At 38.6% G+C, this 144,179-nt stretch overlaps 1 protein-coding gene and 1 long non-coding RNA gene across 2 annotated transcripts; one reads left to right on the forward strand and one right to left on the reverse strand.

Annotated features, from left to right (window-relative positions):
• Positions 1 to 1,266: 1,266 nt before the first annotated feature.
• Positions 1,267 to 52,114, reverse strand: BEND4 (BEN domain containing 4). Its single transcript, XM_043973449.1, has 5 exons — positions 51,592 to 52,114; positions 40,063 to 40,623; positions 24,810 to 24,901; positions 17,265 to 17,505; positions 1,267 to 6,498 (listed from the first exon to the last, which is right to left on the reverse strand). The coding sequence occupies exons 1-5, from the start codon at positions 52,112 to 52,114 to the stop codon at positions 6,281 to 6,283; spliced, it is 1,635 nt and encodes a 544-aa protein (XP_043829384.1). The 3' UTR covers positions 1,267 to 6,280.
• A 9,968-nt stretch (positions 52,115 to 62,082) lies between these two features.
• LOC122732981 lies at positions 62,083 to 70,913 on the forward strand. Its single transcript, XR_006353664.1, has 3 exons — positions 62,083 to 62,167; positions 62,630 to 62,646; positions 70,865 to 70,913. It is a non-coding gene; the product is annotated as an uncharacterized LOC122732981 (long non-coding RNA).
• Positions 70,914 to 144,179: the final 73,266 nt, after the last annotated feature.

The following is a 144,179-nucleotide window of genomic DNA, read 5'->3' on the forward strand; positions in this document are numbered from 1 at the left end:
TCCAGCAAAGCTACATTTCCCAATTGTCAACCCAAGTAGGTAACTTTGTAGAGGTCTATGATCCACTTTGTGATACATTTTGACATTACTCCAAGTGAGATGATTCTTTTTATCCCATATTCATACATTTGAAAGAAACCATCACAATGTTTACAAAAATACATCATCAAAGATACATACTGCTTTTTAGACACATTTACAGTAGAGTTCTGACTCAAGTGCTCTATTAGAAGACATTTCACCAAGCAGTTTTGGCAAATGTAACCACATTAAACACACACCAGCAAGACTTGCATCATATTTGCAAAGTCATTTTTCTATTATATTTCTATAAATTTGAATTTAAGTGCCACCAAAATTTACCACAGAAGATCTGGACTGTGAAAGGAGCATGGTATTGTTCTTTCACTAAATGACATGAAGTGAGGAATTTGACTTTTTTCCCCTAAAATTTAAAATGAACCCAAAGAGGTAGTTGATGATGTTTAAATTAGGTCCTAAAGCATACACTGTGTGAGAATCTAAATGCAGGAAGTGAACATGGACTTGTCTGAAATAGTAACCAGACACTTTCTGTGAGCAGTGAGCTGGTAGCTATTTATACACCCAGGACCTGATTAGTGTAAATAAGGAATCCTATGAAGTTGTTGTATTATTCAAAGTTGCACTGACCTAGAACTGATTTTCTTACTCAACACAATTCTTATTTCGAAAAGTGCTAATTTGAATGTATATGACCATTTCATGAGGTTCGTTATTCATTGATTAGGACCTATCTGTATTGTGTATTGCTAGACTGTTTATTTTATTGGACAGTATGATGCCCCTGTTGACTATATTCTCCCAGTCCTTTCTCTTGCTAATAGAGGGGAAATGCCACTTGTTAGAATAAGCAGGGGAGTAGAAATGGAAGATCAGCTCTTCTATAAACTGCAGAAGCACTGAATGCCTATGTTTTGGAGAAATCAACTTATCTTTTGTTTGTTTCTTGAATAAACTGGCCTACCTAGACACATTCAACAGACAGCCATAAACATCAAAGGCACCATTAGCCAACATCATCAAATCTGATTTGATGATAATGCCTCAGATAGCCAGGATCAGGTAATAAACAATAAGTCCCTCATCATCAGATCATGGGATCATCTAGAAAACCACACTTTAACATTATGTTCTATTATATTTTTATTTATTTTGTTAAATATTTCTCAGTTGCATTTAAATCTGGTTCAGGTCATCCCTGACACTTCTGCTCTGAAGCATAGAAAATGTGACTTAGCTATATGTCTGGAGGAAGTCACCATTATAGTGAGAAACATGATGTTAAATTTTAGGGCCTAGTAGCACATCTCCTGGGACTTTCAAGCAGAGAGAAAGGAGTTGTTTAGATATCTTTGGTGGCATTTTTCTATGTAGATGGAATAGAGCGAGAAATATTCATAGGCTTTTTAACTCAAAGTCTTTGAAAGCCAGAAAGCTAACTGCCATAATTATTAGGGAGGTAGCGTGCTATCATGGAAAGCCTCTTAGACCCTGGAATTTAGGAGATCTGGGTTCTAGTCTTGGCTCTGTCACCATCTCACTACGTGACTAGGTAAATCTCTAGGCCTTGATTTCCTTCTTTGCAAAATAACAAAGAGAGACTAAATGCTCCCTGGGCCTCTCAATTTTAAAAGCTTTTGATATCTTTGTGATATATTGCTTCTTTCTTGACAAGATCCTGGCCAAAGTCCTGTGTAGGTTCTGTACAGCCCAATCCATGGCAGTATGGCTTCAGCCAACAAAGTGAAATGCAGGCTTTACCTTTGACATGTGATATACACAGGAAAAAAATATAGGGCACGATGAGAGCTTAACACTACATTCATGATAAATTTCCAAATAAGGAAAGACAATGCCCCTCTTCTGGCTAGTTCCTTGTGTTGGAATGATTTTCGTTTCCTTCAATATTGTTGCTTCTGGATTTTCTATAGCTTTCTGATGGAACGCCTAAAAATGTGAGGCCAAGAAGTGACCACATTATTTAGAGGTGGTCTGATCAGGTCAGAGTGCAGCTCAATTTTGTTTATTTAATGCTCTGTTGGCAGGGAAGATCATCCTGAGATCTAGGGAGATTTGCTGCTACAAAAAGCCATCTCTTCACTAGGATTCTCCCAGTGGTGCTAGACGGCTGTGAATCATGCATGGGACACCAAGATCTTAGAAGACTCAACATTACAAATAGCCTAAAGGGCAATAAAAAGACATATGATAGGGGTGAGTAGGAAGCAGCATGTTACTAACATGACTCATATGAAAGAAGTATAAATGATGCATGTTTATAAAAGTGCTTTAAGGTCTAGAAAGCACTTTCACCATCATTAAGGAAACATTTGCCCAGAAAAGGAAGTGGGCTGGTTATATAGACAAGAAGAAGACAACAGATAGACAGAAGACACTGTTACTCTCTCATCCCTACACACATATAAAAAGAACTAGAGGAAGGTCTTCGGTATGTTGGGTGGATACTCTAAGATGTGAACACAGAAAAAATCATCTAAGATGGGATCGATTCTCCTTTGGCTGAAGGAATACCCACACAAATGAAATTGCAGATCCATCAGATTTTCAAAGCAATGCTTTGAAGGGGCCAGAAAACTGGTGTAGTGCTAAAACTGCCAAACAATGATGTCGATGACCAAATCAAAGGAGTCAGTATTATATTTTGGAGGATGGGAAGAGAAGAGCAGATCATTTAACACAAACTCCAAGCCAACCAAAAGGTCCCTATAACAGTAATGTGTCCAACCTTCATGATGGTTATGACATTTGTATCAGTTATAGCGATACTTTTGACCTCTTAACCAGTTAATATTATTTGAACTATACTTAAAAACTTAAATGACACTATTGGACCACTGGCCTGGAGTCACAGTAACATAGCATCATTGAAAGGGAAGTTCAATGCTACCAAGCTTTTCTCCATGAGACAGATATCCAAACAGATGCTGTGAGGCAGCCAAAGTCAGATGGGCAGAAGAAACACTTCAGGGACTCACTGAAACAGTAAAAAAAACCCAGCATGGTAAAATGGACATAATGCATCTGTCTAGACCTAATTTTTCTAATTTATAAAATGAGGGGGTTTGATAAGCTCCTGAAATGCCAGGAAACAAGAAGCAGATAGACTAATTTTAAATGTAGTAGTCAAGAGACAGTCATTCCTTTCGACAAAGTTGGTGTGATGCCTATAGTCATAGTCAAAGCCTCAACAGTTGGCTATCTAAGCTGTGGTGGTGGCAAAAACTGAAATGATTATGGACCAATCACCACATTTTTTTTAGTCATATTGATACATGGACAGCATTGCCCCGAGCCATCCTAATTTATACTTAGATAACAGAATTCTGACAGGGAAGATCAGGGGGTGCCCTAGAACAATCTGCCTTCATTCAAGACCAGCAAGGCCCAAGACCTCCCAGGTGAAGTCAGGGGAATCATTTAGTGCATCCTTTCATTTTGTTTAGAAAAAATGATGAGATTTCCTGGCCACAACTGTATTCCTTCAGAAAAAAGCAGATTTGTTTTGGGAATGACAGTGAAGGAGAAATGTCTGACTTCCCAAGTCCAAATAAACAGAAGTTATTCAAATACAAGAGAAAGCTAATGAAATCATGAGTGTTTTCTTTCTTGGCCAACTTTTTATCCTTAAATAACGATAGCCCTGCTCTGTAAATAAGCCCTTATGGAAGAAACCACAATCATTTTGCAAAATTTTGATGGACTAGTCCCTCAACCACCTGGTGGCCCCAGTACTAGAAAATGCCCAACTCCTACTGAAGAAGAAATAAAATAATAACAAACTAAAGATATGGTAAAAACAACTGCTTGCTTTACTTGGATAAGACACCCTGCAGTTTTGTGTAAAAGGACTTCTTTCTTAATTGTAAAGGTATTTGGTCACTTAGCCTTGTTCCCTGCCCTTGAACATGGAATGTTTTCTTATTCCAACAATCAATCCTGCCAATTGCATTCCAAATACTCCCCTTTTCTCCCTTGGATGATCTCTCTTTTTCTCTCCTCCCTCTATTGTGAAATGCTTTACTTATCTAGCCTAAGTTGATGCAGAATGCTGCTGATGGGCTTTGTACTACAACTGAGCTTGAAAGGTTATACAAACCCGATCTGTACCCCAAGAAGCTAAATCTTCCAACAGGGAGATATCAGTCTTCCTTAGTGTGTTGATACATCTCTTTGCTTTCAGTTTGTTCTTCTATCTGACCCAAAGTCATCAGACCCCTGATGACAGGTCTGTTTCTTCCAAAAGGTCCCATTCCTCTTGGTCAAGACAATTCCCTGATGCCCTTCAATATATGAAATATTTTTCCTTCTTGGATTTTGAAGATGGATGCTGATGTGGACATCTTCAGCTGTTTACATAAGTACCTATAGACACCAGTACATTGTAGTTGCTCTCCTTTAATTTGTTGGCCCCTGTGTCTCAACAACGATTGTGACATTGTTTTCTAGCACATACCCTTTAACAGGTTAGGCAATGACAATAGAAATAACATATAAATTTTAAGCTTTAGAATTATGAAATGATGCTATAACTCATAACAAAGGAAACAAGCAACTGTTGAAAGTACCTCCTTGTCTTTCACACAGCAGGTACTCAATAAGTATTTGTTGACTGAAAAAAACCACAAATGAATAAGTGACTGAAAAGGGCCAATTTCTTACTTAGAGAGAAACCCAGCAAGGTAATATTTTATAAATACAAACATGTACATTTTCAATTCACTTAACAAATATTTATTGAGTACACACTGTGTGCAGGACACACCTATATTAAATACACTCAACATCATTTTTCATGTAGCCACTCCCATGAATGGCTTGAATACTCAATAAAAGCTGCCATTTTACCACTCTTTCTATAAAGAAATGTAATCATTTGGCATAGTTTCAAAAAAGAAGTGTCACTTGACATCTGATCCTGGAGCCCTCAGGAATAATTACTCTAGTATCTATATGACACTTTTTTAAATGACAGATTTCAAGGACATTTTTAGTTTCACATATGTAGCTCTACAGATGAAATGTGTATGGAGGGAGGGTATGTCATTGACATAGCTATCACCTTTTACTCTTGAAGGCCATGCCAATACATTTTGGTCAATGTTGGTGGAACAAATGGAGGAATAAATAGAAGTTTTAAAGTTTGATACAAACATACAAGAGCTGAGAAGCCAGTTCATGACAGAAAATAAACAAGTTTCACGGAGAATTGCTGAAAATCCTGTTGCATAATAAACTGAATGGCATTGAAGCTGTGTCTATTATGACGTCAGAACATCTGTTCGATTCAGTGAGAAGAATGAGCCAAGCCAATTTTTGGCACAGTTGCAGACCAAGCAACTGATTGGAATTTCCATTTTTAAACCAATTATTTTGGGATTGTGTAAACATAGCCTTGTTTAAGGTGTCTGAAATGGTGGTTCTGTGAATCTGTAATTTCAGACATTTGAAAGATGGCTTTTGAACGATTCTCTGCTGAGTGGACAAAATGTATTACAGTTTTTGTAAACTTCAGAGATGACATGGTACCTTCTATGTCAACATGATGGAATAGCAGTAAAAATGACTGAGTGTGAACTGACTGCAAATAAGCCATGCCTATATAGATGATTCTGTGTTCTCTGTATTTTGAGGATTGATTTTTAAAAATATTGCACTTTGATAGTATAGGAATAGCTTACTAAAGCCATGTATGCCTTGTCTGAGTTGTTAGAGATTAGGCGTTCAATAATCTATGAAAAGAAATTTATTGACAATAAAGCAATGCATTAATTTATATATGTCCTACTCATTCAAATATCACTTACCTTAAAACAACTGTGAAAATCTCCACCCTTTCCTATGGAAAGAATACTGAGCAACATTTACTTTGAGATCAATAGCCAACTTTAATGGCAGCATTTAATGATTTCATAAAGGTTTCTTGGAAGTCCACTTATATTCCCCACCTGATAGTCTAGATATAAAGCATTTGAAACCAATTGCAGTTTTTCATTAATGACTCTGAAAAGTCTGTAGTAGGCATGATGTCTTCCCAAGCTGACCCTGAAATGGATTTCTATCTGGGACTTGTGTTTAAGAGGGTGAAAAGGTAGGATGTCAAAAGTATGACTGAATATGAAATGCTTTGGACTCCTAATTGATATTAACAGTTTATCTCACAATCAGTATTCTCTAGTTGGCTGGCTGCTACAATGGAATAGATTTCCTCTGATTTCCATCAATCTCCAGCTGCATCCTGGGAACCTTTATTGAAGACTTCATCCTGTGAAGGTTGGTGCTCAATCCCTTCATAATATGAGCTGCCATTATGTAGGAAAGTCCCCACAGCTCGTCCTTGCCGGGCATGGCCAACTGCATCACTGAACACTTTGTTTATTTGCTCCTCCGATGGCATCCACCAATCCGGGTTGGAAGTACAGTGCATCCTAATGAACTCTGTGAGAAAGCACACAACAATAAAAACAAAACAAAAAAGACCCAAACAAGAAAAGAAAACAACAACAACAAGCTGGTCTTTGCAAAAGAAAAAATGGGACTGCTTACTGAAAGCTCATAGTAAACTAGAAAAATAGCAGTCCTATGACTGTGTAAGTCGAGGCTTTATGGAAAGAGCTTTATGGGAAATTCAGTGGAATGCTATGATGAGCCATTTGTGGGGCCTTATTTATTCCTCTATGAATCTATCTGGCCACATGCAAAATACAAATTCAACCATGTAAATGAGATACAGAAATAGTAGCCCCACCTCCCATCCTCTACTAAGAAAGCTTAAGGGAAATTCTGGAAAAAAAAATTAAATATCATTTGTATGATGGGCAGTGTAGGTCTAAACACAGTAGAAGAGTAGATTTCCAAATCCATTATCTGTATCCATTCTCATGTTGGCAATTTTCACTATTTTAGTAATTCTAGAGGCATAATCATGATACATAATATTCTTTCAACCAGCTACAAGTCTGCAAATTTCAATAGAGTAAGACGAAAGTGGGGTGGAAATGATTGTTTCTCAGTTTCAAACTGCTGAACTATAGGTTATAATTGGGTTTTGAACTGTATTCTATGTACATGGACTTATATTACTTAATAATTTAAAAGTGAGATTGAATCTAAAATATCAAACTTTCCCTTCTTACCAATCCCATATAATGAGCAAGTCTGGAGGGACAAATTTATTTTTAAAATCAATTTCATTTTTGTTATCCTTTCTTTTCATAGGGTATCATGGTCAACCTGCTGATTATCACTGGCTTTATATTTAGCTAGGCTGATCCTTGGATAGTACATAGTCCTCCATCAAGAACAAACCTTGGGGCAGCTAGGTGGCGCAGTGGATAGAGCACCGGCCCTGGAGTCAGGAGTATCTGAGTTCAAATCCAGCCTGAGACACTTCACACTTACTAGCTGTGTGACCCTGGGCAAGTCACTTAACCCCCATTGCCTCACTAAAAACCAAAACCAAAACAAAACAAAAAAGAACAAACCTTAAACCTTTCAAGTTCAGTAGCATTTGTAGAAGCTTGTTCTACCATGAACTTAAAGAACCCAGAGACCACCCTTCTAGATGTCTCAGGTAAATAAGATACCCAAATGAAAATACAGATTAACTTTACTTTTTTTATGAATAAGTTTGTTTTTGCTTTTGGTCCACACCTGCTATTTTGTTGCTATAATGAACTTGAAGATGCCCTCTACCATATTAGCAACTCCTCTGTAATTTACAGTCCTAAGATAATTATACATCATTACATAGCCAGCATATGCAAGAGGAAAGTTGTGAATCCATGTCTTCCTGACTCTCAGACCAACTCTCTATGGATGATGCTGTAGTGCCTTCTTAAATGTAGTTATACTTTTATATATACCCTATGCTTTCCTAATGAGGTAGGTGATGTAGATAGTTCCTTAGTAACTATCTTAACATTAACAACCTGGATTGAAATGTCTTTCTGAAACATTTCTAAGTAAAGGTATGTGATTGTCAATGTACTATATTTTAAACCAAGGCAAACATTATTTATCCATTTTCTGTCCTCTAGTTTTAGTTAGTGTTAATTGTCCTCCACAATTAAACAATATTCACTATTGGATTTTATTTTTTTGGTTTGAATCTTGTTTTGTTTTTAAGAATTGGGGCTTCTGTTCTCCTTATTCTATGTAACTCCATAATAACTAGTTGATGTGTAAATAGGTATATTTATTGGCTCTTGGTATTATGGAATCCTGTATTTTTTAATTGGCCACACATCACAATAGATATTATGTCCAATATCAAGAGAAAAAACCCTAATGTTTCTCTCAACAGTAGCAAAGCATGGTAATAGATAATGATAGAGTGGAAAGAAGACTTGATTTGGAATTGGAGAATCAACCTAGGTTTGAATCTTGCTTCTGTCCGTGATAACCGCTGAGGCCTTGGGCAAGTTCCTTAACCCCTTGAAACCACTGTAAAATGAGGGTGTCATTTCGTAGTTTCATTTCAAAGGTTCATTCCTGCTCAAAATATATAATTGGGAGAACTAAAATTATCCTATGAAAGTTCTCATTTTTTGTTTTTTGTTTTTGTGGGTCAATGGGGGTTAAGTGACTTGCCCAAGGTCACACAACTAGTAAGTGTCAAGTGTCTGAGGCAGATTTGAACTCAGGTACTCCTGAATCCAGGGCTGGCGCTTTATCCACTGTGCTACCTAGCTGCTCCTGGAAGTTCTCATTTTAGCCTATTAACTCTTTGTTTCCTCTTGTCTGTTTTTTATTTCATCCTTCAGAGTCATCAATTGAACCAGTACGCTTTTGCTCTGGATCCTGGATTACATATCTTTAAAGACACTATTTACCCACAGAAACTATTGTAGGTAAGCTGAAACATTCATGTATATAAAGATTTTGGGTTACCTAAGCAAAAAATTCTGGAGGGGTAATTGCCCTTTGTCAATGGTGAAATAAACAAACTGCAGAATCCAAGCAATGAAAAGACCAGTCAGGTTGAATTTATACCTAATGAGACAGAAAAAGTAGCATGTTTACCCTGCAGACCAGACCTAAATGAATAACTGACAGATAGTATAGAATTAGTGGATCTTGCTAACATGACTATTGTGATATCCTGGAAATATACTATTTGTAGGAACCTTGGAAAGCTCTGATTCTTCTTTCAAACACCCTAGTTGAATTGGCAGAACTTAGAATTGGCCTGTATTTCCTTCCATCAATCCTGCTCCTCTCAGAGTTTCAGGGACTTCTTTGGTAGTTTCCAAGCACTCATTATAAAGAACATGACCATATATGCTCTATTACTCTTATTTAGGATGTTGGATCATGAGACCTCAACTAATTAAAAGTCCATTTTTGTCTTTGCTCTTTTTGTTTAAGTAAAATGATATATTCCCTACTATTCTCCTTTAAAGCTTCACAAACTTGTTCCCCAATTCAAAATACACAAAATGTATTTTGCAAAAGAAATAGAGTCTTTTGTATAACTATTCCAATTCCTTCTGGTGCTTCTGAGAGAGCTCTGAGGGCCTAGAGTTCTCCTCTATACCAGCACAAGAGTGAAACACAGGGGCAGCTAGGTGGCACAGTGGATAGAGCACTGGCCCTAGAGTCAGGAGGACCTGACTTCAAATCCAAACTCAGACACTTGACACTTACTAGCTGTGTGACCCTAGGCATGTCAATTAACCCCAATTTCCTCACCAAAAAAAAAAAAAAGAGTGAAACACATACTTCATAGGAATGGAGCTGGCAGGAGCTTGAAGGAACAAAGTCTTTAGGCCCTTACCATGACTCCCCTCGGGGTTACCAGGGTTGTGGGGAGCCACACTCTCTGCAAGAGGAGAAAATGGAAGCCTTGGATAGGGACTATGCTTCTATTGCTTAAAAATGCATTAAGCCTACCACGGGAATGGCCAGCTTTATATGTCAGCAAAAGGAGGTGGGTTAATAATGCCCATGCTACCTACTTCACAGAATGGTGGTGAGAAGAGCCCTTTGTATATCTTTAAATGCTATAGAAATAAGAGCTGTTATTTTAGCACTCTTGGTTTGAAACTCTCTAATGAACTTATGGGAAATGATATTGCATTATCTTCCTCATCTGGATTTGTAGCTCATCCTCCTTTATTAGACTGCATCCTCCATGAGGGCAGGGAAACGTGTTTTATCTCCGATTTCTATTTTCTCCAGTGCCTACACAGAGCTCTATGCACAGTAGTTACTTAATCAATATGTGTTTCATGAATGTCTGTGTATCTGAAGGACCACAGCTAATCTGTTGGTTTTCTTTTCTGTTGTTTATATATTTTTGTGCTTAGATAGTGGGTCCACACCTCAAGTTTGCCCAATCTTTTTCATTCTTACTCAAATATTTTCCCCCTGTAAGGCTGACTTTGACGTTTGTTTTAACCTGATTTTTCTTGCATGAACATTTTCTACATGCTGAGTGCCCACTGCTACCAAGGAGGCTGAAGCTGGTGGATCTCTTGAGCTCAGGAGCTCTGAGATGCAGTGGGCTAAACCTATGGGCTGATACACTAAATTGGGCATTCATGTAGTCAGCCCTGAAGAGACTGGAGTCACCAGATTGCCTGAGGAGGAGCAAGTTGGCCCAGGTCAGAAACAGAGCAGGTCAAAGTTCCTGTGCTGATGGGAGTAGGATAGGGGTCATGAGTGGGCCCAGCACTTCCAGTCTGAGCAAGGAGGCACAGTCTTAAAAACAAAAACAAACCAAAAAAAAAAAACTTTGCTCATCTAAACTAGTGTGATTTTCTAGAGAAAAGGACACAGGAAAGATCAGCTGGGATTCAAGAGCCACAACTGTGTTAATATGCTCATAGACTGAGCTGTTCTTGTCAACTCTGCATTTATTAAATGCCTGCTGTGTGCCAGGCATTGTGCTAAGCACAGAGGATACAAAGAAAGATCAAAACAGCACCTGTCTGTCCTCAAGGAGCTGTGTTTTGTCTCTTTAGCTTATAAGCTTCCTGAGAATGAATGAGGGAAGGAGCATTTATTAAGCACTTACTGTGTGCAAGGCATGCTGCTAAGGGCTGGGGATACACATAGAAAAAGAATAGAACAAGGATTATATCAGGTGTTTTTTCTTTGATATGATAAAAGATAAGATTTATATAATGCTTTAAGATTTGCAAGGCACTTTACAAAGATTATCTCATTTTATCCTTGAAATTACCCTGGGGGTGGTGGTAATATTATTAGCTCCATATTAGTCCCATTTTACAGATGAGGAAACTGAGGCAGGCAGAAGTTAAGTGACTTGTCCAAGGCCACATAGCTAGTAAGAATCTGAAGTTAAATTTGAACTCAGGTCTTCCTGATTCTAGGGCATCTTCTAGCCATTAAACTGCCCAGCGGCCTGTATGTAGCATAGTGTTCTGCATACCATAGGTGACACACTCACATGTGGGTGTATGTATGTGTGTGTATATATGCATTATTACACACTGTATATATGTATATGTGTGTATGTATATATACATATATGTATGTGTGTGTTTATACATACAGACAGACACACACGTATATGGATAAGAAAGAAACCCTTTTCTGTTTTCTCTTTCTCCCAGGGATTCCCTAACAACTTCTTTGCTTCTTTCTTTTTTTCCCCCTCTCTCAGACTTAAAGGGTGGGCCAAAAGTCACAAAGGGATTTCAATATTTAATAAGTCCTTTATTTTTTGGTTGTAATTTATAATACCTTAGCATCCTATACAGTGTATATATATGTGTGTGTGTATATATATATATATATATATATATATATATGAATGAAATGAATTTACATTATGTGTGAAAAAATCAAATCTCATAAATGGCAAAAATAAAGAAAAATCATTTTCAAAAAGTTATTAAAACATTGTGATTTTTGGCCCACTCTGTAGTTTCTGATGTTACACTCTCTGCCCAACTTTTTCCAACCTTAAATGAACATAAGAAACTTTTAAAAAAATCAATAAGTAAAGTATTAGTGGATTAGAGCAAGAACTTTCATTTCCCATATTCACAACACTTTACAACTGTCAAAACAGCTATTATGACTTTAATAGTTCTGATAGAATGAGCTGGCTGCATTGAATTTGGGGCTAATAGTATTCACTGTAAATGGTGAGACCAAGAGAAGGCAAAAAGCCTTTCCCTAGCTTCCTGGGCAAGTGCTCTATTAAAAGCCCACACTAGAACTCTTTCCTTAGAAATTGCTTCCCTGTTAGGTACTCTGCTTATTCCCACTCAGGAAATCAAAGATCTCTCCCTTTCTCTCAAGGGTTCAAAGACCTCGGGGGACAGTCAGTCAAGACTTGATGCATCAGTCCCTTGATAATTTAATCAATTCAAAGACTGAGCATTTTCTCTGACATATTAACCTTCTGAACTACAGAGGCATGAATTTCAACCACACTGACTCACCAATCTCAACCAACGAGTTATCATTTCTTCTAAATTCTTACAAAGTAGATGAATCACATCTAGGTCATAGCAGATTGAGTGGCCCTTCCATTTTATCATTCTTGGCAAATGCCTAAATGACCTAACCAACTACCTGAACACAAATAAATGTCATTTACTTTCCTATTTATTCCCTACTCCAGGGCTAGTACCTACCACATGTGTGTTTCTGTACTACAACTAAAAATGAAGGAGAAAAAAAACCCAACCAGAGACCACTGGTCAAAGTGGACTTTGGTTAGAGAGCTAATTAGACTTATTAGTTTTATGATCAGTCATGTCAAAGTTCCCAGGTAAGTATTGGGGCTATATGATGTTTTCTATCAGTACTGCATAAACTTTCTTTTAGTGGGAGGAACAAGAGGCCGATTTTCCCTTGTGGGTTCAAATGAAAGAATTTTACTATTTGTTGTTTACAGAATGGGACTTAGACAACAGAACTTACTTTCTCTACAAACCAAAGAGTGAATCTTTGAAATTCCACACAAACACTTTCTACTGGGTGTACCAAAAGTCTATATAAATCACTCCAGCACCTAGGGAGATGTTGAAGAATTGGGGAAAGTGTGAAGTACTTAGTCTTTGAGGTTGTAAAAGAAATACTGTTTCTGTGATCAGAGCTTAAAGATGTCAGTCACCAGGTCATCCTTGGCATTCTGGCAGAAAGGGATGGACTTTAGTTCCTTGCCACTGCTATTTCACCTAGACAACAGTAGGCTCACCAGTATCTGTATGAATGATGAGGGCTTCTTGGGCTTCTGAATGAGTGACTAATGAGGTGGGTGGCTTGCTAAACATTAAAGCATCACCACCTCCATGAGAGAGTATTAACTCTCTGCTGAGCAGGACCATCATTGTGGAGTTTTTGCCTATAATGATTCTTTCTCCTGACAAAATCTCGGCCTCTTCCATAGTAGAGCAAAATTGAATAGCTTTTGGACTAGCCTTTATTATTCCTGCGGCTTTTTCTTAGAGCTATAGTCTCAGAGGCCACCTAGGTCAGTCCATCCCAAAGTCAAAACCTCGTCTAGAATCTATCTGACAGTCATCCAGTCTTTGTTAGCACTCTGGTCTGAGATGAGATCTTAGGATCACAGAGGCAGAGCTAGAAGGAACCTCAGAGGCAATCTAGTCCAACTTTTTACAGATGAGGAAACTGAGGTCCCAGCAGGTTATGCAAGCAACTCTCCTAAGGTTATCCAAGTAGTAAGCATTGGAAGGGGGATGTGAATCCCCACCTTTTGACTCCAGAGTCAGTGCTCTTTCCCCTGTAATATTTCCTGAGGAAGCCCCATCCTAGTCTGGGGTAACTCTAATTGCTGTTTTTCTTATATTGAACTGAAGTTACTTCTGCAGCTTCCATCCATTCAGTACTCCTTGTTCTGCCTTCTGGGACCAAGTAAAACAAGATGAAGCCCTCTTGAGCATAATAGCTTTTCAAACATCTCAAGACTGCCTCCCACCCAGACTTCTCTTCTCCAGCGTAAACATTCTTAATTCCTTCTGTAGGTCCCTGTAGAGTGTAGTTTCTAGTCTCCTCAACATCTTTCAGATGAATGTTAGATCGTCAACATTCTTTCTAAACTGTCACACCCACAACATAGCAGATAAGGCCTGAGCAGGTCATAGTATAACAGGAATATCATCACCTTTGTCCAAGAACATCTGCTTCCATTAAAGCAGCCCAGGATGTCATTAGGATTTTTTTGGCTGTTATGTCACACTGCTAATGCATATTGAGGTGCCAATGTGCTAAGACCTTGAAATGTTTTTCGTAGGAACTATTGTCTGGCCATATCTCATTCTCTGTTTGTATAATTAGTCTTTTAAACCCAAGGTTTGTACTTGGCACTTACCCTGTTAAATTCTATCTTACTGGATTTGGCCAATTATTGTAACCTTTTGAGATCTTTTTGGATCCTTGCTCTGTCATCCAGTCTCAGCTTCATATTATCCACAGATTTGATAAACAAGCCTTCAACCAAGTCATTGATAAAAATGTTGAATGGAGAGATCCCTGTGGCACTTCACTAAGGACATTTCTCCAAGTTGACCTTTTATTAAGCACCTACTCTGTGCTAGAAATTGTGCTAAATGTTAGGGATACAAAGAAAGGCACCCCCCTCAAACCCCAAAACCAAACCCAGTCCCTGCTTTCAAAAAGCTCACTATTCCTTGAGTCCAGTTCTTCAATCATTTCTAAATCCATCTAATTAGTATTGTCCAGTCCATTTTATCCATAAAGCTATCATGAGAGAATTTGTCTAGTACCTTGCTAGAATCTAAGTAAATTGTGTCTGTGACATTCTTTTGATCTAACAGGCTATTAACCCTGATTTTTTAAAAAAAGGAACTGAGGTTAGATGTTTCTTGACAGTATGCTGGCTTTCCTTTCTGAATAATGTATTCTAGAATTTTGCTAGGAAGCAAATTTAAGCATATTGTCCTATAGTTTGAAGAATCCACCTCCTTTATCTTTTTTCTTTTTTTGAAAATGGGGACATTTGCCTTCTTCATGTCTTTATGGCACATCTCTGGTTCTCTGTAATTTTTCAAAGATCACTGCACACACACGAAAATAGTTGACACATATATGTCACTTTAAGGTTGACAAAACACCTCATAGACATCATCTTTGTGATCTTCACAATAACTCAGTGTGTGTGTGTGTGTGTGTGTGTGTGTGTGTGTGTGTGTAGTGTGTGTGTATGTGTGTTAGGGGTAGGTACTACAGGCATAATTGTCCCTTAAGGCTCAGAGAACTTAGCAACTTGTCCAAAATCACACAGCTAATAAATGTCAGCAGCAGAATTCAAACCTGGGTCTTTTTAGGGCTCTATCTCCTGCATTATTTCCAGTACTCCAGAAGTGCTGTGAGTGCCCTGACTTATAGCTCCTTTAGCTCTGGTTCCTTGAATTCATTGAGTGTAACTGGATGCTGTCTTGCCTTATTTTCATTTATCTTGAGTTTCAATTTCCTATTAACCATTTTTGTTTCCAATCTCAAGAATATTCTCATTATCAGAGAAAATGTAAGAAAAAAAAACTTGTGCTCTTTTGTCTGATGTCATCTCATCTCCCATAAACATGTTCCTCTACATTCTTTGAGCTTCCACTTGCTCCCAACATAGCTAAGACTCTTTGTCCTTTTGTATTCACTTCACACATCACTTTTCTACAGGATTATGGCATTCTTTTGTATGTACCTCCATTTATTTTCTATTGCTAACATATTCCATATATTTATTTTTGAAAATTTTTTAAAGATTTCTCTTAAAAAATTCAGTAGATGAGTTCCCTATGTAGCCTCATGAGTTTCTTTAGACAGCTCTTGCTTGTCACATATACTGAAATAATTTGTTTGCATCATCGGAATTTTGTTTCTGAAAGCATTCCACCACTTTTGAGAGTAAGCTTTCCATGCAGAAGTTTAAACCAGGGGAATCTTATCTTTTTTCTGAACTTTCTGAAATTAGCTCACCCCAAACCTAGGATACAAGTCAGATAACATCAGGCTTTCCCCTCCTTATCTATCACAAACACTAAAATTGCATAGCTAGATTTCCCTAAGATTCTTATAATTTCTACTTTAGCAATCAGTTTTTAATTATTAATCAGAATTAGGTCCAGGATAGTAATTTTCCTTGGCAGTTCTTCTACATTTTAAAGTATTAAATTATGATCAAGGCAGGGCCATAATTTATCACATGTTCTGCTTCTGGCAGAGAGGTGGTGGTGGGGAGGGCAGAGAGGTGGGGGGAGAGAGAGAGACAGAGAGAGACGGAGACAGAGATGGAGACTGAGAGATAGAAAAGAGAGACAAAGAAAAAGGGAGGAAGAGACAGATAGAGAGACATACACACAGAAGAGACCCCTCAGATATCTAGATGGCTGGACCATAATATAGCTCAGAGGAAACTGGGGGCCAGAGAATTCAAGTGACTTTCCCAAGGTCATATATTTAGTTAGTGGCAGAGCTTGTCTCACACTGTTTTATAACACTGTCCACATGCTGAATCAATTTTTCCCCTGTTAATTCTCCCTCCCTCCCTATTAATCTTATTTGCACAACACATCCAACCAACTTTAAAGTAGTCCATATTGAATGTTAATACTGATTAAAACACTAGATCAACAGTTTTTCTATTAAGTTTTTTTTTTTTATAGCATAGGAAAGACCTAACAGAGCTTGGTGAATTTCTGGCCCTAATAAATGTCTATTGATATTTGGCTAACATTATAACAGATTATATAAATTTGGGCTAAATAGTCTCAAAGGCCTAGAAAATGGAATATGAGGAAGATATTTGGAAAGGGGAATTGGAAATCATCTAGCCAAAATTATATGAACAATTATGAAAAAAAATTTCTTCCCTTACTCTTCCATACATTTCCCCTGCTAGTCCTCCTCCATACATTTTTCCTTGTAGTCCTATGCTCTGGTTCTTCCCATCTCACATCCATCCCACTTTGGTCAAAGAAGATCTTCGGTTGAAATTGAATCAGGATTTAGTATGTAAATTACAGTGCTATGTAATGTCAATGTACCATTGAGTCAGAGCACTGATACCAAAGCCAATAAAATGTCCTCCAGAAAGTTTTGGATAAGGAATTGATGGGCCACACAAAGCTTGTGAGATCTCAGGAAAGTAAAAATACAGGAAAGCAGAACACTTCTACTGAGCCACAGCCAATGCAGTGAAATGGGATCACATATGGTGGACACTGAGCAAAAGGATGCAGTACCTCTGAGACATGTTACTTTAACTGGATCCAGAGGACGTCTTTCAGGACCTGTCTCTCCTGACTGAACTGACCTTTTCCTTTTTCCAAGGCCGCATGAGTACTTAAGCTCATCGGTTGTAAAAACAAATCTGATGAGGTATCGAAGTAGCCGCCTCCCATCTTTCTTGGAAGAATTTACGGCCTCATCCCATTGTTTACTAGTGATGTAGACAGGGTAGTTGTTCAACAGCTGCTTGCTTCCCTGGGAAAGTGAAACATTTTCCATTATACACTTAGGCATACAGAGAGAAGCTCAACCGATCTCTGCTTGAAAGGAAAACAGGCTTGTAACCAAGCTGATAGGCTGACAATGAAACGCATACTGAAGGGAGCAAGTAATCGCTCATACTCAGAACGGGCACTTTTTAAATTACATTTGCATTTTCTATAACAAGAGCCCGATGAGGTATAATGAACACCTTTGAGAGAGCAGCTATTTATAACTTGCACTTTAACAGGTAGGTTAAAATGTGTCAAGATTCAATGACAGGGAACACCATTTAAATATACCCATAACTTTCCTTTTCAGTCTACTCAAAGGTATAAAAATGACTTTCAAGAGTGGGATCAAACATGTCTCATCACCCCCCTCCCCTTGCAGTTAAGTACTTCAGACATGACTTTTATGACATCTTTTCATAAGATATTTATTACCTGCATTTAACACCTCACACCTGCTAGCCAGTCTATTACCTTGAAAACAATGTGGAGAAAGTAAATACGAAAGTGAATTTTAAAACTAGAAAAGGTTCATTAATAGTCACAGGAAAACACATTAACTCAAATTATAGCTCTGTGCAAATATGCCACTATGTCAACTCAAAATTTTTCTTCCTTTTAACCTTCATAATTTATGTCTGCTATAAAATCCCAGGGCTCAATAGCTGCAGTGGGGCTAATTATGGGAATTTCAGGAACGTTTATAAGCCATGTTTAGTCAATTGTACCTACACTACCATTACTTCAGTTCTTGTGGTCTATAAAATTCTATAGTCCAGGACCAATTAATTAACCCAAGATCTCAATTTTAATGTACTCCTTCTCCAGTAATTAAGGTATACAAAATAAAGAAGGGGAAACCCTAACAACTCATTCAGTTTTACAATGCCACAAATTTACTACTGGTTATAAATGTGGCAATGTTTAAGCCTTGAGGGGCCTTATTTGAAAAACCTCTGTTCAGCTAGAGGCTGTTATGTTTATCTTGCTAGATTTGACTACATACATATATACATATATGTGTGTATAAAATATATATTTATTGTTATTCAGTTGTTCAGTCATGTCTAACTCTTCTTGACCCTTTGGACCATACTGTCCATGGGGTTTTCTTGGCAAAGGTGCTGAAATGGTTTTCCATTTCCTTCTCCAGTAGAATATGGCAAAAAGAGGTTAAGTGACCAGCCCAAGGTCACACAGATAGTAAGTGTCTGAAACTGGATTTGAACTCCTGACCTGTGCTGTCTCCAGGCCCAGTGCTTTATCCACTGAGCCTTCTAGTAGCCTCCTATGTATATGTGTATATGTATGTATGTCCATATAAATTCTATAACAATGAAGCTTAAATCTGTTAATATATGTGAAGCATTTTGATAGCCTAAAAAGTGCTATCTACCTGTTGATTTTATTTTTAATATAGCCTGAACTTCCTTAGTTTCTTAAACAGTTAAGTCTACATTGTGATTTTTAAAAACGAATTAGCATATTTAGCACAAACAGAAAAAGAAACCAACCAGTGGAAGTATATCTAGGGACAATGAAACCTGATCAAAAGGTTCCATTCCCATGGCTATGAGTCTGTCAAAATGGCAAGAAATTGAGAAATAGAGCAAATCTCAATGAATCAGGGGCCTCACTTAATCTTTTTCCCTCTTTCTATTTTTAAGACTAAAAGGCAGGAGAAAAATAGTGTCATTGACAGCATAGTTCTGGACTTGGAGTCAAGACATCTGGCTTCAAATTGTAGGACAATTCTTTAACTTTGAAACTCATAGAGCCTTCCCAAAGTGTTTGATTTTTAATTGCCTTACATTTATGTGGCATATACACATACATACTTATATTAAACATATACACATATGCATAGTGTGTATATATTATGTATGTAGCAGCTAGGTTGCACAGTGGATAGAGTGTCAGCTCTGGAGTCAGGAGGACCTGAATTCAAATTTGGCCCCAGACTCTCACTAGTTGTATGACCCTGGGCAAGTCATTTAACTCTGTTTGATTCAGTTTCCTCATCTGTAAAATGATCTGGAGAAGGAAATGACAAACCACTCCAGGATCTTTGCCAAGAAGACTCCAAATGGGGTCAGGAAAAGTTGGACATGACTGAAATGTATGTATGTATGTATGTATGTATGTATGTATGTATGTATGTATATATGTATGTATGTATATTTCCCCTGCTAGAATTTAATATCCTTTAGAAAATGAATTGCTTCATTTTTTGTCTTTATGTCCCTAATGCCTAGCACAGGGCCTAGTACAGAGTAGGTGCTTAATAAATGCTTGTTGATTCATTGATTGGTTATGTATAAAATAGGGATAATGATTCTTATATGACCTGCCTCACCAGTTGTGAGGAAAGAGCTCTATATGCCCTTAAATGATAAAAACATGTGAGTAGTTATGGGATCAAAAGCTCAAAAGGATTTCAAAGATTATCTAATCCAATCCCCTCACTTTACAGATGAGGAAATTTAGGTAAAGCGATTTTGCTCAAGGTGACATGGCTACTTAGTGTTAGAGCCAGGATTTGAACTTGGCTCTTTTGACCGCAAGTTGGGGGCTCTTTATGTTTTGGCCCGTTGCTCCAGATACATTTGGTCCATTGTCCTATACTTCCTACAGCTCCAGTATTGTATAGTTTAGTTATCTTGAGGATGATCACCAAAATCCTCCAGAAGACCTTCTGAGGGATCAAATCATGATGAAGTGATGTTAAGCACACTCCAGTTATTAAGGCAGGAAAACAGAAAACATTTAGGAAACATTCTAGAAAATGAAGGTTGAAATAAAGAAAAAAAGATGACTTTCTGCTACAGGTAATTCCTTTAACCAAAACTCCTTATTTTAGTCAACTATTTGGCGAGTGAATTATCAGGATTTGTTTTTCTGTCCTTGCTCCTCTGAGCAAGCTTTGGAGACTTGTATCATTTGAATCTTTTTTGGTCCTATTTCTTCTTTAGAGATTTCATGTGTATTCCTCTTGTCTCTTCAGAGAAGGAGTATATGTTCCTTGAAGCTAGGAACTATATAACACATTATATATGTGTATATAGGTATATGTTTATATATACACACAAATGCACATGTATATATGCATACTATATATACATATATTTGTATTTCATACAGTGCTTAGCACAGTGTTAAGCAATCAATAATTAATATTCAATTGATTATGCCATGGACAAGGAGGTATTTTCCCCCTTATAAAAGATAACTTCTACAGTTGGTCACATCTTTTCAGAGAAATATTTTATAGCATCACAGACAGAGTTGGAAGGGATTTAGAGGTGATCTAGTCTAACTCCTTCATTATACAGAGGAGGAAACTGAGATCCAGAAAATGTTCAATAACTTGCCCCAAGTCACACAGGTTTTTAGATGCAGAGTTAGAATCTGAAACCTAGCCCGCTGACTCCTAATGCAGCACTTTTCCCCCTTACAGATGATAGGTGTCTCCATTTAATGAAAGATTTGTAGAACCCATAGTAAATTCAGTAAGTGCTCAGGTGTTGGGAATTTTTTGTTGCCTTTCTATCCAAGTGAGTGGAACAAGTTTCAGGCCTTACTCCTTTATGAAGGAATAAATATAATTTTTTTTAAAAAGGTAGAAAGGGACACAGAGGAGGATTATGTTAGTAACATCCTAACAGTTAAATAGATAACAACTTTCACAGGTCTGCCTTAAAATCCTAATTTGCAATTAACCAGATAGCCAGCTCGAATACGCAGGGCTCTGGTTTTTTACAGAGGAGGCTTTGGCATGCTACAAAAGTTTCAGATAAACTACCAAACTACTAAGTCTGCATATTGAACATTTAAGCCATCAAAAAAAAAATAATAGTCCATGTTTTCAAGAGATAGGTAGAGTTAACAATTTCCCCCTTTATCCCAGAAGATTTGGGGGTACTGTTAAAATCTCCTGAAAATCTGGATTTCAAGCAGATGACACACTCCTCTTCATTTCAGGCTCTAAAGTCGAACAGTTGTACATTTCGCTAAATTCCTTGGAATGATGCCAATGCTGCTGATAGATTATTAACACCCTGAGCTGGTAAAAGTGATTTAAAAACCCTCAATAAAAACTTTTGATTCCACATTTGGACACTTCTATCATCTGAATTTTATTCTCTATTATCCTGCTTTTATCTACAAGAGAACAGAATACTTAATTGTATTTTTTTTTAGCTGAAGAAATGGTGAAAGCCCCTGATCACTTGTTAGTAGAAGCAGGGGGACAAAAGGGGAGCCTGGTTTCCAATTTCTCCCTCTCCTTTTTTTCTTTCTGACAAATGGCTCAGGTTGTTCACAAAATGTTATTTGCCTCCAGATGGGTTTACTGGTTTTGACCAGCTATTTAATTTTAATTTCAAAGTAATTGAGGATTTGAAGTCTCTGTTTTGCAAAGCATATCAAACCATTTTATATGTGGCTGGGAAATTTGTGTGATTGCATTGAGCAGGATCCAATATTTGTTTATGAGGTAGGAAGGGGGATATGCATATGGGTCTTGAAGGTAGAAAAGGAAGAGCTAAGTTAGAATGTTTTCTCTTGATGTTCTTCACTGACACTATATCCCCAAATCCTAACTGGGCTTAGGGATGAGGAAAGAGATAAAGGAAGTTCCTACAATTAAAAATATCACCCAGTTGATGGTAGGAGAGGAAGGGGATGGAGAGAAGCAGGCATATAAAAGTAGAGACTTTTGCTTCTTTTTGCATCCCTTCCTTAAACATGATTGACATCAAATAAAGAAGGAAAAATGAAAGGAGAAGTAGATTAGGAGGTAGGTGACCTTGGTTCTACTCCTTATTATCTGTGTGACCAAGGGCAAGTCACTTAATCTCTAGAATCGTAGGTTAGAAGGGATCTCAGAGATCATCTACTCCAGTCTTCTACCTGACTCATGAATTATCTTCTCTAATCACCTTCAGACCACAACATAAAATCCTTTACTGGGTCTGTACTTAAAGCCTTTCTAGTTTGGAAGACTCTGTTAGAGCCTGCTTTCTGATGACACCATCTTCAAGAACCTAGGGTCATCTCCATTTTGTGATGAGGTATCACAATAAGACTTTAATCTTATTATGCCTTATTTAGTGGAGGGAATTCCTCCACACAATAAAAAAAATCCTCTACTTATGTATGGTTCCTATAATGTTGTATAGAGGCCTTTAAAAAATATCATATTCATGCTAAAGATAGGAACTGAACCTGTAATTTCATTGGGTTAGGGAACTCCCTGGATGAAGAAAATCCTTCTATCAGTGCAAACTGGCACTTTCTCCATCAACATAATCTGAGAGTGTTATCTAGAGTATGGAGAGTTTAAATGATTAGCCCTGGGTCACAGAACCAGTATGTGTCAAAGGTGGGACTTGAACATGGGTGTTGGGTTCTGAAGTGAAATTGCTGTCCATTATCCCTCTGCATATTCAAGTTTTATCATTAAAATCAGCAAAGTATGGTTTTTGAGGTGCAAAGTACCAGAAAATAGAGCCAATCTAGGACCCTTCTCAAACATTTTTAATATTCACTTGTAAAAAAACAACTTACTCAGTTATTATTTAGATTGACCATTTTGAAGTTATTCAGAAAAGTTGGAAAAAATTTCAAATATAAAAATAGAACTATGGAGCTGTTTAGATTATGGAAGAAATAATAATACTTTAGAATAGTTAATTGGAATAAAAGATAATACAATGATATGACTGAGGACATTTTATGTGACTAGATTAAAAAAGAAAGTAGTGTAGTGGAAATAAATTCAGTAATTTTCCCATTATACTGGAATAGGAAATGCACCTAGGTGGCACAGTGGATTAAGCCTGGGGCCTGGAGCCAGAAAAACTGGATGGAGGTCAAATCCTGCCTCAGACTCTTAGTAGCTGTGTGACACAGTCTCCTCAATTGTAAAATAGGGTTGTTGTAAGGATTAAATGAGACAATATTTATAATCACTTAGCACAGTGCCTGACATATAGTAAGAAATTAATCCTTGCTTCTTTCCTTCCTTGCTTCCTTTTTTCCTTCCTTCCTCCCTCCCTCTTTCTTTTTTTCTCTTCCCTCTTTCCCTCCCTCCTTCCTTCCACTGTATTGATAGTTATTGAAAAGCAGGATGGTATAGTGGAAAGATATTAGACTTGAAGGCAGAAGACCTGGGATTGCTTTCTTATTCCAACACTTATTAGTTTCTTGGACAAGTCACATAACCTCAGCCTCTTTGCACATTTGTAAAATGGGAATAAGAATACTCCTACTACTTACCACACATATTTATTGTGAGGTTTAACTTGGGTAATATCTATAAAGCACTAGGTAGACCTTAAAGTGCTGGCATTTACTCAAGATATTGTCTACAAAGCAAAGTCTCCAAACTGGTTTATTTTATTTGCTCCTCAACCCAACATGGTTTATCTCTGCAAATATGGAAAGGTTAGAAACTTCTTCATCTATTGCTCAACAACAAACTTGGAGGTTTTTGTATGAAAACTCTTTTCAGTAGGTAACAACTATTTTGCATCAAAGATTTTAGTGAAATGTCCACCAGTACCAATTAATCCTTTGCAAAATACTGTGGTTGTGAAGATAGTGCCTGGCACATGGTGAGTGTTTAATAAATGTTTATTGATTGATTGATAGACAGTAGTCTCTTTGGTAGTAGATGTCATGCTTATATTTTTCTGTTACAGTTATATGAGTAGAAACATCCTGGGGTGGTGGTGACTGATAGGTGGGTTGGGAAGACCTGCTAAAAATGGTGAACATTTTCATGGACTATAGTTTTTCCTTGCTTAGCAAAGAAACTAACTAATAGTCAAACTATCCCATCACCACTATCATCATCATAATGGCTAGCATCCATATGGCACTATAAGGTTTGCAAAGTGCTATGCATGTGTTACCTCATGTAATCCTCACAATAACCCTGCAAGGTAGGTGCTATTATGATTCTTTTTACAGATGAGGAAACTAAATCTGAGAGAGGTTATATCAACTTGCTCAGAGTCACAGCTAGTAAGTACCTGAGGTGAGATTTGAACTCAGGTCTTCCTAACTCCCAAGTCCAGCACTCTTCCCCACTGTACCATTATAATTTCAAGAAACATGTAAACCCAGCAAGGCATATAAACAGGCAAAACTTTCAGAAATCTATTTTGTCACTAATGCATTCTTTGTTTTTTATTGGTGGATTAATAAATGATCAGTTTCATCTCATTGAAGTCAGGAACATAAAAAATGCTTTTTTGTGTGTGTCTTTATATCATACACTACCTCTGTGGGCTGATCTGCTGGCTGTGGTATCATAAGCTGGTTATGATGCTGAAGGACAGTTTTCAAATAATCTAAGACCGTCTGGCAGGGCACTGTAGGAAACAGATTGTAATTACTGAATACTCTTGGCATGGCAGCAGCAGCAGCAGCAGCAACAACAATAACAACAACAACAACAACAACTTTGAATCAACAATGGCTCTCTAAGATTTGTATTGTCAATTCTCCAAAGAGGCATTTTGTAGCAGAAATACAGTTTCTCTTATTATTTGTGCAATCATTTGATTTGGTAAATCCAGAGCAGGTGTTGTACCTCAGAAGTCTTCAAAGATTTTTCTACCCTCGGCACAGTATACTCTGAAGGGTTTCCATGTTAAAGAAGATTACAGGACTAAATCAGGTCAACAACAATGATAATAAAAAAGTTTGCATTAGGGGCAGCTAGATGGCGTGGATAGAGCACCGGCCCTGGAGTCAGGAGTACCTGAGTTTAAATCCGGCCTCAGACACTTAACACTTACTAGCTGTGTGACCCTGGGCAAGTCACTTAACCCCAATTGCCTCACTAAAAGAAAAAAAGTTTGCATTATAAACACAATTTAAACTAAAAAAAGGTAAAATGTTTCTCATATAATTTGAATCATTATCCAAAATTAACATTCAACAACATGTTACCCTTTTAAAGTTGTGGTCTGGATAGCTGATTTTTATTGTTGACATGATAGTAATATGATTAATCTCTATTTCCTAATTTTTTCAGGGGGTAAATACTGCACGCAATTCAGACACTTCCCTCCATATACAAATGTACACACTTGGATGCATTCTTGCTTCACAGATCCTTTCTCTGAAGGTGATTAGTTAGCTAGTTTTGACTCAGATAAAGGCCCTTCTTAAGCAGATGTTGCCACATACCTAATTAACTATTCATATTTTGGAAAATAGTTCTTTTCTACTGTGACTGAGATAGCTTGAATGAATAAACAAGCACATTTTATGAAAAATTATGTTTTAAAAAATCCTTTAGTATTAGCCCTCTTAGAATGACCTACTTTTTTAAAAAATAAAGTCTTGGGAACCTTACTAAGACTATTTTGCAGCGATTATTCTTTCAGTGGCTGTCCATAGTGCTGAATAGGGAACTCATCTCATTTAAGAAGATAATAGACATTATATTTTACTATAGCCCCCATTTTAAAGTGCCACCAATGATTATTTCCCAGCTTGTCTCTTTCACTTAGTTTTATGGATAGCAAGCAGAATCTTTCTTATTTTCCCCAATACTTACTCCTCTTTGAGGAATTTTAGTATCCACTATTCTCTCACATTTCACTGATACATTACTGAAAGTTTTTCAACAAGAGGAAGTTAAAGGCAAGTTGGGAGAATTTTTATTTTCAAATAGTTGGATAATTAGCAATATTAATATGTAGGTTTCTTAGGCAACTCCTCAGTAGTTGTTTGACTTAATCCTTCAATTCTAGTGGCATTTGCTAAATGATTATACAAGTCAGTTTCCATAGGCTGACATATTGCACAGCACATCTGTTTTAAATAAGCTAGGTTCAAAAAACCTAGAGGATTCTCCAAATTTAGGGGCTGCAATCTCTGTTGGTGAAGAGATGACCACACTAATGAAATTATATATCTTTTGACACAAAAAGAAAAATATAAATTTGCCTTTTTTGATTTGTGTTCAGCAATCTTTCTCATGCTTAAAAATGACAGACTAAGAATACATTTTATGGCAATAATAATTGGTTACATAAGAATAGAAGAATTAGGGAAATCTAGTAGAGGCACAAGAATGCAGAGAGATAGAAGACTTCTAAGAGTCATTATGCTTTGGGGTTCTAGTTTTTTCTCTGCCTTCAATTGTATAACCTTAGAAATAATTTTACCTTTCTGTGTATCATTTTCTTCATTAGTATAATGAGAATAATAAGAATGCCTGTCTCTACAAAACTTACAGAGTTATTATGAGGATAACATGATAGAGGAGATATAAAGGTGAGGCAGTCTGGTCAGACTTGCACCCTTCTTCCAAAAGGGAAACGTTTTTACATGCTGGAAATATCCATAATGATTGGTAAATACTGAAATGCCAAATAACTGTGACCAATTGTGGTGTGAACTCTTATCTGACTTACTTCTGATTGGCAAATTAATATGTGTATGGAATTTTTCTACCCTGGCTTAGTAGAAAGGACAGTGGAATAGTTTGTTTACTATTAAGTATAATTTATTTAATTCCCAAGCTAGGGTAGTGGGACTCCTCTACGGTTTGTTTGCAGTCCTAGAAGAGTTGTCAGCCTCCTTTTAAACCCCAATTTGGTTATAGCAAGGCTCAGAGCCAGGAAAAACAAAGGTACCCAAGACTGTTATATCAGAAGTTGTCTCATGTCCTCCATAAAGCCTTTGTCTTTAGGCCAATACAATTTAACTAGGCAAGTTTCTTTTGAGTGTCTCTCCCTCGACACAAAGTGAACTATTGCAGAAAGTGTTTTGAAAAATTAAACAGGCAAGATGGCATGGCTATTTTTATCAGTGTTTTGTTGAGTTTTGGTAAAATTATTTATTTGTGCAAAGATTGATTTCTTTGAGACCTGAACTATTGCAAAGAGTGGTGGCACTGGGTTGCCTAAGGAAGGAGTGAATTGGTCCAGCTAGGGAACAGAGCAGGTCAAAGCTCAGAGATGCTTGATGAGTATCAGGATCAGATCTGGCAGTGGCCCCTGCACTTCCAGTCTGGGCGAGATAAGAGAGATGCAGTCTTTACAAAAACAAAACTAACCACAGAAAGAGGCTCGAACCATTGTCACTTCTGGGCTTGTAGATGAATGCAGATGATTAGTTTGATGCAGATTTTAAACTTTAAACAACTATTGCTATCACCCACAGGTATTTTTACTACTAGATACCATTTTCTATAATCCAAACAGGTGGTTTTTTTTTTTTTATCTATTAGCTATTTGTCAAATAGAGATAATAATACCCGTGGTCCCTACCTTTTAGGGTTGCTGTGGGAACCAAATGAATATACATATGTATATATGCTTATTGATGTAAATGTATACATATATATGCACACATATAGATATACATAAACATACATAATATCCCAAACATCTTTGTTCATTGTAAGCTGTTGAAGCTAATTTGAAAATTAAGCTATTAAATTTTTAAATGAAATGACTTTTTTGGGACACCATATATGTATATACAACATTTTGCAAACCATAAAATATTATACAAATGCCAGGTATTCCCAGCAACTCATAGCCCACCAATGCAAATATGAACATGCCTTTTCCACTTACCTGCTCATCAACAAGTATGATATAGACCTACAAGGGTCAGGTGTGACAAAATCCTAATTCCAGTTTAGAAGTAGAAGTGATGGTGATGGCAGCTTCATTCTGCTCCCTTCACCTTGCTACAAGTGTCAGGAGGGCAGCTAGGTGGCACAGAGCACTGGCCCTGAAGTTGGGAGGACTTGTGTTCAAATCAGATTTCAGATGCTTACCAGCTATGTGACCCTGGCCAAGTCACTTATCCCCAATTGCCTTAAATATCTGGGGCCATATATATATACATCTTGCCACTGGACCCAGATGGCTCTGGAGGAGATAGTGAGACTGGAGACTTGGCTAAGCCCTGTTTCACTTAAATCCTATTCACTGCAAATCATGACATCACCCTGATATCACAGTCCTTTTTGGGAATGAAGGACAAATAACAAGTGTCAGGGCACTGATGGAATATAAGGTCCCTGAGGATAGGACTGCTTTTTATTTTATCTCTGAATCTCTAGTGCCCAGCACAGGGTTTCGTACATCATAAGCATTTAATCAATGCTCTTGGTTTGGTTTGGATCAGTGTCAGTTACTCTATTTCAAACCACACAGCTCTAGCTCTTTCTTTAGGATCATGTAGTTTAAAACAGAATTGCAGATGGATTGACCAAATTAATGAGCAAAACTGGCTGATGTGATCTCTATGGGTATTGGACCTCAAAAACCCTTCCTGGATGTAGGTGTCTTTTTGTAGTAATTCATAACCTCAACACTATGGCTGGGGACCAGACTGAGAGCCAGGAGGAAGAGTGCATTACTCTCTGCCTTTCTATATTTACAGAGGCTAAGCTGAATCAAATAAATTATCTTACGTGCAAAATAAGATGTAAATACTATTATGCTATAAATATATAAAAATTAAGTAAGAGTTACTTGCCAAATCAGGGACCAAAATAGGAAAAGAATCTTGGATTTTTTTCCCCCCATGGCTCTTAGAGCAGTTTACTTAGCTGAACTGTTCTTCCTTTTTAATAGAGAACTGTCATGAAAACACTGAAAATTCCCTGTATTTTTTCTCCTTTATTTTTTTATGATTTTTTTTGGTAACCATACTGCATAACTATGTACAGACAATTCCCATGGTCATCCAAAAATATTAAAGGTGCACTTCATTTTTAACACTCTACAGTCAAAATTTCTGTATAACTGTTTTGGTCTCTGGCCTCTACTGGGCTCTTGATTCTTCAAATCTGCAAATGAAGGATTAATAGGATCCCTTAGAGTAACAAAACCATTTCCTAGAGATCTTATACCCTAAAAAGCAATTGTGCCTATCATCTATTTGTGTTGACCTTGGGTAAGTCACTTAATAAGAAGAATAATAGCTGACATTTGCACAGTGCTTACTATGTACCAGGCACTGTGCTAAGTGCTTTCCAATTCTTGTCTCATTCTATTCTCATAACCACCCAGGGAGGTAGAGGCCTTATTTATCACATCTGTAAAAAGAAGGGGGTATATTAGATAGCTCCTAAGGTCCCTTCCAGTTCTATATATCTATGTTCCTATGATTATACTTTGAATAATGAGTTTTAAGAAAAGTTATAATTCATAGAAAAGATACTACTTTGGACTAGTCACACATTTTGACTTTGCCAATGCCAAAGAAAGGGCTCAAGTAAAATAAACTTCATCTATACATCAGAGGAATGGTGGAGAAGAATGGAGGTTGTAATGGAATATATGGAATAACTATTAAAAGTGCCTTAAGCTGACTTGGACCATTTATACTGCTATTGGAATGAATTATTATTCTGTTACATAACTATTTTATATAACTGAATAAAAAGGGCCAATAAGATAATTCTGGAAGAAATAAAATAAGCTAAAGAAATGCTAAACATTCATGGTTTTTAAAAGGTAGAACTTTAGAAGCAATATTAAGAATAATGGATCATAAACATGTTATCACATATCTCCCAATGCTCAGTTTCACATCCTTTCTAAGGCAAGGATGGTCCCAACCTACCATTCCTAAGAAATTTACTTTAAGTTGTTTTTCTAGTAGAAGTGCTATGTGAATTTGGTACTTTCATAACTTGTGCAACCCTGAAATCTCAGCTGATTCTGGTCCATGCCAATTTACTGACCAAAGATTGTTGTTACTAAAGAAAGCCTTGGATACTGTGACTTTAACAAAATTACTCTTGTCTCTTTCTAAGACTGTCAAATGAATGGCTTTTCTGACACCTTTTTAAATGGTTCTGTTGATTGCATGGTTTTAGCATTCTTTAATGACTGAGCAACTAGTGTAGTGACTGTCAGATAAGAGAGTTGAGAAAAATCGCTCCAACCCTACTCTCTCCCATATTAAGGCCACTGGATGTCTATTTTCTAATTTTCATTGCAGGTAGCTGTATTAAAATTTTGATTACAGCTTCTCCTCTCTCATCCTTCTCTCATCATTTAATCTGTCTTGTTATGCAGTTGTTTCATTTCAAGACTCCAAACATGAAAAAATCCATCTCAAAATATGTCATATACCAATCCCATGTTATTCATCGGGGAAATGGAAATTATTTACTGTACCATGTGACCTTTTAATGGTTTACTGAATAACTTTGTTGCAAATTGGTGAAGATCCTGAATACAAACTAACAGAAGCTGACTTGTTTTGGATACCTTCCAACACAGTGGAGCAATGATGTCCTGATGATATACTTTAGCTAAGCCGGTCTTTAGATAATAGGTATGTAGACCTTTAGCAGACCCATACATACACCCTTACCATTTTGGTAGCACTTTCTAGAACTTGCATTTTCTTAGCATAATCTTCAAGAAGGTAGGAAGAAACAAGCATTTATTAAGCACTTATTATGTGGTAGTCATTGTGCTAAGTGCTTCACAGATATTATTTCATTTAATCCTCGTGACAATCTTGGGAGGGAGGAGCAGAGCAATACAGATAGAGGTTAATTGACTTGTCCAAGGTCACACATCTAGTAGTTTGAGACTGGATTTGTATTCAGTTCTTCCTGACTTCAGGTCCACTTATGCCACCTAGCTGCCAAGAATTTCAAGGTCACTGCTATGCTATGATGTGGCATTAGACTAGGAAGTTTGGGAAAGATGATTGGGACCCTAAAAGGTTATAATTTCTTTTTTTTTTCCTCTTCTCTCTTCTTCTATTTTTTTTTAGTGAGGCAATTGGGGTTAAGTGACTTGCCCAGGGTCACACAGCTAGTAAGTGTTAAGTGTCTGAGGCTGGATTTGAACTCAGGTCCTCCTGACTCCAGGGCCAGTGCTCTATCCACTGCACCATCTAGCTGCCCCTCTTCTTTCTTCTTAACAAGCCAATATACCTGATGCAGACTACAACCATAGCCGTAAGTGTGTTGAAGTAAAGAGGAAATGGGAGGAAGGAATGATGAGAACAAATGGAAATTTTTGTTTGTTTGTTTTGTGGGGCAATAAGGGTTAAATGACTTGCTCAGGGTCACACAGCTAGCAAGTGTCAAGTGTCTGAGGCCAGATCTGAACTCAGGTCCTCCTGAATCCAGGGCCGGTGCTTTATCCACTGTGCCACCTAGCTGCCCCCACAAATGGAAATTTTTACCAGGTGACAGGTGGCACAGTTTAGGATATTTTCCTCTGGTGTGTTCTTATCTTTTGATTTCACGGGGAAGTTCCTAGATTTAGAAGTAGGAAACTTGAAATCTAATCCTTCCTTTGTCAATTGACTTGCTCTATCACCTAAGAGGGGTCACTTAAGCAGTCTGTGCCTGTTTTTTCACCTATAAAATGGAGAAAAAGTAACACTTGCTCTGCCCTATATACCTTTCAGATCTTTTGTGAATCTAAAATGAGGTATCCTATTGCTGAATTGTCCTTGGCATTCAGCAGCCTTCCCTGTCATTCCATTTTTCTCAGCCTTCCCCCCTTCATCAGTTTTTCTCAACCACAAGTATTACTGATAGAATTCTTATCTCCTTTCTTGCTGATTCTACTTTCTCTTCCCTCTGTTCTATAGATTTTCTCCCTCTTCCCATTCTTACCTTCACATAGAGCTAATTTCCACTGCTGTGGTCTTATAATAAGAGAAAATGCCTTTGGTCATTTGAAGGCAGTTTTTAAATGTTTGTTCAAAGCAGTTTGTATGTCATTTCACCATTAGACTGTGAGCTACTTGAGAGCAGGGACTGGTTATGCCTTTTTATGCTCTAATACCTAGTGAGGGTCTTTGCTTAATATTTTTGTCGGTTTGTATATGGAGTTAAAGACTAATTTAAGGAGCATACAATAAAAATACACCATTGACTCCCAAGGAAGGCAAGCTGACTCCTTCTCTCTAGAAAACCTAAAACACCCTAATCCCTTATTATAAGCTATCTCTGTGAAAGGGCTGTGTTGTGAAATAAGCTTCCAACCTTTTTATAACTCTTACTTGAGGCTTGCTCTTAAATTTGGGAGTAACTGCATCACACTACTACTTCCCAAATAACCTGAGCTCTTTCTCTCCCTTCTGAGCTTTCTTATTCTCTGAACTTGTCTGTTCTTGCCTGGCTATGATGAATGAAAAAACTCCCAGAGCACAGAGTACATCTGAATGGTCTCTCTAAGGAATAGTAAGCCCCTGGTCCGTCTAATAAAATGATCAGGCTTCTAGAGTACAAGTTTTTAACCTATGGTCCACGGATCTTAGCAGAGTTCTTAGATAGATTTCTTGGGGGGGGGGCGGTGTCTGTGAACCTAGATGGGAAAAAATAGATCTTTATTTTCATGAACCTTTTACTGGAGTTTAGCATTTCCTTTAATTATTAAAAAACATTACTCCAGTAAGGGGTCTAGAAGTTAACACCAAACTGTTGAAGGTGAGCATGACATACAAAAATGGTTAAGAAGGGGCAACTAGGTGGTGCAGTAAATAAAGCACCGGCCCTGGATTCAGGAGGACCTGAGTTCAAATCTGGTTTCAGACACTTGAAACTAGCTGTGTGATCCTGGGCAAGTCACTTAACCCTCATTGCCCCTTCAAAAAAATGGTTAAGAACCACTGCTCTAGGGGCAGCTAGGTGGCGCAGTGGATAGAGCACCGGCCCTGGACTCAGGAGGACCTGAGTTCAAATCCGGCCTCAGACACTTAACACTTACTAGCTGTGTGACCCTGGGCAAGTCACTTAACCCCAATTGCCTCACCAAAAAAAAAAAAAAAAAAGAACCACTGCTCTAGGGCAACTTTGGACCATTAGGTAGCACCACAATTGCTTAGAGGAAGGCAGGTCCCAAGCTGCGGTAAAGCCAGTTGTGGCCTGGAGAAAACTGCTTTCACCAGCAGTGGCTTATCTTTAGAGTAACAGGAATTGCATTTCTCTGAGGGAGGGAGGCCATGCAAACAGATGGAAACTTTGGGGAAATGCACAGGCAATGGGGTGAAAAAATTAGATGGTCTGATAACCTAATCAATGAAGCTGACCTAGTTGCTTGTTGAAGGAACTCTGGGATTCCTTCTTTACTTGGGTCAAACCTTCTCTTCATGCTGAAACACCTTCCCAACCAAACATGCAGATCTTTCTCATGGGATTCTATATTAAGGTTTTTCTTCACACATGCTTATAGTTGGTAACTCAAGTCTGCTGACTTTAAACCTTTTACTCTCCCCTAATCTGTCTTCTATTTATAATAGGCAAATCATTTCCTTTTTTCCCCCTTGGCTTTCCAATGTCAACTATTTAAAACTAAATTGGTACACATTAGAACCACAGGATTTCTGTGTGAAACAACTATTGATTTAATGTAGTTGTTATTAAAGTTGGCAATGAATATTATTTTAAAATTACTACTAGCCTAATTTTAAGCAAAATGTTTGTTGTCTCTCTTCTGAATCACAAAAAGGTTCAAGAAGATCCAACAGATCCCAAATCTTTGTGAAAACAGTTTGTACACAGTAGTTCAGAGTTGCATTTGTATAATTCTATAAATATATTGCTAGGTAGACTCCTAAGTATTTTACATATTTTGCAGTTATTTAAATAGAATTTCTCTTTTTTGTCCCTTCCTTCTGGGTTTTATTTGTATTATATAGCAGTATTGAAAATGCATGTGGATTTATTTGATGTCCTGCAACTTTGCTGGTTATTGTTTCAATTAATTTTTAGTTGGTTCTCTAGGGTTCTTTAAGTGCACTATCATATCATCTGCAAAAGTGATAATTTTGATTTTTTTCTTTCTTAAACTTATTCTCTCAATTTCTTCCTTTTTATCTCATTCCTGTAGTCAGCTATCTTAATACTATGTCAAACAGAAGTAGTGGCAATAGGTATCCTTGTCTCACCTCTGATCTTATTAAATAAGATTCTAGTTTATCATTATTACATATAATGCTGGCATTTGGTTTTAGATATATACTATTTATCATGTTAAGGAAAAGTTTAGTTTTTCCTATGTTGTCCTATATTTTTCATGGAAATGGGTGTTTTATTTTGTCAAATGTTTTTTTCTGCATCTATTGGTATAATTATATGATATTTATGGGTTTTGTTATTAATATAGTTAATTAAGTTTATAGGGTTTTTTTTGGTGGGGCAAGGAGAATTAAGTGACTTGCCCAGTGTCACACAGCAAGTAAGTGTCAACTGTCTGAGGCCAGATTTGAACTCAGGTCCTCCTGAATCCAGGGCTGGTGCTTTATCCACCATGCCACCTAGTTGCCCCATAGTTTTCTTAATATTAAACTAATTCTACATTCCTGGTATAAATTCAACCTGGAATAGTGTATAATCTTTGTGATATCTGTTAACTTCTTTGCTAGTATTTTATTTAAAATATATCAATATTTATTATGCATATTGGTCTATATTCTCTTTTTTTATTTTGACTCATCTAACGTATTAAGACTAGGGGGGCAGCTAGATGGCGCAGTGGTTAAAGCACCGGCCCTGGATTCAGGAGGACCTGAGTTCAGATCTGGCCTCAGACACTTGACACTTACTAGCTGTGTGACCATGGGCAAGTCACTTAACCCCAATTGCCTTAAAAAAAAAAGACTATATTTGTGTTATGGAGAGAATTAGTAGGATTCCAGGTTTTGCTATTTTTGCAGACAATTTATGTAATATTGGAACGAATTGTTTTTTGAATGCTCAAGAGAATCCACTTATGAACCCATCTGGTTCTAGAGTTTTTGTCTTTAGGAATTTGTGATTTTCACCCTCTGAATTTAGTTTATTTAAACTCTCTATTTCTTGTTCTGTTAATCTGGATATCTTATTTTGTGTAAATATCCGTTTATTTTATTTAAGTTGTTGATGTTATTGGCATATAATTGGGCTTCTCAAAAATCTCCTTTATTATTAATTTGTTATAAATTCTCATTTTTCATTTTTGGTACTGGTAATTTAATTTTCCCCTCTTCTTTTTAATTAGATTAGTTTATAGATTATTTATTTTTAAAAGCTTCTAGTTTTATTTATTAATTCTTTTTGCCTTTAATTTTGCAAAATCTCTTCAGTGATTTTTGTGATTTCTATTTTGTCATTTAATTGGGGTTTTAAAATTAGTTATAAAGTCAGATATGGCTGAATGACTGAATAACAATAACAGGTTGGTTTTCTAGTTTTTTTAGTTATAATACCCAGTTCATTTATCTCTTGTTTTCTGTTAATTAATTAAGTGTTCAGAGAAATAAAGACCTAGGTAATGGGAGAAATATTAATTGTTCATGGGTAGACTGAGCCAACATTAAAAATGACAATACTACTTAAATTAATTTACTCATTCAAAGCCATACCAAACTATCAAAGGATTGCTTTATGGAAATAGAAAAAATAATTACAAAATTCATATAGAGGCACAAAAGTTCAAAAATCTCTAGAGAAATAATGAAAAGAGTGCAGTTGATTGAAGGGGGCCTAATGATATCAGTTCTAAAATTTTACTACAAAGCAACAATTCTCAAAATAATTATTACTGGTAAAAATAGATCAATTAGTAGAGCAATTTAGCTATACAACATATAGAAGCAAATGAACCTAGTAGCCTAGTATTCAATAAACATAAAGACCACAACTATAAGGATAAGGACTCACTATTAGATTAAAACTTCTGGGGAAATTGGATAGTAGTATGGAAAAAGTTAGGTTTAGAACAATATCTCACATATCATACCAAGACCAAGTCCAAATGGATATATGACCAAAATGTAAAAAGTCACATTAGAGGGGGCAGCTAGATGGTGCAGTGGTAAAGCACCGGCCCTGGATTCAGGAGGACCTGAGTTCAAATCCGGCCTCAGCCACTTGACACTTACTAGCTGTGTCACCCTGGGCAAGTCACTTAACCCTCATTGCCCTGCAAAAAAAAAAAATTAAAAAAAAAGTCACATTAGAAACAAATTATAAATAAGGAAGAAATTGCTTTTCAGATTTATGTACAGGGAAATAATGACCAAACAAAGGAGAGGATCACAGAAAACAAAATGGATCATTTTTGATAACATAAAATTAAAAAGTTTTTGCACAAACAAATCTAGCACAGTTAAAATTAAAAGAGAAACAACTCACTGGGGAAGTCTTTGCAGGAAGTTTCTCTGATAAAGATATATATCTTTTCCCCAAGATATATAAAGAATTGGTTTAAATTTATAAAAATAAGAGCCATTCCCCAGTTGACAATTTTTTTAAGGATATGAACAAGCAGTTCTCAAAGTAACCCAGGCTATCTATAGCCATATGGAAAAATGTTGCTTCTACAAAGCCAGAACAATTGATACTATAACATCAATATTATAAAAATGGACAATTCTGAAAGACTTGAGAACTCTGATCAACTAAATGGTCAACTATGATTCTAGATGACAGATAAAGAAGAATGCCTCCCATCTCATGATAGAGAAAATATGGATTAACATACAGAATAAGAAATGCCTTTTTAGTGGATAAAGCACCGGCCCTGAATTCGGGAGTACCTGAGTTCAAATCTGGCCTCAGACACTTGACACTTACTAGCTGTGTGACCCTGGGCAAGTCACTTAACCCCAATTGCCCCGCAAAAAAAAAAAAAAAAAGAAAGAAATGCCTATTTGGATAAGACTAATGTGGGAATATGTTTAGATGGACTGTGTTTGAGTGATACAGGAATTATGTATTTCTTCCCTTCCTTCCTTCCTTTCTTCCTTCCTTCCTTCCTTCCTTCCTTCCTTCCTTCCTTCCTTCCTTCCTTCCTTCCTTCCTTCCTTCCTTCCTTCCTTCCTTCCTTCCTTCCTTCCTTCCTTCCTTCCTTCCTTCTTTCCTTCCTTCCTTCCTTTCTAATGGATGGGTGGATGGGGAGGCAAGAGGGAAAGATCAATGCTTGATAACTGAAAAATAAAACAAAAAAAATTAAAAACTGCATTGACCATGTGATTATTGCTAGGATACTGTTGACATGCTGAAGACTGGAAGGCCAGTGATTCAGGTCATGGGAGGTGAATTGATCCATATGAATATGAAGTCTAGATAGATTGCCAAACATTTGTGACTACCAATCTGTCAAAAATAATGAGGATGTTGTTGTCATTTGTTCTAGGGAGCTGAAGCCATTAGAAATATGTGTCTTAAGACCACCTCAGCCAGATTAATAACTGACTAGTTTGGATTATAGTTTTGAAGAGTGAATATGAATTTCAAACAAATATGTGTATACATATTAATAATTTCTCTCTCTATATGGGTGTACATATGCATATATATCCCCTGCTCATTTGCCCAATGACAGTGTAACCGGTAGATATCTGGATATTCTCCCATCCTCTGCACAAAGGAGACTGCTTGAAGAGAAAGAAGGAAAAACATTTACAGAGTTTCTACTCACAACATGGTTTGTAGTGATTGCTGCTTCATGAATAGGAATAGTGGGAATTGTTAAATGCTGATATGTGATAGGGTATACTTGGGCCTTCTCTCTCTTTGGAAGTGGGGAAGTGCTCAGGTTAGACTGAACTCTTTTCTGAGGTCATTCTTCTATGGTTGTCAATGAACAATTCTGTTCAGATCACAGAGAGGGACTGCACCCCCTCCGGAGCTCAAACTGAGGAAGCCTAATGTGTATTAACTACAGAACCCTATTTCTTCTCATCTAGCTCAGTGTATTATAAGAATGTTCTGAATGAAATATCTGAAGGGGCACAAAAGGAGTTTTTTTGGGGTTTTTTAGTGAGACAGTTGGGGTTAAGTGACTTGCCCAGGGTCACACAGCTAGTAAGTGTCAAGTATCTGAGGCTGGATTTAAATTCAGGTCCTCCTGACTCCAGGGCCAGTGCTCTATCCACTGTGCCACCTAGCTGCCCCCCACAAGGAGTTGTTTTTTTTTAAATGTTCATCTTTTTGTCAAAGCCACCCTTTCGTTCACATTCTTATTGTATATAATACTAAAATTTAATGTAATAAGTACTTGTTTGAAAAAACAACATGGATTTTTGCAATTTTTAAATTCAAAAGACCTGGAAGGCTATCTCAGGACTAGAAGGAGATTAGAAAGCACCTGAGTTATTATAAAAAGATGTCTAGAGTTGCATATGACAAGGAAAGAAATGATCGGTCCTATAGAGAGGGAGATATGAATGAAATATGTCAAGAATGGGGAGACGAAATGTTATTTATACTGATAAAATGAAATAGAGAGCTGAATAATCATTTGGCTATTTTGATAAGTATAGTCAGCTAATCTGGATAATTTAGGCCTAAATCCAGCCATTTCCACAATGGAAATATGTGGGGTCTAAATTAATTAGATAATGGCTTGGTTTCTCTACTTCACTTAATGTTTTTAGAGAGGGCAGAAGAATTCACTGAAGTTTTTCAGTAGCTAGAGAGACAACAGGGTGCTAAGCAAATAGTTACAGACAAGGCATAGGGTGAACAAGGGGACACAGCCTGGAGGTGGTTTGAGAAAAGGGATAAGTCTGTAATCACATATTATGTCTGGGTAGAAATAAGTGTAGAAGTACTGTAAGAAATATACATACCTCAACAATTTTCATTTGTGAAATCTACATTAGGCCTTACGTGGGGGAATGCTTTTAAAAAATGGAACTTTTGGTTCCTGCCCTAGCAGTTCTTTAGACCCTTTCCTTCATCCCTACATATTTCCTAGTCAAGTTGTGGGCTGCCTTATGGTGTACTTCTCTTTACCAAGATGTAAGTTAACACCTTTTGCCATTGACAGACCATAGGCTGGAATTACAGTGAGATGAAACAGAAATCAAACCCATTAAATAGGTTTTCCTAATGAATTGAAAGCAAATTGTGACTCCATGAACATCTTCCTCCAATGGTCACTTTGTAGCTTTGCTAGTACAGCATTGAGGAGAAGTAGGAAATATCTTCTGTTAACCAGTTTAGTGAGTATCTTTGGTCTTACTTGAATTATTGGTGTGTTTTTGACCTACGAGGCTTAGTGTTCAGTTTCTTATCAACTTTAAATAGGAGTTTGCCCACTAAAAACCCAAACATTTTAAAACTTAACAAGGGAAATCAGTGAGAAAGAGAAGGTCATTTGTTGACACTATTTGAATACAACTGCTGAAAGTATAATTTCATTTTAATCTCTATCACTGGCAATAAAACATATAAATCAAATCCACTGAGATACAAAAATGATTATATGGGAATATGATCACTTTGTAAAGGAAATTCAGGGTCAAAACTCTTAGCCTTTTCAGGCTTGCTGAATCTTTCTAGAAACTGATTTTCTATTGAAACAGATGTTATTCGGGGCCCTGGGCTTCAGCCCTACCCCTAAGGATGTTGTACCACAATGCTCCAGATTGCCCTGCTTTTTAAACCCCCCCACCACCTCATTCCTGACTTTGTCTTCTGAAATACCCATTCCCATGACCTTGGTAAAATTAGGGCAATGCCAAGAAAAGGGGTAGAAATGAAGGCAAGTGACAGAATGCTTGCAGAATTACTCAGCGAGAATACCTGGGATGCTCTCCAGTTTTCTTCTGAGTTCCTCATTTTCTTGTTGTAGTGAAATGACTTCCTGTTCTAGCTCTTGGCACCGAGGGCAGTACCCTTCTTCCTCTTCTTCCTCTTCTGGGAGTGTAGAAGATGATGGGTGACCATGAGATTCAGAAGTGGCGGGGGAGGTCCATCCACCTAAAGTATGAACTGGGGAGGTTGAAAGAGGGTCCACGTCTGTCAGGTGGCTGTATTCATTTATGGACGAGGTGTTCTGAGATGGAAAGCTCCCGGAAAGCAGATAATTTTGTAGTGAATCAGTGAAAACCCTCAAGAAGGCAGAGGTTTGCTGTTTCTTCTGCATATATTGCATCTCGATGTCTAAATTGTCTGATGTCTGACTATGGACAATTTTTCCAATCTGACACTGTTCTTGTCTTTCATTATAACTTGAACCTTCTTGCTTTACACAAGAAATCATGGATTGAGAATGGCTGGAGTCCAGAAGTTTTCCGCCACAGTTTAAAAGGCTAAGAACCCGACTGCATTGCTGGGCAAAGGCATCCAGGATCATACGACTCTCTGAAATAAATAAAAAGATATATCACAGAGATCTACAGCAAAAAGTCATTAACGGGTTAGAGGAATACCCACAACTCTTTAAAGCTTAACATTTAAACAACAACAACAAAATATTTATTATGGTCTCTTTTATATATCAAGAGAATATGAGTGACTCACCAAGAGGGGGAATGTGCTATTAGCTTTTTCCTTACTAGTCATTGGCTTACATTGAGCTATCAAATTCAACTGAATTCAATAATTTTTTAAAAGCACCTACTGTGTGAAGTGTACTGTACTAGGCACAAGGGGGAGGTAAATAGTTTAGATAAGATGAAATCTCTTCTCAAATAAAGCTTATGATATGACAAGGAGCTAACAGAGACAAGTATAATATAAAATCATACATGATAAGTACATTAGAGAGAATCAATTAATCCTCACAAATCTATTAAATAACTACTATGTGTTAGACACAGTGCTAGGTGCTGGGGACTGAAATTGAAGAATTCAATAATCTCTACTCTCAAAGAGGTTCCATCCTAGAATTAGGGCTCAAAAGGAATCTAGATCTTATTTAATCCAACCATCTCATTTTACACATGAGTAAACTGAGCTCCATAAAGCTGTTCTCAGTCTGTTGCACTCCCTCCAAGTGACTGGATATTCTTGAGGTTTAGTTTTTTAAAGCCCTGAAAATTTTGTTCCTCCAATGCTGTTGCTTGCTTTAATTCCATGACAAAGGGATCAGGTATAGAATGCATCTCTAGGATAGTTTAACACCTTATGAGCACCTTTTAATTAAATTTTCTGGCCTTTGGGGCTGGGGGTACTGGTCAAAGATCAGCTCCCTTACATTAGGATTTCTCATGGTTAAAGTGGCTTACTGAACAGAATTTGGTGAACTTTATTTGTGAGTCACTTTGGTACTGTAAAAACACCCTTGGATTTGGAGTCAGAGAACCCGGGTTCAAATCCTGGACCTGCTACTTTGACTTGTACAACTTTTGGCAAATCACTTCTCCTGTCCAGGCATCAGCTTCTTCATCTGGAAGATGAAGTAGTAGATTTGACTAGATGACCTCTAACATCCCTCGTAATTATAATTCCATGATCCTACATGTGACTTGCTCATTGTCACATAGGTAAAAAGAGGCGGAACAAAGATTCTAATCTATTCTGCCTCTCAATCCAAAGCTTTTCCAACATTCTTCCCAGAGCAGCAAAACAATGGACTATGTGAAGGTTGTGAGGAGGAAAGGACATTCGTAACTGGGGAGATGAGTGAAGGAGGAAGTGGACTTTAAGTGATAGACAAGCATTCAATAGAGGAAGAGAAGGAGAAGGATGTCCAGACTTTGCATAAAAGACAAAAGAGTTTGAAGTTTACTCAAATAATAAGGAGCCATTAAAGATTTTTGAGTGGTATAGTGACATGGTCAGTTGTGTGTGTGTGTGTGTGTGTGTGCGCGCGTGTGCGTGTGCATGTATGTGTGTGTGATTACTCTGGGAGAAGTATGAGGGATGTCTTAAATTTGGGAGAGAAAGGAGGTAGAAAGACATTGGAATATTTTTGTAACAATTTGGGGCAACGGTGGTGGTGTTGATAATGTAGGTTAATACTAGAATGGTGACAGTAGGGAGAGCAGTGGAGACAGATAGAAGAAATATTATGATAGAGTTAATCAGACATAAAAATTGACTAGATATGAGAAACGGTGGAGAAGGAACTGTCAAAGATAACCCTGAGGTTCTAACATGGAGAACTGGGTAAATTGTGGTGCTACTGAGAGAAACAGCAATGTTAGAAAGAAGAGAAAGTAATGAGGGAAAATGGAATAAACTGTTCTGGAAAAGTTGAGTCCAGGACATCCTCTAGGTAACTATTCCCCTACACAATTATCTATGTGGATTTAGTGCTTAGGGGTGAGGTCAGAAGTAAATATCCAGATTTGGGAATAATCTTCAAATAAGTGGTCATTGAACCTGGAACAAGGGAAATGGGGGGGGGTGGCAGGCAGGCAAAGGACAGAACCTTTGGTAATACCTCTCACATTAAAGGGCCAAGAAGATAGAAATGATGCTCTTAGAATGGCAAAGTGTGATGTCTCAGGTCAAGGGTTAAGAGACAAGTAGTATCAGATGCAGCCAAGAGCTCATGAAGAATGAGAACTGATAAAGGGCTACCCACCAGATTTGGAGATTTGGTATGTGATTGCTACTTTTTCACCCACATCTCCTTATGACTGTAGACAAGCATTTTTAAATGTCTATGTATGTTTTGGGGTACATATTATTGATATGGAGCACAATTTTTATTTCTGTCAGGCTAAATGAAGTCTTAGGGCAAACAATGGATTCCTCTGAAATGTTTGCATTATTTGAATTAACCCAGCATATTTAGAGGGTCTATAACCAACCACCATATTTCATATGAGTATAACTTGGAATAGTGTCCATTTGAATACCTCCGGCCACTCCAGGGGATTCATCCTTCATGCCAATGGGGACATAGCTATATGCTGGCTGCCTGCTGTTGTCTCACCCATGAAACTCCATCTCCTGTTTCCAGACCTTTAGCTGGCAGCATTTAAAACCAAGCTCAAACACTACCTCTCCTAAGAGGTTTTTCCTGAGAGTTCTCCCCACCCCCAGCCAATCCTTCCCTTCTAATGCTGCCTTCCATCTATTCTATATTTAAGTTCTATGTACTGATTTATGTAAATGTTTTCTCCTATTAGACTAGAAACTCTTTGAGGACATACATGTTTTTTTTTCTTTGTACCTCCAGCACTTAGCATGTCATCTAACATCTATCTAGGTAGCATTTATGTGGCACTTTTAGGTTTCCAAGCATTTTACCAATTTTACATCATTTTATATTTACAATAACCCTGGGAGTAGGTGCTACTATTAGCCCCATTTTACAGATGAGGAAACAGAAGCAAACAGAGTCGAGGTGACTTGCCCAAGGTCACATAGCTTGTAAGTGTTCGAAGCCAGATTAGAACTCATGGCTTCCTGAATGCAAGTCCTACCCTCTATGCAATGTGCCACCATTGGCACATAAGGACTTAATCAATGCTTGTTGATTGATCAAATGCATGATCTATATGCATTTGACCTCATATACTTGACTTTTCTAAATCATATTCTAATGAATTAAGTTAAGTAATATAGATAAGATTCTACAATGATATTAATCTTTAAAACCATCATGACTCCTATTCCTGGAATGCTGTCATGCTTTGTTGTACAGTTGGTCAAAAGAATCCCTACCTCATAGAATATATTCTTCTTCAGTCATAAACTACAAAAAGAAATATACACTTTTGGAAAAAACTAACTGAACTTTTAAGGTGAATTAAAAGGTAATCTTACAAGCCAGTGGATAGCCCCAGAACAACATCATATATTCAATCTAATGTTTTTGTCTCTTCTGATTTTTTAAATAAAGTATTTTATTTTTTTCCGCTTACATGCCAAGATAGTTCTCAACCTTTGTTCATACTGATTTTTTTCTATCACTATTCAAGGCCAATGTATAGGCTGACCAACATCACCAGTATTTGGATGTTAGCTAAAATACTGTTTCCTAAAGAACCTTTTCCTCTGCAAGCATTGATCTACTAAAATGTCACAGATGTCAAAATTAGGCATATAATTTTGGACTATCTGGTCATATCAGTTAAATATACACATGAGTGTTCATGCAATCAGAAAAACTAATCAGTTGGAAAAATCAGTAAAAACCTTTTAGGGTTATTGTGACTATACAGCTTAACTTTCTCAAAGCTACAGATCTGAAACTCCCTCCAAATCTATAATTTCATGAGGATGAAATCATAAACCATATTACCCTCTCTCCTGGCTTCTACCTAGAACAATATTAAGAAGTAAACAGAGAAAATTCCTAAACCTGATTGGTTAAAAAAGGGCATAAATCAACAACTGTATGATACTAATAAAGGATAGGTGACCTGCACACCACTGGTTGTTGTTTCTCTTTAAGGACTGTTATATCTGTTATCTTTGACTATCTATGAATAGCTATTTGGGAAGAAATCTTGAGATTTCTTCCCCATCCTCCCCATTCCCCAAATACAGTAGTTCAAGAAATGTGGTTGTATGAGAACAGCCACCTCCAGGCCTACATTCATTTTCGACTGTTTATTTTATAATGTTTATAAGGCATTGTGATGTTATTAGCAGACTATTAAATACTACTGATTATTGACTTCCTTTTAAAGTAGCACACTGAAATATATAGACCAATTAATTCTCTTCTTTTTGGTGGGAACTATAGGCTGATGTAAACCAATAGTCGTGCCCTTTTTAGGTTTACACATTAGAGGGATAATGGCTCACTGAAATTTCTTCTCTGCCCCTCCCCATTTGCCTCCTAACGAGTGCACAGCAGTTATACTGCCCCTGTGATTCTGGGACTCCATAGTCCAGTTTGGGGATATATGATCTAAGGTGGGGGGGGGTACATTGCTTTATCTGAAAGCCATTTTATATTCCCATAGGGTACCCTAGAGCTAAGCTCTATGACATGATTTCCAGTGGATGGAAAAATATTTTTAGACTGTCACAAGGTTGGGAGTCAAACTTTAACAGTGGCCAAGGGAACACTGGAGATAATCTGCTATCCTGGAGAATCTAGAAGGTAGAAAAAGGTATGCTCTTTTTCCTTCCAATGTTGAAAAGCATTTATTGTATCCATCCAATCCAGAAGTGAAGAAATGGGCCTACAATTTAATTTCAAATATTGTGGGAAAACACTACAGACGTGTGTAACATTTGTTCATAGGGACCAAAAAGTCAAGAAATTAAAAAAAAAAAGGCAGTGCTGCCTGGCGGATAGAAGACCCATCCAGGTCCTGAAGACCAGACATATACTAGTTATGTGCCCATGTCACAAACTCTCAGTGCTCCCAAGCAACTCTCTGAGACAATAATGTAATGACAATAATAGCTAGCATCTAATAGACAATAATGTAATAACAATTATAACTAGCATTTATATAGTACCTTAAGGTTTGTAAAGTACTTTGTAAGTATTATCTCATTTATCCTTCAACAATCCTGGGATGTAGGTGATATTATTAGCATCCTAATGAAATTGAGGCACACAGTGATTAAGTGATTTACTCAGGGTCATATAGCTGGTAAGAGGTCAAGTTTGAACTCAGGTCTTTCTGATTCCAGCTCCAGTGTTCTAAACCCTGTGCTGTCTAGTTTCAATAAGCTATAGACCAGTTACCAATATGTATTGAAAAAAATGTCCTCATTGAAAGGTCCCCACAGTATTGAAATCATAGGTCTATATCCAAGAATGGGGAATTAAAAAAAATTTTTTTTACCTGACTTTTTCATTTCCTAGTCTCAGAGAATCTTGGAACTCCCAAGGACTTTAGAGATCAGTCAAATCTAGCTTGTGTATTTTGCAAATCAGGAAAGAGGTTTAAATAGGGGAGAAGACTTGTTCAAGGTCATAGGGAAAGCTGAAAGAAGTTTCTTTTATTTGAAATATCAAAGGAAAATATGGATTGTAATTTGATAATTTTATAAGATAACATTTTTCATTCACTTTAAGCCTATAATCCTATTCTGGACCTGGAGTTATTTTTGCTGTGCACATTTTAATCATAATAGGTCCAACTGGCATAACTTTCATTTATGCTTGATAAAAGGGGGAAACACAGGAAAGTTAAGGTTAAAATTGAATTACAGGAGACAACCACTCAAATACATTTGTTCTATGTGCTACAGAACACTCAGTATTTTAATTACCTTAATAAATCATGTCAAGGTATAGGTTTTTGAGGAAGAAACTGATTTACCTAATACTTTTTTCTTTTTTGAAAGATAATCTCATAGCATACTGAAAAATTATTATATAATATAAACACACAATTAACAAAATGTATTAGACTATATTTAGAATATTAAAAATTTGTACAAATACCAAAGGCAATTTGTTCATATCCAGGAGATTTTTAAAATCTTTTATCTTTTTCTTTTTGAATTTTTTCCCCTCAGAATTGACGACCAAAAAAAGTAATAGATACTCAAAAGTTGAATCTTTTGTATTTTCAGCAGTTAAGCATTTGTATATTTTAACATTTAGGAACTATGAACATCAGGATAAAAGTATTACTGATATAGTTGATATAAAACAAAACTAAATCTTTTCACTTAATATATATTTCAGCCATGAGTATTTAGCTTTCCAGACGGAGCGTGATTAGAAATGTAAGCAATTGTGCAATGCCTGTTATTACTAAGAAATGGGGGGGGGGCAGTTCTGACTTCATGTGAATACAATTGAATGGTCACTGTTCCATAATTCTTCATTGAGAAAAGTGTGAAAATTGTATTTTATATCTTTTAAAAACAAAATTTTAAACTGAGGGCACTAATCAATTGAAGTTACAGAATCATCATATCAACAGTTTACGAAAGTGCTCTAAGGTAATTTTATTTTAGTTACACCATTCACCAACCATCAAAGGCTGTAAGATGCTAACAGATCATGATCACAAGCCACTCTATAATGATTACTTTTATCTCATTTATTTTGTTTTGTGGTACCGCCTACTTGTGGATATTGTAAGTTGTCTGCTCTGTTTCCAAGATTTGAACATGTGATTACTTTTTATAATGAAAAAAATAACATTTTATTCCCTCTAAATTTATCCATTTAAGTGCCTTAGTTCATCTTATATTTGATAGTGAAGTAGCAGACGTCTAGAAACCCACCCATCAACCTTACCACCTTATTTTATGTAAGGGCTTCTGAGAAATTTGCCAGTCACAAGATATTCCCATGAGCATTCCATTTCTATAAAGAAAATCACTGGAGTCATAATTAGTGGCAGTGTTTTAATTCAATTCTATCACAAGGTGCAATCTGTTAACACTGAAACATATTAGAACTAGAAATATATGTATATGGATATATGTGTGTATGTGTGTACGTATATGTGTGCATATGTGTATATATACAGCATATATATATATACACATATAGTGACCTACCATCATTTGTCAAATAAATTCATAATTAGGTAAATATAGAATTCCTCATTTAAAGTATGACTGTAACTTTATTTAAAGAAAAGACTTTATGAAGTAGTGGTGTATTTATAAAGTTGGAAAACAAAATCTTTCTAAAAAGCACTTATGGCCTTAAATCAAAGGACTGTGAGCCTTTTTTTTAAAGCTATCTGATTTTTTTTATGTCAAACATCAATACAGCAAAACAGGATGCAATTTTTCTGAATAAATAAATCAATGATGTGTCAAAAATTAACAGATGAGTTAATATACTTGGTGCTATCAAAACCAGATGGTGCTTCCTAATATTCATCCTGCTCAGTCAAACCCTGAATATTTTCTGGACCATCGGTATATAAAATAGGATGCTGCTATTTGTGATGGCAAACAAAAGCAATCATGCCTGCCAAGCACATACTATAACAGGCAGCATTTCAGCTCTGCTAGACAGAAAGTAATTAGAATGCTTTTAATGTCCAAAAGAATGATGCTGATAGGCTGCCACAGATGTGTAGATTTATGAATATTTATATGGTGGTTTATAGCTGACACTTTTATCAGTTGAAGAAGATAAAATATCTGCCTGACTCAAAAGCTTGACAGTCAGGTTAATAAAATCTCATTAAAGAGAATGACCTATGCAATTATATAGGATTTATTGTAATTCATTTTTGATTGTACTCTGCTTAAAGATGCAATTTCCCATTTCCTGATGCCAAATTTAGGCTGCATATCAAGATCTACGTGGGTTTTTAACTCTAAGCCATCCATAGAGGAAAGATATCTTTAGAAATCATGGTACGATACATATTTAAAAGATAATTATTTTGATATTCTGTTCAGAATTGTCACACGAAAATAATGAAAAGAACTTGGAAATCTATTTTTATAATATCACATTTAAGAAATGTTATAGTGATTTCTATTGATAGAACACTAGAGCAATCTCTAGTCATTTGCTTAATTTATTACCTTAACTCAGTTTTCTGGTCACAGGATCATGTTTTTTTATTCTCCACCTTATACCTCTATCCCTCTCATTTGTTAACTTAATCTTTGAACTATTTCAGTGCATCAGGTGAACTGTCTTTTGAGAAAATGCACTGTTTGCGGGAGGGGGGGTAAAGTGTTTAAGTGTCTGTCTGTCTGCACACCTGCTCATTGGTTCAAATTGGAACCACTGGTTTCCCAAGGAACCAATCAGCTTCTTGGATAACTGTCCCTCAGATGGATACTCATATCCGTGTTGAGAATTGTCTCTTTCAGTCAATATCATTACTATTATAACTATAACTTGTACATACTAGGTTGTGGTGTTCTGTAATTTGACTCCGGTCCCATCAGATCATGCTTTCCTGATTGTTGGAAAGAAGTTCCCATTATCTAGTTCTCATCTTGCCAATGAAAAAAAAACTGGTCTTCTGCCCTTGATACTATTATGTTAGCCTCCTTTATGGTTTGTCCTTTACTCCTGAGACAGCTTTTGCCTCTGTCTAGTGATACAAACTTTAATACTATTTATGAGTTCAAGGCCCTACCGGAAATGGTAGAAATATAGGGTCAACTGTGGAGGAAATTAGGAGGTAAAAAAAAAAAAAAAAGAGTCATATCCAGGACAAGACAAAAGAGAAAAGAATGTAATGAGCAGAGATAGAAAAAAAAACTATCAGCATATAAGGAAGAGAAAAGATGAAGGGGAATAATTCTGGGGGAGAAATAGGAAAGGAAAACACACCAAGAAACAAGGAAATACAAAAAGAAGTAGCAAAAGAGAAAAAAGGTAAAAATGACGAAAATGAAGAGAATACAAAAATAAAGGGAAGAGAGACAAGCAAGGATGTGATAAAAGATCAAAAGCAAAGGCTGAAAAGAGCAGATTAAGAAAAAAGGAGGACAAGAATTGGAGAGAATGGATCAAAATAGATTGAACACTAGTACACTGTACAGAAAAAAGTGGGAAAATAAAACAGAAAAGGCCACTCCAAAACTGAGGAGAAAAGAAGCAGCTAAATATAGAAAGAAAAGGGACAGAAGAATATAATAAGAACATAAAAAATAATGGGAGAGAAAGCTGAGACTTAGATGAGAGGAATAAAAAAATGGAAAAGGAAAGAACCAAAAATGGAATAGAAAATAGGAACCAAAGCACGGAGGGTGATAGAGACTACTTTGATTTAAAGGGAAGGTGACAAGAGAAGGGAAAAGGAAAGAAGGAACAGAGAAGTAAGAATATAGAAAAGAAAAATAAATTAGACCAAGAGATGCTGATAAAAAAATGGAAAAAGTGGGAAAATTGCACACAAAGCCAGAGCATAAAATTCATCTAAACAACACCTGACACACAAAATTGGCCAGTGAAGCAGCAGAGCTAGTCTTCACCATAACCTATAATTAGGTTTTCTTTCTCAAAACTAATCATTCAAGTGTCAAAATATTGACAAACAGCAGAACATTTGCTTAGGGCTCCATAACTCATGTGGGGGCAAGGTGCCCTCATTTTCAGTTGCAGAATCAGTCCATCAGTCAATAAACACTTATTAAGCACCTACTATGTGCCAGGCATTGTGCTAAGGAGCTCAGCTTTACCACTGCATAGTTTATTTGCTCCAGAGATTTATGAAAGGCCTGAGCAGGAACTTTTGGCTATTATATGTTAAATAAAGCCATGGGCTAGACACCAAGATCAGAGAAATAAACTGCCTTTAGGTTTTCCCACTCAGATTTCTTATCTGTCCATCTTTTCTCCAGTAAAGGCTGAACAGACTTTCTCCAGAGACTAGCACTGCAGTCCCAAAGGGAAAGGGATGTTAAAAGCAATTTAGACCTCTTTATAAACTGCTTCTCACAACGCATTTCTCCTGCAAACTCTATGCCATTCGGACGGGAGAAATAAGGCCCCCTGCTGAGTAGCATTTCATTTCAGACAATTCTGGTAGGCAAACATTGAGACTTCTTGGGCCTCCAGTAAAAGACCAAGAATTTCTACCCTCTCTTATGATCTCCTTGGAGGTCAATCTCCCTTTCACTCAAAGTAATAGGAGCAAAAAACAACATTTGGGGCGGGGGAGGGAATGGGGATCAGGATGGGAAAAGAAGAGATGAGCAAAGAGGAGAGGAAAGCTAGGAGAAGGAAAAAAGAAGAGAAAGGGAGAGAAAAGAAGGGAAGAGAAAGAAGAATAGAAGAGAAAAGGAAAAAGAAGGGAAAATAAAAAAGAAAAGAGAAAAATAAGGAAGAGGAAAAAGAAAATGAAAGAAGAGAGAAGGAAGAGAAAAAAGGAGAGGAGAGGATAGGGGAGAGAGGAGGCCCTGAGAGAGAAGAGAGAGCAAAGGTTAACAACCCAGAGGGCGGTGTTTGGTCAGCTCCATCCTCTAGCAGTAACAGCTGTCACTCCAGGGAGCAAGCCGTTCTCTGGAGCCCCAGCCTGTCTAATCATATTGCTCTAGTGTCGAGAGGCGGGCATTAATCTCCGCAGCTTCTACCTGTTAGAGGGCAATCTGGTCACCGCAAGACCTTCTTCTGAACAATCCTGTCAAACCAGTTACTATAGTTCCTTTTCCCCGAAACTAGATTTGGACGGAGAAAGCCACCTGTTAGGAACAACACTTTGCGGGGAGTGGGAGAGAAGAAGAGGCGCAGAGGAGTTAGAATCAGCATCAGCAAGTAGTTTTCAGAGCCCCTTTCCGGGTGGGGTCTGCGGGCTGGGGAGGTGGGAGCGGGCTCGAGGAGCTCCCTAACTCTTTCTGCCTAGTTTGCACGTCCCCTTAACTCTCCTCTCCCGCTCAGCACCTCAAAGTTACAGCGCGCGCCAGGCGAGGGGAGGGGTCTCCCCTCCTCTCCCCCTGCTCCAGTTTTCCCTCCCCCCCACTTCCCCCCACTGCTGCCCCAGGGAGGGGGTGGGAGCTGAAGTTACAGGAAAGAGTTGGTACCTGCGCTGAGCTCCAGGCTGCCGCCGGCTCCGTTACTGCTCCCCTCGCTACTGCTGCTGCTGCTGCTACTGCTGCTGCTGCTGCCCGCGGCCGCCGCCTGGCTGGCTCCGTACCTGGAGACCCCGGCTGCTGCGGCCGCGGCGGCCGCGGAGGAAGCCAGGGGAGTAGGCGGAGGAACTGGAGTCCTCAGGTGGCCCTGGGACACCACTGGGGTGCAGGAGGGGGAGGAAGAGGAGGCGGCGGCGGGGGCTCGGCCGGGCCCGTTCGGATAGGAGCTCTGCGCCTGGTATTGAGGATGCTGCTCGCTGCTGCTGATGGAGGCAGGGGGATGCTGAAAGTGGGGCTGCTGCCCTCCTGCAGCTGCCCTGACCGGAGGGATTTCCACCATGGTGGGTCTCTCGTACCGCTTGGTCAAGGCTGGCCTCTTACTGGGGAAGGTCTTGAGGACGCTGTAAGGGCTCCGCTGCTTGTAGATTTTGGGGAGGCTGGGCCCCTCCTCTGCTGGCTGCATCTCCTCCTCCATCCTCCTCCTCCTCCTCCTCCTGCTCCGGGCTGGTTTCCCCCCTGCACACCCCCTCCCCCCTCCTGCTCTTCGGGCTCTCTCTGTCTCTCCGTGTGTGCGTGTGTGCGTGTGTGTGTGTGTGTGTGTGTGTGTGCGTGTGCGTGTATGTGCGTGTGTGTGTGTGTGTGTGTGTGTGCGTGTTTGTGGGGCTGCTGCTGCTGCTGTTGCTGCTGCTGCTGCCGCCACCACCGCCGCCGCCGCTGCCGCCGCCGCTGCTGCTGGGGCTGCTGCTTGTCGCTAAGGCTGGCACTGCCGAGCCCCCGTGCGGGGGGCTGCTGCCGGGGCCGTGATTGACAGGCGGTCTCTCCAATGCCTGGAGGGAGAAGGGAGGTAAAGAGCAAGTGTTTAGGGTAATATCTGCTAATGATAATGGGGGAAGGAGGCGGGCCCTGGCATCACAGCTGCGGAGAGGGCTTGCCTGCTAGGTCTGTGCCTCTCTCTGGGGGTGGGGTGGGGGGATGCACTGCCCGAGGGTGCGCCCTGCAGACAGGTGAAATGGGTGAGAGACCTCGGCGAGGTGAGCCTGCCCGGCTGCTTGAAGTGGTTTGTCTTGGTGCCCCTGGGCACCCCTCCAGCAAGTCCTTGCCCCCGGGCACTTGCTGCTGCCCTTCGGACTACTTGCTCCGGGCACCGGCGCCTGGCGCGTTCGCCCTGCTGCCCTTCTTCTCCCTAGTCGTTCTAGTCAGACCCCCGCGCCCAGAAAGGCGTTCGAGGGGTGGCCCGAAGTAAGCCTGCGGTGTGCACAAATCCTTGGGAAACCCTTTCTCCGGGCGCCTCTTGGCCTTCTGGTCCTGACCAATAGCAAGTGTTTAGCATCCGCCTGTGAACTTGCAGAGAAACCGAACCTGGGCCAGCTTCTTGGGGCCAGAGCCACTTGTTTGGGAGATGGGCTCTTCCTTCGCTTTCTCCGGACAGAACCCCGACTCACCCCCGCCCCCATTCTCTCAGCACCCCAATGGACGGTTCCCAAAGTCGGGAGTCTGAGGGTGGCTGCGACTCCCCGGCTCCCAGCTCCCGTCCTACATCCAGCAGTCTGCGCTTCTGGGCCAGGGCTCGGATTTCTGGGTGTCCTGTCCCCATGCAGAGAGTGTTTGTTAAAGCCAAGTCGCTTAACCTCCCTGGGTCTCAATTTCTTCATCCATACGATGAGGTCATCAGACTAGACGACTTCTGAGGACCCTTTCCACCCTTAGATCTAGAATCCTACTCTCTCTCCTTTGCACGTGGTGCTGTGTCACAGAGATCTTCGCCCTGTCCTAGGGGAGCTTCTACCCCAAGTTTACCATTTAAACGAAGAATGGGCACTTGCAGGCTCTACCACGTAATGACTCCTTTGGGGGAGAAGATTCAAAGAAAGAAAAAGCTTTCATATATAGGCAGTGTTCTTTGGTAGGTAGAAGGGCTCCGAGATTTCTTTGTTGGGGCAGCCACCCCTTCCCCCCCCCCCCCCCCGAGCATTAAGGCTAGGCTTCCTGCAAAGGGGTCGGGAATGGTGGTGGTGACTGGTGGTGCAGGGTTATTTGGGTTTGTTTTGGTTTTGGTTTTGGTGAGACAATTGGGGTTAAGTGACTTGCCCAGGGTCACACAGCTAATAAGTGTTAAGTGTCTGAGGTCGGATTTGAACTCAGGTCCCCCGGACTCCAGGGCTGGTGCTTTATCCACTGCGTCACCTAGCTGCCCCGGTGAAGGGTTATTTGAAGGGTGGGATAGAAGGGGAAAAACTATGGGCATTGGAGTGGGTAACTGGAAACCAGACAGGTGATTAGAACAAATGTACCTGAGCAGACTGGTTTTTAAGAAGAAAAATGAAAAGAAAAAGACATAAAGAAAAAAACAAACAGTGCGCTAATATAAATTCACCGGACTTAGAGCTGGAAGAAGTCTCAGAGAGGTCATCAGGCACAACTTCCTAATGATCAGAGAAGGATACTGAAGCTCAGAGAGGTGAATAGACTTGTCCAAAATCACACAGCTCATAAGTAGCAGAGCCAGGGATTGGAACTTTGGTCTTCTGACTCCAAATTAACCAAGACAGTGCTTACCATAATCCCTGATTTGACTCCCTTGTCAAATACAACTTTCGAGCAAGTGTCTGTTTGAGAACCCTGTCTCTCTGTCACTTACTACATTCTCAGTCCTTGAGTAGTCTGCAAAGCATCATGGACTTGTTGGATCACCCAATCAAGGCCCATTCCTACACTGTGTTCTCCCTGTTCTGTCTAATATCTGGGTCACCTCCCCCTCCCCCTCCCCAGTGCATTGTGTCTTTTTTACTTACTTCTAGTTTTGTGGTCAGTCAATTAACAAACATTGTTTGGGGGCAGCTAGGTGGCAAAGTGGATAGAGCACCGGCCCTGGAGTCAGGAGTACCTGAGTTCAAATCCGGCCTCAGACACTTAACATGTACTAGCTGTGTGACCCTGGGCAAGTCACTTAACCCCAATTGCCTCACTAAAAACAAAACAAAACAAACAAACATTGTTTGATTACTACTCTGTACCAGGCACTCTGCTAAGAGCTGGTGGGCACTTTACTCCCTGGTCTAGTTTCAGATCAGGGCCCACCACCACTGGACTCTGCAGTCTTGTTCTCTGAGCTCTCCTGTCAATCTCTGGGTCACTGATTCACTTCCTTATTGTGTGATGTGACAATCTGACTCATGGGTACACTGACCTCTAATACTCTCTCCCAGGTATGACAACTTATTTCCAGACTCTGTGTTTAGGAAAATGTTTTCCTCTTTTTTCCCCCTCCCTGTGTCCCTCTGCCCTGTCTTCCTCCCCTCTGCAGTCTTCTCAGATTGCGGTCTCTTGTTTTTTCCCCCCTTCCATTTATTAGAGATGAAATAAATAATGCCATAAATAAAAGTATTTGGGAGTCCAGGAACTGTCAGACCTGATTAGGGCATAGAGGACATTTTCTTTCTCATTATGCAAAAGCATTTCATGGAGAAATAAAAGAGGTTTCATTGTAACTCATGCATGTCATATTTCAAGGAATCCAAGATATTAATCATATTTAACATTATTTGCAACGTTTCTCTCTGGCTTCAGAAAACTGCTAAATGAGGACACGTGGATCCCCAGGAAAAACTGGAGACAGGCATTAGAGGGACAGTTAAGAAATAATGAAATGCTGGTGAAAGACAGGGAGAGAATGAGATGCCATAGAGACATTTCTGAGGCACCTAAGTGAGAAATGGTGGAGATACTTCTGAGATGTGAGACAGCTGAAATTGAATGATATACTAGAGAAAATAAATGATAACAAACCTCCCAACACTTTCCTTTTCTCTTTTGTAAAACAGTTCCATATTTTGCATTTGAAATGTTCCCCCTCCCAAACAATAAGTCATAGCTTTGGAAAATGGAATTGTGGGAGTAGTTTACAATACTTCTCCTTAAAAATAATTCTGGATTACTGGTAGTTTTCTATTCTGCTTATTTCTTTTTCTTCCCCTGACCTTCTTTGCCCCATTACCACTTGCACTCTTTAAAATGCTTAGAATGTTATCTGTTGCAGTTGACCAAATCAATCCTGCATATTAAAAAATGATTCTTCATATGAAATTGACACCTTCAATAAGAGAGGAAGCTAGAAATGTTGGATCCTCAACACAAAAATCTGAAAGAGGTTCCCTGACCCTTGTAAATTATAAATTTAACAAATCCCCCAGCCCCTCTGCAAGGCCTATGAAAAGAGAAAGGAAGTGGCAGACAGGATTCATCTTTCTCACTATTATAGCCTTTTGGCTCTCTCCAGGGCAGATTAGAGTTATCTGAATAATGGACCCACAGCAGTTCCAATAACCAGCCTTGTAATGAAGTAGATACTTGGATATTTTGGTGGAACGGATTTCCATCGATGCATGTTCTTTCTCCACTGAACTCGAAGTCCCTCCATGTCTTATTAAGCATTTGACTCTTATCTAAGCTTTTTTATTAAGCCTCCACAGAGGGTCCCCCCAACAACTAAAAGCCTTCCTCTAATGGGTATCACCTCTGCCATGTATCCAATGTCTCTCATTCTTGATGCACCAGCAACTCATCTTTCTTTTTCTTTTCTTCTTCTTGTTATAGTTGTCCTAGGTACCATTTCTGACCAAGTTACATTTATAACCATCTGAAGAAGGTATATGTGATTTAAGGCACCTTGGTGGGCTTCTTTGGTGGAAACAGATGATAGGAAGTTACTGTGACTTCAGGCTCTTGGGGTCTTTTCTATTTCTGGGTTCCCATCTCTTGCAGGGGCTCCTCAGGCAGTATATTGTCTGAGAATCATAGAATCTAGAGTCAGAAGGGACTTAATCTAGTCTAACTTTCTTGTTTTACAGACTGAAGCTGAGGCCCAGAAAGGCTGTGACTTATCTAAGTCTTTACTCATTTACTCTTGTCTCAAAAAAGTACAGTGAACTTTTAAAAGCCTAGTTACTTTTATAGATAAGGTAATTTTTGATTGGCAAGATATCAATTCTTGGAGCCATCTAGAATATAGCTTTTAAGTAATAATACAGCTATGGGGAATGTTTTTTATTGCACCAATTTCAATCATATTTAATGAGCTTCTGATTGACTGTTTGATCTCCCAGTGTTTTGTGCTACTTTTAATTCATTTCATATAATAGAAAAAAGTAATTGGAATAAAATTTTGTGACAAGATAATGACCTTCCACTTTGAAATTAAATGTCTGATTAGCTTCAACATTTTAATGTTGAGATGATATTGCAGCAGGAACAGGGGTATGCATATAATAATTTGATAGGAAATGACTAAGAAACATTCTCTTGCCTCTCTCTCTCTCTTTACTGTGACATAATAATAATAATAATAATAATAAAAAGGCATGATATTCAAGCAAGAAGAATCTTTTCCAGCAACTCATGAGACCTGCTTTATTGCTTTTATAGTTTGCTATTGGATTTGGGGAATGTTTTTTGACTTCTCTGTTCCTCAATATCTCCCTCCTCTCTACTAAGATGTATAAAAGCATATTATGCCACATTGTGACATACCTTAATGAATTAAGTGGGGGGAAAATTTATTAACTACTTACTCTATCTGAAGTACTATCTTAGGTATTAGAAATAACAAGCACAAAACCAAAAACAGTCTCTGCCCTCAAAGAACTTACATTTTTATTTTATTTTAACAGGGCGATGAGGGTTAAGTGACTTGCCCAGAGTCACACAGCGAGTGAATGTCAAGTGTCTAAGGCTGGATTTGAACTCAGGTCCTCCTGAATCCAGGGATGGTGCTTTATCCACTGTGCCACCTAGCTTCCCCGAGCTTACATTTTAGTAGAATATTATATATATAATATAGGGAAGTGTGCCAATGGAGGGGTATTTTAATTATGAAAATGACAGAGATGGTTGGTGGGGCCACAGGAAAGTAGATTGACATATCCTTTCTAGGAACAATGACAGATGGTTTGATTATGGATCCAGAACCGGAAAGGGGATGAAGTTTGAGACAGGGAGTGACCATATATTGTGGCTGATGAGAAAATGAGGGAGGAGGGAAGAGGCAGTGAAGTGAAGAATGTCTAGGGCCAGGCCTAGCTGCAGTAGTCAGTTAACCATCAGTCAGGACAAAACAAATTTACTCAAAAGAGTTTAGGATTATAGGTGTAGAGTCATGTACTTGAAGCATTTACTATTCTATAGTTAAATACTAGGGCCAGAAGAAAAACAGGAAAAGATGTTAGGAAAGGGAAGGATACAGAGGAATGTGGTGATGAACCAAATCTTTATTTAATGGTAGGGAGCTTAGTTCTCTGGAAGACTGGACAGTCACAGCTGAGGTAGAGTAGAATCTTGGTTAGGATAATGGAGTTAGAGGGTTTAGAGCTAGAAAGATCTTAGGGATCATTGCATCTTGATAAGACAATGAAACAAACTGAGAGAGGTCAAGTGATTTGTCTGAGGTCACACAAGTCATATTCAGCAGAGCTGGGGTTGGAAGCTAGGCCTTCTTCCTCCAAATGATGTCTGCTGATAAACTATTAAGATTTTCAAGGGCTGGCTGTGCCAGCTCCATTTTTATTCCTTTAGTAATTTATGTTATAGGCCTTGATTAATTAAAGCCTGCTGAGAGCCTCTAGGGATGAGGAATGGAAGATGCTAGGACCAAACAATTAGAAGCATAGAGGCAGAGATGGATGGACAACCACAGAAGATCTTCAAGCATTTGACTAGAACCTGTGAGGTAATATGGACAGGGTCTCCTATTGCTTGAGCCTGAGTGTGTGATTTTTTAAATTTTTTATTATTTAAAAATTTTTTTTCCCTAGTGTGCGATTTTTAACAATGTTTTCTGAATACATATACTCAGTGATCTGAGCAGTTGCCTTTTGTGAATGTAACACAAAAAGGGTTGTTTTTTATGGTGGTGACAGGGTTTGGATGTGTGATTTCATTGTAAACTCTTTTGAGACCCCCCCCCATTAATGCAAATATGTAATTTTTCTGCAACTTACAGTCTTATACCTTTGCCTAGAGTACTGAGAATGACTGGCCCAGGATCACACAGTCAGTATATATGAGAAGAGGGACTTGACCTAGGTCTTCCTCATTCTGAGGACAGTTCTCTACTGTCTTTTTATTATCCCACGCTGCCTCTCCAACAAGTTACTTTGTAAGTAAATTTCTGCCCCACAAACAAACAAGCAAGTGAACAAACAAAAAAAAACCTCACTTCTTCCAGATTGAGCAAAAAAGCATTTGAGAATGGAGTTGGGGGATCACTTGGAGTTAGAATACCTGGCATCTGAAGAGGTGTGTGTGTCCTTTTTGTTTTCTGATAGTGGAAACATTTGGTACCCAAATCAGATTTTTTTTTTAGTGAGGAAATTGGGGTTAAGTGGGCAAATTAATTGGGGTTAAGTGACCTGGGCAAGCCCAGGGTCACACAGCTAGTAAGTGTTAAGTGTCTGAGGTTGGATTTGAACTCAGGTACTCCTGACTCCAGGGCCGGTGCTCTATACTCTGCGCCACCTAGCTGCCCCATCCAAATCAGATTTATTAAGCAAATGGAACATTCAGTACCTAAATCAGATTTATTAAGTAAGGCTTTCCAAGGTGGCTTTCCTAGGCCCAGTGGTTTGGTCAGTTGAGTCTGAGCAGATCCCTGAAGAGAGGGCCAAGAAGCACATGCATGCTCTGTGGAAGCCCTTCCTTCAGTATAGCTGCTCTTTGAGGGGCTGGTGCCTCAGGTAACTCCCCTGGGGGCAGCTGGGTCATATTTACCTAATTGGGTTGTACCATAACCCAGCCCCTTACCCAGGTGCCAAAGACCTGGGTGGCCAGTGTGACCAGTCATAGAAACTTCTAGTCCCTTGGTTCCACCAGCAGCAAGGCTGCTACTGATGTGGAGTCCTTCTTCTACTCCCCCTTTCCTGTGATCCTCTTCATTTACTGACTGCACTGCCGTCCATGCTGAGCTCACACTTCTGTTGCTGGTGTCCGAATCACACTGCCTACATGGCTTCCCGTACCACCATCTCTGACTCTTCTGCACCACAAGGCCATTTATCCAGAATCTGCTGACTGTGCCCCTTAACCTAGGATGGGTACTTCTTTCTGATCTGGCACTTGAGACTATGGTGTTCAAATCTGATTGCAGTATGGCATCCTTCCAAGGTCAATTCAATAGCTTGGATCAAAGGAGCTTGCAGGGTGTCTCATGGGGTATGAGGAGCTCAGAAGGGACAGTTTCTAAAGTTTTCCAGAGATCCCTCCACATCAGGTGGATGCCTATGCCAAGGACCTACACCATTCATCGAGGGAAAGATTCCCACAAGCTTATTCCACCTGTGCCTAATTCTGGTTTCTCAAACCTGGGTTCTAATCTGAGATCTATATACCAGTTACACACCTCTTTGGATCTCAGTTTCCTTATCTGTAAAATGAAAGGACTGAACTCAAGTCCCTTCTAGCTCTAACATTCTATAAATCTGGAACAGGGGGATGGATGGAGGGACATAGACACTTTATATAAGGAGGTGGTTTATCTGCTTAGAACTGCAGGAAAACATGACAAAAACCTCCAGATCTGAACTTTATTACTTCACTATTATCCTGGAAATAAAGTTCCAGGGTTATCTGCATGGCTTTAGAGCTAGCTGCTAAGGATACAGTGGGGATAGGAGTAAATGTACCTAGCCAAACCCAAATGTCAAGCATGTCTCAGGGAATTCGCATTTAAAGGGAATGAAAGTAGGGCTTTTCCTGTACTGACTGGATGAGATATGGGGCTGATTCACAAAAATAACTGAATAGTTCTGAGGCGTTGGGCTGGCACATAAAGAGCTCTGAATGCTCTTCCATGTGGAAGAAGCCCTGAAGCAGGCTAAATTCTTCAGAGGGCAATTATAGTTCAGGAAAGCTACTGCCTAGTTCAATTCAGGAAAGGAGTAGCAGGAGGTAGTTCAGTAGAGAAAGTAGCCTGGAAGGTGATATCAGTAACTGTGCAGGAATGTAGCTGACTGCAACTTCAGAGGCAGAGGCAATATAAATGAGATACAGTCCGAGAAGTGTGAGTTGTATGGGCTTTCATCATTTTGTCTCCTGTTGGTAGCATGGAAATCCATAGGACTATGTGCACCTATGTGCTGGGGCGGGGTGGGGGGGAGGAGAATTTCCCCATGTTATTTTGGTTAATTAAATGCCCTCATTTCTAGCTCTGTTTTATGTATTGTCTTCTGTCATGAGAGTGTAAACTCCTGAAGGGCAGACACTAACTTGCCTCCTTGTATCTGTTTGTATGCCTGTCACTTAGCACAGTGCCAGGCACGTGATGCTTAATAAATGCTATCTATCTCTCTCTCTCTCTATCCATCTATCCATCTATTCATCCATCCATCCATCCATCCATCCATCCATCCATCCATCCATCCATCCATCCATCCATCCATCCATCCACCTATTATTATTTCTCTCTCTTTTTGTCTCTCCCTGTATCTGTTTCTCTGTCTCTTTTTGTATCTGTCAGTCTCTATCTTTGTCTCTATTTCTCTCTGTCTCTCTCTTTCTCATCTTATTTAGTACCCTTTGATAAAAGCATCAAATGGGAGTTCTTGAGCTGTGGTTTTGAATAAATGTTGACCCAAAGAGTCCCTTGAACCTGGGTGAAGCTTTTAGAGGCCCATGGTGAGGGAGCTGGGGTCACATTTAGACTATGATATGTGAAAACAATAATTTGAACTTAAGTCTCTGAAAGTGAAAGCATTAATTTTTCTCTTTCCATCATCAAAAGTGTTTTTATCTTGGCACCTTCCCTAAACCAGGTCACACATATTTCTAGGGGTACCAGGAAAAGGAATGGAATAGAATATAATCTATACTTCTGTGCTTAGTCAAAACCTACAGGTTATCAGATGCTTTTGTAAAGCTTTTGATTTTTCCCCCCTTAAATGTCCTGCTTTCTCTTCAGGCTGGTGGATTGATCTGGACTTGTTTATTTACTGACATCACACACCTACCCAAATAACAGCTTAATGCAATGATGGAAAGCTTTGTGTTGGGATTCATGTAAGGGAAAAAGGCATTGAAGTCAGTCAAGAGAGACTGGGGTTGCAATCCCAGTTCCATCACTTAATAACTATGTTACTATAGGCAAGATACTTCACCATTCTGAGTTTCCTCATCTACAAAATGAGAATAATGACACTGGTCCAATGTTGTTGGGAGAAAAAGGCCTTCTGAACCCACAAGCTGACATCTTTACATTCCCTTACCATTGTTTCCCTGACCCTGAAAATTCCCCATTGTTACTAAAAACACAACATTTGATTTCAGAGTTTAGGTTGCAGGCCTGTTTTTCCCTTCACAGTTTTCCAAGTTTTTCAAGTGCTTTAGAAATTTGAACCACTGCTGCTGTTGGGACTACCTACCACTATTAATGAAAACAATAATGGTTCACATTTATAGATTGTTTGGAGGTTAATAAAGCAAGTTCCACACATAATATCCTCTGAGCCTCACCAAAAACAAAAACAAAAGACCAACCTGGGAGGTAAGTGCTAAGGTTTATGCCCATTTTTCAGATTATTCCACATGCTTGGGGTGGTCAGGTGACTTGCCTGAGGTCACACAGCTAGTATCTAAGGCAGAATTTGAACTCGTTTTCCTGCCTCCAACTCTAGCTAACTCCATCTCCCCTCTGCTACTTTGAATGGCCTTGAATAAATCACTGACATTTTCTGGTCCTCATTTTCACCATCGGGAAAATGAGAGGATTTTTACTAGTTTGTCCCTTTCAGCTCTAAATTTCTACAGCTCTATTCTATTTATGATATTACTTGAACAATGGTGAACTCCTTGAGGACAGAAACTGTCTTTTGCTTCTTTTTGTATCCCCAGTGCTTAGTATGTAGTAGGTGTTTAATAAATATTTATTGACTGATTAAAATAATACCTTTTTTGTTGTTATTTATTTTCTTTTTCAAATGAAACTCTATGCTTCTTTGGGATCCAGGAGATTCAGAAATACAGGTAGGACTCATAAGGAACTTACATAATATTATCTTGGGGGAACCCATCACATTTGACCCTATGAGGGTGTACTTTCAATCTATTTAAATAAACTCTTATGTGCTTCTGGTTTCTGGTAACATTGGCCAGTGTTTGATGACAGTACTTATTGCAGTGAGATAAGTTAAAAACTATAATTTATGAGGATTTTGAAATGCCTTCTCCTTCCCTCAAGGAGGATGGTAATCAGACATACAATTTGACAGCAGTTCTTAATTATCACCGGGCTTAAGATAGAGAAGGGTGATGTTTGGAAAGAAATTTTCTGTTTGCCATGAACTGATAGGTCTCAGATCTAGGACCTTTGATTAAGGGATTATGGGGAGAGAAGAACTGGGATTGCAGGTCTATAGAGTCACTTTTTATAAAATATAGATCTGGTTCCTTTAAAATAAAGACTTGATGAAAGAGGACCATGCATTGATTCATCATAAGGAATTAGAATTAATTCTGTAGCAGAAGACAGGCAGTGAGGAGGGTGGGACTTTCTGCCAATATGACTGTTGCTAGGTCAGGGCAGTTGGCCAAATTGGGGGCATGCTTGATATTTTCTTATAAGCATTTCCTCTTATTAATAACCATATGAAAAATACTCTAAATTACTAATAATTAGAGAAATGCAAATTAAAACAACTCTGAGATATTACCTCATACCTATCAGATTGGCTAAGATGAATAAAAAAGAAAAATTACAAAAGCTGGAGGGGATGAGGGGAAACAGATAACTAATGCATTGTTGGTGGAGCTATGAACTAGTCTAACCATTCTGGAGAACAATTTGCAACTATGTCCAAAGGATGCTATAAAAGTGTACATACATGAGTAATACTGATACTAGGTTTATATTCCAAAGAGATCAAATAAAGAGGAAAAGGGCCCATATGTACAAAAATATTTAGAGCAGCTCTTTTTGTGGTGGCAAAGAACAGGAAACTTAGAGGATGCCCATTAATTTGGGGAATGGCTGAACAAGTTATGGTATATAAATATGATGGAATACTACTATGCTATAAGAAATTATTAAAGAATGCTATGGTTTCACAAAAATCTAGAAAGACTTGTATGAACTGATACAACATGATGAGGGGAGAATCAGAAGAATAATTTTATATAATAACAGCAATATTATAAAGATAATCAACTTTGAAAGATTTAGGAACTCTGACCAACACAATGATCAGCCATAATCCCATGAAAAATGCTCTATACCTCTAGATAGAGTCTGATGGACTCAGAGTACAGAATGTTGAACCTTTTCTTTTCCTTCCTTCCTTTTTTCTTTTTCTTTCTATGTTTAATGTGTGATTTGTTTTCTTGACTGTACATATTTGTAATTGGTTTTGTTTTTCTTGCTTTCTTAATGAGTGAGTGAGGGAGAGAGTGGGGAGAGAATTGAGAACTGAGAAATTTAGAACTGAATTTACAATTATTTCCTCCTTCCTTAGTTCATATTTGTATATTTGTGTTCCTGAAGAATTGAAGGGGTCTTGGTAAAAAAACAAAGAGAATTGTAATTTGTTCCAAACACCCAACAACTATCTTTGATGGTGAGGAAGGAGTATTTAATGTCATTTTATGTGCAAGTCTGAGTTGGGTACTGGTAGAATGACTTTGAGGCAAATTACACCAGACCTGGTCTGCCTTATAGAATTGGATTATATGCAACCTCTATTGAACACCTATAGGCAAGGTGGTGTCATAAGAATTGGCAGCTTCCCACTTGAGAAATATTTGGAAGCCAATCTTTGCTCCATCTTGTAGTTCCATCTTGAATCAGAAGACCTTGGTTCAAATTCCACCTTTGAAAAATAGTATAAGAGACTTTACCTACAGTTCAGTTTCATTATATGTAAAATGAGGATGTTAGACTAGGTGCCCTCTGAGGTTCCTTCCTCCATGATTCTTTTTGCTAATAGATAACACAGCATTCTGATTTTTTGTTGTTTTGTTTGTTTTTTTGCAGGGCAATGGGGGTTAAGTGACTTGCCCAGGGTCACACAGCTAGTAAGTGTCAAGTGTCTGAGGTAGGATTTGAACTCAGGTCCTCCTGAATCCAGGGCCAATGCTTTATCCACTGTGCCACCTAGCTGCCCCCAGCATTCTGCTTTTTAAAAATTAACTTTATTCTTTTCTTTTCTTTTCCTTTTCTTCTTTTTTTAGTGAGGCAATTGGGGTTAAGTGACTTGCCCAGGGTCACACAGCTAGTTAGTGTTAAGTGTCTGAGGCCGGATTTGAACTCAGGTACTCCTGACTTCAGGGCCAGTGCTCTATCCACTGTGCCACCTAGCTGCCCCAACTTTATTCTTTTCAATGAACAAAAATCTATTTTCTACCACCCATTGCCCCCACCCCGATTAAAAAATGAAAACCTTGTAACAAATATATTTAGTCAAACAAAAGGAATTCCCACATTAGCCATGTCCAAAAAATATAACTCATTTTGCTCCTTGAGTGCATCACCTCTGTGGCAGGAGATGGGTAGCACACTTATCACTGGGTTCCTGGAATAATCATTGTGGGTCCTTACCTTGATCAAAGTTCTTGAGTATTTCAAATTTATACAATAGCAACATTATAAAGACAAACACTTTTGCAGTGTTATTATTGTTGATTGTTATTATTGCAATTGTTATTGTCAAAGAACAGGAAACTGCAGGGAAGTCTATCAGTTGGGGAACGGCTGAGCAAGCTGTGGTACATGATTGTGATGGAATACTACTGTGGTACAAGAAATGAAGAGCTTGATAGTCTTAGAAAAAAATGGAAACACATGTATGAAATAATGAGGAGCAAAATGAGCAGAATAAAGAGAACGTTGTATACAGTAACAGCAATATTGTTTCTTTTTCTTTTTTTTTTAGTGAGGCAATTGGGGTTAAGTGACTTGCCCAGGGTCACACAGCTAGTAAGTGTTAAGTGTCTGAGGTCAGATTTGAACTCAGGTACTCCTGACTCCAGGGCCAGTGCTCTATCCACTTCGCCACCTAGCTGCCCCCAGCAATATTGTTTTAAGAACAACTTTGAGCAAATAAGTCATTTTGACTATTATAAATACCCAAATTAATTACAAAGGAACTATGGGGGAAAATGCTATCTGCATCCAGACAAAGAAATGATAGAAATATGTATAGAATGATTTCACACCCACACACATTTTTTTTTCTTGATCTTTTTTTGGAGCACAGGCCTATTTGTGTTTTTTCTGGATCAAAGGATATGCACAAGTTAATAACTTTTACAGCATAGTTCCAAATTTCTTTCCAGAATGGCTGAACCAATAAAGTACCAACAGTGTATTAGTATACCCGTTTTCCCCAAACTTATTCAATGTTTGCTATTTTCCTTTTCTGGGGGTCAACTTTGCTAATCTAATGGGTATGAGATACAAACACGGAGGACAACCAAATTTTAAAATGAACATTGGCTTTGGAGTCAGAAAACTTGGTATCAAATATTTGTGTGTATATATATACATATGTGTGTGTATTGTCAACCTGAAAATTAATGAAACAATCAATATGGGAGAAATAAAGTCTTTAATTGGGGCAAAGGAGCTATAACTCTGAGTATCACAAAGCAGATTGCTAGGAATACCCAAAGATGGGGACTGAGGACAGGGTTTATATGAGGTAACAGAACAAAGGGAACTATGAGACTGCCCTTGAGTTAAGTATAGAAACTACTTAACTACTTAATGTAAATGAACTTTTAACAAAGGGAACTATGAGACTGCCCTTGAGTTAAGTATAGAAACTACTTAACTACTTAATGTAAATGAACTTTTAACAAAAGGAGCTATGAGACTGCCCTTGAGTTAAGTATAGAAGCTACTTAACTCTAAATAGAAACTACTTAATGTAAATGGACCCTTTTACATAATAACCTAAAGTCCAGGGAGAAAGCTGAGGAATCTTTGGGAGGTGATAGTTTATTTGGGGAGGTCCATAAGACAATCAAGAGTCTGGAATTGACAAAGATTAGTTAGCCCCAGGCAATTCATTGGCCTGGGAATGGGGAATAGGTGAGGATTAGTTAGTTCCTAGTAAACTGTGGTTATCAGTGTATGTGTGTGTGTGTGTGTGTATGCATATGTATATGTACACATACACACATGTGTATATGGATGTATGTATGAACACGCATGTGCATGTACACACAAACACATATATGATCTTGTATAAATTACTTTCACTTTTCTTGGTAGCAGTTTCCTCATCCATAAAAAGGGAACAATCATAGCACTCTATCTCACAGTGGCATTGTAAAGGATCAAACGGGATCATGAATATACAGCCCTTTGTAAACGGAATGTGTTGTGCAAATGTCAGCTATCACTAACTAATAATGCTTCAGTAGGCAGAGGACAGCAAACATAGTGCTGTCACTTGTTTATAACAAGGTCTCTTTTTATCCCTGTCTCACTCTCAAGTTTTTTGCTATTTTTGATTTAAGAAAACAGTTCAGTTGCCAAAATTGGTTAAATGAGGTACTTCTAAAGTTAGTTAAGTGGTGCTAAGTACCACTCTGCAAGTAGTTTTTCCTTTTTAACAACTGTCATTTGTGAAGCCATCATACATGAAAATATTCCCATGGAAGGGGAAACCCATGTAAAATTCTCACAATGAGAATCAGGTCTTCCTTTCAGAATCCACATATTTTGGAGTTGGAAGGGCCCTCAGTGGTGATAACTACAATTTACTCTGAGAACCGACTGATCCTCACCTCTTCCCCATTCCCAGGCCAATGAATCTCCTAGGTCTGGCCAATGTTTGTCAATTCCAGACTCTTGATTTGTTTTATGAATCACCCCCAAACAAACCATCTCCTCCCAAAGATTCCCAAACTTACTTCCTGGACTTTAGGTTATTATGTAAAAAGATTAATTTACATGAAGTAGTTTCTATTTAAAGTGAAATAGTTTCTCTTTGAGAAACTTACTTAACATAAGGGCAGTCTCATAACTCCCTTTGTTCTGTTACCCCATATAAACGCTGTCCTCAGTCTCCATCTTTGGGTATTCCTAGTAATCTTGCTTTGTGATACTCTTGAATTATAGCTCCTCTTGTTTATCAAAGCCTTTTCTAAATTGTGGAGCCCAGAACCGAATACAATATAAAAAATGTGGTCCGACCAGTATACAGTACAGTGGGGACTATCAACTCCTCTCTTCTGTAGTTGATAAATTTCATTTAATGCATCCTAATTTGAAATTCTCTTCTTTGGCAGTCATGTTAACTAACTAATTAATTAATTCAATAAACACTTATTAAATACCTACCATATGCCAGATACTAAGGATACAAAACCAAAAAATAAATAATCGGGGATTTTACATTCTATAACATTGGTAACTTGTGTAGAACAATACTAAAGGTTACCTAGTCATGCCTCCTTGATCTTGAATATTTGAAGTTGATTTTTTTAAACTACATTTCATTTTAGTAAAAACATGGGCATAGTGTGCAGTATGTTGAATTTAGGGTCAGGAGATCTGGACTGAATACTACTTATCTGCAATAGCCATGTGACCATTGGCAAGTCATTCTTCTCTCTGGTCCTCCCTCAGATTTCCCTTCATTTAAATCCAATTCATGTGCAAATCAAGATATCACCCTCATGATGTCACTGATTCCCTTTGAGAATGAAGGAAGAACAATTGTAAAATAAAGGAGCTAAGTAGAATAATCTCTGAGGTCCCTTCCAATTCCAATGTTTTATGAGTTTCATGTAGCTCACATTTATATAGTGACTTATGGGTTCACAATGAGTCTTATGTTTGATCAAATGAGATTCTAGGATATATCTTTTCCCTTTCTGAAGGCAATTAGAGGATTAAGAAACTGTTATCAAAATGACAAACCAAGATATAGATTATGAGCAAATATTCCTATATTTGGTGGCATCAGGAATAGAGGGAGATTTTTCTTAAGCATTGCAGGGATGTAGGTGTTTAGTAAACACTGCGACTACAGAGAATTCTGACCTCTGTTGCCAGGCTAGGCACATGTTGATGCCCTCAGGTTTTAACCTTAGCCATTTAATTTAAACTTGGCTTGGTAGCTCATGTTTATGGATAAATGAGCAAAATAGTAAAGATCAAAAGTAAAAAAAAAAAAAACAAACCAAAAACCAACAACACAAAAACCAAACCCGACTGTGGAACTCAATATTTCAGAAGCAGTTGATGGGTAAATGTTATTGAAGTGTGGCATTCAAATCCAAAGGCCTGCACTTATGATAATGAGCCTAACAAGGAAATGAGATTGACACAGCAATTCTCTGTTTTTGTTGTCCCCTGAGGTTAGAGATTATGCAGTGCAGGGTTCTCTTTTTAGCTTCTTTGGTAATTCCTACTGTGAGACACAACACTCTGCATATTTGTCAAGGCTGCACTCTTGTCAGGTGACTGGGGTCTTTGAGGTAGCTGCTCTTACTTGAATCCTGATCCATATCCTCCTGGGTCCAGAGGACCTGCCTGTCTGCTGAAGGCCTCCTCTCACTGGCCTTTCCCTCTAAAGCTTCTTTGTGCCATTGAGGTGGACTGTGGATTCTTTAAGTGATATCTCTGGAAGGTCAGGGCTTACTCAGCTGGAAAGGTTTGGATCTGATCACAGATTTTTGTGTTGGTCTCCTGAGTATCAGCTTTGTTAACTTCAGAGAGGCTCATTACTAAGGGACTGTCCATTAGGTAATTACTTTTTCCCGTTTTGCTGTAGCAGCTTGTGTGTACTATTAAAATGGGGCTGGGAAGGGGGTACCCAGTTGGATGAAACCATGTTTTTGTTGTTGAGTCATTTTTAATTGTATCTGACTTTTGTGACCCCATTTGGGTCCAGCAAAGATACAGGAGTGGTTTGCCAGTTCTTTCTCTGGCTCATTTTGCAAATGAGGAAACTGAGGCAAATAGGGTCAAGTGACTTGCGCAGGGTCACGCAACTATTAAATGTCTGAGACCAGATTTGAACTCAGAAAGAGAAATCTTCCTGACTCAAGGCTCAGCACTCTATCTACTATACCACCTATCTGCCCATGAAACCACAGATCCTGTAAATGTTGGTTGTATCATCTATATATCTTTATCTTTTCAGCATTATAAGCAGCAAGTCTGAAACCTAGGACAGGATAATATTTCCTCAAATAAACTTTAAAAAAAATTTTCTTTTCTTTTCTTTTCTTTTCTTTTCTTTTTTTTTTTGGAGAGGCAATGGGAGTTAAGTGACTTGCCGAGGGTCACACAGTTAGTAAGTGTAAGTATCTGAGGCCGGCTTTGAACTTGGGTCCTCCTGAATCCAGGGCTGGTGCTTTATCCACTGTGCCACCTAGCTGCCCCCCCAAATAAATTTTTTTTTTTTGCAGGGCAATGAGGGTTAAGTGACTTGCCCAGGGTCACACAGCTAGTAAGTGTCAAGTGTCTGAGGCCAGATTTGAACTCAGGTACTCCTGAATCCAGGGCCGGTGCTTTACCACTGCACTATCCAGCTGCCCCCCAAATAAACTTTTAAAGAAAAATTCAGTTGTGGGAGTAGATGGAAGGGACAATTTGCCTTTGGGCAAATTCCTCCAGGAGGCCACAACCTGGGGGAGAGGAGCCAAGGTGGAGATAGAGAGGAATTCACGGGTTTTACCTAAGTATTCTTTCTAACTAGGTAATAAGCTCTAAAGGAGTGTAGTACTTTTAGCTCTCTCCAAATTTTGGTGTCCAGAGAAAATGCTATGTGCACCTTACCCTAGTTAAGACTCTTAGTCTATCTAGTTACACACACACACACACACACACACACACACACATATATATATATACATATATCTGTCTTTCTATCCATAAATCAGTCTATCATCTATCAATCAGTCATCAACAATCTATCCATCCATTCATCTATCTATCTATCTATCTATCTATCTATCTATCTATCTATCTATCTCTATGTCCATCTATCAATCTATGAATGAATTATATACTACCTGTTATTGTGGAATTCCAAGTGAAAACAGTAGTTCATTTTAGCTATAATACAAATGGGCTCCCATCTAGGAGTTTTGAGATAATTTCTCTCATGGTTTTGAGTGAGAGAACCATAGTGTAAAGAGAAAGGCTATAAGGTCTTCTTCCCCAGATGCCAGATGGCCCCTGAGAATTGGGCTTAGGTCATTACCCTTTATTGATCCTTTTCCATTCTAGGTACAAGCAGTGGGGTCTCCAAACTGCACCAGGAGTGTGAGCAATGAGGACCTGAGAATCCAGGAATCCAGTCTAGGTGTTGCAGCTAGCCCAGCACTGAAGCTCCAAGGAGTATGGAACCAAGACTAAAGTCAAATAGAAGCTAGCAGTGAAACTACCTTTGGATGGCAACTGAATGGGACCAATGCCACATAGGAATGGAGATAAATTTGGAGCCTACTCACTCCCTCTGGCCCCAAACTGAAGTGGTATAGTGAGATGATGTCATTGAAGCGTTGGGGGAAATGTTTATACTTTGTTCTGACTATATCTTTGAAGTAAATATTTTTTTGTAAAAGTTAAAGCAAACCATGACATAACAAATAATACATACTAGCTCTAATACATATTACCTAAATGGTTGGGTTTCAAAATATTTATAGCTTTGGACTCTTTCTTATATTATACTTGAATTCAGAATACCTTGGATTAATCAATCATCTTTGTCCCCGTGGGCAATTTACTGGTTCTTTTTTATAACATGAAGAAAATGGCATTTGTATTATTTATATAGCATGGTAAGACAGAGAGGAACTATCTTTGTGTGTTCTAGGCTTGGTATTATTTCCTATTTTAGATGTGTTAAAAAAAAAAAGCTGATTGTATACCACATCTTGTCTTCCCTATGATCAAAGGGAAGGGAGCCATCTCTTTAGTTATCCAGATAATTACTTAGCAATATGGTGGAGGGGGCAGCTAGATGGTATAGTGGATAAAGTGCCTGGACTGGAGTCAGGAAAGTCTCATCTTCCTGAGTTCAAATCTGACCTCAGACACTTACTAGCTGTGTGATCCTAGGCAAGTCACTTTACCTTATTTGCCTTGGTTTCCTCATCTGTAAAATGATCTGGAGAAGGAAATGGTAAAACACTCCAGTATCTTTGCCAAGGAAACCCCAAATAGGGTTAAAGAGTCAGACACAACTCTAATGACCGAACAACAGCAACAACAATATGGTGGGAGAGTAAGGCTGTTCGATTGGTTAGAAATGAAGCAAATGGGGGCAGCTAGGTGGTGCAGTGGATAAAGCACTGGCCCTGGGTTCATGAGGACCTGAGTTCAAATGTGGCCTCAGATACTTGACACTTACTAGCTGTGTGACCTTGGGCAAGTTACTTAACCCTCATTGCCCCACAAAAAAAAAAAAAAAAGAAACAAAGCAAATGAACTCAATTCAGAGGGAGCTAGGTGAATTTGGGACTGGGAATGGGAGGTAAACTTGAATTATAGTCTTACTATTCTTTTATTTGCCACTTGGCTGCTCTCTTTCAGACTTCTCTGCTATGCCTCCAGAAAGAACTGGTGGTCTAAGAGAAAAGGGAGCAGGTATTAGTTATGATGGGGGTACTAGAAGAGGCAAAAGGGTCCAGTTGAAGCTCATCATCCTATTAGACCACATCAACCTTGATATTTGTACCTCATCAGCATCCTCAGCCCTGGGACCCTTCTGATTGGAGGGCAGAGTGGAGAGCTCCTCCCCAAACCTCCCAGTGCCTACGCCAGTCATTTCTTCATTTCCCACCACCTCTACTTTTACTCCCTTTCTGAGTCCTATGTTACGCCTTCCCCCCAATTAGATTATAAACTATTTGTATTCCCTACTCTTAGCACAGAGTCTGGCACATACTAAGCACTTAACATGTTTATTGACTGTTTTTGTTTTGTTTTATTTTTTTGTTTTGCAGGGAAATGAGGGTTAAGTGACTTGCCCAGAGTCACACAGCTAGTAAGTGTCAAGTGTCTAATGCTGGATTTGAACTCAGATTCTCCTGAATACAGGGCTGGTGCTTTATCCACTGCACCACCTAACTGCCCCCCCCTTTATTTCATTTTTATTATTATTTATTTATTTAGTTATTTTTACATATAAGGTATTTTATTTTTTCCGTTACATGTAAAGATAGTTCTCAACTTTTGTTTATACAAGCTTTACAATTTCAGATTTTTCTCCCTCCCTCCCCTCCCTCCCCCCTCCCCTAGACAGCAGGTAATCTGACATAGGTTATATCTATATATCTATATACATATATATATATATACACATAGTAACATTAATCCTATTTCTGCATTAATCCTGTTACAAGAGAAAAAATCAGGGCAGTAATGCAGAACCTCAAAATAGAAAAAAACAACAACAGCACCCAAAACAAAAGAAATGGTATGGTTCAATCAGCATCTATACTCCACAGTTCTTTTTTTCTTTTCTTGGATTTGGAGATCCTCTTCTATCATGAGTTCCCTGGAACTCCTCTGTACCATTGCATTGGTGAGAAGAATATAGTCCATCACAGTAGGTCAACACTCAATGTTGATGATACCGTGTACAATGTTCTTCTGGTTCTGCTCATCTCACTCATCATCAGCTCACGTAAGGCCCTCCAGGTTTCTCTGAACTCCTCCTGCTCATCATTTCTTACAGCACAATAGTATTCCATTGTATTCATATACCACAACTTGTCCAGCCATTCCCCAATTGATGGGCACCCCCTCAACTTCCAATTCCTTGCTACCACGTAAAGAGCAGCTATAAATATTTTTGTACATGTGGATCCCTTTCCCCCTTCCATGATTTCTTTGGGAAAAAGACCTAAAAGTGGAATTGCTGGGTCAAAGGGTATGCACAGCTTTATCGCCCTTTGGGCATAATTCCAAATTGCTCTCCAGAATGGTTGGATCCCCCTTTATTTTTTTAAGGAATAGCTTTCCCCCTCTCACTCTCAAAACACAACCATTCAGCAACTAAGGAAGCTCACATTGATGAACATCAAGCATTTTTTGGAACGAATTTAGAAAGCATAAAAACCGCAAGGGAATGATCTGGAAACAAGTTGTGGGGTTACAACCAATAGGGAACAAATGAGCTTTTCTTCCCTCCCTTCTTTGCCTAGGAATGGGAAAGGACTGGATTATTCTGGACTAATGGACTGGTTAGTCTGGTCACATCCCCAGGGGAAGGCTTGCCCAATGAAGAATGAAGAAGGGGATGAGAAAGGGATCAAGGACCAGGCCGTCCATTTTATTAGTGTCACCACGATCTTGTGTCTCACCTCCTTGGCTTTGTGCCTCTCTCTACTCTATCATGTTCATGACTCGCACACTACAGCCTCCATTCAAGTCCATCAGCCGGGCAATGGCTCTTGTCCATGACTAAGCTCCCTTCTTACACAGTCCAGGATGTTCTAACCAGTCTGGACCCTAATCTCTCCAGCATGGCTGCTCTCCTTCCTCTTTGGAGCATGCCAGGTTTAAGTCACAGGTACTTTGGGAAAGATTGGTAATTCTGTCTGTCCAGAGACAGACACTTTGGGACCTCAAGTTTCCATGGTGACAGCTTTGAGAAAGGGCAAGTCTGAGGCTACATGTTTTCCCCTTGTATATAAACCTAGAAAACCTTTTGTGATCTAGATGATGGTGGTCTAAGGGAGAAGGGGGCACTTATTATTAGCAGTGACAGAAGAGGCAAAAGTTAATCTGTTGAAGACTTCTGTCGACATGAATCACAATGTCACGAGACTTATGTGAAAAGCAGGGGACCCCTTAACAGCCCTTAACACTTCTGACCCCAGGAAACCATACCTGCTCAAAGACCAGTGTTAGCCACACGGCTCTACCACAAGTACGTTCTTAGTTCAGCCTCGATTTGGGGGAGTAATGAGGCACTTGTAAGTCATTGGCCATTTAACAAAAGAGACTTGTATAGTCTCAGGCACCCATCAAGTCACAGGGACCCATACTACCTCTAGATGACCAGGAAGCTGCATCGGGAAATCTGGGGCTGAAAGGAATCATGTCAGGAAAATACTGAGTACTGTCACAGCCAAGAAGATTGTGATAGGTTGGGGACTTGAGTAGGAATTTTGGAATTCATGAAAATAGAGAAAGTAACAAAAGGCCCTGGGGCAAAAATTCTTCCTGAAAACCATTTTATAATAACAGCTGGCATGTATATAGATAGCATCTTGAGATTTGCAAAACATTTTACAAAGATGATCTTATTTGATCATCAGGACAATCCGAGGAGGCAGCAGATGAAGAAACTGCAGCAGACATTAAGGAACTTGCCCAAGGTCATACAGAGGGTAGATTAGATGTCTGAGGCTAGACTTGAACTCACACCTTTCTGACTCCAGGTCCAATGCTCTATTTCCACTGTGCCATCCAACTCCCTCTAAGAGCTGCTTCCACTATAACTGATAGAGTCTTCTTCTGCCTCCTCCTCCTCCTCAGGTCCTTTACAGTATAGGGACTTTTTGGAAAGATGTTTACAACCACAGAGAAAGAAGAAAGTAGCTTCCAGATGCCAGCATAAGTTTTGTGATTCTACATTGCTGCTCAGACCCTTTCTTGCTCTTAGCTGCCCTTTTTCATTTTCTCCATGCAGATCAGGGGTTTATGAGTAATGAATTTTTAAGAAACCAAATTAATGATCTTCAGTACTAGCCAGCTGCCACAACTTCAGAGGTCTTGTCTTAACTGTAGAAAGTATTTAAGTGCAAGTGTTTTATGCACCCTTAGATATCTCTGATAACCATGAATGTCCCTTATTGATTTAGCAAAATCATCAGAGCTCACAGCTCAAAAGTCTGGCTGCTCTAACTTCCTGGGTGAACTCTGCTGGAGATTCAGTCTCAATGATTGCTCAAATTAAAGATATGTCTGTATCTGGGGGTCATGGGAACACTTATCAGATTTATATGTGTTTTAAAGTAAAGGCCAAAGATCAGGAAACTGCATTGTGTCTAGTTGAGCCAAAAGGTAAATTTATTGGCCAAAAAGCTTTTCACAGTCCTGTAAAATTCACTTGAATAGAAAATGAGTGCCGAGTCAAAGTGTTACTAGAGAACGTAAGAAATACTCTAGAATAAGAATGCTAATTCAGAGGATGGAAACCTAAGCTGAAAAGTTGTCATCTGAAGACATTTAATTATGTTATTGCTTACAGAGAAGTGCCAAGAAGAGTCAAAACAGAGACGGCTGTCCTATTTCTCTTTAAGTTTAACAACAATGATAATGAACATGTATGTAGGAGATTGAATAATGTCCAGGATAAATATTGGATTAAATATTCTTTTGTTATACTTTTCCTTTGTTGAATATGGGGGAAAAAAGATCAGGGCTGGGCTTGGGTGTAGTTATAGGATTCAGAGGTATTTATACAACTCATACATAATGTTCTATTATCTTAGTTGTTTTTTATGATTAGCATTAATCCAAGACTTGCTTGGGTCCCCCTTCAAGAATAAAATCTTCACCTGAGAAAGGAAAAATGATATTATGGTAAGAGAGGAAGGGTTTAAATTATTGCTTATTTTAAAATCTGGACATTGGACAAGTAAGCTAGCATCAAATCTGTATGTCTATATATACATGTGTATGTACACACACACACATATATGCATATCTTTTTACTCCTCTTAGGAAAACAAGAAAACAACTATCTACTCTTAAGAGTTAATGATTATTTCTTCTTAAAACAGGGAAATTTCTTATCTCAATGGCAGATTTAGATTTTTATTTCCCACCTTCACTTTGCTCAATAGCATCATAGATTTGGGTCTGGGAGGGACCAACCTCCTTATTTTTCCAGTGAAGAAACAGTTCCAGGGAGGAGAAGTCCTGGTTCACAATGGTAACAGAGTCAGGATTTGAACCCAGGTTCCTTGACTCCAAATCCAGTGGGTTTTCCATAAAAAGTTCTTAGCACAGTCAGCATATAGTAGGTGCCACATAAATGCTAATTCCCTTCTTCCCTCCCTCCCCCACATCATGCTGTCTCTACCTAATTCTTCTTCTTCTTCTCCTTCTCCTTCTCCTCCTCCTCCTCTTCCTTTTCCTTCTCCTCTTTTTACCTTCTCCTTCCTTCTTCTTTTCCTTCTCCTCTTCCTTCTTCTTTGCCAATTTAGAATTGCTCCTCAATACTGTTCCTCTTATAAATATTCTTCAGCATTTCATGTGATGTGCTTTGCCTTGTCTCACTTGTAATTTGCTTTTATGCTCTTTAGATGAGCACTTGACATTATGCAGCTGTTGGCACAGTCTTTCTATCTGGTCTTTCTTTTTCTGACCCCAGGAACCATGGCACTCTAACATTTTCCATGATTTCTCGGATTAAGGGAATCAGAAACTGAAATAAGAAATCTCTCCTTGCCTGCCACCTTGTCAGAGTCTTCTCTAACCTGCTGCCGTAGGAGTCTTCTCTCACAGCTTTGCTGACTCTTGGGACCACCTGTTGTCTACTATGCTGAGGTTGGTCATAAGAAAAAAAGCTGCCTATGTATCATGATGCTTCAAGGGGCTCTGCCCCCCAGAATATTTCTCCCGCTGGCCTGCCAGGATACTTGAGATTCCCACCATGAGATTTATTTCTGCAGAATTACAAAATGATAGATCTTAGATATCAGATCACTCACCCCAACTCCTCCTTCACTTTCATGAGGTGACATGATAATCACAGCTAGAAAGAGGTAAAGCCATGACCTGAATCCGGATCTCTCATTTCTTAGTCCAGATCTCTTCCCAAGGTATTAGATTGTTTTTAGTGAACACGTCTTCAGAAAACTCCTATTAAGATATGTCGAGGTTACCTAGGAGTGCTGAAGAAAAACAACATTCTTCATATTTTTTTCTAGAGTTGATCCTGGGGTGCTTGTTGGCATAGACTGCAGAGGTAATCAAAATGATTCTCTTGCTATAATTAGCCAGTCATTGAGGCTCACTATGTGCATGATTCCTGTTGGGCTCTTCTCTGTGCGATTAAAGGGCTCTTACCTACAATCATTCTCTTGGCTCCCCTGCCCTAGCCACCCCATCCTATGGGTTTTGAGAAGTATCAAGGTCATTGCTTCCTTGGTAGCATTCCTGGGTATCTCTGTGCCACACTATCGGTTTTAGACTTTTGGATTGTTGATGCTCCAGGAGTGACCGTGGAGAAGAAATAATACATGTGTTTTTGTAGTTCCTTTGCCTAAGAAAATCACTAATTTGAACCACTGGGAGGTAGTTATTTCCCATTGACTTGTTCCTTGCCTCTTTTGATATCTGATGAAAGCTACCAAATCAATTGGGCACTTAAGTGGTACTTATCACAGTGCAAAGACCTGGAGGCAGGAAGACCTGAGTTCAAATTTTGACTCAGACACTTGCTGTGTGACCCTGGACAAGCTACTTAGCCTCTGTCTGCCTCAGTTTTTCATCTGTAAAATGGGGATAATAATAGCACCTAGTCCCCAGGGCTGTTGTGAGGCTCAAATGAGATAGTATTTGTAAAGCACTTAGCCCAGTGCCTGGCACATAGTAAGTGCTATATAAATATTAGCTATTACAGTCAGTGAGTTGCTGATGCAATCAGATCATTACAGATGATCTTTCATATATTTCACTAGTGTAGGGCACCTAAGCCAAGTACAGTGTTTGTAGGAATAGAGAAGAATGAAATCAAGAAAGAACGCCATTGGCTTAGGTTAGAGCTTTAATCAACACAGTGATGAATTGTGACTTCAGAGGACTAATGGTGAAGCAAGGTCCCCATCTCTCAGTAGGGAGGTGGTGGACTATAGGTGCAGAATGAGGCATACATGCCCATACCTGAGTGTTTATTTGTCTCTTAACTGTACTTGTTTGTTATAAGGGTGGGTTCCTGGGAGTGGAGGTGGAGTGGCATAGGGTGGAGAACAGAGAGCCACTGGGGAGTGACAATAATATTTTTTAAAAACCCATGAATGAAACATTTTTAAAATTCCTAATGGGGGCAGCTAGGTGGCGCAGTGGATAGAACACTGGCCCTGGAGTCAGGAGTACCTGAGTTCAAATCCAGCCTCAGACACTTAACACTTACTACCTGTGTGGCCCTGGGCAAGTCACTTAACCCCAATTGCCTCACTAAAAACAAAAAACAAAAAACAAAACAAAACAAAAAATCCTAATGGAGACCATTGGTTTAAAATATTGACTTCAAATGATTATTTCACTTTTGTTTAAAACTACCTAATGAGAGAAATCCCACTGCCTTACTTGGAAGCTTTCTTTACCTTTCAAAAAAAGTTTCTGTACTATATGTCTAAGCTGTCCTTTGTGGGTATTTAAAACAACAGATGTGGTGCTCTCTGCACTATAAATATTATGTCTCCTTAGCCTGATGTTAAAAGTTCACCCCTAACTGCTGAAGGCAGATTCCTGGTCATAGAGAGACTTGCTCTGAAAGAGGCAATTAAAAACTTCCTTTGTTGCATTCTCATGCAGTCATTTCCTCAGAGGTCACAGGATCCCTAACCAGAACATTCTTTTAATTTCTTTTTTAAAATTTTATTTATTTATTTTATGCTGAACCTAAGAAAAAACACAAGCATTTCAATAACATAATAGAATAGAAAAAAAAAGATGATTGTACATGAAATTGTACATCTGTTGTATACCACTTGCTAGATACCGTATCTACTTTCCATCAAAGTTGGCTATAAAGTAAATCTTCTATTTTTCCATTTTGTTTCATATTAGAGATAGATATAGTCCCATGGTGGTGGGTGGGGTAGAGGGAGGAGAAGGATTTGCCAGTACACTGAGTTGAGCACTTTTGGTAAAGAAGAAATGAAGAAGAGTTCAATCATTAGGTAGTGCTTCCTCCATACTCATCCAGGGACTGACTTCTCTGCCAGATACCTTTTGTACTTCACACCAACCCTGCCATCTGTCACCTTGCTATATTACCCTTTTCCCTACTATGGGATTTCCTCCTATGCCTAGAATTGCTTCTCTCCAAATTTACAATGCTTTGAACTGCTCTCTTTTCCTTCTTTCCATGTTTATTGTATGTCATCCTAATATCAATTAAGCAACCAACATATACAAGTGCCAAGCACTATGCTATGTCCTATACAAGGACAAAGATGAAACAGTCCCTGTTCTCAAGAGGCTCTCCATCTATCTAAGAGGCATCATTTACAAACACAAATATATACATATATATGTGTACATAAAATTTGAATATATACACATATATGTATATTTTTGTATTAGTATATGTAAATAATGCCTCTTTATATGAGTGTGTATATATACATATATATGTATACACATATACATATATATGTATACACACTCACACACATACACATACATATACACATACATATACATATACATATACATATATCCATATCTCTCTCCTTGTTGTTCAGTCACGTCTGACCTTTGGTGATCTGTATTGGGTTTTCTTAGTTAAAGATACTGGAGTTGGTCTGTCATTTCCTTCTCCAGTGGATTAAGGCAAATAGAGTTTAAATGACTTGTCTGAGGTCACACGGCTAGTGAGTATTTGAGGCTGGATTTGAACTCAGATCTTCCTGACTCCAGACCCAGTGCTTTATCCATTGAATCACCTAGCTGCCTGTAACATACATGCACACATATACATTCAAAATAGATACGAGGCGATTTGCAGGGGAGGACATTATCAATTGGTGGGAATCAGGAAAATCCACATGTAAAATGGATCTTAAAGAAAACAGGGTTCGGAGAGGCAGAAGTGAGGGAGGACTATATCTCAGGCATGGAGGATTGCCAATAAATGCCAAGGCTAAAAACTGAAAGCTCTCAGGAAGACCTGAGTTCAAATACAGCTTCAGATACTTACTATCTGTGTGACCCTGGGCAAGTCATTTAATCTCTATTTGCCTGAGCTTTCACATCTGTAGAGAAGGGATAACAATAGCATCTACCTGCCCCAGTAGGGGGAGATAACAGGTAGAAGAAAGTGGTAGCAAGGGAAGGGTATTTTGGTTTTGGAAACCACAGTGATAGTGAGTAGAAGCCTAGTGGGGTTAATATATCCTTTCTAGGAAAAAAAAAAAAAAGGAGGATTGATTAGATTAATTATTCCCAGAATGGGGCTTGAAAAGGGGTGTGGCTACATGCCTAGTAGGGTGGGTGGCAAGGAGAAGGCCAGAGTGAATGTACTTATGTAATATGAAGCATGGTCTAGGGTCTGGCTGGATTTGGAGTGTCATGTGGGCCTGCACTGGCTGGCTCACCAATCAGGACAGCACAGCCCACAGTTGTGTGGTGATTAAGTTACTTTGGGCAGTTCTATGATCCTTAAATTGCAATCTAGTTCTGTAAATGTGTTTATTCCATCCTTTATCAATTTGGTAACTCCAGGATATGTACTTAACTTCAAACAGGAGACACCTGCAGTGATCAAAGGGGAAAAAAACACATTACTTACAGATTGTCCTATAATTTTTAATTCTGTAGAGGGCTGGACAGGAATAAGCCTGAGCAACTTAACATAGTTAATGGATAAGGCCAGCATTTTGGATTTCATTTCAACCATTTGTTAAGTGAGAGCATCCTCATTGATTTACTGATGATTTCCCTATGTGTGTTGGTTTCATTGGTTGCGGAGTTCTTGGACACAGTCAATTGAGTGGCAGAATGGCTAGTGCCCCATTTTCTCTGATATTCTTTCTCTCTTAGCTGCTGTGGATTCAAGATGCAATCTGGGCCTTGGGCCTATAACCGGGAGAATGTAAATCTGCCAGAGGAAGAGAGAATCAATGAAAGCCAAGCATTTCTTGATTGTTCTGACATTGACTCTTCACGTCTGGGTCTAGTACCTCAGGGTCTGGTGTAATACAGTCTAATCTATTAAATGTTTATTAGATATATACTACTCATACTACTCCACCACCATTCATTGCTGCTGCCTTCTCTTTTCTGGGTTGAAGGTGGGGTAGTGGTGGAGGTTGTTTGGGTACACTGGTTTTACACTCCTTCTTTCCCTATTCTCTCTTCTCCCCAAGGAGTGAAGTCTCAACCATTCTTCTTGACCTCTTTAAAGTATTTAGGTTTATAACCTGGGTCTACAATTAGTATTTGAGAATCACTTTCTATGGGGCCATCTCCAGTCATCCTGATGTATATCTTGCTACTGGACCCAGACGGCTCTGGAGGAGAGAGTGAGGCTGGTGACTTTGCACAGCCCTCCCTCACTTAAATCTAAATCATTGCAAGTCATGATACTACCTCTTGATGTCATGGTTCTCTTTGAGAACAAATGACAAACAACAACAACTGTGGACATCTATCTTGCTGTAATGATTTAAGTGAAAGCCTTTCTTGTGAGAGAATGATGCATTCAGAGTAATAGTCATTAAAACTGTAGAGTTGGAAGGAATCTTAGAGATCATTAGTCCAAGCTCCTTATTTTACAAATACAAAAACTGAGGTCCAGAGTGTGAAATGATTTACCTCAAAGCAAATAGTAAGTTAGTGGTGGAGAGGGGATTAGGACCCTGGTTTTCTAACATTTCTCCTATACTGCTCTTGACTTTGGGTCCTTGCCAGTCCCATAGTACTATGGATATATGAACATTTCCCTTTATTGGAGCCTCTTAGCTGGCAATGTTTAAGAAATGGATCATGTTATCCTGTATTTTGGGCCCCTTGAAATATTAGTCTTTTCTTATGCTTTTGAAGATGGATATTTATTGCTGTACCACTGCTTTCATAATGAAAATACAGAATTATGATACCAATAAAATTACATAAATTGTGTGTGTCAATTAAACATGTTCTTGGAAATGATATGTTGGTATTGAGACTTATTCATCAGTCTTTAACCATCTCAACAAAGGGAAGAGATAGAAGAATTTATTGCTCTAATAAAATTGTTATGTTTTTGAAAAAGATAAGTTTGGTATCTTTTCCCTTCTTATCTGTATTCTTTGGACCTGGAAATGCAGAGAAATTCAAATGATAAAGGGATTAGGTTGTAGGTAGTAAAGGGGAAGGAAGAGAGGTTCTTGGGAGAATGCAGAAGGGCAATGTATACTAGCGTAAGGCTAAGGAAAATTGGGAAGTCAGCAAAGCTTCTCCTTTCAACTCCTCTTTCTTCCTTCTCCTGCTGCCCCCCCCCAACCCTTCCATATTTCTAGTGGCCCCCTACTGCCTATCAGACAGCCCACCCAGGCACCCAGCTCACATAGTTTCTCATGTTTCAAAATTCTTTGTCCCTCCATCCTCTCTCCCCATCCAGTCAATATTTCCACTCCTGCAGTGCCCTCAATTTAGCAAAACACCCAAGAAAATCACTAGGTAAAAGAATGGCCACATTGAGGCAGTGTGGTCAGTTTCAGAACAGGCACTGATCTGCATTGGTAGAAGGGCTTTCCATATTGGGAGTTCCTTATACAAATGAGATCATGGGATCACAGATTTAGAGCTGGGACTTCAGAGGCCATTGAGGATAATCCCTTCATTGTAAAAGTTGAGGAAAAGGAGGCCCAGAGACATTAAGGGTTAAATGGCTAGTAAGTGCTTGAGGCGAGACTGGAATTTAAATTTTCCTATCTTCAAGACTTGCACTCTATTTATTAAGCCATGCTGCTTCTCTATTAGCGTTCTGGTCCAAAAAAAAGTGTAAATTAATAGCTTAATAAATTATTGGGGATATTTGTGTTTTTAATGGGCATTTGCATTTAAAAGAGGATGCTTAGGGGCAGCTAGGTGGCACAGTGGATAGAGCACTGGCCCTGGAGTCAGGAGTACCTGAGTTCAAATCCGGCCTCAGACAGTTAACACTTACTAGCTGTGTGACCCTGGGCAAGTCACTTAACCCCAATTGCCTCACTAAAAAAAAAAAAAAAGAGGGTGCTTAGAGAGAGTACCTGGGTTCAAATCTTGCCTCTGTCTTACTCATGTGATCTTGGACAAGTCATTTAACTTGGGCAAGTCACTCTGACTTAGTTACCTTTTGTGTACATGAGAGCATTAAACTAGACTGCCTCTGGGGCCCTTTCAGACTCTGAGCCTATGAAAAACCACAGGAATGCATCTTTAATGGTAGAATTTTAGGCAGCACCTCAGGGAAATAAGGGCTTGCTTATAGAGTGCTTGGTTCAGAGCCAAGAGCCCATCATTTTTATATCTTAAGTTGGGTCTGTAAATCTAAATTCCATTTAAAAAAACACCAGATAGTCATTGTCTTTCCTTTCTGGACTCTCTACCTTCAATTAGTAGCAGCGATGAAAACATCCCAGTGCAAGGATTTCATATGTTTTCTATGTTCTTTCTGACAGTAACATCTGTTTCTTCGTAAATCAACAGAAGGGAGTTGTGGTGTTAGGTTTGACAAACCTTGGGTGATTCTCAAACCCAAGATGCTTATTATGTGAATACAGGATTCTTCCCTCCTCTTCTTGTCAGGTGGATGTAGAACTACCTCAGCTTTAGCTAGGTGTCACAGAGGATGGAGAGCTGGGCCTGGAGTCAGGAAGACCTGATTTCAGACCCAGTCTCATACACTTACTAGCTGTGTGATCCTGGGCAAATCACTTAACCTTTGTTTGCCTCAGTTACCTCAACCATCAAATGGGGATAAGAATATTACCTACTTCTCCTCCCTCCCCCCACCTCCCCTCTCTCCTGGTTGTTGTGGGATATAAAGGCCAAAGCAGAAATAGATTTTCTAGGGTCTGGGGCCTCGTGATTGAGGGAAGTGCCAGGGTGACCCTTTGGGACAAAGTGCAGGAGGATCTTGGGCTTGAGAAGTTTGAAGGTGCCTAAAGGTGGGATGGCACCTGAACAATCTCTGCATGTCTTACAGTTTTGCCAAGGACTTTGTAACCCCTGATGTCCCCCAGACACGTGCTTAGGAAGGAGGCGGCATCTCAGAAAACTTAATTAGATATGCAGTTGGCCACTGAATCAGAATTACAGATTAATCACAGACTTAGTCCTGCAAATTTGGCTGCCTCAGTTGAGGTGCAGTGTACCAAGCTGAGGCACAGAGCACAAGACAGCAAGGGAAATGGCAAACATCACACACACACACACACACACACACACACACACACACACACACACACACCTCCTCTAGATGCTCTACCAGAAGGTCAGTGTACCATCAGAGAAAATGCAAAGTATGCGGAAGGAAACCATGGTTTCTGACACCATCACTATGGTTTTTCTTTGCACAACAGAATCCTAAATTGCCTGTCTTTCCGTCATCATAGAAATACTCAAGAAAAGGCAGTTTGTTGTTAAGGAAAGGGAACCTGGTATAGTGAAAGGTGTGTTAGAACTAGAAGAAGAGGACCTGATTTTGCATTGCATTGTTCCTTATTAGTGCTATACTCCTTGGCAAGTCGTTTAACCTCTTGGGGCCTCAGTTCCCTTATCTGTAAAAGAAGGGGAGCCTATGGACCAGATATTCTCTAGCATTCATTTTATCTTGAACTTCTTTAAACGATATCATTCTGGGCCACTACCAACATACCAGCAAAGCTTAAGTAACATTGTGCCTTCTTTAAGTATCTTAGTTGAGCAGTCTTTATGCTTAAGAAATGCCAGCGCAATCATTCTGAAATGTCCCTGCTGCTCCTTTCCACCTCCATGGCTCAGCTGGAGTGCTTGAATTTCCATGCTAACAGACTACCTTTACCTATCAAAGGGTTTTGGTTTTTTCCCCCTTAAATAGTTGCTTGTGGCTGTGGGTGCATTCCAAACAACACATCAATAGAGTCAATAGAAGAGTACTGTTGGTCTACCACTCTGAAATGTGAATTTCAGATTTTTAAACTTGTTGTCAGTCTCCAGCAAATTTCTCAGCAGCTTGCTCAAAGTCTAGGTTTTAAGTATTGAGAATGAAGTCATGATTAAAAGTTAATATGAGTTCACTTTGAACTCAGAGCAATTTAATTCTATAAATACTTATTGCGTCTAGATTTGTTGAGCACTCTGCCTATGAAGACAAAAATGAAAAATACTTGCTGTCTTCATGGGGTTTACATTCTTCTGGAGGAGATGCAGTGTCTAAAAAGATTACCTTAAAATTTAGAAACAAGTAGTTGTATATGTATTATCTTGTGTGGCTACTGTATGTTGTTTTTGTTTAAATTGTTTCTCTTTGTCACATGGGAGGGAAAGGTTCAATATGGAGAGGGAGGGATGAAATGATTGTGATGTGAAGACAAAAGGCATAGATAAAAACATATTTTAAATTAAATTAAAAAAAGAAAAATAAAGATAATTGGAGGAAGAAGAGAGTACTAATAACCAGGGGGACCAGAAAAGTCTTCCTAGAGGAAATGGTACTTGAGTTGAATATCAAAGTGATATGGGGGGAAGTGGGGTACAGGTTTGGTTAGGGGTTGGGGTTCTTGGGAATTCCTCTTTAAAGAATTACACCCTCTTGCACACAAAAGTAGTTAGAATAAGGTGGTAGTTTATTTAGGAGCAAGGGAAGGGAAGGGTGCGGGGAGGGAAACCATGAAAGAAATCCTTGGACTTTTCATGGGGAGATTGGCATAAAGCACATGGCTCAGAGGTACCAAATCTCCTCGAAGAGGAGACTGGAAGGTACTTTTATAGAGGACTGATGGGGGTGGATCATCTGCCTGTGAAAAGTTCCTTTAGTGAGAGAGGACCATCCCCCACTGGTGGTAGCTGGGGGAATTGGGTGAGGGGTGGCTACAGATCCCTCTTCAGAACACAAAGGCCGCAGCCACACCCAAACTTATCTCCCCAGGGTAAGGGAGACCAGAATGAAGGGTAGGAATCCGAAGCTAGCTCAGTCCAATTTGGTTCAACTTATCTCTCCAGGCGTTATCTGTCCTCTGGTTTAGTTTCTCAAGGAGAAGGTTCCTTGATGTGCCCCAGAGAACTTCTGGGGTGCTCTGTACCCCATAACAAAAGGAAGGTAAAGATTCTAAGAGGTAAAGGGAGGTCAGGAGAAGTGCATTCTGGGAGTGGAGGGGTAGCCAGGAAGGTATGTTAATGAAATGTGGAATGCTGATATTGGCAAATAGCAAAGAAGCCATTTGGTCTGTAATGAATAGTATGGGAAGGGCAGTGATAGGAAATCAATCTGGAAAAGCCAGTCTGTGGCCAGACTGCGAAAGACTTAAAATTCTAAGTTGAGACGTTTGTATTTTATTTTAGGGGCAATGGAGATACACTGAATACTTTTCAACATGGAAGTGATGTGGTCAGATCTGTGCTTTGGGGAGATTATTTAAGCAACTGTGGGGAAGTTGGTTAGGAGAAGGGGAGATATTGGAAGTTGGGGAGTAAATGAGAAGGCTATAATAATAGCCAGCTGAGAATGCCCAACTAGTGTGGTGGTCATGTGAGTACAAGAAAGGGGAAATGATTGTGAGATGCTGTGGAAGTAGAATTGATAAAGCTTGTCACCTAGTACATACAGAGGGTAAGGAAGAGGGATGTGTCATGGATGACTTTGAGGTGGCAAATCTGAATGATTTGGAAAATGATGTACTCTCCACAGAAACAGAGAAGTTTAGAAGAAGCATGGGATTAGGGGAGAAAATAATTCAAATTTAGATATATTAACTTTGGGGGGGGCAATGAGGGTTAAGTGACTTGCCCAGGGTCACACAGCTAGCAAGTGTCAAGTGTCTGAGGCCAGATTTGAACTCAGATACTCCTGAATCCAGGGCTGGTACTTTATCCACTGTGCCACCTAGCTGCCCCTGATATATTAACTTTTTTTTTTTTTTAGTGAGGCAATTGGGGTTAAGTGACTTGCCCAGGGTCACACAGCTAGTAAGTGTTAAGTGTCTGAGGCCGGATTTGAACTCAGATACTCCTGAATCCAGGGCCAGTGCTCTATCCACTTCGCCATCTAGCTGCCCCCTGATATATTAACTTTTGATGCCTGGGGCATCCAGGTGCCTATGTCCAGGCAATTGACAATGTGAAAAGAGAATTCAGGAGAGATGTGAGGGTTGAAAATATAGACTGGAGCAAAGCTTTTTAAACTGTGGGTTGTGATCCCATATGGAGGTAGTGTAAGTGAATGTGGGGGTAGTGAAAAATTTGGCAACAGTAAACTGTTATGTATACTTATTTTATATACCTGTATGCGTGGGGTCCTGTAAAAATTTCTTAGGTGAAAAGGGGTCGCCAGTGGAAAAAATTGAAGAAGCCCTGGATTGGAGAGTCATCTGCATTGAATGATCATTGACCCCAGGGGAGCAGATGGAATTACCAAGGGGGAGAATGGAGAAGGAGAAGGAAGCTCAGGTGGGAGCCTTGCAGAATGCCAGCTGTTATAGTGTATGTCAAAAGAGCCTGAGAAGGCATGGTCAGGCAAGTAAGAGGACAATCAGAAGAGAGCAGTGTCATGAAAGTCTCTAAGAGAAGTGGGTGTTTGATAGTATTCCAAACTGAATAGAAGTCAGTTCTATGAAAGGGTGACTAAAACTGATACATGAAGAGCATACATGGGACATAGTATATCTGAATTTGAGCATAGCATTTGAAAAGTATTGCATCATGATTTTTTTGGTTTCTTTGGTTTTTTTGGACAAGATGGAGAAGTGTAGGCTAAATAAAGTGAATAAACATTTGTTAAGCATGAACTATGTGCTGGGCATTCTGCTCAGTGCTTTTGCATATATTACATTATTTGATCCTCACAACAATTCTATTCTATTATGATTCCCAAGTCAAAGAAACTGAGGTAGGCAAAGGTTAAATAACTTACACAGGATCACACAACTAGTAAGTTGGAGGTTGGAGGTTGGATTTGAATTTATGTCTTCCTAACTCCAGTCCCAGGACTTTATCCACTGTACCACCTAGTACCTCTAACAGTATAGGTAAATTTTGAATTCATTGAGTGAGTATATCAAAAGAGTGAGGGAATAGGGAAGAAATGTAATTATAAAGAAAACTGGCTTTGAAATCAGAGGACCTGAGTTCAAATCTTACCTCTTATTCTTACTACCTATGTGACTTTGGATGAGTTATTTAGTCGTCCCTAAGACTCAGTTACTTCATCTGTAAAATGAGGGGCCTGGATTAGCTATCCTCTGACATCCCTTCAATCTCTAGATCTAGGCCTCAGCCCTGTCTCTGTTTCCTCCTGCCTATGAGTTCCAATTAATGTTATCATCATTAACCAGGAGTACAGTCTTCGTTCTCATCCCTGTTCTGTTTAGCATTTTCAAAGTCACCAATAACATAAGGCTAGGAGGAAGAGTTAATATGCTCGATGATGGAATTAGGACCTAAAAAGATTCTGACAAGCTGGAATGATGGGCCAAATCAAACAAGATGAAATTTAATAGGGATAAATGTGCAGTAGTTAATATAATTTAGGTTAAGCATTTTGATTGCACAAGCAAAGGATGGGGGACATGTGGCCATTTTTAATAGTTCATTCACATGTGAAAGACTTAGGAGTTTTAGCTATGTACAAGCTTCTTAAGAAATAACAGAGCGGGGCAGCTAGGTGGGGCAGTAGATAAAGCATCGGCCCTGGATTCAGGAGGACCTGACTTCAAATCCAGCCTCAGACGCTTGACACTTACTAGCTGTGTGACCCTGGGCAAGTCACTTAACTCTCATTGCCCTGCAAAAAACCAAAAACCAAACCAAAATAAACAAACAGAAAGAAATAACAGAGAGACATGGGTATAAAAATGCTAGTTTATCAAAGGAGCTGTAGTGTGCAGAATGAGGGAGCTGCCATACTCTGGGACAATCTAAGACCGCATCTAGATAATTGTTTTAATGTTGGGTGTTGAATTTTGAGAAAGACATTGGCAAGATGAAGTGTTTCCTGAAAAAGGTAAACAGAATAATGGGGGTACTTGAAAGGAGAGAATCAGTTCAAGGATCTGGTAATGTTTAAACTGAGGAAGAGAACTTTGTGGACATGAGCCTAAAGGTGAGACTAAAACCAAATGGGAAGAAGCTACAGAGAGACAGATTAGACTTAATACATGGAAATAAACAATTAAAGCTGTTAAAAAATAGAATGGATTGTCTTATGAGAAACTGATTTCCCCATCATTGAAGGCCTTCTAACTAAGCCCATTTGTTGGAGTTGTAGAATAAGGGTTAGATTATGTGGCCTTACTTTTTAAATCTAGGGGGTACATAGTTCTGTGATTTATAAGGCCTTAGTTGACTATTTTTTTTGGTGGAGCAATGAGGGTTAAGTGACTTGCCCATACATTTTATTCCCCCCTCTCCAATTACATGTTAAGACAATTTTTAAACATTTGTGTGGTTTTTAGAAAAAGTTTTGTGGTCCAAATTCTATCTTTCCTTCTCTCCCTTTCCCTCCCTGCTCTCTGAGATGGTAAGCAATCAGATATAGCTTATACATGTGCAATCATGAAACACATTTCCATATCAGTCATTTTGTACAAGAAGACTCAGAAAGAAAGAAAGAAAGAAAGAAAGAAAGAAAGAAAGAAAGAAAGAAAGAAAAAAAGAAAGAAAGAAAGAAAGGAAGGAAGAAAGAAAGAAAGAAAGGAAGGAAGAAAGAAAGAAAGAAAGAAAGAAAGAAAGAAAGAAAGAAAGAAAGAAAGAAAGAAAGGAAGAAAGGAAGAAAGGAAGAAAGGAAGAAAGGAAGAAAGGAAGAAAGGAAGGAAGAAAGTGAAAAATAGCATGCTTCAGTCTGTATTCAAATGGTATCACTTCTTTTTCTGGAGGCAGATACTATACTTCATCATTAGTCCTTTGGGATTGTCTCGGACCATTGTATTGCTGAGAAAAGCTAAGTCATTCACAGTTCTTCATTGTACAGTATTGTTGATACTGTGTACAATGTTCTGGTTATGTTCACTTCATGTTGCACCAGTTCATGTATGCCCTTTCCAGGTTTTTCTGAAATCATACTGTTTGTCATTTCTTATGGTACAATAATATTCCATCACAGCCCCATGTCACAGTTTGTTTAGCTATTCCTTAATGGATGGGCATCCACTCAATTCCCAATTCTTTGCCACTACAAAAAGAGCTGCTCTAAGTATTTTTGCACAAATAGGTTCTTCCCATCCCCCCTTTTTGGATATTTTTGGGATATAGACCTAGCAGTAGTACTGCTGGATCAAGGATTATGCCCAGTCTTATAGTCCTTTGGGCATAGTTCCAAATTGCTCTCTAGAATGGTTGGATCAGTTCGCAGCTCTACCAACAATGCATTAGTATCCCAGTTTTCCCACATCCCCTCCAACATCCATCATTTTCCTTTTTTGTTACATTAGCCAATCTGATAGGCATGAGGTTAGTAATGGAAGCTGGGGCATTTAGACTTTCCTAGAACTTAACCATAAAGTGGTGGAAGTTCATTTAAGGGCTTAGCAGTTGGGTTTCCAAACAGACATACAAGGAAACCTAATTCTAAGAACCTGGTCAGTGAGAGCTAATCCTTGTCACAGGAGGGAAGTTGGAGGTATGGGCCTAACCCATGTTGTGCTGAAGCCTAGGTCGATATTAGTCCTATCACAGAAAGACTTCTCGCCTTGAAGGAAGAAAGAGTTTACAACAGAAAAAGGAGTTGGCTCCAGCCATGGCATGTATTCGGTGCAAGTGCCTAAAGTTGGAGAGACAAGATAAAATTGGGGAACAACTAAGAGTCCACCTGGGCAGGAGCATAGGGTTTGAGATGGGAAATAGTGACGAAAAAGACTGAAGGTAGGCTAGATTGTAGAAGGCTTTCAACACCCAGACAAGGAAATTCATCACTAACAATGAATCAGGAACATCAGTTGAGATACTATTAAAATCAAACCTCTAGCGGTGAAGTGATGAGGACTTGAATTAGGGTAATGGTGTATAAGAGGAGAGAAAAAGGGATAAGAAGAATGTTTTAGTGTTAGATCAACAGACCTTTATAATTAATAGGAAGATATGGGGAGAGGGTAAGAGGCCCAAAGGAATAGGGATCAGATTCCGGCTCTGAAACTTACTACCTGTGTGACTTTGGGCAAATGCTGTCACCTCTCTGGGGTCCCAGTTCTTACCTTCAAAATGAGGGAGTTGATGGGGCAGCTAGATGGTGCAGTGGATAGAGCACCGGCCTTGGATTCAGGAGGACCTGAGTTCAAATCCAGCCTCAGACACTTAACACTTACTAGCTGTTTGACCCTGGGCAAGTCACTTAACCCCAACTGCCTCACTAAAAAAAACACAAAACAAAACAAAACCAAAAAACAAAACCAAATGAAGGAGTTGGTCTAGATGACTTCCAAGCTCCCTTAATGCTCAAAGTCTATGGTCCTATCTGATCCTCTGACTACATGATCTATAAAGTGTCTTCCCAGCTTTCAATCTATGATTCCATGACCTTAATATTTCTTCCATGTGACAGAGACAGAGAAGGATGTTAGTCAGAAAGAATCAGAGAACCTTGGAGGCAGAGCAGTTTCGATTGATTGGTGATGTCTAAGATGAGTAGCTAAGGTAGAGGAGAGATGAAGGTCATAGGAACTGAGGAGCTGAGAAATCAGGGCGAAGGCCCTATCTCACTTTCTCTTCAGGGGATGGAGCAGGAATCACTGTGGGTTTTATTTTTAATTGATCATTTCTATATTATACTAGTTAAGTCCAATCTAATATCATAAGGAATAATTCATAGAATGCTCATAGATAACAATTACAGTAACTTAGCAATGTAAATCCTAGGAGTATTGGCAGAAAGCACTTTTATGGATATTTCCATATCCCTCAACTTGAACAACAAAAAAAAAGTGAGAGAGATAAATAAATCACATACCACAATATTTTAACAAATTGACTTCTAAAATAAAAATGAAAAAAATCATATCCTAGCTGAATATTAATCTTTGTGTCCTTTAGAGAGTTTCACATTAATCTTTAGAGTGAAATTCATAAGGCAACCAAACAGAAGCTACACACATCAGCAGGGATGGCCAGAAATGAAAATGCTACTTAAATCTTCAACAATATTCATCTTTGTTTTGAAAAGCTAATGTATTTCGGTTATTGCCTTCTTTGCTTAGTCAGGGCTTTTTGACTGATGTTGCTAAGGCAGATGGGAGCATTGTATGGAGAACAGGAAGTTTAATTTAGGTGGTCTGGTCGAGAGTGTGCTCGACTTGGAGTGAAAAGGATCTCAGTTTGAATTCTGTCTTAGCTCTCAGCCATTTAGCCCTCAGCATGTCCCTTAACCTGCTTCAGTCCCAGTTTCCTCATCTATAAAATGAAGATATTATTAACAGCACTTACCTGATGAGGTTGTTGTGAGGATCAGATGTGATAAACTAGGTAAAGCACCTTTCAAACCTGAAAGTTACACACACACACACATACACACACACACACACACACACACGTTATTTTTATTATTATTATTGTTGCTGTTGTTAGAATCACCATCTTCCACAATGCTAGGCTTCTGTCTGTCTCTCCTACTAAATTCTGGTGCTGGCCTCAGCCCTGTCTCTGTTTCCTCCTCCTTACACAATCCTCAATGAAGAAGGTGGCACTGTCACTTGATGTGGCTCCAATTGGCTTTTGGCCATCACAAAGGTTTCAGGCTTCCTGCAAGGGTCCCCAACACATTGTTGAGCTGGCCTTGTCTCCTGTTATGGTTCTAAGTTCTCTGTGTGTCCTCGAATAGTGATTTATCAAAGGCTGGCATTGTCCCTTGGTGCTGCTCTGATAACTCAGGATCCTTCTGGCTTCCACCTGCCCTGGTGAGACCCTTCTACAAGCCAATGAAAGCTATCTTATATTTAACTATCTTATGTTTACCATATTTTGTATTTATCTTATGTTTATTCTGTATAGATAAATATCCATGTGCCTCTTCTGCTAGAATCGATAGGGACCATTTCATTTTTTGGCTTTATATTCCCAGTGTCTAACACATAGTAAGTATTTAGTAAATGCTTATTAATGGTCATATAATCATTAGGATTAATTAGTTAATTAATTAACTAAAAAGTTAGAAGAGGTAATGAACTAGACTGGACTGCCTGATAAAATATGTTGTCTGGATATCTGGGTAGAGTATCAAGCCAAAAGAAGTATGATAACCCTTTTCTCTGTAACCTGAAACCATCCAGGAATGTAATAGTCAAAATTTAGACCTTCCAAGTAAAAGGAAAACTATTTCAAGCAGTCAGAAGAAAAATAAAGATACCAAGGAACCACAATCAGGGTTACCTAAGACTGTTACAACTCCTGTAAAGAAGAGAACGTCTTGGACTACCAAATTCTAAGAGGTAAAAAATAATGAGTTACAACCACGAAGAACATACCCTCCAAAACTGAGTATAATTGTACAGAGGAAATAAGCACACCTCTTATAGAATAATAGACCGTTAGATATTTTTGATGAAAAGACTAAAGATGGAAAGAAATTTTAAAATGCAAACATAGGCTATGAGAAGAAGCAAGAAAAGTAAAAAGCAAGTATACATACAAACAAAAGCATTTGATCAATTAGAAGGGGCCAGATGATGATGAAGTGATTACATTCTATTAATGTTCCTTCAGAATCCTAATGTCTTCAAAGGTCGCAGAAGGAGGAAAAAAAGACAAGCATAAAACTAGGGAGTGGAGTCTAATAGTAAACTCTGCTATAGATTCAAACCCAGGTCATGAACTTGCAGAACCCTGGACTAGACCCCTTTGAGAGAACTGAAAACTTGCAAGTCCTCAACCTGTACCTTAAATCCTGTAATAACACAATACCCCAGATCCCTAGAAAGCAGAAGCAGGACCATTTAATAATTTTTTAAAAACTCTTGTTTCATCTCTTCCTGGAATTCTGGGTGAATCTGTACCCAAGCTTTGCTTAAAGATATTTTGGAGGCATTCTCTTCTGGGTTTGTGTCTTGAGCTTCCCTGTCACTATAAATAGCTTTTAATGGTGAGATTCATTTTCTGTTTGCCCATCCTTCCAGCCCACTTCCTGACTTTGGTCTTGGTGCTAGGCCTATCAGCGTTCATAAAGGGAGTTCCATTATACGAGTCCTGGGAGTGGTTTTGTTATGTTTTGATGATCATAGGAAAAGAATGGAAAGAGAAGGGAAGAGGAATATACTGTTGGAGGAGGAGGGAGAAGGGAAAGGAAGAGTTGGGAAAATTATGTACATAATGAGGGTACACAAATAGATATCTATACAAAGTAGGAGGAGGAGTTAGGGAAAGTAGCTGACACTTGAACCTCACCCTTGTCTGAACTGGTCAAAAGAAGGAAGAATAGGGGCAGCTAGGTGGTGGAGTGGATAGAGCACCAGCCCTGGAGTCAGGAGTACCTGAGTTCAAATCTGGCCTCAGACACTTAACATTTGCTAGCTGTGTGACCCTGGGCAAGTCACTTAACCCCAATTGCCTCACTAAAAAAAAAAAAGAAGAAAGAAGAATACACACGCAGAAATACATTTCATTCAACAGGAAAATAGGAGGGAAAGGGGGAAGAGAGGGAGGGGAAATCAAAGAGAGTGCAGATTAAGGATAGGATTAGTCCTAAATGAAATAAAAGCTAAAAATATACAAAAATATGTATAGCTCTTTTTGGATGACAAAGAATAGGGATCTGAGGGAGTATCCATAATTTGGAGAATGAACAAGTTATGGTATATAAATGTGATGAAATACTATTGACTATTATGCTAAACTCTTATCAGCATCATGACCAACTAGGATTCCAGAGGACTAATGGTGAAACATCACATCTCTAACAGAGAGGTGAAGGACTCAGAAGACAGAATGAGACAACATGCCTGCACATACACACACACATGCACACACACATGCACGCACACACGCACCTACATTTGACATGGTCAATATGGAAATATGTTTTAATTGACTATATCTGTTTTAACAGGTTTTGGTTTTCCTCATTCTTGGTTGGGGGGGGATCAGAATGGGAAAAGTAAGAGGATAAATCTTGGCTGATTTAAACAAATAAAATATTACAAAACAAAATACGGGAGAAAAGTATAAAAAGTATAATAATTTCAATCTCTCAATACCTTTTTTAGACCTCAAAAAGTCTAATGACCTCTCCAACCTAACAAGAAAGAAATTAATAGATCTGAATAGAATTTCAGAAAATTTAGATATGATAGATCTCTAGTAATTACTGAATGGGAATGAAAAGGTGTATACCTATTTTTTTTTTTTTTTGGCGGGGCAATGGGGGTTAAGTGACTTGCCCAGGGTCACACAGCTAGTAAGTGTCAAGTGTCTGAGGCCGGATTTGAACTCAGGTACTCCTGAGTCCAGGGCCGGTGCTTTACCACTGCGCCACTTAGCTGCCCCCAAGGGTCTCTTCACATTTGAGTAGATCTTTTTTTTTTTTTTTTTTTTTTGTGGGGCAATGAGGATTAAGTGACTTGCCCAGGATCACACAGCTAGTAAGTGTTAAATGTCTGACTTCAGATTTGAACTCAGGTCCTTCTGAATCCAGGGCCAGAGATTTATCCATTATGACACCTAGCTGCCTCATATACATATTTCTAAACTGTGTCTGGTACCTTTTCAAAAATTGACCATGTCCTAGAACATTAAAAATTTTTTAAAGAAATAGGGGCAGCTAGGTGGCACAGTGGATAGAGCACCGGCCCTGGAGTCAGGAGGACTTGAGTTCAAATCCGACCTCAGACACTTAACACTTACTAGCTGTGTGACCCTGGGCAAGTCACTTAACCCCAATTGCCTCACCAAAAAAAACCACAAAAGAAATATTAAAAAGCAGAACTATTGAACATATCCTTTAGTGATCAAATGCACTAAATTATAATTAATAAAGTTTTGAAAGAAAGGATTCAAACTGAAATGAAGACTAAATAATAGAATCCGAAAGAATAGGTAAAAGAACAATAGAAAAAGAACAAATAGAAACAAAAAAAATGCCATCTAAGAAAATGATAATATTGAAACAACATACTAAAATGGGGTGCAGTCATAGCAGTCCTTGGGGGAAAAATTTATATTTCCAAACACTTTTATCAACAAAAAAGGTCACAGAGATGAATTTAATATTCACATAAAAAAATCTAAAAGAGCAATGAATCAAAACATTCCAATGAGACTCACAAAAAAGGCAATTCTGAAAATCAAAGAATTTAACTAAACCAAAAACCAAAAATCCCATTTAGTTGATAAATAAAATTAGGAACCAAATATTTGTTAAAAAGATTAACCATAAATTAATTTGATTAATAAAAGAAAGTCAAATTACCAAAATAAAAAATGAAAAGGGAGGATTCACAATAAGTGAAAAGGAAATAAAGGTAATTATTAGCGTCTATTTTTCAATTATATTCCAACAAAACTGATAAATGAAATGAAAAATATTTACAAAAACATAAAATACCCAAGTTAACAGGACAAGCAATAGAGAATTTAAATAACCCAATTAAAAAAAAGAAATTGCATGTCATAAAAGTATGCTCCCCGGGGGCAGCTAGGTGGCACATTGGATAAAGCACTGGCCCTGGATTCAGGAGTACCTGAGTTCAAATTCGGCCTCAGACACTTGACACTTACTAGCTGTGTGACCCTGGGCAAGTCACTTAACCCCCACTGCCTTGCAAAAAAAAAAAAAAGAAAAAGAAAAAAAGTACGCTCCCCCAAATCCCAAGAACAAATGATTTACAAGGTAATTATATCAAACATTAATAGAAAAATAGCTTCAATGTTATTTAAATTACTTACAAAAATAAGGAAAGTTCTTATCAGCTCCTATAGATTCATTTCTATTCTGGATGATACTCAATTCTACTTTTCTAGTCCTAACTTCTTTGCTGACATCCAGTCTTGCTTCTCCAACTGGACATCTTGAACTGGATGTCCCATAAACATCTTAAACTCAACATGCCCCAAACTGAGCTCATTATCTTTCCCACAAAACTTCCCCTCATTACAAACTTCCCTATTACTGTTGAGCACACACCCATGCTCTCAGTTACCCAAGCTTATAACCTATATTTGGCATTCAAAGCCCTTTATAATCCCTCTCCCCAACACATTTCCAATCCTGTTTCACCCTGTCTCTACCACCACCCCAATACTGGACAATCCAGTGATGCTGACGTCTTTACTATTCCTCACACAAGTCACTCCAGACATTTGAACTGACTGTGCCCAATGCTCAGAATGTTCTCATTTTCTTTTTCTTGCTTCCCTAATTTTCTTCAAGTCACAACTAAAAACTTACTTTCTATAGGAAACTTTTTCCTAAACTCCCTTAATTCTAGTACCTTTCCTCTATCAATTATTTCCAATTTATCCTGTATATAAACCCTATGTACTTAATTGTTTGTATGTTATCTCCCCCATTAGACTGAGCTCCCTGAGAGCAGGGACTGCCTTTTGACTTTCTTTGCATCCAGTACTTGGTCCAGTTCTTGACACATAGAAGATATCAATAAATGTTTGCTAACTAGTTAATTTCTTCAAGAGTCTAAACTAAGGAAAGATAAAGCAGAGAAAGAAATCTACAGACTGATATCTTAAATGAATATCAATGCAAACATCTTGAATAAAATACCAACCAGGAGACTATAGCAACATATTAAGAAGATTATGTCATATGACTAGATTAGGCTTATATCAGAGAATATCAGATTGGTTATATATTAGGAAAACTATAAGCATAACATACTATATTAGCAATAAAATAAAAAAACTCACATGGTTATAACAATAGATGCAGAAATAAATTTTTGTCAAAACACAATACTCATATATGCTAAAACGTTAAGAAATATTGGAACAAATGGATCTTTTAAAATTTGATAAGTAGCATCTAGCTAAAACCAAGAATTGGCATTATTTATAATGGAGAAATACTAAAGTTCTTTCCATTAATATTGATGGTAAATGGGGCAGCTAGGTGGTGCAGTGGATAGAGCACAGGCCCTGTATTCAGGAGGACCTGAGTTCAAATCCGGCCTCAGACACTTAACACTTACTAGCTGTGTGACCTTGGGCAAGTCATTTAACCCCAATTGCCTCGCTAAAAAAAAATATTGATGGCAAGCAAGGATATTTATTGACACCACTGTTATTTGACATGGTTATAGAAATGCTAGCTATAGTTGTTTGATGAGAAAAATTATTTGAGGGAGTAAACATGGACAAAAAGATATGAAATTATTTCTTTTGCAGATGACATGATGGCATAGAGAATCCTAGAAATTTAACTAAAATTATTTCAAATAATTAACTTCAGTAAAGTAGTAGTACTTAAGCTCACAAAATAATTTCTGTATATTACCACCAAATCCCAGCAGGAAGAGATAGAAAAAGAAATTCCATCCAAATAACTACAAAATGTATAAAATATCTGTGATTACAATTACCAAGACACGTACAGGAATTATATCACTATAACTACAAAATATTTTCATAGAATGAAAGGAAGACAAGATTTGCAGATTAATTTCTTATGGTTGGGCCATATTACTGTAATAAAAATGACAAGAATGCCTAATTAATTTTATAGATTCAGCGCCATTCTAATCAAACTACCAAAGTATTCTTTCATAGTACTAGGCAAAATAATGACAAAATTCATCTGGAGGAGCAACAGGTCAAGATTCTCGAGGAAAATAAGGGGGGGAAAAGAAGGAAAGGCACCTAATAGTACCACTTCTCAAACTATTATACAAAGAAATAATTATCAGAACTATTTGGGGGAAGCTAGGTGGTGCAGTAGATAAAGCACCGACCCTGTATTCAGGAGGACATGAGTTCAAATCCAGCCTGAGACGCTTGACACTTACTAGCTGTGTGATCCTGGGCAAGTCACTTAAACCTCATTGCCCCACAAAAACAAACAAACAAAAACTTAACAAAACAAAACAAAAACACTATTTGGTACTAATTAAAAAAACTACCAAAAGCAGCTACGTGGTGCAACAGATAGAGTACTGGGTCTTGAGTCAAGAAGATTCATCTTGGGGAACAGCTAGGTGGCACAGTGGATAAAGCACCGGCCCTGGATTCAGGAGTACCTTAGTTCAAATCCGGGCCTCAGACACTTGACACTTACTGACTGTGTGACCCTGGGCAAGTCACTTAACCCCCATTGCCCCATAAATTAATTAATTAATTAATTAATTAAAAAAAAAAAAAGAAGATTCATCTTCCTGAGTTCAAATCCTGCCATAGACACTTACTAATTGTATGACCCTCAGCAAGTCACTTAACTGTTTACCTCAGTTTCTCATCTATAAAATGAGTTAGAGAAAGAAATGGCAAACTATTCCAGTACTTTTGCTAAGAAAAGCCCAAATTGGGGGTGGGGGAGTCACAAAAAATCAGACATGACTGAACAACAGCAAAAATATATCAAATTTATCAATGGAACAAATAACTTGTACAAAACCCAGAAGTAGTTGAGCATTGCACAATGTTAAAAAACAAACAAACCTAAAAATAAAAAACACAAGTAAACTAGCTACTGGGGTAAAAGACTCATTATTCAACATAAACTGTCAGGAAAATTGGATTGCTCTCTGACAAAAATTAGGTTGAGAGCAACATCTTACCATATAAAATAACAAACTGCAAATGTATATGTGATCAAGGTATAAATAATTCATACATTAATTAGGGACAGGCAGAGAGCCTGACCAAACATAGGATAGACATGATAATAAAAGATAAAATGGACAATTTGATTACATAAAATTTTAAAGTTACTGCACAGACATAATCAGTGTAATTAGAAGGGCAATTAGAAAGTTCCCAGAGAAGTGTGGGGGGGAAATCTTTGTAGCAAATTTCTCTAATAAAGGTCTGATATCAAAGATAAAGAGGGAAATAGAATAAGAGCCATTCCCCAAAAGATAAATGCTTAGAAGTGGTATTGGTGGGACAAAGGGTATGCACAATATAATTATACAAAATGCTTTCCAGAAGAGTTAGAAAAATTCAAGCTCCATCCATTAGTGTCCCTGTCCTTCCACAAACCTTTCAACAATTTCCATTTTTTCACTTTTTCCATATTTGCTAATTTGGTAGGTCTAGGTAAAAGCTCAAAGTTGTTTTGATTCACATAAGATAAATAAGATAAATTTGTTATTTGGGGTGTTTTTATCATATGGTTGTTGATAATTTATTTTTCTTCTTTTAAAAACTGCCTTGTCATGCTGTTTGATCTTTATATATATTTTCTCATTCAAACTTCACAACAAGTTTTTGAGGTAGGTTCTACGGGCATCATAGAAGTCCCCAAACCACACTGACTTATATTTCTAAAATCCCTTTCAGCTTTACATTCCATCCATTGTTACTTGAGAGAGAACAAGAAAGTAGGTGTAATGTTAGTGATGTTCTGATGCCTCACTTCCTGTTCTGATGTCAACACATCAGCCTAAATTTGCAAGTAACTCTTCCAGCACCCTACCCCTTGTCTGACACCCCAACCCGCACATATATAACACAATTTATTTAGCACATAAAATAATTTAGGCCACAGATGAAAATAATTGGAGGGAATCTTGTTTACTAGGACCTAGAACAATTCCTACTACAACATCTCTGAACTGGATTAGATTTCCCAAGATTATTCCAGGAGTCAGTATGCCTCTGGACCTAACCCAGGCTACAGAAATAGGAATGTTTCCTTAAAGCTTCATATTTAGGAGTATCAGAGGCACTGATTTTAATTCCATTATTTGCTAGAATGAAAATGACCATATTTTTATATTTTCTGAACTAATAATAGCTCTCACTGATATAGACCTTTCCGACTTAAAATAATGCATCCTTGACTAGTCCTCTAGATATTTTTACGTCTACCTTTCTTTTATCCAATTTCTTCCTTTTTTGTCGTGTGTGTGTGTGTGTGTGTGTGTGTGTGTGTGTGTGTGAATGAGGGTTAAGTGACTTGCCCTGGGTCAAACAGCTAGTAAGTGTGAAGTGTCTGAGGGCTTATTTGAACTCAATTCCTCCTGAATCCAGGGCCGGTGCTTTATCCACTGCACCACCTATCTGCCCCTATCCAATTTCTTCTAAGCAGATATCCTTTTGTTGTCTTGGGAGTCTTGTTTCATGTCTTCAGAAATGGAAATGGCTTCATCACAATGTTTACATTTTAAGCAATTCCCAGGCTCTTTAGAGAATTTTTTTTTTTAAACTAGGGCAAGGGCAGCTAGATGGTGCAGTGGATAAAGCACCGACCCTGGATTCAGAAGTACCTGAGTTCAAATCCAGCCTCAGACACTTAACACTTACTAGCTGTGTGACCCTGGGCAAGTCACTTAACCCCAATTGCCTCACCAAAAAACAAAACAAAACAAAATCCATGGGTAACTATTTTTGGTGATGTTTATCTTTAAACTATTCATTCCTATGCTTTCCAGATACCATTTCATTTTGGTTCTCTGTCTCCTTTAGAACTGGCAACTTCTCTACTCTTTAAAATGGGTACATGTTATTGAGATTTTCAATTCTCCTTTAGATCATTAGCCTTTGAACATTCATCTGGATGTTTTCCTGGATCTGGATTCTTGGTCTTTTATTTCATTTTTTCTTTCAGAATAAGAAGAGCTAAATCAACTTTCACCAATTTTGCAATTAAAATTTCATGTGGTCAGGCACTGTATTTTGCTTCTTTTTGTATTCCCACTGCTTAGTACAATGCCTGGCACGTGGTAGGCACTTAATAAATGTTTATTGATTGATTGATTGGAACAGAAAATTATGTGATGAACTTGAAGAAAAAAAACCAATGGTCAGAATATGAAACATAATGTCATAGTAGGTTAGGGTACTTTGGGGAATGATAAATGGCTTAAAAAGAGGTTAGTGGATAATCATTTAACTATGCACACTTAACATAGGAGAAGTTTATGATATTTCTTTCGTCCTGATATATAAGAAAGAAAATGGTGGCTATCAGAATGGGGTCATATTGATGTTCATGGCCCTTGAATCTATCTGTTAGCATTAATTCAAGTTTGATCCTTTGTTAGCTTTTACTTGTGTTTTTCTTCTGCTTATCTTTTCCATTTCTTGGAAACTGAAATAGAGCTACTTTTGTAAAGTAGGCAATAGTAGTTATTCTAAAGATTGAATACGCAAATACTCATATTAGTTTCTGAATTTGAACTGGCTTTTCTGAACTGCAATAGCAAGAAGATCTGGATTTCAGTAAATCCTTGCTTTCTCATAATCCTGGGGAGATATAGCATGTTCACAGATAAAAGATATACACAAAATAAATTCATAATGTTTTGGCAGAAGGAACACTAGCAACTCAAGGAATCAGGAAGAATCTCTTGAAAGGGGAGGAGAGAATAGGGAATGATTTTGAAGTGATTTGCCCTCCTTATCCACTAACAACAGTGTATTCGTGTCACTCCCCTGCTAAAGAGCTTCTGTTGTTTCTTAGGACAAAATACAAATGAATGATTGGCATTTAAAGCCCTTTGTGAACTGGTTCTGGCCAATCTTTCCAAAGTGATTACACATTACTCTCCCTCACATACTCTGTACTCCAGCCATCCTGGCCAACTTGCTATTTCCCACATACTGCATTCCATCTCCTACCACCATGCTTTTGTTCAGATTTGTCCCATGCCTGAAATACTCTCCCTAGGTATTCCTAGGTAGGTAGGGGGAACAATGGATAGAATGGTGGGCCTGGAATCAGGAAGACCTGAGATAAATCCAGCCTCAGACACTTACTAGGTGTGTGACCCTGGGCAAGTCACTTAACCTCTGTTTACCTCAGTTTCCTCATCTGTAAAATGTGTATATAATAGTATTTACCTTCCAGATTTGTGAGGATCAAATAAGATTATATTTGTAAAGCACTTAGCACAATACCTGACACACAGTAGACACTATATAAATACTAGCTATTATTATTCTTAGCCCTTCCCACTTCCATCTCTTGGAACCCCCTACTCCTTTAAAATGAAGTGGTACACTGGTTGCTTCCACCTTTTCATATCCCACTTACTCTTCAAGAGCCCCTTGCAATCTAGCTTCCATCCCTACCATTTGATGAAACCTGCTTTCTTCAAAGTCACTTTATTTATAAATACAATGTCCATTTCTTAGTTCTTATTCTTCTTTATTTCTCTGAAGTAGAGTACAGGGGAAAACACACTATCTGGAAAGAGGAGTTGGGCTCAGATTGTAATGTAATATTTGCGTGACTTTGGGCAAGTCATTTAACCTCTGCGAGCCTCAGTTTTCTCCACCATAAAATGAGGGTGCCATTTTAAGAGAATTGTGAAAGCCCTTTCATGTCTAGAGCTATAATCATTCAAATTCCAGCTTCTATGGGAGAAAAGAGAGTGAGAGAGAGAGAGAGAGAGAGAGAGAGAGAGAGAGAGAGAGAGAGAGAGAGAGAAGAGAGGACTTTTATCAAATAAAGAGAAGGAACTTATATACAAGACTTGGAAGGATTTAAACTAGTGAAGTAGGTTATAGATTGAATTTGGGGAGGAGAAATTTGGTAACATTTGGGAAAATTGAAGAAAATTTGAAGGAGAACAATCTTCATGCCCAGATTGTACTGGTCCAGATTCTACACCCATGTTTTAGGAGATATAAGATCAAGGATAACAAAGGAAAATAGAAAAGGAAAAAGGATGATTAGAGAGAACTTAAGGAGGGAAGTCCACACAGGACAAAACTAAGGTAGCTATCAAGGCAAGGAAAGGCAAGAAGGATAAGAAAAGGCTAACTGGAAAACATATATTAAGCACCTACTATGTGCTAGGTACTGTGCTAAATGCTGGGGATAAAAAAGGAGGCAAAAGACAGTTCCTACCCTAAAGGAGTCTCCAGTCTAATGGAGGAGACAATATGCAAAGACATAGATAGCAAAAAAAAAAAAAAAAAAGCTATATTCAGGATACATAGGAAATAAAAGAGGTAGAGAATGGAAGACTAGATTATGTAAAATAAGTATACCTATCCTTCCTCTCATTTCCTCCCCTAGTATAACCTTCCCATTTCCCTCTCTTTTCTTTTTTCTTTCAGTATGAAAACATAACAAAATTACTTTGATATCTTCTGTGTCATCTGGCTACCTCAATGACCACAAACTTTTGACAAAGTACAATTTTTACTAAAAACACATAAGAATGAATGGACCTTTCCTTAACATGGTGAATATATCAAACCAGGAGCCAGAATTCTACATAATGGGGATGAATTATACAATCTTTTCCAATAAGATTGGAGTGAAATGAGGATGTCCATTGTCATCACTTGTTTGACATGATAGTAGAAATGCTAGCTTTAGCAATAAAATGAAATTGAATGAAATTGCCAGAACAAGCATAGGTAAAGATAATATGATGGCATATTTAAGGTACTCTAGAGAATCACTAAAATTAATTGAAACAATTAATAACTTCAGCAAAGTTGCAGAATATAATATAAATCCACACAAATCACTATCAATCTCAATAAATATGGCAGAAAGAGAAAATCCATTTAAAATAACTCTAGAATATATAAAATACTTGGGTTTCTATCTACCAAGATAACATAAGAATTATATAGATACAACCAGAAAACACAGTTTATGGAAATAAAGACAAACCTAGATAATCATACATAGGCAAAGTCAATAGAGTAAGAATGACAATAAATCCAAATTATCTAAATTAATTTACTTATATAGTGCCATACCAATCAAACTACCAAAGGAGTATTTTATATAATTAGAAAAAATAATAAAATTCACATGGAGTTATATACAGTCAAGAATATTGTGATAAAATAATGGGATTTGGAAGATGCCCAGGAGCCCCCACCTGAAGATTGATTTGGAATTGATTGAATTTGGTGAGACTGAGAGACTGAGAACCTACTTAAGCTTGATTAAATCAAGACCACACCTGGCTGGCCTTGTGTGGGGTATTGTTCTCAGAGGCTGAACCTACTTAAGGTTGATTAAATTGAGACCACACCTGGCTGACCCTGAGTGGGGTGTTGTTCTCAGAGGCTGTGGACTACAACATCAACAGACTACCCTCAACCAATCAGCTTGAAGGATGGCCCCTTCCAGAGAGGGAGACAGTAAGTAGGAAGGTGAGGCTGGCTCCCTGGATCTGTTTTTTCATGCCAGGACTTCAGATTGGTGGCAGAGAGAGAGGAAAGTAGATAGACTTTTGTTGTGTTACTGTACTCTGTGTGTTGTCTTTACTCTTTAATAAATACGTAAAACCCTAAACTCTTGCTGAATTTATCAGTAAATCTTAGCTAGTTTCCCCCCAAAACTGGAGAGACAGGTAAGGACACACATTAGATTTTAAACATCACAATATCAAGAGAAATAATGAAAAAAAATGAGAAAAAAAGGGGACCAGATTTCAAACAAAGCAGCAATTCACAAACATTTTTGCCACTGGTTAAAAAATGGAGAGTTCAATCAGTAGAACAGATTAGGTATATAGCGTACAGAAACAAATGTATTTAGTAGCCTAGTATTTGATAAACACAAAGATCCCAACTACTGATATAAGGACTTACTATGTGATTTTAAAAATCTGCTGGGAAAACTAAACTGAAAGAAATGGAAGAAATTAGATTTAGATGAACACTTCACACCTCACACTTTATACCTTTATACCTCGATGCTTTATCCCCAAATGGATCTGTGACCTATATATGAAAGACCACATCATAAACAAATTAGGAAAACAAAGAAGAAATTACCCATCATATTTCTGGATAGGGAAGAATTCATGATCAGACAAAGGATAAAGAGGATCATAGGAGATAAAGTGGATAATTTTTTATTATATAAAATTTTTCAAAATTACATACAAATGAAACCAATGCAGCTGAGATTATAAGGGAAAAAACAAGAATTGACTGGGGGAAAAGTCTTTGCAGCAAATTTATCTGTTAAAAGTCTTATTTCCAAGAAAATAAGGAACAGGTCCAAATTTATAGGAATACAAAACATTTTCCAACTGACAAATGGTCAAAGATATGAACAGGCAGTTCTCAAGGGAAAAAAACCTAGGCTATTGATAGCCATGTGGAAAAATGACCCAAATCACTAATAATTTGAAAAATGCAAATTAAAGCATTTCTGAGTTTCTATATCATACCAGTCAGATTGGCAAACATGACAAAAAAGGCCAAAATGACAAAAGTTTGAGGTATGGTGGAAAAGTAGGTACATTCATACCCTCTGTGTTGGTAGAGCTATGAATAGGTCCAACCATTCTGGAAAGTTGTTTGGAATTATGCAAAAAAGTTACCATGCATTGCATCCATTGCTAGGACTATACACCAAAGAGATCAAAGAAAGAAGTCCTATATGCATAAACATACTTATAGCAGCTCTTTCTATAATGGCAAAAAACCCTAACAACCCTTCAAACAAAGTGGTGAATGGCTGAACAAATCATTGCATATAAATTTAATGGAATATTATTTTGCTTTAAGAAATGATAAAAATATTAATTTCAAAGAAATACAGAAAGACTTGTACAAATTGGAGTGAACTGAGCAGAACCAGAAAAGCAAGTTATACAGTAAAATCATTATAAAAGTGAACAATTTTATAAGACTTAAGAACTCTAATTAATGATTAACCATGATTCAAGAGGACTAATAAAGAAGAACTCTGTCCACCTCATGACAGAGATATGATGCAGAATATGAAATGAATTTTTGGATGTCAGCAATGTGGGAATATATTTTGCTTGACTCTGTTTATGTGATCCAGGAGTACCTCCCTCCCTTCCTTCTTTTTTCTTTCCTTCCTTCCTTCCTTTCTTCCATCCTTCTTTTCTTCCTTTTTCCTTATCCCTACTCTCAAATATTTTTAGGTAGGTAGGGGAGGCGGCATGACAAATTATACTCAATAAAAATTTTAATTATAATTTTTTAAAAAGAAAAACTTTCTAATGATTAGATCTATCCCAAAATATACAGACTTGCCTAGAGAGATTATAGCTTTCCCCCCTGGGACATTGTCAAGCAGAGGCCATATGACCACTTGGGTGCCTTTTATGTATGGGCTGCTGAGATCCTTTCTAACTCTCTAAATTATGTGATTATCTGGTAGCTTCATTTTTGTTTTTATATCTATGTTGCCTAATACAGTACCTTGCATATAGTAGATACTTAATAAATGTTTTTTGAAATGAAATTTAACTGTTAAGAAAGTTATTTTTTTTTTCATTTTCTTCACAAACATCAGCTTTAAGATAATAGCAGAGAATATGACAAAGAAAGCTGCAGAACAAAAAGATTAGGGCATAACCTGCCTGGCAAATGATGAGCAGGAAATACTTCATGCTTGTTGAATGGCAGATTGAAATCCAGTGTGTGTTCATGCAGATCATATGGGTTTGCTATTGTATTGGACCACAAATTAGGCCTGGCATTAATGAGCTGGAATTGCAGAGATCCTAGGAGATTTCTAGTAACTATAGATTCAGACAAGGATCCAGACTACAGTGTGACATTCTCTCTCTCTCTTTCTGTCTCATTTGTGTCTTTCTATTTCTCTGTCTCTCTGTTTCTGTCTCTCTGTCTCTCCCTTTCCCCTAGTGATGAAAGAAATAAGCAACTAGAAAACACAGAGTAGTCAGGGAGTAGGGAAAAATGGGATTATGTAAGAGTAGATGAACAAGTCTTTGAATGCTTAGTGAAAACAATAGAGTTTAGATGGATAACCTGTATTTGTTGTAGTTGAGTGACAAGTTTAGGAAAGAGGCTGAAGTAAAATAATGAATCTTAGATTATAGCTAAGGATTATGGGTTTGTTTGCTTTGATCCTCACCTGTGATTTCATCAGTATGGGGAAATATTGGTATGTAAAATCTCTTTCCCTAATGCAGATCTCAACTCCTTTGTACTGTTTTAGTGAGTTACCTAGGGATGAGATGTTAAGAGAATGGCCCATGGTCACAAAGTCAGTATGTATCCAAGGTAGGACTTGAACCCAGGTCTTTCTGATTCTAAGGTTGCCCCCCTAGATTCTATGACACCTCCTGAATTAAGTTCTGATTAAGCCAAGTGATCACAAAAAAAATGTCCCTGATCATTATAGAGAAGTTGGTTCCAACAAGCCACTTCAAGAATCACTTTGCAAAGCCCGTTGGGATGATGATAAAAGAATTGCCTCACCATCCACAATTTCATTAAGAATCTAGAGGGAACGACTTTGAGCGACTAAGTCATTTTGACTATTATAAATACAAAAATTAAAAATGAAGGTCACTCGAAGAAAGACTTTCTCTGTATCCAGAGAAAGAACTGATAAATAGAAGTATGTATAGAATAATTTTACATACATACACAATACATACACATATATACATACATACATACATATATACACACATACCTTTTTGTGTCTGATGGTAGCAATCTCTAGGATGGGAGGTGGGGGAGAGAAGAAAAAAAAGGAAAAAAGTAAGAAATTTACACAATAATTTTGTTATATATTTGGAGAGAATAGCAAGTCGTAAATGGCAGATTTGTAGTTTCCTATGCAATCATCTTTTTTGTTGTACTATGTTATAGAAATGCATGTTTTGTTCCATGAATTGAAAAATGGAATAAATTAAATAAAATTTGTAACACAACAGGATGGTCAAAAGAAAAAGAACTCAGAGGAGGGGATTCTTACAATTGAGGTCATAGACACAACACTGGTGGGATACTCCAACCCCATCTTTGGGAAATGTTTAACTAACCAACTAAAAATACAATAAAACATAGATAACATTAATCTGTGGTTTTCCAAGTCAATATGGTCCCATGAGGATCTATTTCTATTTGAGTTTAACACCACTGATGTGAAGCCCAGAGAGACTAAGTGGTGGCCTAAGGTAATGAGCCCATCCTAAGTAACAGAAGCAAGATTCCAACCAAGGGTTTGGGATTCTGAATCCAGTCTTCCTTGCATTACCCCAGGCTGGTAGCACCTCTAAGCTAGTGCTGCCTGTGGACTCTCAGGGTTGGTGACTGAATGCTATACAGGCAGCAGACTCTCAGGTTTATTTCTGTCAGGCACAGCCTGTGAGGGCTTCTCATTTGCATTATTCAGTCTCTAAAGCCTTGCACTTCCAAGGTCTGGAAGGTGTGAATGCCCTGTCCTGGTGATGCTTTTCCTTAGGAAGCAGAGCGGGTGTGGGGACTGAGTACAGAGCAAAGGCTGGGACTTTGCAGCTTCTTCCCCATTAGGCTGGAATTCATACGGTTTGCTACTATGGTTAGTAAAATAATGGAACAAACATGTGGAGAGAACACATGAACTGTCAGAGGAGAATGAAATTATAAATCGTAAGAGGAGAATTAAATTAAGAGGAGTAAGCATCATGGGTTTATAAAAACAAGTCATGTCAGACAAACTTAATTGCTTTTCATGATAGCATTACAAAATTAGGGGATGGCGGGGTACAATATCCCGGGAGTCGTTGACTTCACTGGACAGGAAAGGAAGATTATTTCTGAAGCTAGTGAAGCCTTTTGAAATGGTATATATTGAAATCTTACAAAATGAATTCAAATTGGTTTCGCAATGAGCCTAGATGGCTGTCTGTGTGACAGGCTGAGGATGTGGAAGCCAGAGTGATGTTAGACTATACCATGCTAAGCTTCAAGAATGTCAGTCATCTGTGTGTGGTTCAGACTGGTTCAGACTTGGTTCAGACTGATTTAACCATTTTATTAATGATAGTGAAGAAGGATCTCATAGAGCTTTTGGTCAAACTCACAGAAGGCATGGGAAGATACTAAAGCAGAGAGGGGGAAAGTCAGATATCTGTGGAATAAGGGAGCATGGCTGAATGGATAGAGTACTTCAACTGGAGTTCAAATTCTGTATTCCTAGCTATGTCACCTTGAGTGAGTTGCACCCAACTTCTGTGAGCCTCAGTTTCCTTGACTGTAAAAGGGGATGATAATATCTGTAGTGTTAATTTTTAGTACTTCACAGAGTTGTCATGAGATGTTCAAATGAGATAATGCATGTTCAGTGCTTTGGAAACTTGAAAATCAGTTACTATAATTATAATAACATTGCCTTTGGGACAGAAATAATCCCTTGTGTTTGTAGAACATTTACATATATGATTCTATATATGAATGAGAAAGTTGGTCACTTGTAAAGCAGAGATTTTTCTTCTCATCTCAGATAATGTGATTGGAGAAGGGCTAGAGTGTAATCACAAAGAATAAAAGAGGGGATGTAAGGATTTTTCCTGCAACTCCACAACAAATGTGTGAATAAATCCTTAATCGACCAGAAAAGGATTGTAATGCCTTGACCACATGATGAAGGCAACTGACAATGCACAGGAAACATGATGTGATTGGTTGAAAGAGTCATTCATGCCATTTGTACCTATGCATGAAAGGAGCAATTACTTCACAGGCATCCAGCTTTAGAAAGGAGAAGACAATTCATTAGAACTATGTGGACAGTTTTTCTTTTTCTTTTTCTTTTCGTTGAGGCAATTGGGGTTAAGTGACTTGCCCAGGGTCACACAGCTAGTAAGTGTTAAGTGTCTGAGGTTGATGGCACTTAATGCTTACTAGCTGTGTGACCCTGGGCAAGTCACTTAACCCCAATCGCCTCACTTAAAAAAAAAAGAACTATATTAAACAGTGTGGTGTACTGGAAAGAGCAATTATGTGAAAATTAGGAGAGATCTGGGGGCCAAATGCTGGTTCTGGTTCTTATTAGTTTTGCAAGCATATGGCAATCACTTAACCTCTGAGGCTCAGTTTCCTCATTTGCAAAATGGAGATGATAATAACATCTGTTGAACGTACTTTATGGGATCAGGATGAAGACAAAATGAGACAGTAAGCCTGAAAAGTGCTAGTTATTATTAGAAGAATTGTTGTTCAATCATTTCAGTCGTCTGACTCTTCATGTCCCCATTTGGGGTTTTCTTGGCAAAGATATTGGTTTGCCATTTCCTTCTCTAACTCATTTACAGATGAGAGAACTAAGGCAAACAGCATAAATTGACTTGCCCAGGGTCACACAGCTAGTGTTAGAGGTAAGATTTGAACTCAGGAAGATGAGTCTTCCTGACTCCAGGTCCTGCACTCTATCCACTGTACTACCTAGCAGCTTCCAGGAGGGAGTGGCTTTAGATAGTCACTTATCTTCACTAGTTATCAATTTCCTCTTCTAAAATCATTATCGGTGGTGTTAAACTCAAATAGAAACAGATCCCCATGGGACGATATTGACTTGGAAAACCACAGATTAACACCATCTATGTTTTATTGTATTTTTATTTAGTTAGTTAAACACTTCCCAAATTACGTTGATTGACACCTCTGAGCTAGGATGATCTCATTGATTTCTTCCAATTATGAGATTCTGTGGTTTTTAAATAAATAGGACAAGGGTTAATATTCCATATATGTTTTTCAATTCATAGATGAGGAAACTGAAGTTTAACAAGACTGTGACTTGCTTAAGGTCATAGATGGCAAAGCTATAAATGAAACCTATGTGCCTTTAGTCTGAAAACAGTGTTCTTCCCTACTATGCCATATTGTCTCCCAATACATTTGTTTTTCTTTTTTTTCTTTCTTTTTTTTTTTTTTTGCGGGGCAATGAGGGTTAAGTGACTTGCCCAGGGTCACACAGCTAGTAAGTGTCAAGTGTCTGAGGCCGGATTTGAACTCAGGTAGTCCTGAATCCAGGGCCGGTGCTTTACCACTGCGCCATCTAGCTGCCCCACATTTGTTTTTTATAGTTGTGATAACCACAGTTTACTGAGAACTGACTGATCCTCACTTATTCCCCATTCCTAGGCCAATATTCCTGGAGTTGACCAATGTTTGTCAATTCCAGACTCCTTGTTTTATGGATCTCCCCCAAACAAACTGTCCCCTCCCAAAGATTCCCAAGCTTATTTCCTGGACTTTAGGTTATTATGTAAAAAGGTTCATTTACATTGAGTTGTTTCTATTTAGAGTTAAGTAGTTTCTATTTAGAGTTTAAGTAGTTTCTATTTGTGAGAAACTGACTTAACATAAGGGCACTCTCATAGCTCCCTTTACTCTGTTACCCCATATAAACCCTGTCCTCAGTCCCCATCTTTGGGTATTCCTAGCAATCTTGCTTTGTGATACTCTGAGTTATAGCCCCTCTGCCCTGATTAAAGACCTTATTTCTCCTATATTGATTGTTTCATTAATTTTCAGGTTGACAGTTGCAACAATGATTATCCCAACTCACACTGACTAAAGGCCAGGCAAGTTACATTTTGACCCTCCATAAGGCTTCTCCAGTACCCTTATGTGAGTTCCATTGGTTTCAGCACTAACATAAGGTGCTGATTTTAAGGTTTTCCTTGTATCCCAATTCCATTTAACCACTTAATAGTCTGATTAAGCTTTTCAAAGGAATATTTACTTCAAGGTAAGGCAAGAATAAAAATAATAAACCCCCTAGCCTTGAAATACCTAGAAGTAGAAACCCCTCCTATAATGCTTCAGTCTTTGGGGAAGGGAAGAAGATTATGTTCATAGCTTAGTTCCTATATAGTTTAGGTTCTATATAGCACAGTCCCACCAAGTTCCACCCACTCTCCTCCAATTCTGGCTTCCCTGGGCTTTTTTTGCTGGGTTGACAGAAACATCTACTTACTTTGGAATTCTTCCTTCAAGGTCCCCATGCCTGGGATTCAGGGTCTGGAGATTCTGCCACCCAGACATGAAAGGAATAAATGAAACAGCTCAAACAAAACCTCAATCCCATTTCTGAGAGCCACAAGGGAAAAGGTGGGTCGAGGAGAAGGTAGCCTTTCCTTCTTTCACCAGGTCAGTTCATGATGCCCATGCTTTGTATGAACAGGGTCTTCAATGTTTCTGGATAGGCTGTTTCTGGAAAAGAGAGTGAGTGTCCTAGTCTGTTTTTTTTTTTTTTTTAAATACAGTCTGTTGCAGCTGTGCTGTCAGTGGGAATAGGATGCTGCCAGCTATATGGTAGGAGAATGCAAGATGGTTTATGCTGGAAGCAGAGTACCTCAACTTTAGGTAATCTGAGCATGTGCAACCCCATGGCAGTCATAAAACACAAAGACAAGTAGGAACCGTAGAGGCCATTCAGAGTAGTCCCTTCTTGCTGCAGATGAAGAACTTGAAATCTAGAGATGTTACATGAGTCAATTCTAGATACAACTTAATTTTAAAATAGAAATATTGGAGAAATTTCAGGGAAACAGAATGGTTTTCCTCTTAAGGCAGTTAATTCCCACTCACTAAAGGTCTCCAAGAGAAGGCTAAACTTGTTGGAAATACTTTAGGAGGGATTCCTGCACAGGTCTGGGCTAGACTAGATGCCCTCTGAGGTCCCTTTAAGGTGTTTTTTTTTTAAATTTTTTGCAGGGCAATGGGGGTTAAGTGACTTGCCCAGGGTCACACAGCTAATAAGTGTCAAGTGTCTGAGGCTGGATTTGAAGTCAGGTCCTCCTGAATCCAGGGCCGGTGCTTATCCACTGCGCCACCTAGCCGTGCCCCCTTTAAGTTTTGATGAAAAACTGTTTCATGATTTGCAAAGGAGATGCAAAATCCATATGGCTACTAGCCAATACCTGGGTCCCCAGAACCTTTGAGCCTTGGAATTTAAGTAAAAGAGGATAGCTTTCTTTTGCACTTTTGTTAGTGTGAGCCTGGCCCTCTGCCACTTGGCCTGAGTAGCAAGTCTATAGAAATGCATAGTTATCCAGAGAAGTATTGGTGAAATGATACATTTGGAAACCCAATACAAGTTGAAGTTGCCAACATTCAGTTTTTAAAAAGCTATTATCTTCCAGACACTTCTCATAGTGCTAACATTTCTATTAGGATTGTACCTGATTTCGAAAGTCAAACTTTCTTGGAAGAACTTGCTACATCAGTCTTTCTTATTACCATTGGGTGTAAACAATGTGGTAGCTTCTTTTAGTAGAAAAAACATTTTGGTCTCTAATTCAAAGGAAAATAATGTCCACTCTTGGTTCATTTATGGAGTCATAGGATAGAGACCAGTAGAGATCATCTGCTCCTTCCCCTTTTTTCAATGGGTTGGTCCAGATGCTTAAGCATAAGGTTCATTAGGAATACAAAATTGAAATAGGGACAAGAAAACGTGGCCCAAGTATTTCCTCCAGGACTATATGGACACCATGAAGAACTCCTACAATATTAATTAAGGCCAGGCTTAACGTGATGTATTTGAACTTTTTTTTTTTTTTGCAGGGCAATGAGGGTTAAATGACTTGCCCAGGGTCACACAGCCAGTAAGTGTCAAGTGTCTGAGGCTGGATTTGAACTCTATTTGAACTTTTTATACAGATTACTGGCATGAAACCAGAGGGAATGTGCAAAATCAATCTCAACAATGAAAACAGAAACCAGAAAGGGGGAGTTGGTAGCACAGTTACTCAGGCTGTGGAGTAATAACACAATGTGGGCCACAGTGAAGGACTTTACCATGGCTTTCTTCTGTTCTAACAAGGCCAGAATCATCAATCCTACTCTGAGCTCAACTGGAAGACACTTATGAAAAATGCAGTAATATCATTTACCAGGGTTACACTATTCTCTGGAGATATAATGAGAAAATATTTGTAAAGCACTTTGCAAACCTGAAAGAGCTATATATACAATTATGATTTTTATTATTATAATTATCTTAAAAGTCCCATCTGCATAGCTAAAGTGAAAGGGTGGCTAGGTAGGGGGACAGTGAGTTTGGGGGCAAGTTTTACTTAACAATTTGAGATATTTGGAGCTGGATCTATCTAATCTAAGCTGGCTGTCTACACTGCACGATACCCAGAGATAAATTGCTCAGCCCTCTGCTCTTCTTTGCTTATGTGGGTGTGGCCAAGCTATTCTACCTTTTCCTTCCCAGTCACTACCTTAAACATCTGTAAGTTTTTAGTCAAAGATCTGTGGTTTAGTCAAAGTCTTTGTGACTCTCCAACAATAAATTAAAGCCACAGAACAAAGATATAGCCTCGAACTCATAATACTTAAGTTATTTTTCACATCTTGTGTCTTACTAGCATCATTTACTAGAGGTTTTAGAGCTGAAGATAACCTATTACAAATCCCTGGCTTTACATCTGAGGACTCAGGTGAAGAGATGTGATGTGATTTGCCCAAAGTTATCCACATGGTGAATGAGAGGTAAGATTTGAATTTGGAGATCTCTGACTCTCAGTCCAGGACTCTTTCCAGGGCCTCACACTGTTTTGGAGAGCCTCAGGTGTGCTTGAGGCAAGCTCTGTATCTCATGCAAAGTCATCCTCATCATCTGCTCACCTTTTATTTTCCTATCCTGTTCTAACCTCTTCCCCCACCTCCCAATTTGATCTTTTAAAAAAGACCATAAGGGGCTTTCATTTACTATTTCAACTTCCTTTGATTATAGTAGGAAACAGTTTCAGAATTTTACTGAGAATTTTTATGGCTCTGTAGTTCAAGTAAAGAAAAAAACATTACATGATAAGTAGGCTGCAGAAACCATTGAACAAGTTTTTCACAGCTTTTGCAACCTCGATTCTCAATGCCGGGTCTGGAGAAGCTTTTCTTCCTGGATCACATGGTGTATGCTTCAGTCTGAATAACATTAAAAATATTTCTCTTAGCAGGATGTGGTGGGGTTGTTTTCTTTTTTAATTTCAAATAACACTACTCCTTGAACTGGGAACAAACAATTCACTTGCAGCCCGGCTCTGCATTTATTTGTAATTTTCACATAAATCAACTTATATGAAAATGTATTCATAATTTGAGCTTTCTCTATAGCGATAAAATGTTTCTGCTTCTCTGGTAGAAAATAGCTTATTATGCAAACAACATTGCCACTGTTCCATTATGCATGGGATTTACCTGGAGAACATCACAAAAGCTTCAGCCAAAAAAGGGGGAGGGGAGAAGGGAGAGGAATGAACTCTTCAAATTGACTCCACCATTTGCCTATGATAATTAGCTGCAAATGAGCTAATGTCTGTACTTAAAAACTTCTTTAACATTGCCTTAGTAAAATCAGGGGAATTAAAAGAGAAAAGGTTGAACTGGAGGGAGGCCATCTGATCCTGACAAATGGTGCCTTTCAGAATGTCAGTCTGGTGAAAAATGACACCCCAGGCTTTGGAAACTTAGGTCAGTGGCAGTAGGTAATTAACAATTCACTCATTTGTACTTGTGCGCTTGATTTAATTTAGGATATTATGAGTTTACATGGATTGGGCTTTAAAAAAATGTAGAACAGTCTGATGGTGCAAGATTGATGCTGATGGCCCCAACTCCAATGGATGGCATATCCTCATCCTTCATATTTCGAGATATTGCTGCTGACAGTGCTCTAGGCTGTGTGTGGGAGTATGATTGCCAGGTGTGGGGAGGGACTTCTGAGAGAGCTCATAGGTTCTGTTGATAGGTGCGGGTCAGACAGTAAGCAGGGGAGGATTTGACACGTGTGAGGAAGACTCTTTGCCCCACCCTAAAAGCACTTCCCCATTTGAGTGTTGCATGGGGCTAGACATTTCATCAGATGGGGATGCCAAAATGGGGGAAAGGAGACAGGGGATAGAAGCCATTGACTTCAATAGTTTTCCCTGCCCCTGTCTTGCCCTGGCTTGTAGGGGCCGTTGCCATGTGTCACTGTATTCCTGTCTCAGCACTTGCACAATGTGTACTGCAAATGAGATGATTCAGATGATATTCGGACTTGATATTGTTGTGACTCTTACTTCCTAGCAGTTGATATTTTCCCTTAGCAGCCTGCAGTGACTCCATAGCACACCTTCCAGGCTTCCTCTTTCTTCTGCTGATCTTGCCTGTGAACCAGCATATAAATGCGGTTTGAGTACCAGGTCTTCACCTCAAGTAACCAGTCCCATGCTAGTGTTCATAGGGACAGCTAGCTACACTCCCTAACTTGGTTCTTAGTGATCTTGTCTTTCAGGGCAAAGATGGGTGCTGGGTGAGACAGCTCAAGAAGCTGAAAGTGCCATCATATCTCTCTTTGTTCGGGATGGTTGAGGGGGCTCCAAGAGCATGTGCAGTGACCACACCTCAGTAAACAGTTTCAGCAGATGAGCTAAATCAGGTTGAGAGTAACTGATGGACCTCAAACATCTCGGTGAGTTAGAGCAATGTCTATCCCAAGCATGTGAAGACTTCCTGCAGGGGAATGGGCAGATGAGAACAATTTGTTTCAATAGCCATGAAAGCAACTGAAACAGGCATATCAAAGATGCCCAGGTTATCCACTGCATTCTGGGCCTTCGACAGTTGTCGTGACTTTTGTCCTGCCACTGGACTTCGATGACTCAAGAAGAGATAGTGAGGCTGAAGACTTTGTGCAACTTCGTCTCACTGTAATCCAATACATGCTGGTGTGGAGGTATGTTTAACATGATTGTACTGTATAACCTGTATTGGAATGCTTGCTGTCTTGGGGAGGGGGAAAGGTAAGGAAGTATGCAGAAAGATTTGGAACTCACAATCTTAAAAAGATGAATGTTGAAAACCATCTCTACATGTAATTGGGAAACATAAAATACTATTAAATGAAAAAAAGTAAATTAAATAAAAAAGAAACCCAATTCATGTACAAGTTAAGACATCATCCCATGATGTCATGTCATTGGCCTTCTTCAAAAACAGAAGGACAAATGACAACAAAGGGGGATTGACATTTTCTGGTTAACAGAAGAGTCCATTTACAATTACTATCAAGGAGCTGCTAATTTTACTAGGTATGGATTCTTTATAGGAATGACTTCTGCTGCTAATGCCCTTAAACTATCCCATATTTAGTTATATTGCATATATTTATTCACTTTATACTTACATATATTCAATATATACTTCTATATGTGTGTGTATATATATACATTTATGTATGTGTGTATGTACTCACACATACTTATATATCTTCATCTCCACCATTAAAATGTAAGTTTCTTAGGAGCAGACATTGTTTCATTGATGGTATTTGTATTCCTAGTGCTTGGCACATGGTAGGCACTTAATATTTGTTGATTAAATTTAATAACTCTACTGATTTTTATTTATAGGAAGCCAATACCAATCCCTCTAAACTTTAGTGTCTTATTTCTGTTAATAATTTTGTATTAAACCTGTATGTAGCTTGTTTTTACATATTTGTTTGCTTGTTGTTTCTTCCATTAGATTGTAAACTCTTTGAGGGTAGAGCTTATCCATTGGTTTTCTTTGTATCCCCACCACTTAGCACAGAAACTGGCACATAATAGGTATTTAATAAATGTTAATTGACTGGCTTGCTGACTTGTGTCCAGTTGTTTTTTTTATCCAGGTTTCTTTTAGCACAATAACAAAATGAGTTTCTGGACCCAGTTGACTATAGAAATCCTTAGTTTGACACTGGGATGAATGCTTAAACTCCTCCTTCATAGTTGGCTGCCATGTACAGATATAGCAACTCTTTATTAGGAGCCACATGTAAATTTGAGAATGAAGTATTACTCAGATTCTTTTTTGAACCAACTAGCAAATATCTAATGAAAACAACATGGTCTCTTTCTTTGGGTAGCATGGAAATGGATTTAGAAAAACAATTAATCGACAAATAAAAAATTATATCTAGGTCCCGATTAGTGAGATGAATGAATCCCTTGAAGTGGTTACACATATTCGAATTCAAAATTATAATTATGTAAAATATGGTAATTGATTCTAGCCCCAAGGAAATATACAGTGCAAATTCAAATAATGTCACAACTTCACAGGGATTCATTATTCCCATTAACCAGGACCTAGTTGTAAATAACAAAAGAATGAAATAATAATAAAAACAGCAATACAGAGTATGGTGTCATAATGTGATATACATTAGGATTCTTATAGCCACCTTATTTTACATGTTGGATTGGAAGCCAAGAAATGTATTTAAATCTCACACTTTGTATCTGTGCACAAGTCAATCAACCTCTGTTAGCTTCAATTTCTCATTTGTGAAAGAGGAACAATTATAATTGCACTATCTAAATTCTAGGTGGGTTGCTAGGAAGGTTCTTTGTAAACTTTAAAGTACTATAAAATGTGAGTTATTATTATTTCAAATCTCACTACTTTATTTTGCAGAGTTTAAGACTCACTCTACCTCTTGATCATTAAGGCTTGAGGATAGTTTAAATCTTCCATATATAGGGTTTAGAGCTGAAAGAGACCATAGAAGTCATTTGGTCCAATTTCATTTCACTAATGAGAAAACTGATCCCCATAAAGGTGACATTATTTGCCCAAAGTCATGCAGAATAGGTAACAACAAAGCTGGAATTTGGATCCAGGTTTTTTGATTACAAATTCAGGGGGTTTTCTAGTGCACCATATTTTCCCCTGTTATGAAAAAGTCTTGATTTAGTTATTCAGGGATGGTATCCACTTTTTTTTTCTTTTTTTTTTTGAGGAACAATGGGGGTTAAGTGACTTGCCCAGGGTCACACAGCTAGTAAGTGTCAAGTGTTTGAGGCTGGATTTGAACTCAGGTACTCCTGAATCCAGGGCCGGTGCTTTATCCACTGCACCACCTAGCCACCCCCTGGTATCCACTTTTAAAAAATTACTCAGAAATTAATTGATTAAATTAAATTAGTTGATTATCTCTGTGTATTAAGTTATCTGGTCCTGCCAATAATAGTGGGAAGAAATGCTCAGGCTCTTCAAATCACAAGTTCAAGGCTCTCATTCCCAGCCCCAGGCACCACTATGGTACTACAAAGGATCTGTGATTCATTGAGTACTCTATGACTTGATGGGGGTATTCTTTCCAGCAATGCATCTGATTCAGGCCTGCCCAACTTGTAAGGCTCTCTTCTAGGTCTTCCAATAATTTAGGTACAGACCCCATGTATGCTCCTCCCAATATGTCTTCTTATATTCTCTTACTAATATAGGGATATCAATGAGGCACACAGGCTGTTCATTGATTATCCTGAGACTGGGTTTGGCTTGAACTCTTCTTTTTGTGTTATGATGTAAACAGTAACTCAGATGTAAATTTCGAGTTAAGTGAGAAAGGCTAAGACGATATACTATTATTGTCTGATCTGACAACCTTCCTGGAACTCATTTTCCTCATCTGTAAAATGAGAGGAGTTGTCCTTGCTGATTTCAAAAGTCCCTTTCAGTTCTACATCTATGATCCTATATACTAGGCCCCATTACAGGTGCTGGAGCTATAAAGACAAAAATGAACTAGAACTTATCTTCTATAGGGTTTGGGAATTGGGAGCACACAGTTATCGGAGCATAAACTGCATACAAAGCAAACAAAAAGAAATTTCACAATGGTAGGAAAAGTACCCACAACTGAGGGGACTATGAAGTATCACTAAAATATCACCTAAGAGAAGGCTTATTTGACTTCTGAGTAAATGGGAATTTTCCTTTGGGGATGACCACTGGGATGACCATCAATAGATGTGACCATTTCCTACTAGTCTCCTAGCTTAGCCTCAGACCTGAAGTCATATTGATGCTAAGCTCTGTCTGTTTTTTAAAAACTGTTCTTCATTTTTGAGGTTCCTCTATTAACAGCTTCCACATGTACACGTCCAGTGAGGCCCCTTGGCTGTCTCTTCAGTTTCCTGGATGCAGAATGGAAGAAAGAAAGGAAATAAGCATTTATTAAGGAACTACTATGTCCCATATGCTGTGCTAAGTGCTTACAAATATTATCTTATTTTTTCCTCTTGACAACCCTGGGAGGTAGGTAATATTATTATCCTCACTTTACAGCTGAGGAAATTGAGGCAGAAAGAGGTTGTATCTTTCCTGGAGTCACATAGCTAGTAGGTGTCTGAGGATGGATTTGAACTAAGGTCTTCCTGACTCTGGGTCTAGCTAGCAGCCTCTGATATGACCTCGAGGGTTGTTCATTCAGTTGGTTAAGGCTTGAGATTGATTATGGCTAATAAATGTTTGAATACTAATATATAATTATGGTGTCTACACAGCTGTATCTTTTGCATGAGTTTTGTGTGAGTGTATGTGTGTGTGTGTGTGTGTGTGTGTGTGTGTGTGTGTTTCTAGGGCATAGTTATCAACACAGAACAACTAGATAACTGTCTCAAAGACTTTTGGTGATGTTTGTGAGCTGTCAACAAGAATTATTGATTGATTAATGGACTGAGATGGATGGGTTCCCCTGAGGACCAGAAACACATCCCACCACTGACTGTTGTGTCTCTTGTTGGAGCTTCAAGCAGAGCTGCTTAGGAGAGATAAAGTATGACTGGAGCTACTGCACAGCTTGGCTTCCTTCCTTTGCTCACAGAGACTGGCTCTGCCTTGAACTCATCTGTCTGCATCATGATGTAAACAGTAACTCAGATGTAAATTTCAAATTAAGTGAGGAAGTCTAAGAGAATACACTATTAGCTCACTGTTCAGCAAGCCAGCAAAATCAAAAGTGTCCCAGCCAAGGACTTTTATTTCACTCCCGAATAAACTTAACAATTTTTCTTTTCTCTGGAGAAAGCCTGGAATTCAGCCCTAAATTTCAAAATCAATTTATAGGCTTAGAAGTTTAGACCTTCATTTAACAGATGAGGACACTGAAGTCCAGAGAAGGGAAATACAAATAATAAAGTTGTTAATGGACAACTTCTTCCCCTATACCATAGCTCTTTCTGATACTGGACTTTTAAAATTGGTGGTATGAGTGGGAAATTCTCCATTTCATTTTTTTTTCTGATATCCTATGGTAAATCTCTAGTAAGAAGGACCTACTTTATGTATGCATGGCATAAGTTCAGAATGATGGAAGACCTCCCATCTATATCCTTGTCTCAGATATGTGAAATTCTACCACTTACCTCCCTAAGCTCACCTATTAAATACAAATTCCAGAAGAGGAGATAATAGATAAGCTGTCATCACTCCTTTATATAGTATGAGCTAGTTTATCATATCCTTTCCTCTGACAGTACAAAATCCAAGAGCAGAAGACTTTGGTGGGGGAGGGTAGAGAGGAGAGAAGAGAAGGAAGAGAGAACATAAGGGCACGTGGGAAGGTGATAAATGCTACAAAGAGGCAGACTAATGTTGAAAGACAAGGGATGAGGGTACTAGAACTTCATCCGTTTTCCATCAAAGCAGCCCTGGCCTGTTTGGAAGCTTTAGCAGAAATTGTTCTAACAAAGATATATAAACTTGGAATGGGTTACCTTAGGAGAAAGTGAATCCCTTATTCCTGGGGGTCTTCATGTATAGAACAAAGATTATTTATTAAGGATGATGTAGGGAGATGACATGGTAGATTTTGGCTTATATAATCACTAAAGCCCCTTTGAATTTTAAGATTCTATAATTATGTGATATATATATACACAGTTTATGTATATTTATATATTTACATTTATATAAGTTTACAAATATTTATATATTTACATTTATATGTTTATAATTTACATTTATATTATCATTAAAATACATATCTATACCTGGATAGGTAGAAAGCAATGGAGACACAAACAAAGATAGAGGTGATATTCTCTCTACCTATATAATCTTGGGTGACTCAAGCATTTATTTACTTCTCTAGAGGCAGGGTCTAGATTAGATTACCTCATGAGAGCACAAATAGTAGAATTTCAGATTGTGAAATAACTTCAGGGCTCATTTGGTCTAATTCCTTAATTTATATATGAGGAAATAGAAGTCTAGAGAGGTTGTGACTTTCTAAAGGTCATACAACTGATTAGCAGTACATTTGGGACTAAAATTCAAGTCTTATGAGTACCAGTTCAGTGCATAATATCTCTTTTCATCTCTGATTTCTTGTAATCTGTGGTCAGTATGAGGTACATACAGTTTAAGTGTAAATTAAACAAACATATCTTTTTTTAATCTTAATGGTATTTTATTTTTTTCAAGTTACATGTAAACATAGTTTTCAACATTTGTTTTTATAAGATTTTGAGTTCCACATTTTTTCTCCTTTTCTCCCTTTCCTCCCACCTCCCCAAGACAGAAAGCAATCTGATATAATTTATATATAAACAATCACATTAAACAAATTTTTGCATTAGTCATGTTATGAAAGAAGAGTCAGAACAAAAGGGAAAAAACCCCTCAAAAAACAAAAACCAAAAAAAGTAGAAATAGGTTGGTTTAATCTGCATTCAGATTCCACAGTTCTTTTTTTCTGGATGTGGAGAGCACTTTCCATCATGAATCCTTCAAACATGTTTCTAAGAGAATTAATGATGAGATTCATCTGAAGGTAAGAAGAATGTCCAGTTGCCCTTACTTCTAAATGAGTAAAAAATTGAAGGAAAAACCCCTCTTCTTGTGGAAAAAATTGCTATACAATCTTTAGGATCTTCAAAATCATTTTCCTCAAACCCGCAAAATACAGAAAGAGGAAAAGTTAATTTCTTCTTCTTTTTTTGCTAGGCATTTGGGATTAAAGTGATTTACTCAGGGTCACAGCTAGTGTCTGAGGCTGGGTTTGAACTCAGATACCCTGGCTCCAGGGCTGATGGTCTATCCACTGCACCACCTAACCACCTGGCTAAGTACTTCTTGCAAGGATTGCAACCTAGGAGTCTAAGGATCTAGGTGTAGAAAGGAAGCTAATGCTTCATTGGTCCATGGACCCCTAGTGAAGCCTAGGGTCTCCTTCTCAGAAAAATGTTTTCAAATGCATAAAACATATAGGCTAATGAAGAAAATAAATTATATTGAAATAGTCATCAAAAAATTTAAACATTTCCAGACCAAAGGTTAAGAATCTTTCCCTTAAATGAAAGAATTTTCCATTCTAGCTGTCATTTAAAGATAAATGGCAATACTTACCCCAGAATGTTCTGGCACACCCTTGCCCACATCTATGCACACCTATGCCTAAGACCTTTGCTTAAAAGCAGTTCTTAGAGGTAAGGAAGGGCCTTATGGTGTTGAAGTAGATTTTCTTGGGATAATTGAATATCTCAAGAATTCTTTACAAAGTCTTCAAGACACCATTGGGGGCATGTATGATTGAAAGAATTAGGGACAAGAATTTTGTAGGTGAGAAGGCATAGGGGACGGATTTAATCTGCACAGGTGAATGGAATGCTCACACCTTGGAAATCATGGATCCACTGTGGTGTTGAAATACATACTGATGCTCTAAAAGGGTACATTTTCTAAGAATCAGAAATGTGATTCGACCCTGTCCAGGAGCACAGTTTTCATATAAGAAGTTGGGAAGGCATGCAAGGTTAATTCTCAGTTAATCCCTAGGATCCAACTCCCCAGGGAGACCTAGAAACCTCTAAGATCTTACATTAATATGTAACCAAATTTTAAACTCATATTTCAGCAACAAAGAATAGTAAATAATGCATTGCTTCATGAAGATTTGCTTAGTTTATTTACTTAAATTATTTATAGGTTATGTTGGGAATATACTTGGCTTGCTCTACTTCATTCACAGTAACATTCCATAAATATAACAGCAAGTAATAAAATAGCATCGATTCAGAAGTGAGATCATAGGTTCATATAATATCAAACATAAAAACTCTGTTACAATGATAAATACTAAATCTTTAAAATATCTTTAAAATATTATTGGCTTTTTACTGCCATTACTTATGCAGTACATATTTCAGATTTTCACATTCAGTATTGCACTTTACACAAATGAATTATGTCCTGTTGCTTTTGGTGCAGTGTGAGCAGAATAGGCATTTTGTGCCTTGAAAATCATGATGCTAGGAGATCTCTATCCAGGTCTAAAAGGGCACATCTAAAGTTCTTTGGGGAATGACTCTGGAAAGGGCTGAATGATAGAAGTGTCATGTCTTTCTTCTACAAACTTCTATTTCACTTAGAAGTGGTGCTGTCCACTTCAGCACTTTATTGCGTTCTTCATTTTGTTTCTCCAATTAGGTTTCAAGATACCTAAGGCTAGAAACAATGTGATGTATTTCTTTATATTGCTTGTAGCACTTGACACATACGGGAGATCATCAGCAAATACTTGCTAGGAGAATGATTACACTCCAAAGAATGGACCACCCCAAAGCCACAGGATTATAGGCCAAATAATGTTGGAATGGGACAAATGATACTAGAATGTGATCTTTTTCTATTACTCCATGTTCAAATCTTCATTGAGTTATTCTATTGACTAATGCTGTGTAGGCAATCCTAGGTTCTCAAAGGCTATGCCAGTGCAAAATAATGTCTGCAAGCTCCTATTGAGGGGTTAAGCCTAGTTCCATGGAAAAGAGATGAGAATGGGTGTGCTTGGTGTTTGAGGGCCAAACTAGGAATAATGGGTTGAAGCTGGGTTGAAATTGCAAAGAGGCAGATTTAAACCTCCATATAAGGGAAAATTTGCTCACAATCAAAGCTATCCAAATGGAAAGTACCTAATCTGTCCCTTCAATTCTGATGAAGGTCTTCAAACAGAGGCTGGGTGACTACTTGTCAGTGATGTTGGTGAGGCATGGTGAAGTATGAGATGAAATTCATGACCCCTGAGCTCCCTTCTAACACCAGGACTGAGATTTTTGAATTTTCCATTGTTTCAGCACTGATCTTTCATCATGTATTTGTTGAGACTCTACTGTGTAGGTAAAGGGCTGTGAGAGATACAAAGAAGTATACAGCATTGTTTCTAGTCTCAGGCAGCTCAAAACTTATCGGAAAGATAAAACTAAGAACATAATTAAGTACAAAAATGTGTGGTGTCACTTGTAAATGCTTTGGAAACTTGGGGAAGGGAGATGGGTCTCCCTCTATTAATACTTTTCTGATCCCAAATCCAGTGATTACAAGTAGAAAGGGTTTTGAATGCCTGTAGTCAACACTTGATTATTCCCACTAATGGAAGGGAGAAGACCTTTATAGCAGCTCTCCTACTCATCTCCTTCTCTCTACTTATACAATTACAACCTCCTCTATTAGCATATATAAGAAGCCTTCTAATGGCTATCCCTGCCTCAAGTAGGACCCATTTCTCATTTATCCTCCACACTTTAGGGACATTTCTTTCTTTCTTTCTTTTTGGTGAGGCAATTGGGGTTAAGTGACTTGCCCAGGGTCACACAGCTAGTAAGTGTTAAGTGTCTGAGGCCATTCAAATTTGAACTCAGGTCCTCCTGAATCCAGGGCTGGTGCTCTATCCACTGCACCACCTAGCTGCCCCTTGAGGACATTTCTAAAGCATAGATCTGATCATGTCATTCCCCTCTTCTAGAATCATTAGTGGCTTCCCACTGTTCCTAGGATAATATGCAAACTCTGCTGTTTGATATTTAAATTCCTTCACCATTTGGCTTCAGGCTGTCTCTGCTACCTAATTACACATTACTGTCCCTCAGGAATGTTAAACTTTAGCCATACTAGTCTATTTGCTATTACCATCCCCAGCATTCCATCTTTTTTCTTTATACACTTGTACAGGATGTGCCCCATGCCAGCATGATCTCCTTTTTCACCTCCCATGGGTAACCCTTGCTGCTGCACTCCGGCCATCAGTGCTCACCTCTTCCTCAAATTATCTTGGAATCACAGGAATACACTTTTTGAACTTTAGGAGGACTTTGGAGATCATCCAGTCTCCCAGCAGAAGAGGAAACTAAGGCCCAGTGACTTGCCTGAGGTCACAGAGGTTGGCAATATCAGAGGTGAAATTTGAATCTAGGTCCCCCGATTCCACCTCCAACCCTTTTTCTATTACATTATATTGTCCCTTCATACTCTACTTTTGTGTACAGGTAACTATGCCAGGGAAATTGAATTGCTTCCATTTGAATTTTCTTAGGAAGATTCTGAAGATTACCTGGCAAGATAAGATACTTGACATTGAAGTCCTCTCGAAAGTTGAATGCCAAGCATTCAAACTCTACCGTAGAGAGCACAACCCTGATGGGCTGGCCATGTAGCCTGAATGTCAAACATACAATTATCTAGAAGACTACTTTATTGAGAACTCACACAAGGCAGGTGCTTACATGGAGGTCAGAAGAATCAATACAAGCACACTCTCAGGGCCTCTCTGAAGGACTTTAGTACTGATTGTGAGATGTGGGAAATGCTGGCACCAGACTTTTCAGCATGGCATGCCTGCGTGAAAGAAGGAGCTGTGCTCCATGAGCAATCCAGAATTGCAGCAGCTCAGAAGAAATGTAAGATGGGAAAATTTAGAGACATCTCCTTCCCAAATGTTTGTATGGACTATTTGTGCCCAACCTGTGGTAGAATCTTCTTTGCTCATATTCTATGCCCAGCCACAGGTGGACACACTGTACATTGACCCTGACATGGTAATGTCATTTTGGGCCTTTTTGAGTATGAAGGACAACAACCATACATGTATCCCCCAGAAGAATTTAATCCCCCTAAGCCATAGGGTCATAGATTTAGAGCTAAAAAGGATCTTAGAGGCTGAGTCAAATCCCCATTATTTCACAAATATAGAACCTGAGCCACAGGAAGTTCAGTGACTTCCCCTGGGGCACACAGCAGACAAGTGTCTGAGGTAGGATTTGTACTCAGGTCTTCCTGACTCCAAGTTGAGTCTATCCACTATGCCACCTCAATAGAGATGGCATTTCCTTTTTATTACTGTATGCTCAATATCTAACACAGTTTCTTGTACCTAGCAGGCACTTAGATGCTTCTAAATATATCTTTGCTTTGCCCAGTGCAGGAATTTGGTTTTGATTGATAATGTATTTTGTTTTAAACAAAGCTTTTATTTTTCTTTCCCCAAGGTGCAGGGGAAGTGAGAGGGAAGGAAAACATATTTTTGTTAATTAAAAAAATTTAGATATGGAAAATAACAAAAAAAAGTTTATTGAATCATTGAACTGAATTCCACAAAGAGTTAACGCCAGGTAATTGAGAACCAGGGCCCCAGGTTTCCTGACTACCAAACTAGTATTCCCATGACACCACCTATGCTTGGGTCTCCTAAATCCTAGAATGATACTTATTTTCCATCATGCTGCCTGTAACTGGAGTTAAGTAAAAAGTAAGAGGAGGAGAGACTGGATCAGGATATGAGCCAGAGTCTTGGAATTTGGGCAAGAAGGAACATAAGGACACTCCCAGGTATCACTGTCATATCATGCTGGTATGGATGGAAGCTTACATTGAGGCTGATGCTCCCCACAGAGCTCAGAACTTGCCCAATTGGGTAGGAAGGCTTTTGGCCCATCTCATCATATGTGAGGATAAGTTAAGAGCCAGGTTTTTAACCCTTATTGCTCCCAACTCACACTTGGTCAAGAAGAGGCTTCTATAGACGCATGAAAATGTTAGGAAAAAAAGAAAGCAGCTCCCACTTCTGCCATCAACCCCTGCAGATGCCTTGTAAATGATGATAACTGGCTCTTCCTTTGCCTATCTGCTTCCTCTTTCAGCCCTGGAACTGTATACACCATGTTATAGGGCTAATAATTCTGGCTATATGGTGCCACAAGACATGATATTTATGTGTCCCTTGCCTACTTCCCAAAGAGCTAATGAATGTCTGCAAAAGCTCTTTGAGATCCTCAGGTGAAAGGTACAATGACAAGTGCAAAGCATCATTATTGTTATTAGAACATAATGGACAGCTTGGAATGATAGGTGATAAGAATAATTGACAGGGCATTTAAAGAAGTGCTAGAAATCACCCAGACATCCACTCCGATACTGCAGCCACATTAGCATCCACATTACATATATTACACCGTTTCCCTGACACCCATTCCAATAACCGTATAATTCACACATTAAATCATCACTTGTGGTGAGCGGCTGAGCTCTCTCAGGGCTACATCAGTAGTGACACTGGGAAGGTAGCAAGCATTCTGAGGTGTACTGGAAGGGATGAGAAGTACTGTAGGTGGGGAGGTCAATTCCAGAAATTAAATGGCACCACCCAAGTTGGAAGAGAAGACTGAAAGAATGAAAAATAGTAATGACAAAGAGTGTGAAGAAAGAATGGGTCCAGGAAAACTTTGAAATGAAGGGGGACCCTTAAAAAAGTAGTTGATATGCCTTCTTCTAATGATTGTTGTTACTATGGTCATTTACCCTTAACCTGACCCTTCCCCTAATTGAACCCTCACCATCACCATCATCATTATCATTGTCATCATAACAGTTTCCTGTTTAGTTCTTCAGTAATGAGATTGTTCTTTAAAATCCTTTAGAATACGGGGGCAGCTAGGTGGCGCAGTGGATAAAGCACCAGCCCTGGATTCAGGAGGACCTGAGTTCAAATCCAGCCTCAGACACTTGACACTTACTAGCTGTGTGACCCTGGGCAAGTCACTTAACACCCATTGCCCTACAACCCCCCCCCAAAAATCCTTTAGACTAAGATTGCTTTTTAGTGATGGTACTACTTGAGATCTCTTAATTCTGCTTTTTCCACAATGCATCACTTAATTTAAATTCTCTCCAGTTTCTCTCCGTTCTTTGTATTCATCATTTTTACGATTTTATAATGGTATATATCATTCATATGCCATAATTTCTTCAGTTATCTTTTGCCCAAACAAAGACCATCCATTCACATCCACTCCCCAGGTTTTGTTTGTGTTTTGCTATGGCATAGGATGATTGCTATGACTATTTTGCTCTATATAGGACTTTCTGTCACGCTCTTAGGCCATGGGTCTAAAAGAGGAGAAGAGCTTCATTGTAGTCTTCTGAATCTCCTAAACCTTAAGTTTCCTAACATTTACTCATGAGGAAGAGTAGTTTTGGGCCAATGGTTCTCCTAGTGGGACTTCTGGTAGTCTCCTAGGGTTGTTCAGAAGACATTGTGTCTTGAAGCATTCATTGTTAAAATATTTCCATTATGTATTTTAAAAGATTTTATTTCCTCATGAAGTCATAATTTTCAACTCAACAAATGTTCATTGAGTGTTTATTGGATGCCAGGCATTCATTGTGTAGGTGATGAGGGAGTCTCAAAGATAAATAGAATTCAGTCATACCCTCAAATAGCTTATATTGTAGTAGGAAAGAGAAGACATGCTATTAATAACTCATATTTATATAACATTTTAAGGCTTATAAGGGCCTTATAAAGGTCTCCAAGGAGCATCAATCAATCAATGAACATTTATCAAATGCCTACTATGTCCCAAGCACTGTGTTAAGTTCCAAGGATACAAAAAGAGGCAAAAGACAGTTCCTGCCCTCAAGGAGCTCACAATCTAATGGAAGAGACAATATACAAATAAAAATAGACAAAGTAAACTATATACATGATGAATAGGAAATAATGAATAGGACAATATACAAATAAAAATAGACAAAGTAAACTATATACAGGATGAATAGGAAATAAAGGGAAGCCCCCTGGAATTAAGAGAGGTTGGGGAAGTGTTCATATAGGAGGTAGGATTTTAGTTGGGACTTAAAGAAAACCAGGGAAGCCAAGTAATCAGAGATGAAGCAGGAGCTTATTGTAGGCAGGAGGAATAGCCAGAGAAAATGTCCAGAATCAGGAAATATTTTGTTCATGGAACAGCCTGGAGGCCAATATCACTGGATCCGTAGTGAGGAATAAGGCATAAGAATACTGGAAAAGCCAAAGGATATGAAAAGGCAGTTTACTGACAAAGACATCAAGACAATATATAGCCATATGAAAAAATGCTCTAAATCATTACTGATAAGAGAAATTCAATTAAAACAACTTTGTGATATCATCTTATACCTATCACACTGACTAAAATGATAGAAGGGGGAAGTGACAAATGTTGGAGGGCATGTGGAAAAATTGGGACCTTAATTCATTGTTGGTGGATCTGTGAGCTGATTCAACCAATTTGGAGAGACATATGGAAGTATGCCCGAAGAGTTATTAAAGTGCCTATACCCCTTGACCTAGCAATACTACTCTTAGGATTGTTTCCCAAGATGATTAAGGGAAAAGGAAAGGAACCTTCATGTTCTAAAATATTTATAGTTGCTCTTTGTGGTGGTAAAGAACTGGAAATCACAGCGATGTCCATCAATTGGACAATGGGTGAACAAATTGTGATACATATTCATGATGGAATATTACTCTGCTATGAGAAATGATGAGCTTGATGATTTTAGAAAAGCATGGAGAAAACTCCATGGTATGATGAAGAGCAAAATGAACAGAACCAAGAGAACATTCTATATCGTAATATCAGTATTATTTAAAGAAGAACTTGGAGGAGGGGCAGCTAGGTGGAGCAGTAGATAGAGCATCAGTCCTGGATTCAGGAGGACCTGAGTTCAAATCTGGCCTCAGACACTTAGCACTTACTAGCTTTGTGACCCTGGGCAAGTCACGTAACCCCAATTGCCTCACTAAAAAAAAAGAACTTGGAGGAACTGAGTTATTCTGACTTTTACAAATACCCAAATTTACAGCAAAGAGAGACTATGAAGGAAAAAGCAGCTTGAATATAGAAAAAAAGAACTCACACTGCCCTTGTTGCAGAATTTCTGTGATCAAAGTGCTTGTAAACTAAGAAACACTCTATCAGTGTGAACTAATGTTGAAAGCTGGATGGCTTCAAGGCCACCAAATCCAATGTAATCGTTTAGTAAATGAAGAATCTGAAACCCTGTTGAGGGAGGGAGATGCTATTATTATCCCTATTTAGAGGTGCAGAAACTAGACAGGCAGAGATTAAGTGACTTGCTTAGGGTCACAAACCAGTAATTGTTTGAGACTGGATTTGAACTCAGCTCTTCCAGACTCCAGGTCCAATACTCTATTATCTACTGCACTGGGATATCTTTAGCTCAACACCATCAAGGAATAGTAGGATAGGAAGGAAAGATGTATCATCTGGCAAGAGCAAGGGATGATAGGCTGAACGCCAGAGTGCTGGATGTCCTTGTGATGGTGGGAGAAAGCAAGGAAGCCCTTGAGCATGTTGTGTTTAAATCTTGTGGAGAACTTTCAGCAGAATTGGATGTAGCCATTAACATGTGGAATGATAGGATAAGGATCCAAAATGATCACAACAAATGAGAACAATGGGCCCAAGTGTGATGAAACTTATTAGGGCTAAATGTAAATCCCCTTATTTAGGGTCCAAAAATAACATCATAAGTGGAGGAAGGGGTGAGCAAGGCTGGACAACATTTCTGTGGGGAAAATGAGAGAGGCAGCTATGTGTCATAATGTATAGGGCAGTGGAGTTGGATTCAGTAAATGAGTTCAAATCCTGCCCCAGACACTTATTAGCAGTGTGACACTGATTAACAAGCAAGTCATTTATCCTCTCTGTGCCTCAGTGACCTCATCTGTGAAATGAGGGACATAGACATCAGGTCAACATTAAAGTTATCCTCCTGATCTAAGGCTATGATTCTAATGGCAATAATTCTATGATTTAAAGGCTATTCAATTTTATGATAAAAGGCTATAATTCTATGATTTTAGTGGGCTGCATGCTCAATATGAATCAAAAGTACAACATAACAGCAGAAAAAAGGTAGTATCATATTGGGCTGTTTGGGGAAGCAGTGTCCAGAATGAGGGAAACGACTTTATGCCATCCCAGTCAGACCACATTTAGATTATTGTGTCCAGCTCTGGGGACCACATTTTTAGGGAGAACATTAGGAAAGCTTGAGATTTTGAGATCCTCTATTTACAGAATGGTGATCGAAGGAGAAATCTCACAAATAAGACTGCAGTGGGGTCCAGGAGACAGCCATCCAAATTAAGTATATTTCTGGACACAAGTTCAATACAGAGTGAAGCAAAGAAGCATCCCCATAGAATGCAAATGTAGGAGGAATGAGGGGCAGCGAATCAGAGAAGTAATGGGACCTTTTGAGTTCCAGGAAGAGAAACATCCCAGGCAAGAGATGGGTCTCCATAAGGGAACAATAGCTGACTATAGTCAAACTCTGAGTACATAGGAAAGAAACTTTGAAGACACCAAGAAAGTGCTATTAAGCATTGTTAAAGCAATTGATCGCTTCCATCATTACTTGTATGGATGGAATTTCACAATCAGGAGTTATCAAATCCTGATTACAAGGCCTACTGAAATTCTTAAATCCAGGGGATAAATTGGCCAGATGATTACCCAAACTGTAAGACTATCATTTCCCAATTGAACAGTGGCAGAGTAAAGAAGAATCATAATGCACGTACATTATCCCAGCACCCTGTGTTGGAAAAATGTTTGCAAGTCCGACATTAGGCAAGAAGAGAAAGAAACAAATAACCAAACAGATCGGTTTGTTTCTGTCCTAGAATAGCCAAGATTTGTATCGCAGGAAGGACCCAGCCACTTCTATTGCTCGCAACAGAAAGTTTTTAAATGATTCCACGTGACAGCTCCAGCAAAGCCAAACAGAGAGAGACAAAAGATTCCTTTGCTAGAAGCTGGATTGGATAGAAATAGATAGGAAAAGCATTTCAGGGAAGTAGCCGGCCCAGAGTGTGTCATTATTGAGCCACCATTAAACACTGCAGGATGAAATGCAAATGCCGTGTACTCAGATTAGAGCCCTTTCTGCTCTAGAGTGACATCTGAATGATTAGCACACAAAGTACCGGGTACCTGCTACTTTGAAAAGTGGCCTAGTCCCGGGATTTCTGTTCTAGCTGTCAAGACCTGTTGGCCAGCTGTTTCTCTTCCAAACATACTTTCTATCAAAATTAAACACTCAGATATATCAAAAAGTATAGCTCTCGAATGGAATTCTAAAAAAAAAAAAGTGAGACAAGAAATGTTTTAAAATACAACAAAGCACCTTGGGCTCATAGTTTATGCTTTCCTCTTATTTATTCCTTTCTTTTAGGAATCCACTGAATTTTTTTTTTTGGTTGTCATTGCTAATGTTATGCGTTAGACTCATAGTTGTATAATATCTGAATTGGAAGAAACCTTAGAGATCGACGGGTCCAATCTGAAGCAGGAATTTGTTCTTTAGCATCCCAGAAAAGTAGTTATCCAGTCTTCACTGGATTACTTCCATTGACAGGAAACTCACTATCTTCCAGAGCAGCTCTTTCATTTTTGTACAATTCTAATTGTTAGAATTATCTATTTTATGTACTTTTAGGTTCTTTTTAATTATTTATGTAATCAGGTGGTTTTTATACTAATTATTTATATACTATTAGGTGGTTTTAGAATTATTGTCTATTTTATGTACTTTCAGGTGGTTTTTTGGGGGGGTTTTTTGGGTTTTTTTGGTGAGGCAATTGGGGTTAAGTGACTTGCCCAGAGTCACACAGCTAGTAAGTGTTAAATGTCTAAGGCCAGATTTGAACTCAGTTCCTCCTGAATCCAGGGCTGGTGCTCTATTCACTACGCCACCTAGCTGCCCCTCAGGTGGTTTTTAAAAAGTGTTTTTATTCAGTATCTACTGGGTCAAGCCAAAATAATAATAATAATAACTTTATATAGCACTTAATGTGCCCAGCAATGTGCTAAGAACTTTACAATTATTATCTCATTTGATTCTCACAACAGCCCTGTAAGGGAGGTGCTATTATTATCCCCATTTTTATAGATGAAGAAACTTAGGCTAACAGAGGTTAAGTGACTTGCCCAGGGTCACACAACCAGTATTAATCTGAGACTAAATTTGAACTCAGATCTTCCTTATTCCAGGCCCAATGTTTTATCCACTGTGTACATTAAATAATGATTATTATAAGGATAGTCATTATAGTTTTATATCAAATTGTTCTTTGCTCATATTAATATCTATTGGTCCTACTTTTGTAGCCTGGGACACAGTAGTTGTTTGTCCTTCATTCTCAAAGAGGACAATGATATTGGGCGTGATGCCATAACTTACAGTGATTTGGATTTAAGTGAGGAAGGGCTGTGCAAAATCACCAACCTCACTTTCTCCTCCAGAGACATCTGGGTCCAGTGGCAAGATACATATCAAGATGGCTGGAGATGGTGCTGAATGTTTGAGAAAATGAGGGGTTAAGTGACTTGCTCCAGGTCATACAGCTTGTAAGTGTCTGAGGTAAGATTTGAACTCCTGTCCTCCTAACTCCAGGGCTAGTACTCTATCCACTGTACCACCTAGCTGCCCCTTGGGGCACAGTAAATGGAGATATGGAAATGTTTCTATCCTACAAATATCTTTTCTCTAGGCTGACCATCCCAGTTCCTTTTACTAATCCTTACTTGGTATGATTTCAAATACCCTAATCCCTTTCTCCTGGTCAACATCCTTCTTAAAATATTATATCAAAGGGGCAGCTAGGTGGAACAGTGGATAGAGCACCCACCCTGGAGTCCAGAGGACCTGAGTTCAAATCTGATCTCAGACACTAGCTGGGTCACCCTGGGCAAGTCACTTAATCCCAATTTTTCACAAAATATAAATAGATACAAGCACATACACAAATGAAAACAAAGCCTCAACTGTGGTCTGACCAGGACAGTGTGCACAGAAGGCAGGGTTGTCATTTTCCCTGTTCTGGATGTGATATTTCTATTCAGTCAGTTAAGTGTTTGTTAGTGTAATCTATAGCCTTTATGCAAAGACCGAGCAGACACAGTTCAGTCTTGGAAGCTTGTCTTCATGTTGTGTTGACTTCCATGCAGAGCTCCAGCTCCAACTAAACAATATGGTGGAAAGATGCCTGGCTTCAGGGGATCTGACTACCAATGTGACTTTGGGCTAGTCATTTCACTTCTCTTAACCTGTTTCCTTATTTGTAAAATGAGGGATTTGGAGTGGATGACTTCAGAGGTCCTCCTTTCTGGTTCTCAATCTATGAAGCCATTAGCATCTGTCTTGTTCATAGCCCTCCCCTCAGGGTTTTCAGTTCCCTTGAAAGCAAACAAGACTACCAAGGCATGCAACATTGAATCAATATCTGTAGAGAGCCCCACGTGTATCAAGGCCCATGTGTTGCTAGGGATTGTTCCCCCCTGCCATCCATCTCACATTGTATGGAGCACAGGGCTGTGGTAGGACTTAAAGGGAGGTAGAAAAGACATCTCTAGCTTCCTTTCCTTCTACTCTTTTCCAAGGGAGACTTTAATTCCCACCATGAGGGAAACAGGAGGTTAGGGCCAGAGGTCACTGCTCTCCTTGAAGGGAGGGGGTACTGGGCTAGAATAATAGCTATCAGCGGCCTTTAAATATTATTAGTCTATGGGATGGGATTTTCAGGTCCATGTCAGACTTCTGATCACTGCATCAGTATTGGAGGGAACGAGGACCCTCAGCTTTATATTCAAGGTATGACACCTTTCCCACTAAATACCAGTTCTACAATGAAGACACATAGTGAATAGCAAAGAAATCCATTCATCCAAATTGTAGCAAATCAGAAATCAGAGATGGTGTACATAGGAGGGTATATCCCAGATAATACAGAGTGAAGGAGCTCTCTCATTGGGAGTGGCGTAACTAAACTCAGCCAAGAGAGTCACAGATCTTTCCCAAGGGGAAACCCTCTTTGGTCTCTAGTGTAGCAAGTTAGGGATGGTTGCTCTGCTCTGCTGCTCTAAGCCCCATCCCCTTCCTCAGGAAATGGAATGGGTCTATCAGAATGTGATTGCCAACAGTGCCACATCTTTTGTTAGTCAAAACCACAACCCTATATTGGGCACTGAAGGCTTCTTGGGTGAATGTGAAAACCTGTTGACTTGCCCATCTCAAGCGAGCATTCCTGGTCCTCGCTCCTAGCCAAGTTGGGGTGATGGAGTGCTGTTCACCTCTTTGAGTTGGTACAGTGGAGAGAGTACTGGGCCTGGAGTCTGGAACACCTAAGTTCCAATTCTGCCTCAGTTACAGTTAGCTGTGTGACCTTGGGCCAGTCCCTTAACCTTTGTTTGACTCAGTTTCCTCATCTGTAAAATGGGAATAATCTTAGCACCTACCTCTCAGGGTTGTTGTAAAGATCAAATGAGATAATATTTGTAAAGCCCTTAGCACAATGCCAGGCACACAGTAAGTATTATATGAATGCTAGCTATCATCATCATATCATCACCACCACCACCACCATCGTCATTACATTGCAAGCAGAGAGCTCCCAGCATAATTTGCATGTTCCTCTGAGGCCTTTTTGAGTCTGGAAATAGGGAAATCGCTGGCACCATTTTCTAATTTCTTTTCCAATTCTTGTCATATCCCCCACCCAGGATTAAGCCATACAACTTACCTCGAGATTAGAAGAAACTTCTAGAAAACATGACAAAAGATAGAGGACAGAGGGCAAGGCTGCTTGCTGTCTGTTCCTGAAGCTGGAAAATCTGATACATTGCCAAATGTTGCTGTGCCGTTACTTAAGTAATGGGTATGGAGTGGGGGGGGGTGCGTGATGTGCATTGAAAATTTTGCCCATATATAGTTTAGGGACTTTGCACTTCCTTTGAATTTCCTGGGCTTAGCATAGTGACTGGTACATAGTAAGCAATTAAAATGCTTATTGATTTATTGAATGATTGACTGACTTTAGTCAGACTGGATTGCCCTGGTAAGGGGATCATCCTTCATGAGAGTCACAGTAAAGTGTATGGGACAATGGGAGTAGGGAACAGGAGAGAGAAAGCTCTGAGAAGTTTGCAGTTCCTTAGCTACGTTCGCTTTCCCTTCAAATATTAAATCAGATAATATTTGTAAAGTGCTTAGCACATAGTAGGCATTCTATAAATGCCTATTCCCTTCTCCTTCCCCCTTCTCCCTTTTCCCTTGCCTTCCCTTCTCTCACCTTCCTTTTCCTTCCCCCAGCACTACCATGTGTATGGGGCTGCTGTATCTCTAGGGAAGGCAGTCAGGATCTTATGGGACTTATCTTTGTTCACCCAGATATCTCTGGTGTTTGGCAGGCTTTGTACTGCTCTGGCAGCAGGACATGAAGTATACCCAGTGGTGTTCCAGCCAGTGTTTAACAACCAGCTCTCCAGAAAAAAAAAAATGCAAAGGACACACTTTAAAGTCTAATCGGCATTATTAAAATTTTCTCCACTTTCTTAAGTCTAGAAATCAACAGGACAATAAATTAAGCCCTGATTTGTAGCCTTTGCCAATTTCTGAGGTGTAAATGCTCACACAGAAAATTCAACAACCAGCTCTAAAGAACTGGTTCTAGCACACTTCTGTACTCAAGAAGGAATCTGCTAAGTGTTGACATATCCTGAGTCACACATGACCTTCCAATACTGATCTTAGTCCTCTGTACCAGAGGAGTATTTCCAGCACTGGACATCTCTGTGACAACATCAACTTCGGCTACTACATCCCATGACTGACTCATGTGAAGATTACAGTTTACTAATGCACACCAGGTCTTTCCAATCTCTCCCTATCCCCAATTACCATCTATGTAGTTCAGCTCTTTTCCCTTATGCTTGAGGTAATTTTTATTGGATTCCTTCTAGGCAGGAAAGAATTCAGTCTTGCTGGAAAGTCTCCATGGATCTGTGTAATTTTTTTAGTTCTAACAATTTCTCAGAAATATTTGGTAAATACCTTACTTTTCAGTAGTAGAAGAACTAGTTCTAAAGAGCAGATAGTTCTTATCCAAGTTACTTGTGAGCATTTAGAAGGATAATAATACATTCTTTTAAATAAACCATTATTTCCTTGGGTCTCAAAAGAGTCAGCACCTGACAGTATTGTTTGAGTCTTCATGCTCAAGCTTTTATTGAAAAGGGATTGTCATAATCTGTTCCTTTGGAAATTGCTGTTGTAGCAGGAAAGGGAAAGTCTGTAATGGCCACTTGATTTTCAGCATACTGTTTATGTTATCATCATTATCACTGCTAATAAAGAAAAACAAGCAATAGCCTAACTTTTTATTCTATCTATCTATCTATCTATCTATCTATCTATCTATCTATCTATCTATCTATCTATCTATCTATCTATCTATCTATCTATCTATCTATCTATCATCTCATTATTTATGGTACCACCCTAGGGAAAATGGAAATTTACTATGATGATAGATATCTCTTGAGAGAGACAGGCTGGCAGAATGGATAGTAAGATGTGGAATCACACAGACCTGGGTTCAGTTCCTGCTTTTGAGGTCAGCTAGCAGAGGGACCGTGGGAAAGGACCACGAGTCCTTTTAGAGCCTCAGGTAACTCCTGTGCAGTCTGTGTTGTTATAGAACATTGGTTCTTAACTTGAGGTTCCTGAGCCTGTTTTTTAAAAAAATATTTTGATAACTGTACATCAATATTATTGGTTTCCTTTGTAATAGGATGTACTTTATGCATTTAAGAACAATATTCTGAGGAATCCATAGGCTTCCCTAGATTGCAAAAGGGGTTAACATACCTATCCCAGTGTGATAAGACCATTATTTACCTGTGTTCTAGCCTTTCTCCTTCCTCATACAACTTGGATAGGCTATTCTTCCCTGAAAGTGTCCTGGAAACTTGATTGGCTGGGAGATTTAAGCTATACTCAATATGGCTTTCTGGTCCCCTGAGGGCATAAAAAATTGCCTTCATGAGATGGGGCCCTTCTATCATAGTGGAGGTCCCAAGACATCCTGCCCACTGACCATCCTTATGACACTCCATCATACTGACTAGACCCATTTCCATATGTAGATGAGGAGGGCCCCTATTTACCCAAGACAAGTAATGGAGTTCCTTTGTTGAATTATTTTCTACAGCATAGTTAAGCAAACCACTTTTGATTAATTGTTGAATGAACTTCAAACTACTTATTTTTCCCCAATAACAAATCTAAGAGGCTATGGCACTTGTTAGACTCACCTTTAATATTTGGTGTAGAACAATGAACATTATTATAATTTTAGCACCAAATTCATCATTTGGTGCTAAAACTATGGAATCAGAAAATCAAAAGATTGACTAGGATCTCTAGAGGTCATCCAATCCACCCTCCTGCTTCTGGGAAACAAGTGTTAATTTTCATTCAACCATTCTAAGACACATATAGATTCCAACCATACATGATAGATTTTGAGCTGAAAGGGACTTCAGTTTATAGATTAAAAACAACAAAACCTGAGTTCCAGAGATGGTGAATGGCTTGCCCAAGGCTATAGTGTGTCAGGAGTGGACTTCAAATTCAAGTCCTTTGACCTCACATTCAGCACTCTTCCTCTTGTACCATGTTGCTGTCAGCTATCCAAATCCATCATTTCGTTGTATAAACTGATGAAAAGGAACAGTATGAGTTCAATTCTACCTTCCAATTTATGAAAAAGAGAGGGTTTTGCAAATATGAAGTGTAACTACAAAGTAGGAGTAGCTAAGTGGTACAGTGGATAGAGTGCTAAGCCTGCAGTTAGGAAGACCTGAGTTCAAATCCAGTATTAGACACTTACTGGCTGTGTGACCCTGGGAAATTCACTTAACCTTCTTTGTCTCAGTTTCCTCATCTGTAAAATGAACTGGAGAAGGAAATGCCAAACCACTCCAGTATCTTTGCCAAGAAAACCCCAAATGGGGTCATGAAGAATCAGACATGATGGAAATAACACAACAAACACTACAAAGTAATGAGATTGATTCTATAAGGGCCCTAAGAGTGCTGGAATCCAATTCACAAACAGGTTTTGAAAACCATTTGCTTTATGTCGAAAATACTTCAAAACACCCTCTTAGGGGGCAACTAGGTGGAACAGGAGATAAAGCACTGGCCCTGGATTCCGGAGGACCTGAGTTCAAATTCGGCCTCAGACACTTGACAGTTACTAGCTGTGTGACCCTGGGCAAGTCACTTAACCCTCATTGCCCCGCAAAACAAAACAAAACAAAACAAAACAAAAAACCATTCTCTTAGGGTCTGGGAAGGAATAGCTTAGGTTCCAAGAAGATTTACAGAGACTAATCAGAGCATTTTATTTCATCAGTGTAAAACTGCCTGGGTTTATTCTTCTTTTGTAATCTTCGAATTCCTTTACCTAATGAGTTCTCTACTGGTGTTTTTTCTGAGATAGTTGCTGTAGATTCACACCAAGTGAATAAAAAATTTGATTCAATTCAGTCTAATTCAATTTAACAACTTTTTGCTGAGGTCTACCATAATGCAGTTTGATGCTAAATGTCATTTGGTAATAGTAATGTTTCTTATTTCACTGAAAATTTTTTTTTTAATTCGACAAATAGTTATAGAGCTCCTGTAATGTGCAAGGCATTGTGGAAGACACATAAAATAGTAACCATTTGGGGTTACACACAAACACAAAAGTTAAATTATACTAGAATTAAATGGTGACAATACAACTCACAGAATTTCAGAGGTAGAAAAGACCTCAAAAGCCATCCCAGTCCAACTCATCCCTGAACAGACTTCCATCTACACAATATTCAACAAGTGGTCATCCATCTTTGCTGGAAGATGTCTAGTCAGGGAAAATCCCATGACTTTCCAAGGCAGATTGCTCCACTTTTGGGTTGTCAATTTGGAATTTTTTCCTTAACTTAAGCCTAAATCTGTCTCCTTGCAATGTCTACTGTTTGCTTTTAACTCATTGCTCTCTGGGACCAAACAGAACAAATATTTTTTCAGGTAACAGCCTTTTGAATACTATTATAACCCCCTATGCCTTCTATTTTCCAGGTTAAATATCCTGATTTCTTTCAACTGATCCTCATGTAGCATGATCTAGATGCCCTTTATTCTGATTTCCTTTTCTGGATGCTCTCCCACTTAATCATGATCCTTCCTAAAATGTAGTACCACTATGAACATAATACTCCCAGTGTCATCTCTTTAAATACCATTCAATACCTTTATCTAAATCATTGATAAAAATGGTAAAAATCATAGGGCAAGATACAGATCCCTGATCCTTTCCTCCCCTAGGGACCTTCTTCCACACTGATACTGAATTATTCATAGTTACTCTTAGGGTATAGCTAGCTTGTTGGTGAAATCCCCCTAACTGTATTATCTTCTAGGCTACATTTCTTCATCATTCCCAAAGAGTAGTATTAGAGACTTTGGCAGATGCTTTGCTAAAATCCAGGTGCAGCATTCTCATGATCCACCAGCCTAGTAACTCTGTCAAGAAAAGGAATAAGAGGGCAGCTAGATGGCACAGTGGTTAAAGCACTAGCCCTGGATTCAGGAGGACCTGAGTTCAAATCCGACCTCAGACACTTGACACTTACTAGCTGTGTGACCCTGGGCAAGTCACTTAACCCCCATTGCCTGCCAAAAAAAAGAAAAAAAGAAAAGGAATAAGATTTGGCAGACATAACATTAGTTATCTCATAATATTAGTCAGCCATGCTGGCTATCAGTGATCATCACTTCCTTTTCTAGACATTCTCGAGCCATTTTCTAGAGCATGAACTCCTAATCTTCTTTGGGTTGTCATTGACGCCTTTGGCAGTCTGGGGAAGCCTTTGGGACCCTTCTCAGAATAAAGTTTGTTGTCTGCATTCATAATTGAAGGGAATGCTAAATTTTAGGGAGAGGTTAATGAAAATAAAGATGTAATTTTTTTCCCATTCAAGTTCACAAATCCCTTGAAATCTATCCATGGTTGCAGACCCTAGCTTGAGAACCCCTGTTCTAGAGTTTTGCCAGGAATTTGAAGGCACGATCTTAGGTCTATAGCTCTATTCTCTTTCCTGTTTTGAAAATTGGATCAGAAACTGCCCTTATTCAATCTTCTACTGAAAAATCACTGATAGTAGTTCATCAATCACACCCACTAGTTCTTTCAGAGCTGGCAGACAGTGTATGATTAAGTAAGTGCCAAACACCATCGCCTTCCCCCTAATTTTTCCTTACAAGTTTCACAGGGTATCCAGGGAGGAGCAGCAGAGAAATGGAAATTCCCTTTCTGTCCCAGTTTGTATCTGAACTAACTTCAAATAGAAGGGACCACATACAGTAGGGATGCAGAGGAGCATATGTACAGTAAGAAGCACTGATTTATCCGGAAACAGACCCAAGAGGAGTTTGGACAATGCCTTTGTCATTTTACCTTTATGGGCTTCAGTTTCCTCCTCTTTAAAACAGGGATCATCATGTACCTCATGGGGCTATTGGGAGCAAAGCAGACTAGAAAGAGAGAAGATGGATGAAGTCACAAAATAACATATGCACAAGGACTCTAAGGGAGAGGAAGGGAATAAATACTTAGTAGTACCTACTATGTGTCAGACACTTGACAAACACTATTTCATTTGATCCTTATAACAACCCTGCAAGGTAGGTGCTATTATTATTTCCATTTTGTGGATTTGTAACTGAGGCAATTAAGTGACTTGTCCAGAGTCACACAGATAAATGATCTAAGTTTTTATTTGAACTCAGGTCTATCCCAACTCTAGACTTGAAGCTCCATTACCACCTAGCTGCCTCTAGGCAATAGAGGTATTGGCTACCAAGGCAAACAATCACAGGGATAGTTTAGTTTAGTAAGGGGAGGGGGAAACAACACAAGGACATTAGGAGAGGTATTTATACATCAATCTTTTTCTGGGAGGGGAGTTTTATGTGCAGTAGGTCATTGGGATATCAGGGCTCTTTAAAAAACAGGTGTTCCTGGGGGGGGCACCTAGGTGGTGCAGTGGATAAAGCACCGGCCTTGGATTCAGGAGGACCTGAGTTCAGATCTGACTTCAGACACTTGACACTTACT

This window comes from Dromiciops gliroides, chromosome 6 (assembly GCF_019393635.1).
Source record: "Dromiciops gliroides isolate mDroGli1 chromosome 6, mDroGli1.pri, whole genome shotgun sequence".
NCBI classification, from domain to species: Eukaryota; Metazoa; Chordata; class Mammalia; order Microbiotheria; family Microbiotheriidae; genus Dromiciops; species Dromiciops gliroides.

Excerpts from the sequence above, each read along its gene's own strand:
- BEND4 (XM_043973449.1), bottom strand. The coding sequence starts at position 52,114 with ATGGAGGAGGAGATGCAGCCAGCAGAGGAGGGGCCCAGCCTCCCCAAA. Across the intron at positions 24,902-40,062 it reads AAAACTGGAGAGCATCCCAG|TGCCCTGCCAGACGGTCTTA; the intron begins GTATTCTCGCTG and ends TGTTTCCTACAG. Across the intron at positions 6,499-17,264 it reads TAAAGTAACATGTCTCAGAG|AGTTCATTAGGATGCACTGT; the intron begins GTACTGCATCCT and ends GCTTTCTCACAG.